The sequence below is a fragment of the Hydractinia symbiolongicarpus genome, chromosome 11 (genome assembly GCF_029227915.1).
Source record: "Hydractinia symbiolongicarpus strain clone_291-10 chromosome 11, HSymV2.1, whole genome shotgun sequence".
Classification (NCBI taxonomy): domain Eukaryota; kingdom Metazoa; phylum Cnidaria; class Hydrozoa; order Anthoathecata; family Hydractiniidae; genus Hydractinia; species Hydractinia symbiolongicarpus.
The window spans coordinates 10,190,435-10,332,146 of record NC_079885.1 but is presented as its reverse complement, the minus strand read 5'-3'; the positions used below and the strand labels follow the sequence as shown (position 1 = coordinate 10,332,146).

Below are 141,712 nucleotides of genomic sequence, written 5' to 3'. Positions count from 1 at the left end.
AACATCCTTAAAGACCTTATTGAAAACGATGCTGCGTTTAGTAAAAAGACAACTTGGTTGAACTTGTTTTAACAAAAACATGGTATCTGTTTAAGAACTTCTATACTTAACCGGCGAATTTGCCAGGGAAGGCCCTCCATCAGAAATATACATGCAAGCACATGAGACAACAGCATTAATCACATCAAACAGATGTCCAAAGCCTTGGAAAGGATAGGTTGGCGACGTATTCGCTATAATCAAAAGATCTCATCCTAAAGAGTTCCATGAACACATTAAAGGCCTCCATCGACAAATTAAATTCACTGTGGAGCTTAAACAAGATGGGAACAACGCTTTCCTTGAAACTTTAGTCAAACGAAAGAATGGTACTATTTCAGTTGCAGTGTATCGTAAACCAACACACACAGAAGAGTACCGTAACTTCGAATCAAACCATCAAGAATCTTGTAAAGAAAGTGTCATTTCTTCATCACTGAATCGTGCCAACAGCGTAGTCACTTACAAAAAAAGGGAGTAAAAAGAGAATTGACGTGTAAAGAATGCATTAATCGCAAATGGATAGAGTCAGAAAGTCATCACGCTAGTAGAAAAAAAAATGAAGAGAAGAGAAAATGCAACCGAGACAACAGGGAAACATCAGAGGAATTTATCGCATCAGCATTTCTATACTTCGTACCAGGTTCTAACAAGATCCTTCGTCGAGTTAGGCAACACAAGATCAAATGCATTCTTAACTTTAAATACACACTGCGAATCACTTTGTCTTAACCAAAAGAGAAAATTAATCCGGAAGAACAAAGCAATGTTGTTTACGAAATCTGGTTTAAAGGTTGTGATGCAGTTTAAGTAGACAAAAGAGAAAGAAAATTCAAGCAACGAGTTCAAGAACATATGCGCGCAATAAAAAATGGAGATGTGAAAAAACGAAATTGCAGACCACAGCTGGAGCAGAACTCATCAGTTTAAATGGGGTGAGAAGAAATCATTGACAGAGAATCCAGAACAACGGCCAGGAAGATAAAAGAAACCATCAACAGTGTAGAACGCGACAAACACATACACAGTATCTCGTATCAACTTCCTGAGATTTGGTTCCTAGCCCTACAGAAGTAGTTATATCCGTCTAGGTCCGAAAAAGTTAACTACCGTACTAAACTGTAATTAACTACTTATTCCTGATTGATTAATTTTTTTGATGAATTTCGATAATTTGCAATTACACATAAATAGATGCTCAACATCATTTTACTTTTCCCAATGATGAAAGTAGGATCTCCTGAAACGTCGTCTATTAAACTATCATGTTCAAGAAATGATAAACTTTCCACACTGATAAGATGTATAATATCTTTCGTAACATCAAGTTAGACAATCTCATTTTCTAACCACAAAAACAAAAAAAAGCGACAATGCCCAATATATTATGACCGTTCTTATTGATAAAAATGATATAGGCAAATTAACCTTTACAGATCAAGTTTTCTACAGCCGTTTCATCATAATTTTTATTTTTATTTTTAGAAAAAATCAAAGACAATGTAAAAAACACAACCATCATTCCGGATGGAAAAGCGTAAACACAATTTTTCTACCGAATAACTTTGTAAAAATATTTTTCAATAATAAACTTTTATCTAAATATGTATTACTTTTTATACCCTTTTAGTAAATATATTTGCTTCACAATTTACTGTGAGTTTTTCTGATGGGAATGTACTGCAAAATTATTCATGTCCACTTATAGCAAATAGAAATAGAGATTAATTTGAAAGAGCAGTGACATCGGATTGCAGACGAAGCATTATGTTGGAACATGCGACCACGCAGCATCAACAAGCCTTCCTGCTCAAAATATGTTGAGACAAAGCAAGCAGTTTTGAATTTCGTGGCAACAAGTAATTACATAGGCCGAATCCGTGTTAGGTTTACAACAAATAAACTTGTCTTAGTTCATTTGTCAATATTGAGAGTGGACTTAGGATCTTAGGTAATTTTGGTAAAATCTAAATTCTTGAAATATTTTAATTGTTGCATGAGTTCCATGGTCCTTCACTGTTTAGCAAAGTAATTCTTTTGTTGAGAGAGGGAGAATATCGAATTTACCAGTCAAAAGCAAGTACGAGGTGCTGCCTCTTACACTAAACAAGGAAACTAAAATAAAACATTGCAGTGCCCATTGATTCTTATTTTCGAAGTCTTACTGTACTTTGTGTAAAAAAAGCAAATCTGACAGTACTGAGGTGTCGTTTGATGAAGCTGGTCCTTGTTGATGCAGCTACAAGCGCTAACCCGGAAGAATAGTTTTCATTAGTATGTAGACGGAAAACTTCAATTTAACATGTTGCATTGGCTATAATATCTTTTCCTAAATAATTGACTAACAATATTTCCTTGATAGATGTTGCTAATGCGTCCGTTGCTTCAAAACCAACCAAGTTTTTGGTAAATCTGTTGAGAAAAATTCGTTAAATATAATTTTATCTTATATTTTAGATAGCGTTCCGGCCTGTAGATAAGTTATCAATTTATTATTCAAAGATGAACTTTTCGTATCTTACTTGTAAGATCTACTTTATTAAGCGCTTAAAAATTTAATTGATAATAAAAGGTAGTTTTAAGGCAATCGGAGCACTTAAATTCGCAAAACATTCTCTTACCCTTGACTAATGTTGAAACATATTTTAAATGTGGCCCACTCACTTTGAAATCCGTTGCGTGGGTCCTCATTTCGGGGCCTTCGTGGAACCCGACTTGGGTTATTTCATTGTGCATACGTGCTAGACAATGTAACTAGGAAATTTTAAAAACTGTCCGCCAGAAGTAAAGATTTTAAAACCTGTCGACTGGGAAGCATTTGCCGGTTTTTTAGATGATAATTTTTATTTCATCACGCAAAAGCTTCTTTTAACACAAAAGTAACTATGCAATCGCTAAGTTCTTTATTACTAGTAGAGAACCTAAACCATGGAGCATGAACCTGTTTCTGCCATTTTTAACTACTCTAGCTGCACCTAAGGATATGCAATCACTTATTTCTAGATTCTACAATATACCAGCTAGTTTTGTTTTCATTTTTACGAAAAAATTAAATTCTTTAACGGCGATGCAACATAATAATGAAGATAAACATACGTTGTAGCTATGATTGAAAAATGTTTGTAGAAACTCAGATGGATTCATTTATCAGCCCAAGCTACTCTTAGTTAAATTGAAAATAAGTTAAATGTTTGCGTCAGCATGACTTTGGTAGTTAATTTAAGATTAGTAAAATAACAGATGTTTGTAACTGTTCAATGTGCTTTTGACATATCAGTTAAATTACATGATCAGCTAAATAAGGTGTTAGTGTCGGTTGTTGCCACAGTTGGAATCAACTGAAACTTAAGTAACTAATCTACTGAAATCCTACTCATATTTTAGATTCGTTTTATTCGTTCAACTAAATTAGACTGGGCAAACGTTATAATAACTTATCCAAACATGACTAATGTATCTCAACTATGTTTTTTAAATTGTGGTAAAAGGTACAAATTATACGCAAATCAAAAGAAATTAAACTGATAATCCCAATTTTGAATGTAAGGTTGTACATAGAATGATAATGACGATGATGATGATTATGATGATGATGATGCTGAATCAGTAGCATCTGAACATCTTATTGCTGTGAGAACTTTAACTGCTTGTGGTGTAGCTAGGGATCTGTTTTTAAGAATGGGTGTCACTTCTAAAAAAAGAAGTGGCCAAGCTCTCATTTCTACAATATAAGTTTGAAGTCATACATAGACAAAATTGAATGCTTCGGAAGCATGATGAAAAATTATGATGAAAAACTACAACCAACGCCACCAATATTACACATTACATACTCTAATTAAACTAACTAATTAACTAAGTAACTTACTAATTAATCGAAACCAACTCAGCAACCCGGGATGGCCTCGGCTATTAAAATCCTTTTTGATTTAATTAAAAAGATAAAATTATTTCTGTTAAGGGTGACTCATCACCAGAAAAACTTTCGCTAAACATCAATCAGTTGTTAGGAAAGGAGGGGAAGAATCTTTACCGCACATTTCCAATCCAATCCAATCAGGGAAGCCCGTCAAGTAAAGCAGATAACAAACAAATTTTCTTGAACGAAACTAGCAAGCAGATGCAAGAGTATCACTCGGACATTACACAATTCTAGTAAGATGGCTAACTTAACATACCAATAAGGACAAAGTCATCTCTGCCTCTTATACCAGACCCTTTAAAAGAGTATCAAGAGAAATTATTCACATTAAATTTTTGCATCGTTTGTTAAAAGCAAAATAGGGCAATTTTTATGGTCACTTACATTTTTAAAAAATGCTTTTTTGGCATCAGTTAAATTTAAATTTCGCTTATTGGGTCACAACAGGCAAAATATGTCAAAGAATTTTCATCGACGGTTGTGATGATAGGTGGTGTGTACAATTACTTCCGTAAATAATGTAAAGAATAATGGTGTGGGCCAATTAGAATAAAAAATCAGAGTAGAATGACTTTAAAAATAGGCTTTACGACTTGGGTGATGGTGACCAATGTCAGCAAAAGAAAACAAAAAGCAGGGCGATGCTGAGGAATAAAAGCCAAGAAGTCCTGCGGCTTGAAGATTTCCGCTATTAACAACCAAAGATTTCCAATAACCTGTAAATTTCCGAAATTGAAATAGACCTTAAAAACCGAGATATATGGGGAAAGCAAATCATTGAGTATAAAATTCAAATCTCAATTATAAATGATGCCAACTAACCTGCAAAGTTAAATTATAGGTAACTTTTTTAAATTTTATTTTATGTAATATTCGCTGAGTTAATATTGGATATCCTCTATCTTGCAATAATTTAGAGGTAGGCTCAAGACACTCTTATTCCGATATCGCTAAAATGAACAAGACGTGCAAAGAGAAAATTGTTTATTATAGAAATAATTAGGTAAAATGATCGCACCAAAAATGTTTATATGTGTTTCTCTTTTAGTATTTTAGTGTTTTTATACGAGTTTTACCAACACTAACCAAATCAATAAGCACAGTGTGCATCTATTCCAACGAGCTCCCATAAGAGACAATAAATGAAGTCATGACGGAGGGGATTTTTTTCTTAAGTAATTTTTTCTCGACCTTCTTGTATAATGGCATTTCTAAGTTGATATAACACACAACGCATGTAGCAGAGTGTGTCTTTGAACAAGTTCTTTCTTTAGAAGGTTCAATTAACCGTGGAGGCAACAGAAGAAACAGAGGTAAGTCTCAATTCAATATAAGAGGTGCTGTTCCGACCTATGTTGTCCGGTCAACCTATGTTGTCCGAAAAACTACAACTACCCAAATTGTTGGGTAGTTGTATTTGTAGTTTCAAATTGTTGGGATAAGTAAAATACACTTTTATCACTTCATTTATTTTTAGAAACTATATCTTGTGTTAATGTAGACTATTGGCGCCATGATGAAAGCTTTGAATAAAATTTGCAAAGTAACGCTAATCACATCCCCAAAGTAACGCAAGTCACATCCCCAAAGTAACGCAAGTCACATCCCCAAAGTAAAGCAAGTCACATCCCCAAAAATAACGCAAGTCACATCCCCAATACAACATGTTCATCATTTACATGCACAATACAGTGCATGTAAGTGATGAACATGTTGGATCATTCTGTGGACGAAGACGACAATGCCCAACATAGAGACACTGCAGGGGCATTTGGTCGGGAAGTCCGTCTACTCATTTAAGAAAGTGCTTTAGGAGGAAAAAAAATAAGAAATGTGTTATGCAACCTCGTCCCCAGGGCATCTTGTATCTTTTTGATCCTGGGACGGCGATACGAACATGGTCATGGAGGAGGCCTACTCACGTGACTCTCCAATACACAGTTTTCAGTGAGTAATATTTAATGAGATTTGTCTTAATTAACCGAAGTTTTACATATAACCTTGCAGAGCTAAGCGAGCTCGACGTTTTACGTCACAGATACGTGCACGGCGAGTTTGTTTTGATTCCTCTCATACGCAACACACAAACCACTCCCATATTGCCCTTGGTTGTTTTCTGAATGTATAAATATACAATCATGTTATTTAGGCTGCTGTTTACTTGAAGAAATTCAAGTAATTTAGTTATGTGTATTTTACTAAATTGGTTGGCTAGCAAGCATTGGGTTGCAAAACTTGTAGCTAGGGGAAAATTGGAAATTCAGGCCCTACGACACAAAATTAAAAGTGAGGAAGCTGAAATTCAGATATAGTTATTATTAATAGTGACGCTTGCAAATGACACTTTCTTAAATTACGCGAAAGAAAAGTTCTCAAAATGATAACTCGCCACCTGCAAACGTCACTAAGGGATAATGAATAAAATTTCTAAGCTTTATTATTTGGGCTAAACTCTTCGAAATTAGACCGGTTAGACGATGAGTCACATACCCTTGCTTCCATGCAACAAATTGATCTGCAAGGGATATGTTCTGCAAATATCTCTGCCTTTCTACACATGTCTGTGTCCTGTTACTATTATTTATTAGCTAAGTTTTTTGTTATCGGTTGAGACGTTTTTTATTTTTGTTTCAGATCTCGCCTTTTTTAAACATGGCCTGCTCTTTGATGTTTTGTTTTTTCGTGAAGACACCTCCTCTGCTAACACTAAAAGGAGCTACCGCACACATCGCTCTGCATATTATAAATTAAGTAAACTCATGTACCTCCCAATTGTTTATGCTAATACATCAAGTCTGTGTATGTACGCTGCCTACCTTCCCCGTTTTCTCCTTCCATAATAAGTTAGTGTGTACCTCAATTTTGTTGGACTTTCGCACCGGAGATGGGGGTCCATAATCCGCTTTCTGATAACTGGGTCCTCTTCTCTGACTGACTGGTATGAAGCGGATGCTTGGTGTTCCACCACAGCCCCGCCTTCCTATTAACGTTTAAATCTTAATTCCAGTAACCATGCCTCCTTTTGGGCTATTTGCCTTGTAACTTGCAAGTATCACCTACTACCTGCATTGTCAGCTCCCTTCAATGCTCGCATCAACTTTACAAGATCTGATTTGTTTTTTTCGCATTTACAGTTGTTGGTACTAGTTCGCTGGAGTAAAACCATCCAGTTAGGACAGCGTGCTATTTCTGTTCCGCTGGTGGCTATTCCATCGTCATCTTTGTGCCCAATTGCTGTCGCTCACGCGTTTTCTTTTACGCCTGATGTACCAGCTAACTTTCAAGCATTACACTGGCACGATTCTGCCTCATTCGCTACTAGTATTGTTACCCATCGATCTTTTATGGCCTGTATTAGGCATGTTTTGACAGAGGTTGAGGTTCCTGCCTACCTATATGGGACTCACTCATTTCAACGGGGTGGTGCCATGCATGCACTGAAAGCTGGGGTTCCACTGGATTCTATTTCCATACTTGGAGACTGAAAGTCAGATTCTATGTATCTCTACTTACACATGCCACTATCCAAGCCCCTGTCCGCCTAGCATATCATACCATTGTACCTTATCACACATTCCTAATTTACAATTTAACATACATTTGGATTTGAATATTCGCATTACCTACTATGCATATAGTTGTAATATAGACTCAGCTTTATATTAGCTAGCTACTTTGTCTTTATATGATAGTAGTTGGCTCACTCATTTATCGTTGTATATATTTAGTTGTTTTTGTGTATGCTCGCTGCTCTTTGTATTTATTTGTTGTTGTTTTTAGTATTCTTGCTAATGAACTGTTTACTGCATATTTACGTTTTTACTGTGTCAGTTTAAGCCACTTGAAAATAAGCGCTCTGCTGTTGCACCTGTTACTGGATTGACGAACAAAAGCTTACAGATGGTGATTATGCTTGCAACCAGCTACTTTTCGTTTTTGTCTCACGCTCTGAACATTTTTACCACATCACAGAGACATTCAGTGGGGTCTTTAAACATTTCCATTAAAACAATAAACTTGGCTTCAAGATCAGACACGTCAATTTCATCTGAGTAAAGAGACTTTACTTGTTCGATACCAGCTTCCGATGATTGATTCAGTGCTCCTTTAACCAATCGTCGGATAGCATGTCATCAACATAATTCGTAGATTTTGGCAGTCGTGCGTGTTTTGCTTTGTTCGCGTTCTGTGAAACATTTCAGAGCTTTTTTCCATGACTTAAACACTTTATCTATGTATTTCACCAACTGCAAAGTATTACTACCTTAAAAAAAAAGTTTGGGGAATAATATTTTGAGGAAATTATTTTGGTGATTTTGGACCAAAATTAGTTCCACAAGGTGGCACTTTTTAGAGCTCATCAAAATTCTGATCCTGTTCAAAAAACGATTTCTAATTGATATATGCATCCTTCTACTGTTATTATTCTGTTTGGAAAATATTTAAAATACCAAACTAGCTAACCCTGAACAAGATTAATTAAAAGTATTCTCATAAGAGCATCCAATCACAAAAATATATCAACAAAAATATATTTTTTGCAACTAAATTTTTCGTTTACTGGCATAATTTTAGGTTGAATCTTATCTGACCTATTTCTGAGGTTAGAATAGCTTTTCCTGAACCTGTATGTTAGTCAAAATTGATATGCTGTCAAAAATGGCTTATCGGCGTCTCTGAAAAGGGTTAAATTCTGAAAATCAGAAAGTATGATGATAATAGAACTATTTTTTGGCTCATCTAACCAATCTAAAACAATATCACATCAAATCTCAAGTCAATATTTCAATTTTCACCGAAGTTATGGGACGCTATATATACTATATACTCGGTTTAGACTTTTTTTGTTATTTTTTTATGTTCACTGCTTTGTAATTGGTATTACAACTCTTGAAATAATAAATCACAGTGGTGAGCTGTTCAATATCTACCACTATCTTCAGTACATCCAGGATTTAACCATATGCCAGATTGAGCGCCTAATCAAAGTGTGACTTAAAATTTGATTGAGTTCGATTTTCTGAAATTTCTTCATAGTGTGTTAAAAAAGGCCTAACAAAAATCAGTTTGAGAAAATCTTCCTACCTTTTTTCTTCCTCAAAATGACTGTGTAAGTTTTTTATGCCTCGTGTAAAACTATCTTTTATCAGATTGGTCGAAAAGTACTCCATAACAAGTTTTTAATCAATAACTTTTTATCGAAGTTATCGCACATTGAGTTTTCTTGAATAGGCCGGATTAATGTGCAGTCAATGATAAAATGGCTTCGACGGTTAACCTCCTGACTTTTTACATTTTTTATGGTAACTAATTATCGCAATGTGTCAAGAAAAATATCTTTGAGTTTTTTATGTTCTCCTTACATATTTCACGAGCCTTTAGGCGATTGAAATATACGAGAACATCGCCTTAATCAAGATATCCAATCACATATCTCTCGTCCTACCCTTTGTTTGTAGGGATAGAGTCGCTCAGGACCAGGTTTGTGATATTCACATCTTCGATATTGTATGGTGTTACGCCACTGTAAAAATTATTTGCTTTGATGATCTTTTCTCAAAAATTCAACATCGTATATATTAGATTGCTTTCAGGGTCCTAGATCATGACATACGCAACTACCTCCATTATACGTGATATGCTCCTGATAGCAGCATCGGCACAACACTTTATCTTCCAATACAAATCTTCGTCTACAATCGCATCTATTATGCACGTCAAGTATGCTCGTCCATCACTTTATCTTATGTTCACTGAAACACGAGGTCCTGTTATTAGACATTTTTCCACATTTTTTAGGATCTTTCTTTTCACCCTCTGAAAAGTACCAGTCTATGAGTTTTTCAGGATGCCAGGCTAATGGGAACAGCTTGATCTTGCTTCTAGACTAGGGTTTCCGCTTGTCATAGGCATCAATACGGTAAATGATGTCTTTGAAACTTTCCGTTCGTCGCCAATAGTTCTACATAGGTCGGGAAAGGGATATCTGAGTCATTTCAAAATTTTAGTTAAAACGAATCAGCCGGGACATAATCAATCATCCAGGGTATTCTCTCAAGCTATACTACAGCCTAATTTTTAAACTGATCCGGAACATACTCGATCATACAAGGATCTAGTTCAACAGCTCTGCTAAACATGTCCTGAGTCTTGAACTGATCCGGGACATACAAGAGTATCCGAGGTTTTAGTTCAACAGCTCTGCTGCACATAACCTGTGTCTTTAACTGATCCGGGATATACATAAGTATTCTCCTCAAGGGTTCTGCTGCACAGTTTTCTCGTTGCATTTCCATAAGTAGACCAACCCCAAACAAGCAGTCGAAATGGAGTACCCAAGCAGAGTTGTGATGGTGTGAACGACTCGATGTTCAGAAGTGTTTACAGATATGCGTAAAGATGGAGTATTAAAGTAAATGCATATAAAAACAAATAAACAAATTCAAAGCTTTTAAGAGACAAAAAAGTCAAAAAAGGGATCTTCAACATGGCCGTTATTATATTAGATCGTCCAACAGGCACGATATCATCGCTAGGACTTCACGTGATACTCATTAAAAAAACGATCACAGGGGACAAAGTTCATACTAAAAATGGAGTAGTCAAATTTTACGGCAACCTCCATTCCAGGGCTTTTTTTTCTCTTTTTGATATAAGATAAAAGCCACCACTGCTTTGGTACCATTTTCTCTGAGAGACAAAACAGCTATTAATAAATTAGAGATATACCGATGCTACCAAGAAAGTCTTAAACTGCGAAAGTTCGTTACCAGCGTGTTGTCTATCTGTGAATCATTATTTTTTGTTAGTTTGGATTTTATTCGTTCTTTTTGTTAATTGCGACAGAAAAAATGTCTTGCTAGAGATAAACGAATAAACAAAAATTCTTAATCTTCATAATTACAGCCTACCAAATTAAATTACTATAGGAAAAGATAGTAAATTTAGCTTTAATTGCTGTAATCAGGGTCTACTTACACTTAGCTATCACTCAACACACTTTATATCAGATTGGCATTGGAAATTTGCAAACAGCATATATGAAATTGCAACCTCGTTCCTAGGATATTTTGCTTTTTGACATGGCTAGGGATCACCAGACCCTGGAGACGAGGTTGATGGAGTTGTGTTTTAATTTTCGCTTAAATCGGAGGCGGAAATCTTTTACCACCAGAAAATACACTTTGCCAAAAACAACAATATGAAAATTCCTTTTTAATAATTAAAAGAGCGCAGACACGAATATCTTAAATCTTAAACTCTCGTCTCCAACAAATCCCCGTTAAAAATTGAAAGTTCCAATAACCGCCCGGTTTCTAATGAACGCCCGTCTCTAATTAATGCCCCGTTTTCAGTCAAACGGCAAAATTATTGGGCCTATCTGGTAGAAGCATCAGACAGGTCTAATAAAATCGCGTTATGTTCAGCATTTGTGTTTTTATTTCTTAAAGGAAAAGATCAGGAGTTAGTAGAGAACAAACGTTAAAGCGTGATTCGTGAACTAGTATGGCCAAACAAGCAGGGGAACACGTTATAATAACGTAATACTAATAGGAAGACACACGCAAATTTACAGACCCCGGAGTCTCTTGGGGTGCTTTAGTATTTATTGTCATTAATGTATTCTCCAAAATGTATTCAGGCTGGCTTCTGTCGTGTCGAGTCGAGGATTTTTAACACAAAACAACACACTTTTACGTAAATATGCCTTCTTGGTAACCTAAATAAGTACAATATAAAAATCATGCCCTTCATTACTTAAGTTTCTCCATTCGTCTTCGAATGCGCAATTTTCCAGTGTAAAGTCCGACAGCTCTTGCTTACCACTCGCTTTGACATCTGAAGGAAGAAAGTCCTTTGTTGTTACTTATAATATGTTCAAAGCGCAAGAAAACGTGTACTTACAAAACCTTGCCCTTTATAACCTAGTGCTGTTAATGTTAAAAATAAGCAAGCGAAGTTGTATCTTCTTCATCCCAAGGGATTGTTGCCTATGCCATAGCCGCTAGCGCTTACTTGGCGGCTAAATAAGCCGTCGGCCTCGATGTGAAAAAGGCAAAAGGCCCTGGGTATTAAGGCGAGATTGTATGAATAACTAGGTTAAACTAAACACATCCGCCTATCAGCCTTAATCATTTGATTCTAATTAGTTTGATTAAATGTTTTGTGATAAATAACATCTCGTGTGCATACAGCTTTAAAAAAAACACGGAAGCATAAAATGTAAAACGAACGCATGAATCGTAAGCGTATACTTTGAAATTTGTTTTGATAAATGTTTATTTGGAAATGTATAATCTAGCACGAGAGAGAAAAATTACAGAAGTGGATCGTGAACACGTTAAGAAGATACGTACGATAGGTAAGAACGTTCATCGGTATATTTCATTGGGCAAAAAATGGATTAAAAGACATAGTCTGGATTTGTTTGAAGTGCTTTTTTTTTTTTTTTTTGCTGTCTGTGAAGTCAAGTGACTGTAAGAAAAGCATGAAAGTTCAAAACAATGTCTCAAGTGATTCAACGACAGATAAGTTAGAAAATGTTTAAAAATATCAGATAGAGTCACGATATTTCAGAAAACAATAGGGAGTACCAAAATTGTTCTTGATTGTACTCGAACTTGTAGAGAAAATGGTTGAAAGCTCCGAGGTCCCACTTTTGGCTGAAAATCGACCGAACTTAATAGCCTAGTCAATTTTACTATAATTTACTGGTTTGAAATACATGGCCATTCATTGCTTTTCTTTAAAACTTTTTTTACAGATTTTAGATTAAAATAGCTTTCCATGGTGTGTTAGAGTGCAAAATTCAACTTACTTAAACTCTTAGCCAGGAAACCCAGCATGATTTTTCTTAACAGTAGGAAATCGGAAATAGTTCAGGTGGGAAAATTATGCTGGGTCTTAAACGATTTTTATGCGGTTTTCAATTGGTTAATATCGGGAATCCTTTGTGTTAAGCGCGAATGGACTCACTTACCTGAAAAATATTATTAGCTCTTGTATTATTCGAGAGGGAAAATTGTGACCACGCCGACTTTGTTCTCATTGGTTAATAGTAATTCAAGGGGTTTGCTATAAGGGAGATTTGAATTTTAGGGATTTTCTCTGACACTTGTTTGCGTCTAAGCTACTGTTTGAGAGAAACTTAATTTGATATCTTCGAAGGAAGCTTAGTTAACTAGGCTGTTCAACCCCTAGTGCGATCCAAGGTTAAAAGTATAATTAACAATGGTGTGAACAAATTACTCAGAACAAAATTACTTGTAAAATCAATCTAACTGAGAATGTTTTGCGTCGGTGTGTGTGACCATGTCAGAAAATAAAATAAAAAGCTCGGGGATAATGAGGAGTAGAAATAAAGCATTCTAAATCAGGAAGCTAGCTAATTTGTCACGTTATACCAACCTCGTTCCCAGGACATTTTGCCTTGTTGATAAGTTGATAGCGGCACTCCGTAATAACGGCTCAGGGCCACAAGACCCTGGGGACGAGGTTCACGTTATACTCGTTCTTGAAACAGCTACTTGGTTGTCTGGTTGGTTGGTTGTCAAAGTCTGGGCGTGCTTTTTTCGTGTTTTTTTTGTAGATCGTTTTTGTTCTTGTTTTAAATTTGGCTATCAAATCTTTGGCGTTCCTTTTCTGGTAATAACCAAAAAACAATTTTTCATATATCTTGAAATCAATGGAACAGATCTTAGCTGAAAAATAGACATTTTCATTATTCCCAAAGAGTTAGGCATCATGCATGATGCAATTGGTTTTAATCTAGAAAAGCATTTTTCTGCAACGTGCCATCGAGAAAAACTCTCTGTGGGTGTCGTTAAAACATACCCGAACGTCATGTAGTAGGCATGTTTGCGGCTCGCAGTTCTGACCACTATGGATCAATTACGACCAGGCAGTATGTCAACCCTTTTTAACAAATAAACGACTTCTTGAAACTTGAGTCACGATTAATGGATGTGTACAATACCTGGACGGTTTATTGCTGATACTTTTGGGTAGTCTAAGTCATCCTCTCTCTAAAACATAAAGAATGGTTTCATTACGGCCTAGCTTTCAGGAGTCTGACAGCGGGGGTGTTTTTGCCCGATTTCGTCGGTATTTGCGTAAGAGTTAGCAATGTAGAAGGGTAAAAACAATTGTCGCATAAACCATGTAAGATGTTTCCATAAACAACAACCTTACATTTTTATGTCGGAGATGTAAAAAGACATATTCATGATCCCAGAGCTCTTTGAGATAAACGCGAGGTTTTAATCTCAAAAAGCTCTGGGGAGGAAAATTGGGCAGAGAAAAATTCAGTGAAGAAACACTTAGAAATATATGAAATAAATCTTTATTTGTTTTTCCTTTCAGGTGTGTTGCATATTGCCAATTCCGTAATCTTAATTGGACTAGGTTTATTACCGTTTTTGAGTGCCTTCGAAGTTATCTCGAAGCGATCAGCATGTGGGCTATGGGGAGGAATGCTAGACCTTGGACTAGGAGTAACTGGAATAATACTCTGTCGTTTTCCTCAGTTCCCATGGTTGGCAATATTTCATACGATATATGGCTTTATCACCGTACTTTCTTCAGCTGCAATGACCATCCTATCTGCAGTTCTTGTCGGGTAAGTTAAAATGTATGAATACAAACTTCTCCATTTGTGATTCACTGCTTTCAAATCTTGAGAAGTAAATAAGACAGAAAATCTAGTACGTGTTGTTTTATCTAGAGCTTACGCAAAGAAAAACCGTCAATATCATACATATACATGGAGTGAAAGGATTTATGGTCCTGGCAATGAGTTTGATATTGGATTATGTGTTTACGGTGTTATTCTAATTTTTGGGATAATCGAGATAGCACTTTGCATTACGTCAGTCATTTATGGTGCAAGAATGTGCAGTTGCAATCGCGACAACGGTAGGACTTTTTTTCTGTCTCTAAGCCGCCTTCCCGCCTACCTGTCTTTCGGTTCGTCCGTCCGGCTATATATGTACATTATATTTTCCAGCGTACAAAATGCAATATCAACGCTATCAAATGGAACCAATTTTACACTCTGCAGCGCCATTATCACACACTCATATACCAACAACGCAGGGGGGTCTTGTTTTGTCTCCTCAAAGTGCCGTGGTCCAGTCATTACCACATGAGCAACCACAATTCACGCTCAATAATACAATGAATATGCCAGTTCAAACACAAGTAATCACAAACGCCGCAGGACAACACTTTATGGTTGTTCCATTAGCAATGGATGGTAACAGGCAGCCTGAGAGCTCATCTCTATCACCACTTCCTACTTTGAAATATACTCCTAATCAGCAGATAAACGCTTCTGAGCAACCACACCCTCTTCAAATGGCTCAATTGGTCGGGGTTTCTAACGCTTTTCAAGAAGTTGTGCCCACCTTCGAATATAAACAAAACCGATCATCTGCTTTCATTCCACAAATCGTTCCTACCCATCATAGTAATACTACCCCACGAAGTTTGGAAACCAATCCGTTTCAGCAAGACTTCCAGCGACAGCTTGTTACTGATCCAAGAAATTTTCCAAATTCTCCCTTAAATCAGCCACCTTATCCAATTGAACAACGTGATGGTGCTTCCTTCGTCAACATATACAGTCCATCTAATGTAAGGTCACCGCCTAGCGCTTTCCAACAAATTATTCCCCATCAGCAGAATACGCAATATTCGTCCCACCAACACATTGCTTCTCCAAAGATTGACCCTCCACCGCAGAGTCATGGTTCGCAAGGAAACCCTAACCAAAAGCACTGTGAAAAGTTGGAACAAGTCATTCCTTTGAAGACTGAACCTCTACCACAGAGTCAAGTTTCGCAAGAAAACTTTAACCCAGAGCACGGTGAAAATTTGGAACAAGTCTTTCCTTTAAAGATTGACCCTCTACTACAAAGTCGAGTTTCGCAAGAAAACCTTAACCAACAGCACGGTGAAAATGTGGAAAAAGTCTTTCCTTTAAAGATTGACCCTCCACCACAGTATCAACTCCAGCGAGAAAACCTTAACCAACACCAGGATGGCAAGCTGGAACAAGATGCTTCTTCAAAGACTGACTCTCCAACACAGAGTCAGACCCGGCAAGAAAACGTTAATCCACCACAGGAGAGCATGTTACAACAAGGTATAACAACTCACTTGTACCAATGAACAAATTATAGAGATTGAAAGAAACCTACGGACTTACAACTCTCGTGTCAAATCTTACCCTCGAAATAAATAATTTTTGTTATATCAAATGTTAATTTTCTTTTTTCTCCCAATTTTATTGGACTTGAAAAGAATATTTGCCTATACAGTGCTGTTTGCCTAAGAGCTAATCATTTTTACAAAGAAACATTTTCAGTTGCTGTTTTAAAATTTACATTAATCCTGTTAACACGCCCCTGTTTTTGAAAGAAACTGTTTATAGTTGCAATTGATGGCTAAGGAATAAACCTAGATAGTTCATATTTGGTGCCGTTGAGAGCTCAATTTATCCTTTTTCTAAGATTTGTGCAGCATTTTCATGCCATCCCAGTCCACAGAAGTTATAACGGTCCAACAGCGGTACTGTTTTGTTGATTATCGATCACAGATCTACTTGATCTGTTGTCTAAGGGTTCTGCATACTTATAGCTTATTTAGAGCGCAGTAGACGGATTCGTGAGGTTTTGTTTAAAATTGAAGTTCGACTGGTTAAATTTAAATATTTATTTTTTACTCGTATTTTTGAAATTTAAGTTTTTATTTTAACACAAATTTAATATTAGTTTATATAATTTTCAGCCTTCTTTTTTTAGATTTTTGACGTTTTTGATATAAGAATAGACGGCTAAAAATGCTCTGGTATCTTGCCCCGTACCGTGGGTAGAAAGTTTCGCTAGTAAAAAAACCCCGCAAAATTAAGGGCATAAGAAAAAATAAATTCTACGTACGAAAACTTTTTAGGAGTAAATAAATGTATAGGAACAAAACTCATATTTTGATTCACCTTCAGATATTTTGTTTCTCCTTAACAGATTAAAGTACAACAAAAAAATTTATCGTATTTCTGTGTTCTAAGATGAAGCCTGTGCTTACCATAACGTTCGGGAAAAAGTAGAGGCATGTATGAAGTTTATCTCGAATTAAGGTGCTGGGGATGTTTTTTGACAGGAACAAAGAAAATTAAAAAATTTGCTAGTGGAGCGTTATCTTTCATGAAAAAAACTTTCGTGATTTTTGGAATGTTCTAAAACATAAAGTTTCGCGAGAAGAGTCATAAAATCGCAAAACATTGCGAAAGTTTCAAACCACGAAAGTATGCGAGTGTATCAGTTTAATAGTTTCATATACAAGACTCCTGTTTCGACTTTCGTCCATCTCAGGTATCTCTCCCTCTCTATGCCTGCCATTACGTTACTCGTAAAATTTTTGGAGGAAAATTTGACACCAATGGCTGCATGCTGTAATGGTAACACTTCTACAACTAGAAATATAGGAGTGCGTGTTCTTTTTGATAAACAAAGAAATTTTGACTTAAAATTTATGCTTATCTGTGTTATTTAGTTTCCATTGATTTCCTATTTTTTCTATTGTTTAAAAATTGATTTAAAAATTGACTCTTTAAAAATGCTCATAAATCTTCCAGCAAAGGACCTGTACTTTTTTGAACATTTGTATATTTTCATGTTTTCTTGTCTTTTACAATTAAACTGGTATATTTCTAAAAAGTGTACTTTTTAAAAACTACACTTTTTTCAAAATTTTGTTTAGAAAACCATTCTTCTTTCGCTAAGTATATTACGACATCCATAGAGATTTCGCCATTTTTTAAACAACTTTACCACATTTGCTGAAAATGGTATAGAGTTGTTTGGTTTCTATATAAACTGCTATAAATGAAATATATATGTCGAATGATTGATTTGTCCAAACACAAAATGTCAAAGATTGCACCTGCCTCATTTCTTTATATTTTTATTTTGTTGTAATAATACAGTGGAATCCCTCTAAAGCGGACACCATTGGTGCAAAAAAAAGTGTCCGCTTTAGAGGGATGTCCGCTTTATAGGAAGTTGACCAAAAAATTAGTTTTAGACCTAATTTTGACCAAAAAAGCTTTTTTTGTAGTACTGGCGGGTATCATGGGGTGACTTGCAACACTAGGGTAGACGGCAACATCAATAGATTTAGCTTATCGAGCAAAGAACCCAAGTTGGCTGTGTAAAGTAAGTTTAGCAGCTCAAATTTGTCGGTGTTGCAACCAACCTTTAAGTGTTGCTAAGGTTATAAACTAAGAAACCAAGTTATATTACGAAGATATATTTCATTTATCTTATAGGTCTTTCAATACACGTTTTTCTCCCTATTTGAAATAATCTTTGATTGAGGATTGTTTTCTATTTTGAAGCTGAAGTTCCTCAATCTTTTTCGTAATGGTTGACAACATTTCTTGGCATGTATCATCAAAAATAGTAGATCGCTTAATTTTATCAAGCATAGTGATTAGCTCGGTGAAACCAAGCATTTCTTCTTCAACCACGTCTTCACTCTCATCATCATCCTCGGAAATCTCTTCGACCTGACATGCCATCTCTGGATTTTCAATTGCGTTAATGCTAGCTTCTCGGATTTGATGTCGCCAATTTATTTCTAATTCGTTAATTCTTGGCTCCGTCCCTAAAAACCTTAGCAAACTATTCAACAAATTCATGTCGCTTCCTAACTGTACCATCGGATGTAAAGTGACTGGGAAGCGAGTGAACCGTGGTGCTGGCTACGGACTAGAAATTCCTGCCCAGTACCAATTAATTGGTGTTGAAAAGGCAGTTGAGTGGGCCGAGAAAAATATAAGGAAAGTGTTGGACTCGGTAAATAACAAAACTCAAAGATGTACTAAGTAAAATGGTTTAAATTTTAAGAAAAAGTGACATTTCATCTCGTTATTTTTCCATTGTTCGCTTTATAGGGAGTGTTTATAAGGGAAACTGTCATTTGGTGCAAAGATTTTTGTCCGCTTTATAGAGTGTCCGCTTTATAATCGTCCGCTTTATAGAGATTTTTTTATGAGAGTTTGACCTAAATTCTGCCGGTGCAAAAATTTTTGTCCGCTTTAGAGGGCTGTCCGCTTTATAGGGTGTCCGCTTTAGGGGGATTCCACTGTAATAACTAAGTAGCCCTTTCGTAAGTTGTGGCGACGGCTTTCTCTTCGTCCTTACCTGTGTGTTTTGAAAGATTCACTTCAGGAACCTTAAATCATTCCATCGCTTGTGTTGATACTCTTGTCTAAAATCCTCTTGTTTTCGTCTCCGTTTTTGGGAACAAAAGAACTGTATGTTGGCATATAACGAAGGTAAAGTCGTTTAGAATCACTTGGTGACATTTGATCACATTTTTGTTCTTAGGCTTCTTTTTTTTCAACGCAAAATTCGCGCCAGTATGCTTATCAGAAAGGAAACAAAGAGCTCTTCGGATGAGAATGTTCGCAGTATATATAGAAGGATGGTGACTTAAGATTAACAGAAATCATTCACCTTAGGCAGTTTACAGAGGTACCTAAATCTGCTTGAAAGATTTTGACAACTTGGAAGTACTATGATATTAACAAACAACACGTAACTTCGCCTACATGTCTAATACCGTCTGCTTCATAAAGACGTTTGTTTATTGAGTTTGGATAAATCCGAAACGCTTGCACTGCCTTAATGGAACAAATGTTCACAAAAATTTAATTTCGCGGATTGGCTAAATACTATTCATAATTTTCGTGACTGATTTTTTCAATCCTAGGACAAGTTTTAGGCCTATTCATCAAATAGATGGATAGTTCTAAAAAACTCATTCATCAAAGGTATTTCGTCCTTCATCAAATCACAGTTTATATCACAAACAGATTTATCCCAGAAACTGTTATCTCTGTTATTAACATAGTAAAAATTCTCACAAACTGTGTAGGAAGTCACCGGTTGATAACGCTTCACTTCTACAGCTGCCACAATGTTAATTAAGAACTCTGTTATTAAGATGTAAACAATGTTTGGTTGGATGAATTCATTTCCAAGTTTGATAAAGTCAACGTTTTAAAAAATCGCATGTCTCAAGAATTTAATTCCGCGAATAAAACATTTCGCAAAAAGACCCAAAATTCGCAAAATTGCAAAAAATTTATTCCATGAAGATACTCCTCCCAATAAGCTGAGATGAAATTGGACGCTTATCTTGACATGTCAAATCCGTCTTGCCGTCCCTATATATAAAAAAGATATAACAAGCGCTGGGAATGAGGTTGGGAATATTTTCTTTATGCTTTTTATATCGACAGGTAGAAGAAAAATTCGGATATGTTAGGTCAAGTCAGAAAAACAACAAGGTTATTTTATGATTTTTTAGAAGTACCGACATGCTTTAGAGCTAGAAATAACATGCTTTCATTTTCGACCCCTCTCCAAGAGCTCTGGGGACGAGAATGAACATGCTTCGTAACATATATTATTTTATAAGTATTCTTAAGACTTCTATAAGATTGAAAGATAGAATTAAAAAGTGCTAAAGCGCGATGATAATTTAATAGTCAATATGCGCCACGGTATTTGTAAAATATTTAGTGTTATGTTAGTGAGTTTAAACACGGTTATGTTAATAAGTGTGAACAGGTGTTGACATGTGATCTTTCTGTATATATGTTTTTGTGTCGGTCTAGTAATTGTTTACAGATAACAGCGTTCTTGAATTGTCAGTATTCATCTTTGGTATCAAGTTTAGCTGTTACTGCCTAAATCGGTAGGGCTTGAAGAATCAATAACTGTGTTATTTTTCTCGCTGTACTGATAATAGACACCATTTTTATTTAAAATTGTATTCTAGAAAATGGACTCCAACAGGTTTTGTCAGTTTCGACTGTTTTTTGAGTCAGGTGAGCATATGTCGGTCAGTGTGAGCAACATAACAAGCTTCGCAACTTGGACAAACAATATGGTACACCACGCAACTTTTTACAGACTCGTCAACGTTTGCCTTGAGCGATGGAAGAACTATTTTCAGCTTTCCGATGATAAATACACTTTTGCTCGGAGCATTCATTCGCCTCAACGATTCTTTTTTTTTAGCACATTTCCCTCCGTATTTTACAAAAAAAGCTTCCATTTTTAAATTTGTGTTATCATACTTTTTTTTTCTATAAAATCATACAACAGGTGGTTACAATCTGGTCTGTTGAGCGACAAAAAATAAACAGCGAAAAATTAGCACAAATTCATATATACAAATATGCAGGTTTTTGTTGTCAAACGCTGACCAGTTGATTCACTGTCATAATAAACCTTCCATAGACAGAAAAGCGACGAAGAACACTCGTATGAAAGCAAAATTAGATAGACACGGCAAAAGCGGAAAAAAAATTTCTAATTGATGTGAATTTTCTCCAATGCACAGTTTTAATCCTCCATATTAAGTATTGGAAAAATGTTCAGGAGTCACGAAATATTTTGAAAAAAAACGAATGTAACCTCTTCGACGCAAAATTCTCCACCCAACGGAATCATAATTTCCCGAATACATATATATATATATTATATATATTAGGATGCAAAAGAAGAAGAAAAAAAGAAAATAGGAAATCGCCTATATACTATGGTATTAACTTTATTTTTTCAGTCGCGAGGGTGGTATTTCAACCTTAAGTTAAAGGCGTTAGTACACCCGCCCTTGTTTTTGGAAAGGATTAAAAAAAAGAAATCCCTTAACCGTACATTGTACATTATTGTAAAAAATAACAAAAATTTCAATAACCAGAACGGCGGTGTATAAAAATCAGACATATTATTTACAATTTCTAACTGAGAGGAAAAAATTTGAAAATATGATAATTTCATAAAGCTTTATTAAAATCAAATACCATTGAGATTGACATGAGACATGTTGTCACATAAAAAATGTCGGCATGGCGTTGGTGACTTGACAAATGTTAAATCGGTAAGTCGACTTCAATAATGCGTTTGAAAAAAGATTAGAATAAAACTTTCCCTTAAGAAGGGATTCTAGCTGAATAAACCCCGAACACTTCGTGAAAACACAAAGGTGGAATTATTTTAGTGCTTTTGAGTTTTTTCACGAATTCGTTTTTACATCATGACTGTCCCTCGATCTGACTGATTGTCATAGTGCAGTAGTAGCAACTACGAATGAGAAACAACAAGCCGCTAATAAAAGCACCTGCAAGAAGAAAGAAGGTAAATTTTGCAAACATGGTTACTATAACACTATTCAAGTATAACCGATACAAGCTAACATAGAAAAAAAGTAACTTCTTCTGGCTTACCTATCCATAACACATAAATACCTAAAAAAAATAATGTCATAAGTGAAGTTTACAGTAAAAATGAATTATATACACAATCAGTATTTTAAAGGCGATTCAAGGTAACTTGGTTGAGTTCCTGAAATTTTTAATACTCCTCCTTGCATTCACTTCCTTCAGATGACCTTTTTTGCAGTTTCATTAGTACAAATTACATCAAAAAATAGAGCAAACACACAATTTCAACACAGAAGGACCAAAATACTGTTTTTTAAGTTGCCCTGAAAAAAAATGTTTTATGTTTTATTTCCCATTCCTGAACCATTTTGCGATTTTCGAATAAGTGGAACTGGAACTCTTTTCTTCAATGCATCAGAAGAACTTTGTCATTATAACCTTATTTGCTGTTTTCACCTTTGGAAATCAAAACAAAAATTGAAAATTCCCAAAGATGAGATTTTTTGATCATTTCTTCTTTATCTAGCTGAATTTTTTTTAGAGAGAGAATCGAAGAGAAACAGTCTTTTCTATTTTGCAGCTAGTTCGCAAAAATGACAAAAAATTTGCAAATGCGTTTACGCTTCTATGCAACCAAGCAATAGTGTGCATTTCGATTCGCATTGATGAAACGGACTCCACAAATGAATTTTTTTAAAAATATATTTTATACCTCCAGATTGTTTAGCTAGCTCCAACGTGCCAACCTGAATAGATCACAATGAATAAGCAAATAAGTATAAGCATATATTTATAGTTATATTAAAGTTATAATACTTATAAGTATAAAAATTCTTAACAAGCCGAGGCTGCGGATTTTTTTGAAATTTTCTAAAAACTTTGAGGTTTTTAAGGCTCATTTTCTTAAAATGTATTTCTTATAAAGAAAAAAACTTATATGTTTAGAAAAAAATAGTTACTGGTCATGCCTTATGGTTCTGCGGTTGGAGGATTATGTCAGGAAATGTGAAATAAGTTATTGGTTACCTCTTTTTAATTGCATTTCTGCATACGTAATAATTATGAAGTATGTTTTTCTTTTCAACTTTTAGAGTGATAAGGGGAAAATGTTTTTAAAAAGTCGCCCATCAATTTGAGGCCTCTCCTGCATGATTTAAAAGAAACCTTTTAGCACCTTCGTTCCAACACATTTACGGACTACCAAAAATTATTTTCCAAGGTAATGTTTTTTTAAGATTCTATTGCAGAACACAATTCCTTATTACGCCATTTAAAAAAGTTCCAGAACTTCATCTTTTGGTTTTATAGGTAGCTTTTTGTAAACTTTTAATGCTTCTTAAAAAGATTTCAGTATCTCGATTTAAAAAAAACATAGCTCAACACAACAGAAATTTTTTTCTTTCAACAATTATCGAAGAGTTTTTGGGACCGTGGTCACCATGGTCTTGGTTTTTCACGAAATAATACGTTTGTATAAACAAAATAACAAACTTACTGTAACGCCTACGCCCATCGCAAGAAATAAAACGCCCGCAATAGCACAAGCAAGGGCACGATTTTTAGCGAACTGTGGTCCAACTGACGATCTAAAAAAAATAATTTGTACAATACCATTATAAAATTAGTGAGTGTGTTGCGTTATAATATAGATAAAAAGTAATTAGCACTATACTATAATAAAGATAGGCCTCAAGAAAGATTATCTACAATTATACGGGGTCAAAAGCTGACGGACAATTATCTAACCAAGCCTTTTCATGGTGTGAAAAAAGGTATTAGCAAGACTGGGGCCGAGAGGTGAGCCCATGGGAACACCATCAACTTGCTTGTAAAACTGACGGCCAATTTTGAATTGAAATATTGCGTCTATGCCATTGATAACTAATTTCCCCCTTAGAATAATCTTGTATGATCGTACGATACGATCATACAAAACTATTGTATATATAAACATACTGCAATTGTTATATGACTTATATACTTGAAAATGTTCGTCGAACGGCTGAAACGTCGTAAAGTGTTGTTACAATTACTTTTATCTACAATACCAGGTACATTTTATACAATAAAGAGATATGATAAAAATAAAGTAAAGTAAATAAATGAAGAAAATTAAGTAAATAAATAAATAAATAAATAAATATAAGTAATATATAAAAAGAGATATAAAAATATACACCATTCAACTTACACTTTTCGACAATATGGACATCGTGCAAGATGTGCAGTCGTTCGGAACTATGAAAAGTAACCAAACACGTTACAGAAAAGACTGAAAATACCATATATATATACAGGGATAAAAATTTCAGCAAGTGTATATCAGTGAAACCTACCACAAACGTTTCATTGCAATGACCACACGTCACGCGTATTCTTGCATCACCAGGCTGAACATTCGGTACTGGAGCTGATGCAGGTGGTCCACCACCTACATTTATAACACGTTTACTAAAACAGTAGTATTTTAAAATTTAATTTGGAATGCGATAATTATGTTATTTAAAGTTGACATTCTAGCCTAGTTATACCAGTTCTACACGTGCTTACGCAGAAAAGAGTTAATAAAAACTAGCAGCTTGGCTAATCGTATTCAAGCTTGCAGAGTAAAGAGGATACATTTATTGTAAATATACATTAACCATTTTTTAAATTTTTAGATTTCCCTCATTTTTTCGAGTGTCTCCCCATTACACTTTTGTTTCATAATAATTCCCAGGCTTGATAACATATTTCTACTCCCAATTTAGTTTGAAATAAAATTTGAAATAAAATTTAAAACAAACCAGTTAGCTCTTGGACATGATATCCTTGTTGAAGTTGCACGACAAGTCAGTAACGCATTACACGGACATCGAATATATTTTTTCCCAGCAGGAGGAGCTTTTATAGGCTAAAAAAGAAAGTTAGCCTTATAAGAAAAATCACAAGGTTGCAATAATTAAATATAATAAATAATGAATTAAGGATACATACTGTAGCTTCGTGACAGTTTGAACATTTGACTACACGTTGTCCTTCTCTGCCTCTGATAAATACCAGCTGTTGACATACCCTACATACAACTGTGGGTTCCCCCATGACACCTGCTGGGGGTGGTTGCACAGCAGGATTATAAGATCCACTATAAGGTGGGGGTGCATCCCCATAGGGAGGTGGTGGTGAACCGCTTAATGATCCATCCTGTACATCGTCATTTACTAAGCTGTTGTTGTCTAGATAAAAATATATAATTTTTTCCAAATATTTTTTTTCCTAATTGGTATATCAGCAATTATAAAAACTTCTGAAGTTTTGACAAATTTGTCTCTAGCTTGAGGTATTTTTTCCATTGATAGACACCTAAAGGGCTCGGAACAAGCTTAAAGGTTTCAACGGACTCTAAATTTCAGCTATGACCTCTCTTCACTTAAATCTCTTCAGTCTCTTAGCTTTTTACATGTTTAGGAAATCGATTCTTGCTTCATTAAGTTTACTTGGCTGCTCAAACTTTTTAGTAAAAAAAATATGAATCACTTCACTTTCTTTTGTTTCCTCATGTAAACAAAATACTATTGAAGAGCCTGTCTTCAAATATTTCTGTGTTTATACAAACACAATGCACAAAAAGGTTGTCTTGTTGTGGTAATAACACAAGCTTGTTTCGAAAAGTTTTAAAATATTTAGCAGTAGAGAAACTTAGAGAAAAGGAATGTCTATCTATTTGTATGCGACAATACATTCCTGATATTTCAGTTAGGTTGCATGGCTTTGTGGCAAAAAATATTTTTCGAGTTAACTTCCCCTTTGAGACGGCAGTAGACTCCAATGGACCAAAGATAACAGTTCAAGTTAAGGGAAGTTACTATTAAAGTCAATTAAACAATTAATTGAAATGGTAACAATAGAATTAAGCAAAAGTTATTCATGCAACTAATTATGAATTGATAACACAAAAATGGTAGAAATATAATATTTTTTTTACTTTCCCATCTGCTTGTTTCCCTTTATTCAAGAAAATCTTTGAGCTATTATATATTTACCGAAATAAAATTACCTTCTAGAGATATATATGGGTTCAAATTAACAGGCACTTTTAATCAAAAACTGTCAGAAGGGGTTTAAGATTTTGGACCTTATCCTGCATTGGAGTTACATATGGATTTTTTTGAATTATTTCACATAATAGCATTCTTGTTGTGCACAGTTAAAAATATTATAATTATATTAGTGCTTAAATTCCCATTGTTAAGGCTGAAATACACGGTCAGTTTAAAATGATCATTTTAAAATGACTGGTGTTTTTCGTCATTTTAAAATGATGGAACACCTGAATACACAAGTCATTTTAAAATGATAGAATTTGTAAATAAAAGTTCTTTACACTATGGACTCTGAAGAGGAATGTGCTGCAGCAGTTGTTATAATTGCCATTCTTTCAAAAAGAAAAAAACGCAGAAGAAATAGATCTACTTGGGTGAAGCCATGGCTCGGTAGAAGAACAGAACTTGGGGTATATAATACTCTTTTACAAGAATTGCGTGTGAAAAAAATTGAAAATGTTTACTATCTTCTATACTCCTTCTGTTTATACAGAATAACTGAAATATACTCAAAAAACTCAATGGCGTCATAGTAAAACAATTCCGTCTAGCAATTTCTATGCAGAAGTTCATCATTTTAAAATGATAAACTTCAAACATGTTTAAATGATTATTTTAAAATGATCATTTAAAATGACTGGTGTTTTTCGTCATTTTTTGTGAAATACACGGTCTGTTTAAAATGATCATTTTAAAATGATTATTTTAAACTGACCGTGTATTTCAGCCTTTAGACAGCTGAAAACATAGTGTATCTACAATAACATAATTAGTCGTTAATACTAGTTGGCCCACGAAAAAATGCACTTAATTTGGGGAAAAAATATTAGTCCAAATGTTAAATTTTTTTTAGAAATTTGTTAACCCATTGGCTCCAATGTGTAAAGTTTAAAACACAGCAGATAATAATATATAGAATTATATGTTTTCATGATCAAAAGAAAAAAAGGAATTAAAGTTTCTTGACGATGTCATCAACCCATTACATTCAAAACAGAACTTTAGAGAGTAAGTCCCATTTTAGTTCCAGGTGGTTCCTAGTTACGCAGGCAGGAGATGATATCAGTTGCTTCCACCTGTTTCCAAGTTACTTAGCCTTAAATGGAACCCAAGGTATAAGATGATGTTGGACTTATATTATAGAGCTTAAAAAGTTGTTTAACAAGTCTTTTTAGAAAGCTCTTTTCATTCTCAAGATTCTTAAGAATTTCAGATTTAATAGACCTTTCCCAAATTTCCTAATTATTTTAAACTCAATTAAAGATTTTTCTCAACTATTATAAAATTTGTTTGAAAGCAGACTGTCTCAGCATCAATCTTATTTTTTCACAGAATGTCTTCTTGTTTATATTTTTTGCCTGTGCACATGTATACACATGTCATTGTTTCTGATGCAAAATCAAAACATTGTTTTGACTTTGATGCATAAGGGTGTCAACTAGCTAAAAACGCCCGTATGTGTATCTATGTAAAGGCAAGCTTCAGTAAATTTTGGAACAAAATTTACAGTTATACTCTTTTAGCTTCTAAACTTACCTGAAATTATTCCTGAACTATGAATTATTCCTGAAATGGAAAACGGCGCCTTTTAATTTCGTTTATTTGGCCAAACAAAAATGATAACCTTGAAAGTATAGCTACAGAATTTTGCGACTTTATTAACTATATATTTATCAAACAAAAGAGATGCTGTAGATTATTACTCTCACACTTTGTGCGGGAGATCAGCGTTCGATTCCCCTAGGTGGCAATTTTTTATTGGCAAGAAAATGTTACCATTGCCCTGGGTTAGCCTAAGTAATCTGAAAGAAATTGGGGAGGTGGCACACTGTGTGTGCTATTGATGCTGCAGGAAGTTGTCTGGTAAAGCTCGGACCCTAATTGGGACTGTGTGGCTTAAAATGAGCATGAAATACTCTAGGACGTCTCATCTAAACCATTCTCCTGGTCAGTAAATGTTGAGTTATACGTTTAAATCAATCACAGGTCTCTATTTTTCAGGTTAGCTATTACTATATGGGAGAAACACGACATTCACGCAGTTACCCCTTTATAAATAGGGTGTATTTTTCGTAGAATTTTTGTTTTTTTACTTTAAACCTGCAATATTGTGGAGTTTAGGTGAGTGTTTGCTAATTTAGCTTTACTTTAATTTAGATAGTTATACTTCTTTATAATCAAAGCTTATTTTGTGAGAGTTTGGCCAAGACAGGTTAGTGATTTCCCTCAACCGAAAATTGCACCACGTGACATTTCAGTTAAGAGAATAAACCCCTCCTAGATGTAATAGATCTATTTATTATTTCTAGGAGGGGTTTATTCTCAAGTGTGGTATATCCATTGATTATTGTGAGGCTAGCCATGTCAAATATTTTGAGAACTTTACACTAACAAACTTTCAAAAAAGTTTGTTCAAATCTGCCACTTTGTTTTTCATGAAAACTATGTGAAGGAATTTCGGTCACAAGGATCGGTGCCCTACCGATAGACTAGTAATAAACATTCCTATCACTAAGAAAGACATTGGGAGATGGCACACGGTGTGGGCCGTTGGATACTGCCGGGAGCTGTCAATTGGAGCGTGGCACGGCTGTTTCGCTATGGTCAAACCGTAGACAAATTTTAAAATGGCTTCCACAATTTTTTTTGAAATTTTGTATTTTTATAATTTTTGTTATTGAAACTTTTTTGTATTATTTTAATTTTACTGAAATCAAAAGTATTAGAACAATATATATACTTTTCTACTTTTTAAATATATAAATATGTTATACATGTGCGTTAAAACAAAACATTATTTTCTGGCAAAATTAATATGGTATCCAACCTTGTGCCAACGCCGCCCTACTAGCTACAGACTTGAAAATTGGTATGAAGGGCCTGGAAACATGGTTTCATCGGCCAGTACCATGCACTGTTCATCTCCCAAACTATACTTAAACTTTAATTAAAGTCTTCTTTAGGCGCTAAAGCAGAGAAGAAAAAGTTGACAAAGTGGTGCTTAGCCATTTGATGTAGTGTGATTCCTTTTCTTTTCAATTAAATAAGTATCAAAACCTCTGAGTCACAGCGATGTCGTTTAATGTTTTGTTGGGTATGTATTTTTCCACAAAAATTACAACGGCTTGGTGTTTACTTTGGACTTGGTTGCTTGAAAATGTTGGAATAAGAGAGACAAGTGTCTTACCAATTTGGAAGCTAGCTGAAGGTTGGCATAGCACGAGGTAAGGGACAAAACAGTGAACTACTTTATTTTGCAGGGACTATGATATTATCTTTTGCTATTAGAGCACCCTTGATTTTGAGAAATTGTTTTATAGATTGTAAAACTTCAAGCGTGGCTATAATTGTTATCTTTTTTAATCTTGTTTCTCCTGTTTTACATTTTCCTGTTTTATATTTTGCATTGTGTTTTGTACCTAAGTAACTTAATACTTCTCTTTATATTTAGTTAGGACGTTAGTGGGCTTTCTCAAGATCAAATTGCTAAAATCAAAGATGTTTATAGCCAGCTAATCTTGGCTTTATCACAACATTGGGTGCTATTTTATAAATAAACTATTTATGCACAGCTTAAGATATTTTCTACTAGTATGATAAGCTAAAATGATGAAATAATCGACATTTTATTTAATAGATGTCACATATTTGTCCTGAAAAACCTTTTGGACTGTTCAGACAGAATAAAATTTTATCTATATTATTTTTACTAGCCTCAGGAACTTACGTAATGTTTTTTATTGGTTAATGAAATAAGTCTGAGCTGACATTATGGCTCTAAAAGCTGCTTTTTTACATATTGTCACATTAGGACTAAAAGTGATCCCTTGGACAATTTTGGACAGTTTCAGATCTAAAAGTAATGTTTTTTATTCAGTTAGTAATATGGACAATTTATCTGAGATTATTATTCTTTTTACAGAATATAATATCTTATTTCGTTCTTAAGATATCCTGTTACAACTTTTTCTGCTACGAAACAACTGTGTGGCGGACCCCCTAATTGGTTCTGCCTAGCTCAAAATGAGCATTAAATATTTAGGACTTCCCATCTAAGCTATGGCCTCTCCTGGAAATGATAGACAGGGTATATCCCTTGATATTGGTGAGGCTAGCCATGTAAAATATGCATATCTATATTGATAGAGACAAGGTAATGTATTTTTTATTTCAGCTCTCATAAGGTACTAAGATACAGCCAAGATGTTCTTTTTGTAAAAAGAATCTTTTTGGACTAGTTTTTGTGTCAGAATAACAATTTAGCTGTATATATATATATAAAGAAAAATTCACTGACCTACAACATTTCTTCCTATTTTTTAAAAATAGCTGGATAGTTACAGGATCGCCTCTTCTTACTGGATAAGGGTTAAATGGGCAGTAGAAACAGAAACAAATGAGATACTAAAAACTAACCTGCTACTTCAGACTGTGGTGAAGAAGCATCGAAAGTTTCTGGCGGATCTAACAATGGCTGGGTATCGTCTGGGTTCGCCATGTTTTTTTTGTGATAAATTTCGATCGGTTTGTTTTTAACCTATTCGATTTAAATGGTAGGTTGGCCATCAATGTAAAATGTATTCAGTGTTAAAACAGCTTAGAAAGATGTATTCTTAAAATAAATATTGGTCCAATTTAACATGCTAACAAAGATGTATTAGATGTTTAAATTTTTCTTGATTTTATCTTTTTTATTTCTATCTTTTAAGGAATTTAATTTTTTTTAATTGATTAAATATTATTTTTTGTATGCAAGGTGAGCTTGCAAAGGTGACCGAATTGAGTAGGAAAATACGGTAATGTTATCATGTGATTTTCTTCACGGATACCAAGGTGACTCTTGAGCCTGCTTTGGAGAGTGAGAATAAGGGCCACGTAAATATGGACACGGTAAAACCTGATGTCAGTCAGTACTCACAGGACGAAAGAAGTCTTGCTATAGACAGGCATTAAGTGATGTTTTCTTACGAAATCGGGAAATGACCCGCGTAGGGTGTCCTGTCATATCGAAAAACCCTTTTAATTGCCATGTGTGGTACAGCATTTTGAACTTGATGTATAATGGTGTGATTTAATAGCGTGGACAATGTAGCAATGAAAAGAAAATTCTTTTCGTTCAGTTTAGTTGTTTATGTTATATTATGCATCCTTTTAAAAAAATTTTTTGGCTAAATCCAAGCTCTACGTGCTTATTCTTGCGACGTCGATATTATCATTTTCCCATGTTCCGTGGGACTTGACGAAAGAAAGTGCGACCACCGGTGTACATGCTTACAATTAGAAATTTTATTTCTTATCAGTTGCGGAGTACTGAACATTTGCTTTTCCTTTACGACCTTTTACTCCAAAACAGCGTTGTTTTTAAAACCATATAAAGCATAAAATTTTATGTCAAAAATCTTTTCGTTTAAGTGGTTGGCTTCATTGACATAGGGGAAATTTAACCATAAACATTTAAGCTCAGGGACCACCCTCGTCCTCAGGTTTTTTTGTCTTTTTTTGATATGAGGCGCCGTAGATTAGTTGTCATAGCTCTCGTCCTCTGTGCGGAAGACCGGGGGTTCGATTTCTCTTCACGGCGATTCAACATGGGCGAGTGAATGTTACCATAGCCCCGGGTTAACCCAAGCCATGTGAGGTAAATTGGGCAGTTAGCTTACTGTGTGGACTGTTGAATGTTGCCGAGAGTAGTCTAGAGTAGAGCGCGGGCCCTAATTGGGTTTGCGTAGCTGAAAATGAGCATTAAATACTCTATGCCCCATCCTGGAAATAATAGACAGGGTATATCACTCGATATTTGTGAGGCTAGCCATGTAACATATGCACATCTATCTATCTAGGGAAGCAGTATCAAGAAGTTAAAAAACCCTAGGCACGAGGGTGGCTCAGGGACATGCTATTTCTACCTGTCAAAGATATATCTTGTTTTTTATTTTACGACCAATAAATGGTTATAAAATGTAAAAACGCAAATGTTTATGGTTAAATTTGCTTTATAGTTCCCTGAAAAAAAGGTACAGAGATTTTTTCATTCAAACGCCTCTCTCGTTTTACCGTCCCTCTCAAATAAGCGCTCAAACTAAAAGTCAAAATTTTAAATAAGCGCCCTTAACGAGCATTTGCGATACTCAAAGCATTTACGCGGCTACCAGTAATTGATGTTATGTCGATAACTTTACAGCAGTGTGCTTTTAAAGCTAGCCTTTCGATTTGAAAATTTTGTTAAGTATTGTTATATATATAAAATTATGCTCGTCAAATTCTACTATACAAATAATATATTGTCATTGATCTACATTTACTACTATTTATTCTTTCGTTATTTCTTTGTTGAGCTAATAAGCGCCTTCTGCTTCTCCCGTATAATAAAGGCTATCCATGTAAGCGTATTTTGCTGGTGGAGCTGTTAACCAATTATTGGCCAGCCATTTTGTACCTTTTATGATATCGCAACCACCATGTAACGAATAGTAATCCATCGCACCTAAAATGTAGGAAATTATAAGAACAAAAAACAGAAAATAAACTCAACCTACTTCACGGTTGGATTTTTAGGGTCATACCAAAACGAAGCGACATTACATGGAAAATAATTAAGACTTCACGATTGAAGACAATAGTTATAATAATTTACTCCTGAGCATAATTTTTCGTGAATTGTTTAACTTTTCATACATAGAATAATTACCTTCTTGAACTAGTTCATAACAAAAACAATTTTCAGTAACATCTTCCAAACATAGGACAATATTGTCTAACATTCATCATGTCCGTTTTCGACCCCAGTGTTCTTTGAGATAATGTCGAAGGTTCTAATTTTGAGGTTTATCTCAAAGAGCTCTGAGGACGAGAATGCATCTCGTCGTCAAGTAAGAACCTATTTTAATTATAATTGAGATCAGTCTTTGTCAGATCACCTACCTAACCATCCGTCTTTATCCATGTGATGGTTGTACCACATGACAGCTCGTCCTTTCTTTGGCTTCACCACCACACTTGCGTTGTGACAAAATTTACTTAAATTATAAAAATCCTCCACCTTGCGTTTTCTGAATTCCTGCGAAGAACAAAAATTGAAAATGTTATAAAAGTACATTTTTTTATATAAGAATCCAGGAAATTTGACTTCAAAGTGAGCTGTTCCTATTTCTCCCACGTATTTAGGTTAAAATTTATTTATTTATTTATTTATTTACAGTATATATAATTTTTTTGTGACCAGGTACTGTAAAGTTTTTCAAGAGAAATAAAAAAGTGAGTTTTGACCTTGCCATTGTTCTTATTTTCTAGCCTTACTATTTTCAAAAAAATATTCTTATAAAAAAAAATTGTAGTAAAAGTACGTTGTTATGGAAACACCTACATCGTGATCATAATCTTTCTTGTCAGCAACTGGGAAAGCCGTCTCTCCACCCTCCTCCACATTGTTTAAATAATATACAATCGTGACGAATCTAAACCAGGGAACAATATAGAAGTAAAAATTGATTATGAGTCATTTTTTCAAAATTTCCTGAAGTTTTTTATTTATTGCAATTTATTGCAATTTTTTATTTTATTTATTGCATTAGTTCACTTTTTGTCCACAAATATACAACTCAACTATCAAAGTTCTGTGTACGAGGTTATTACTGACCTGCACAATCTGCAGTTGGTGGGTTGTGACTCTGCGTCCATATGACAGCAGGGATAATTGGGGTATTCTGTGTCACTTTGTCCATCGAAATGGGCGTGGTAGTGACCAAACGGTTGATAGTTTAACACTTGCAAAGGTTCACCACCTTCAACAATATAAGCAGGTAGATTTGTAAGGCTGATAACCCTAAAGAGATTGATTTAAATACTTTTGCTAAACAATTTTATTATTATATTTTTTAAAAAAATTAAAAATACAAATTATGTAGAAGCGCAAAATATTTACGGCAACCGAGCAGCCATAATAAAACATGTCACAATAAGAGTATGCTTAAGTACTTTAGGAGTACAAATGTTTGCAGAAAAAACTTCGCAAAGAAGTTAAAAAATTTTTGGCATGATGGGAATGATCCTGTACACGGAGATCTCTTTTAAAAGCTGTAGTGATATCCTAAAGCAGATATTTTGGTTAGTCTTATAACTATCTTCTCTTCAGATCGAGACTAAAAATCCGCACAAACGAGACCTTACTTTCTTCGGAGTTTCTGCATAATAACATCCGATTTATTTCCTTGTTTTAACCAGATTTGCTCGCTGAACCGATCACGGAATCTTGGATGTGTTTCACGGAGTTGTTTTAAATATTCTGTGATACCACCTGTGTTCATCGAGGCAAACTCTTCACGTGTTATAACACCATCATCGAGTTCATGCAAACCTAATTCTTCAAACCTTAAAAAAAAAAGGAAATTTAGATTCTCTGCAATACTAATGTAAGCTGTGGTTTATAGGAAACGAGATTGCATACGGATTAATTTTCCACGGACTTTCCTAAACTTTTCCGCGAAATTCAGTAAAGAGCGGAAAGTTCATGATCATTGGTGACGCTAAATCAGCTCCAAATGTTGTTCTCAAACCTTTTCGTTTTTAAAAAAAACTGTAACAGCGGCAACACATAGTAGCTCTGGATACAAGGTTTGAAAAAGGGAAATCATATTTGTAGTGGTGGGAGGTTATTTTAGGACATGTACTTACATTGTTTTGACATCTGTTTCATTAATGTATAGCTTTAAGTTTCTTCTAGCAAGATCGATAACCTAAATAAGGCAAACGGAAGTTGAGAATCGGTGAAAGGACACCGCGTAGTCAATGGCCTGCCCTAAACATGCCATTTTTTGTGGTGCAACCGAATAGCATGGAAACGAAGTTGCTTTATCGTTCGCCCGCACTTACTTTCTCCATCGTTGTGAAAGGTTGTTTTTATGATGACAACCTTGAACTAAAGCTTCATTTGCACTTTGTAAATGCGACGTATCGCAAACAGCAAAGAGAATTTTAATTTCATTTCTTTAGAATAAACGTTCAGACAAAAATCTGAAAAATTCTATAGACGCTTATTTAAATAGCCGCCTTCTTAGTTTCTGAGTTTACATCCCCTATATGTAATAACAGAGCCGCCCTCGACTCGGTTCTCAAAAGTGGCGGGCGACATTAAAAACAAAGCACAGTTGCATGGCTTGCCCTGTATTATTTGAATAAAATAGCTGTTGATACGAAGGAATTTCATAACGCACACGTGTTTGCTAAATTGGGACATTTTTTATTTGAAAATTGTTTTTCGAACCCATTGTAAAAACATTACCGTATCGTACGATATAACACCCTCCATCCTGGAGATTGCGATTTTAATAGTGAAATTTAAACGGTTAATCGCCCCCTTGCTATGTTACAGGATAATATTAAACTCCTTCATTGATGTTTTTATTATTTTAATGTAAATTTAATGATTTAAAATTATATCTCAATGGCAGATAAAATAAACATCAATGATGAAGAGTTATAAAGCGCGGTCAAAAATTGTGTTTTAGGTTTTCATAAGGCGTGTACCGTATTGAAGTTTTTGTCATAACATCTTGACAAGAAGGTGAAAAAGGTAAAGTGAATTCTCTATTTCTTTAATAGTTTATTGACAAGTAACGAAATAAAATTAAGTTGCATTTTAAAATTTCGTTTATGTTACGTAACTTAAGATTCGTATAGGTTTTGCGTTTCGAAAGAATATTTACAACAAGCTCGCTTTTTCTTGTGTAACTTTGAACACACTTTGTAAGTATTTCGTAAAACATTGCATGCGTCAACTTTTATCAGTTTGGAATGCTTTATTTTTTCTTGCAATAAGAACTGCATACGATTTTTGGAAAACTCTACACTGCAGTTTTGTACTTTTGAGTTCTTAAAGTAATGAACAAAAAAAGGAATACACGAGATCTGTGCAGGTTTTTTTTCTTTATTTTTTTCCCAAGGTCTTCTTTGGTTTTTTATATTGGTTTTTAACACCCTCAGGGAGCCCTTGGGGAAAGGACCTTTATACCTTCAAGAGAGAACAGTGTTTTTAGATTTAGATGTGGACAAAAAATTTTATTAATTTTCTTACTATTTTGTTAACTGGTTGAAAAAAATGTTTGCATGAAAAGTCGGCATTAATAGGGTTTTGTACTTATCGGATTTGGTTGCATTGTGGAATAAACAGCCGCATGTCAAAAATACAGACCGACCTGCTAGACGGCCCTGAGGCGAAAGTTTTGTTTTACAATGCGAACATTTTTACATGTGAAATTTATCACATAAGAAATTTAATTTTATTATTTTTGGCGTTTTTATTTCCGAATTACCAAAGAGGAAAAAAATACATGTTGAACTAATGATGCAATAGAGTTATGTGAAGAGAATTAACTTTTGCGGGAATTTCGCAAATTTTGTGAAAATTATTTGAAAATTCGCTTTTCGCGAAATTTGTGAAATTTCAATTACACGAAATAGTAGGAATATTAGGGCCGAATTTTTTTATCAATTTCAATGCTTATACTTCTAATTCAAAAAGCATGTAATTAGTTTCTCAATTTTGTTATAGATACTTTAATCCAAGATGGCGTCATCAAAAAATAAAGTGACCGCCACCATTGTTTTAACCGTGGTTGTGTACATCATCCATTTGGTATTTAACGGACTGGCTAGCAAAGGCGCCAGTAATCTTTTCCCAAGATCAGTGGGCGATGCATCAGACGTATTTAAATTGGAAATGACTCCAGTTGGAGCTACATTCTCGATTTGGGGCATTATTTTTGCGTATCAAATTATATGGTTGATTTACGCTGTTTCGACAATTTTCCGGCAAGGTGATCACACGGAGATTCTGTCAACAAAGTTTTACATGTGTTTTATGACAAATATCATCTTTGTTGTCATTTGGTTGTTCGTCTGGACCCGCTTGGAAGCTGCACCATCATTCATTGTGATCATGATCGCACAGGTCTTTATCGATCTCGCTATTGCACTTGCATGCTCTGAACTGACAGCATACGAAGAAACAAACGAGTTAAACTCAAGTAACAAAGTGGATATCTGGTGCCAACGAATTCTAGTTCAAAATGGTTTGTTGTTTTACGGAACATGGACCACTGTAGCAACTTTGATCAACACGGCTGTTGTTTTCGCCTACGAATTAGAAGCAACCACAGAAAAATCCTCTTTGATCGCCTTATCATTCCTTGGAATACTCAGCATTATTTGGTTTGTTTTAGAAAATTTCGTGCTTTGCAGATTCACCGGCTATACGTTTACGCCATACATTGCACTTATCTACGCGCTCAGTGGAATTTTTGCTGCGAGGGGAAAACCAAACGATCCGGTTGGAGGTCTGACTTTGGGCTTATTGATACTCTCCATCGTCTTATTCATTGTAAGAATCGTATTGATCTTTTTAAACCACAGGAAAAGAGCGTCGTACGATTCGATAGGATATAACGCAAGAAGCGAAGCAGTTAGAAGTTAAATCAAAAACTTTAGGAAGGGGTGTTATAAAACCTCCACCACGGGAGACATTGAAATGTCCTTTTGTAATCTAACGGAAGTTTTTTCGCTTTAAATTATGTGATGGAGTGTTTAATGTTAGTTGTTGATTTTAAATTTATTATTCTTTTTGTACTGGAGAAAACAAAATTTATAAAGCAAAAATAGTTTGAAATACCTACCTTAATTCTATCTTCCCCATATGATAAAGGACTCCCAAAAAATCAAGTAAAATACGGAAGGATCAAACTCGTCCCCAGGGCATCTTGTATCTTCTCCGACCTGTAAGGGCCACTTTGTAACATTTTTTATAACGATTTAGCTAGTGTTTAAATTTTGACTTTTATTTAAATTTTCTGAACTTGACAACATTGTTTGAGGCTAGCATATTCTGACTAAAAAGGATCTAGAAAAAGGACTGCGTACAAATTTGGTGTCGCGTTGGTTAGTGTAATATAAAACGTATAAACTAAACTCTGAAAATATCAACAATATAAAAATAACGTCAAGTATTAAACGTCAATAACTAGTGCGTAAACCTCGCTTCCAGGACTCTCTGTGTGCTGTTTATGGAACTTGTTTTGTTGAAGTTTTATAAAAAAGAGACGAAAGCCCCAAGACAAGGCTGAGAGCCACCAAGTTACTAGTATCCATGTACAATTCAAACCTACCGCCTATAAAAACATGCTGAGTCATGTTTAACCACATTCTCGTCCCCAGAGCTGTTTGAGATTAAGCCTTGGAGTTTATCTCAAAGAGCTCTGGGGTCGAGAATGGTACTCGCCTATAAAAACCGCCCTGAGTTCCATTCTGCTTTAGGACGTCGTGTTAATTTGTATCAGTAAGCGCCCCCTTAGTGTAATATCTTTGTACCGAAGGGAGGAGAAGTAGTTGATTTATTGTCATTCAAGACCCAACCTCGACCACGGGTGTTTTTTCTCTTTTTCGTTTAGCCGTCCCCGTATGAAAAAGAGAGAAAGCCCTAGGATTAAGTTTGATATGAGATTGTCTTGTTTGTTTTAAATACATGGATATCATGTGGGAGTAAATACAAAACAAGATGAACTTCGTTGTATTTATTTGTTTATTTATTTTGAGTGGTATAAGAGTTTAGGACAACGAATAAAGAATCTGCGAAGGAGAGTTTTTGATTACATGTTGATAATTAACGACAAAACAAAACAAGTTTCTGCAAGAGAAACAAAACTCCATAAACTGTAGGCCACATCACGGGCAGGAATAAAAAGTAAGTTTTTTTGCGTTAAAATCTGCATTGTTTTTTTTTAAAAAGGCGGGAATACACGGTGAAATATTTCTTTTGAAACATTCGAAATTTTTCTTTCCAAACTTTTCTGTTGCAACGTATCCTATATTTTAAAAAAAATTAAACGCAACAAAAGTTGATTTCACGTGTTGTATACGATTTTTTAAGCTTGGTTTCCACTGTGGTTTAACTTGGGTTTAAATATAAAACCTAAAAGGTTTTCAATGTGTTTTAAAAATTAAAATAAACCCTGAGCATTCCCACATTGTTTTAAAAGCAAAAACATGTAGCGTTTCTCTCTTGGTAGCCTTTGTGTGATTTATCAAAAATCACTGGATATTGGCGAATAAGATCGCTAAGATTCTCTTCTTGTATCAAAGTTTTTTTTCAGCCATTTTTATTCTCTTTTTTGTCTTAACGTGAAAATGCGGAAAATGTGCCCTACAATCGTTGAAAACTCCTTCGGCATTTGTCGGCGCCTTTGAACTTTAAACCCCAATATCAAAATTTTTTAATCTAAGGTTTTATTTTATCTGTGGTTTAAACAGGTTTTATGGCGAAAATTTTAAAACACGAACACGTTCACATTATGCGTTAACTTTAAAATCTTATTTAAAACATACTTAAAACACACTTAAACCACAGTGGGAATCGAGCTTTACCAACGGAACGGTTAAATTTCTCTTGTCTTGAAAGAAAGATTTAAGGAAACCGACAGCGGGTAAAAATTTAAAGATCGCACCAGTTTATTGTAAACAAAGATTTTTGTGCATTTCTAGTTTTGTGAGAAGAAAAATGTGCGAAGATGGAACGTGAAAAAAGATTTTTAACTTTTTGATAATATTTTAGTTAATGGTTTTATCCAACAGAATCTTCTTTTAAATTTAAAATGGCGTACAATAGAAATGATGACATTTTTTTCGTCTATACCTATACTTGAGGAAAGCATCGCATTTAAATAAAGAGTTGCTATTATTTTCTCTTTATTATTTAGAGCGTTAAAATGGCTATATCCAAGACTCAGATAGTATTGATGGTAAGCGCACTGGTGCTGTTTGTCATTCATCTTATTCTGATGGGTTTCGCAGTGAAAGGAAACAGCAGCGCCTTCCCCACACCGCTTGTTAATGTTGCTACAACATTCCCTATTAACATCAACCCGGATAAATCCGTTTTTGCAATCTGGTTTGTTGTGTTTTTTTATCAACTAATATGGCAGATCTACTCTGTGGCGACCATTTTCAGGAGAGGTGATGAGGCAAACATTTTGTCAGGCAAAGTTTTCTTATGTTTTATCTGTTACATTATAAGTATGACTGTATGGCTATTTCTCTGGTCACACAGAAATTTAGTTGGTGCCATGGTAACCGTAGCAATTAGTGCACTATTTTTAGACGTTGCTCTTAGTTACTCCTTTTCTGATCTGCGCGACTACCTAGATGTTCATCCCGTAGTGCATAAAAACAAGCTCGATGTTTGGAGTCAACGACTATTAGTTCAAAATGGCATAATGCTAAATGCATCCTGGGTAGCTCTAGCTGCCATCTTTGCATTTGCCGCCTTTTTATCGCACAGCCTTGACGTCGCAACGTCGACAGCGTCGTTAGTTGCTTTGATTTTCCTGGGATGTTTTGAAATCATCTGGTTTTGTGTGGAAAATTGTATCTTAGCAAAATATGTCGAGTATACGTTCACAAATTACATTTCACTCCTGGTGGGCTTGGCGGGAGTTCTCAAAACATTGAACAAAGGATCGAACGATGAAGCAAGCCTTAAGGATTTAACACTCGCACTAATTGGCATTACCTGCTTTTTTTTCGTAATTCGATTGGGCCTAATGTTTCTTCGTTGGCTTCGAACGAAAGAAGAGAAGAACAATGAAGAAAAAGGAATCTTGATGGCAGAGAAAAGACGCGTGTAAAAAAGACACGAGTATAAAGAATTGTGTTGGTAAAATGTCTTTCGCTTTATTTTGACGGCTTTAAATTCCCCAGATTCCTTACTTTGGACGTTGATAAACATCGAGTCAAAGCTTTGAAACACAAGAAGTAATTAAGAATTTCTTTTCTCCAAAAAAAAACTTAAATCGGTCATTAATATTGTTAGAACTTTTTTGTTATTTTTATATAAAGCAATTTGATAAATTATTACCTCGTTTCTTGTTATTTCTCCATTCATATTTAAATCCCAGTATTTGTAATCGCCAAACGTACTTTTTGCTTTTCCTGCAAAGAAAATGCAGCGATTAATTATTCGAGAACGAAATGTAATGGAACACGTTAAAACACGTTATTTCAACAGAAGAAACATCGTTAGGAAAACCAAAAACTTTAAATTGGCGGAAACCGGAACCATTTGGGTAGGTGTTCTATTAATTTTGTATGTGATTATAGTTCCATACGCCAAAAATTAAACAATAAAAACGACATTGATTTTAGCGTGTTTCAGGCGTCACCCATTTTTTAAAGACATGTCGAATGCAAGAATATTTACTTGTATTTTTAAAATTTGTTCTCACACCAAAAACTTTGAAAGGCATTAACTTTTTCTTCTTTCTTAGCGCTTTTGTTGTAATGTCTATATTAAAATACCTGAATACGTCTGTCCGTCACGCAAAATGGTAGCTTAGCTGCGCAAGTAGCGAGACGCACGCAATGCGGTATAAAAATGACGGGCGAACCCGTTGATTTTTCCACGGGCTAACGACTAGTTTATTATATTAGTGAAACTTTATTTTTGAGACTGGCACAAATGATTTGTTTACGTGAGATACGTGAGACGTGCGTTATCGGATTAAAATTTTGGACTTTTCCAGTCAAAAACATTTTTTTAATTTTCAGTGCGTGAGTTTGATTTTTAAGCGAGGTGATTGCGTGTGTATTTAATACTGCGCTGAATAGCAAGCTCCTATGGGTAGTTTATTGTTGCGAAAATTACATAAATTCCAGCTAAGGGTAATTTTTTTATTTAGATTGGGAAGTAAGGTAAAAAGGTATTTCTGAAGTTATTCTTGTGTAAATAAAGAAAAATTGAGCGCGAAAATAATAAATTTAAGGACGCGCAAAAATTAAGAGCGCGAAAAAAACATGGAATAATATCGCTTGCAATGGCTATATACAAAATACCCGAAGTACAATTTCCTAGCACTTTTACATTTTAAAGAGACTGGAAAGAAAGTTGCTCTAACCGTAAGTCTCGATTTTGCTCATCTTGATCTTCTCATCAATATGCAAACCACTATTCATGAGCCCAAAATATTTTGCCTTCTCGATAATATGATCACATTCTTCATCTGTTAGAAAGTTGTCAATCACTATGATATTAAAAGGTAAACTTGCATATTACATCATAAATAAAATATGTACCTAAAAACCACAAAAACACCTAAAATTAGGTGCCCAAATAGGAATTATTTTATCAAAGATAATGAAGCTTTGATTTTCTTATTATTCCAAATGTTCCAGGATAAACTGACGTAGTCAAACGCCCTTTGGGAGCCGCGTTAAAAAAAACAATGTGAAGTACTTACCAAATATTTTAGGTTTTAATGCCATGGTAACTATTTTCTTAATACTTCCGTCTTCCATTTTAACTTCCCTCACGTGACCGACCTGAAAGGGAATAACTAGCATTTTGAAAAATACAAACGTATTTACTTGTTTTCAGAGTTTGCTGCCTGGTATCAAATCCGCTAGCGTTTACTTGAACGGCTAACAGCCTAGGTGTGAAAAAAGGCAAAAGCCCTGGGGACAAACGTAGGATTTTGATGAACGTAGTGCAATAAGCGTGGGCGTAAGGCCAGCAAATACAATGTACAACTACACATTTAAGTTTGAATTTCCTCAACTTTGTCCCCAGGCTGTTTGGTTTTTACACTGAGTCGGTGACGAAGAAACCCCGCACAGGTTGACTTACTTTTTTGCGCAAAAAAAAGATGACCGCTTTGAAGTGAATAACAACATTGTCAAATAGAAGTGATTTTAATATATATTATTTATTAGACATTTCATTTATTTCATTTTTATTTTGTTTATTTTCGCTGGTGATCTTTATCTATATGGCTAACCGGCTAGCAAAGCGACCATAGCAAATATATCGACAAATATTTTGCAGGTATTTTTAAGACGATAAAAGCTAAATAGCCATGAATTTTTATAGATATACTACGTTCGAAATGTTGAAATCTGTATCCGTTTGATAATAGCCGTAAAGTTTTTGTTGTAGCAAAAACTAAAACTACACGGTTAAAAGCCGCAACTTAAAACATCAACCTCGTCCCCAGGACTATTTACTTCTCAACGGCGCTGCGCTTTCTGATAGTTCTAGCAAAATAGAATTTTCGCAGCAACGGCAAAAGGTTCTGGGGTCGACCTTGTTAAAACAGTTTAATGGAAATCAGGCTTTAAAACGATCACGCGCTTATTTTTTGAACATTTAAAATTAAGCGCCAGATCTTGAAAAAGGTACCCAAGTTTGGAGCAAAGAAATGCTTACTCTAAAAACATTAAAATATACAACTTCGATTCTGGACCTTCTTTCGCAACAGCTATGTTGAAAAGCAAAGAAGCACTACGAAGGAAACTGGAGAGTAAGCATGGTATTTAAAATTTTTTTCATTTCAGTATAACCAAGAAATGAAACGAGTCGTTTAAGTAGGCACAGTGGAATCTCTCTAAAGCGGACATGGTCTAAAGCGGACACCTCTATATAACGGACACTATTCGTTGGAACGGACTTATTTTTGGGTGAAACTCTCACAATAAATTTTATAAGACGGACAGTTTTATTCGCACCGAATGACATTTTTTCTTAAAAAAGCTCTGTGTAAAGCGGAAACATGAAAAAAAAACACTTTTTGTACATTTTTTAACTTTTTTATTTTTAATCTCTTGTTAATTTTTTTTTTCGTTCAATTAACACCTTTATTGACACCAACAAACTCGATCTGGAATTTCCAGTCCATAACCAGCCCTTCTGTTTTTACGCCTCCCTATGACTCGACATGTTACTTTGCATTTGGGAATTTTTGTAAATCGGCGGAAGAAGGCTGACATTTTTATGGACAAGTCCAACTATTAGTTGATATTTGTTTTTGTTTTTGTTTGTATAACAGTAGAGCGTGTGAATAATACAAGTTCACATTCATCAAATTATAAGTCTCATTTCCTTCATTTCAAAGAAATAGAACGAAGAAAAAACGTAAATAAACAAAAAAAGTTATGTCTTCGGCAAAATGTTGCTCCGGAAGTGATTTTTGGATTTAATCTCTATAAAGCGGACACCACCTATAAGACCAAGGAGTTGATAAAACGGACACTTTTTTTGCATCAATGGCGTCCGCTTTGGAGAGATTCCACTGTAGTGATTTAGCAAAAAATCATACGGTCATACGAACATCTGTACATTTAAAGCATGGAAGCGTAAACATGGAGGAAAAAGTGTGTAGATCAACAGAAAGTAAAGGAAGAGAGGCGGCTGAAGAACTGGTATAAAAATAACAAAGAGCATCGCTTAAAGAAAATTTTGCGCTTAGAATTTAAAGAACGTTTAAAGAGAATACAAATTCTATCTAAAGTGTATTAAATATGTAGACATTAAACATTTCTTGCGCACATAAATTTTAAAACATGAAAACTAACTATTTACAGCGTGAAAATTCAGATTTGTCCCTAACCGCTGTTAACTAATGGTTAAGGTTAGGCTAGGTTATAGGTATATTTCGCCGTTATATAAATGTTACAGGTTAAAATATCTTGTAATATATACAAAAATGGCCGGAGCAAAAAGAAGGCACAAATTGCCTTAAAGGCCCGTTGTTAAGCAAAAAGAAAGACAGAGTTGAAATAATACTTAATATAATAAAGCAATATTCTAACTATATATATTCCATAAAAAGACTAGTTGAATAAGGAGACCCGGGAACTTACGCAGGGCCGGGACAATGACTGTTTCTTTAGTACAATGGCACTTAAACCATCGCAATTTTCTCGTGTGTGTGATGGTTTTAAAAACAATAAAAAACATGGTAGACTTGCTGCGAGCGAGGTTTAAACTCTGCAGCAAATTCTCGCGCGCAAATGAAAAAGAAAATAGGGTCGATAACTACTCACTTTTACCGGGTCCCATTGAAATAGGGGTTCACGGGTCCTCATTTTTTCTTCAATTTCATAAAACACTGGCTCATCATCTTCATCGTCGTCCTCATATTCATCTTTCTTTACGCACTGCTCGTTTCCACTTTCATCTTTCGTGCAGCCTTCATTATTCGTGTATTTGTTACACGAAACCAAAACAATCACGCATAGAAAAAGGATCAATAATTTTATCATTTTTTATTTTTGTCTATTATTTTTATGTCGACCTAAACTACACTATCCATAAATTATAATTATACAATAAAATTACAACAAATTGAAGACGAGAAAGGTGATTTCGTTTTGAGTATGGTTATGAAGTTTCGTCGTTTATATGGAATACATACTGTTCATTGATTTTACTCTGACACATTCTGTTTTTTGAAGCAGCACTTTTTTATATAATAAATCTTTTTTTGTGTGTGTGTGATTCTTGAAAAAGCGACTTTTTGTAAATAGCTATTATTCTGAAATAAATGTTGCAAAAAAAAAAAAAAAATGTCTAATAGCTATAAAAAGGATGACATTAAAAACATGTTCGAACAAATAAGGAAGAGGCTAGTAAAACACAACAAGAAAGTAACAATCTTAGTTTATTTAATTCTTTAAAAAATAGTGTTTGAATTGCGAGCCTATTAATTAAAAACATTTTTTAAAATTTTAAAAGTTGAGCTTCCTTGATTCTTAATAAAGAGAATTCTTACAAAAAAGTATATAAATTACAAGTGCTAGATTTTAAATATTATTCAAGTAAACTACATAAATAAAGAAAATATTAACCATACATCCATAAGAAAAGATCAAAACAATACAGTGCTTACAAACCCAACATGCATAGCTTATGTTACCATCTTGAGTTGCGTTGTTACACTTGATAACTCACAACAAAAGTCTGATACCACGTGACATGTAATACGCACCAACTACCACGTTGAATCTGTACATCAAGTAACACCAGGAAAATCGAACTGTAAGATGTTCGAAAATCATGCTGAAAACTCTGCACTCCTTCGCACATTTTGAGTTCTTTAATGAAGATTAACACGGGCGTAGGATGTATTTTAAAAGCAATGGAGTGCCGCATTATTTAGAAAACTTTCATGTTGAACATAAGAATGAATGAGACAATGCACGTAAATAATCACCAGACCCTTTTTTAAAAATATTTTACACATAAAAATATTGTAAGAATTTGCATGTACTAGTCGTTAGCCCGTGGAAGAATCCACGGGTTCGCCCGTCGCAGCTAAGCTACCATTTTGCGTGACAGACAGACAGACAGACAGACGGACGGACGGACAGACGTATACGGGCATTATAATATAGATTTAAAGGTTTTGCATAAAACAAACCTTTCGAAAAAATACCGGAAAAAAAATTACGCCCGTCCTTCGCCATGAAAAGTCATGTTTTTGAACGAAATTTAATTTCAGCAAGTTTTACTGTTTTCGTTGGCCCAACCCATTTTTTCTTAAAAGGTATTAGGTACTATTCCCCTCTCTGAGTACAACAAGGGAAAAAGAACACTAATTCAGGCAAAAGTTGTAAAACACGAAATATACTATGTAATAATATTTAAAATTATGACCAAAATTCAAACACTAACATGTATATAAAAATATATTAACAAAATTAATTCGTAAAAACTAAAAATCTGTCTATTTAATACATGGGTAGTGAAGAAAAATCTATATATTGTTTTATCATATTTCATTTTATTTGGAAATTATTTCCAATGCCATTTCTTAAACTTATCACAGTTAATTCTGAATCTAACATGTATTTACCATATCAGCAATTCTTCTCGTAAAAAATTGTTGACGACGGTAACGTGAGTGCAACCTTCGTTACTACGCCATCGTTACGTAACTATGGTCAAGTTTCGCCTAATAATTTAACCAATTAGGATTTCACGTTAGGTCATGTGACATCATTTTTCATATTCTCTGATTTCGGTAACTCCGCTATAGTTCCAAGATCTTCAAACTGCTCTGCCAAGAATCGCAATGACGCGATACCTGCTTGAAGTTGTCTGAAATAAGCAATAACAAAATCCATTTTTGATTAATTTTTAAAACTTGAGAAAACTATAATTTATGTTAAAATATTAAAAACATGCTACTTTGATACTGGAAAATAAACTTGATATCGCTTGTTTTTCGTAGAAGAAAACACACAGTATCATACATAGGTTCAATATTGTTAAGAACAGTGTGTCTACTTTAAAGTTGAACTAGTTTTTTCTGCCATTTTTTAGCTAAAAATCCTAACATTTTCGAATTTCCTTCACTACTTCTTCCTATAGTTACAGCTGGTCAAGTAGCTGACTATTTAAGGAAGAGGAAAAATGCATACATGAAAAGAAGAAGAAACAAAGGATGAAACAAAAAAAATGACATTGAAAAACATATTAAAATAAAAAATTATATGCATTACAGGGAATTAGTGAAAAGTTTAAAGCTCCTGACTTGCTTCTCAAATTTCATAAAAAGACCAAATTTTCCTGAAATTTTGACTATATTTTCAAAATTCCTGACAACATCTGCCGTTCCTGATACAGCGAACACCCTGGAGAAACTTAGCGGATAGCGTGTAACGTTTATTAGCGATAAACATACCCCGTAGTGTGTCGATATTAAGCCTAAAACTTTACTAGTCTACCCTTTTCGCAAAATAAAGTTCCGGAAAATTACACTTTTTGGAGCAAATCACAAAATAAGTTCCGCAAGTGCACGAAAAAAGCTATAATCGCAACAATTCATCTTAATTTTTTTTATATTAAATCGAAAAAAAACATTTGAAATCTAGAAGTTATGTTTTTTTACTTGATATTTTCTCTTGTATTATATTGTTCAAAAACACTTTTTCAAACCTTAAAAGTACTTACAACTCTCCTAAATAACATTCCAATCGTCTATCGCAAAGTTCCTCACATTTTCTTACCGATCAATCGCAAAAATAAGCCAATTAAGAAATAAAATATTCTCATTTTAACCTGCTTAATCGCAAAATCTAATCACAAAAAATGTTTGGGTAAATATTCTAATTTTAATCGCAAAAATAAACTCCGCAAAATTATTATTCTAAATTATTATTTTAAGTGCTGAAGAGAAAAAGAACCCAGAAAATGAATTATGTGATTTTATCAGTTTTTTCTGCAGCAGAGTTAGTTACCTATAACCACAGCCTAAACTTAATTGTGTTTCTTATAAAAAAAAGACGTGTGGGGGATATATTTCAGGATGTATTACCTGACGTGTGGTTCGGTCTTCTCCGCAGCTGTTCTCATCAAGTAGGCAGCATTTTTGGATTTTTCTTGAATTGTATTCAACAAGTACGCATGCTCAGTAACAAGTTTTTCGTAGTGTTGTTTTGGCACACTTCCTTCCTGAAAAAAAAATAAAAAAATTTTTTGAGTAAAAAAAAATTTAAGACCGTTTTCGAGGTAAAAAATTAGTAACGACTTCAGGAAACCGACGACAAACTTAATACGGAAATGAAAAAAACGTTGTAAATGGTGAACACAATGACAAATGTCAATTAAATGATTAGAGCTAGGTTACCCAAGATGCATCACGAGTTTGATTATACGCAAAACATACAGAAATTTTCTATAAATAAATACTCGAGCAAAACTGGTATATAGGGACTAACGCTTTTTTCAGGAAATGTTCACAAATTTCTTTACTGGAAAATGCGTATCATCACAACAGCAGCCGCACGGGGAATTTCCTGAGAATTTCCCTTAAAAAACAAAATGGGCTACTAAACAGTGGGCTACCACACCGCAGTCTAGCTTTGTTTACAAGAAGAAAAAAAGCTAACTGTCTCACAACACCTTTTATTTACTCATAAAGAAATTAAGTTTATACGCTGAGTAACTGTCTGTATCAACAGATATAACTCCCTAACGTTATTTACGACATGCAAACATTGGTAAAAAGCTAAGCTGGCTCCTTGACAAGATATTTCGAAACTATTAATTCTTCAACCCCCAATAATGGGCTTCCCTCAATTTCTTATTCAATAGTTTCTATTCATCGCCAATTCATGTCCATGCATATTATTTCAATACGGCATAAATAAAAATTTCCTTTCCCCGTCCCTTTCTTCGTCACAAGAATGTCTAGTCCACCAAATAAATGTAAAAATTTGACAGTATTACCTTGTAAAACTGCAGTTCTTCCTTCAAACGAGATACAGTCGCTTCTGCTTTTGCTGCTCGTGTCTATAAAAGAACAACAGCAAGTTTGAAATATGTTTTCTAAAAACTAAATCTCACATAAATGAAACACGATTTTGTTTTCAGCACTCTACCAGGGTGATTACTCAATATTAGTTGATTTTCGAGAACTTCCTTTAACCAAAACTTTTTTTATATCCTTTCTTACAAAAAATTACGAAAATTAATTAAATAAAATAAAGCAACCATGAAGCAACTGTACAGCTAGATATCGACTAAAAATTCGTAACTTAAAACCTGACCAAAATTCCCGATTGCTTTTAAAAAATTGTGCTCGCTGTAAAGTGTATACGTAATTTAAACATATGGATCGAACAGTTCTACATTTACACACTGAATTGGCAACTAAACAAACAAAAAAAAAACCTCTACTCTAAAATCTCAGTGTTTATTCATACCTGGGAACTAGTTATATGCTACTAGTTATGAATGGTAACAATTTTTGACATACCGTTGTTGCTTGTAGATTTTCTTCAACAATATGTACAACATCTTCCAAAGCTTTCGTTTCATCAGCTTCTTTTTTTCTTACCTTCTCCAACTCTTTCTGTAAGCCACTTATTCTAAATCGTAAAACGTGTCAATATTTTGCTACACAGTGCAATCTAACCAGGAGACCCAGCATAATTTTTAGGAATTCGCAATAGTTAAGGTGGGAAAAATTACGCTGGGTCTCAAAAAATTGTTTTGCGGTCAGAATACTGACGGCACTTTCTGAATGATGATCAATATCGGGAAATCTGTTTTTAATTAATTATTAAATTATTTAAGTAGGTAAGACAAGACCACGCCGACTTTGTGCTGATTAATTGATTTTAATTAAGGTTGATTTAAATTTTAGGGATTTGCTCTGACATTTTTTTTGCGCCAGAGTTTTCGTCTGAGAGAAACCGAATTTGATATCCTCGAAGAAAGCTTAGTTAACTGGGCTAAGTGCAATCGGGCTTCCATTCAAACCCCAACACAAAATATCGTAGGTTTTAAAGATTTTTTTCATGATTTTACTAAAACAGTTTTCTCATTATCTCTTTAATGTTATTAAGTTTTTTCCAACACATGTTTTTCTTACAGAAATGTAATGAAGAATGATAGCTACCCATTTATAATAACATAATATAAAAAAGCTGCTATAAAAAACACCTCCATACCTTCTGTTTGCTGTCTGTCGATATTCTAAGAATTCTTCTTTAATTTTCTTTAACTCACATTGTAGTGTTTCTTTCTCCACAACAAGCTGATAAGTAAAAAAAAATAAAATAAAAAAATGCAAACAACATTTTTTTTTCAAATAAAGATATTCTGCAACATTGAAGAATTTTAAAACATCTCTGTATAACTGAAGAGTGTCCACTTAATATGAACTACTTATTTTACAGACATTTCCCTTATTATTTTTCCTGCTTTACGTGACGCTAGTTGACTTACCATTATTAAAGACTAATTTCATACTTATTATTTTTTATATTATCCTAAATATGAAATGCTTATTAAAATTATCCTACTTCTGTACGAACAATTCAATCGCCAATATTTTGAAAAATTAAAATAATTCTGATAGGCCATTTGGTAATTTCCGTCTGAAGAAATTGCTGATATTCTTGCGTTTTTCATGATATTTCGACAATATTATAAAAAAAATTATCGACACTTTGGCTGAGCTACGATACCTAATAACTAGCTACAGTCCTTGCATTTTATGAAACCCGTGAATACTCTCAAACTTTGTCGACGAGTGTGGTACAAAAATAATATATCGCATTTACAAGTAATTCTGTAGGTAAGTTGTTCCCTTTGTCAAACCTTATGGCTTCTCCAACTAAGAGAGGTATAACATGGTGTTACCTGGTCAATTTTCTGTTGCAATGGATCGATACTTGACTCTGGTAAAACATAGGAATCCATTTGTGGAGAGGGTGTTCTTGCTTCGAATGAATCTGAATCTGTGTCTGTGTCATTCCTCTCCTTAAAATAAAAATTAAAATACATTTGTGAAGTGCAAAATGTGGTCATTGATTTACTTGCGTCTTAATTTCCACTATGCAGTCATTTTTCTCAACAGGGAATTTGATATATATTGTTTGCAAAGATTTCCAGATTTATGAACAAAATATTTTTGATAACAGGTTTACATCTTAATGGTTACACGCAAATATCAGACATGAGCGTAAATAATGAAACAGTCAAATTTTTATACAAACATGAAACCTAATTCTCAGTTAATGCAGCCATTGTGAATTTTTTTGAAAATCCAAAAATGTCACTTTCTAGCATTTATTGATAAGTAATATTGTAAAAAAAATCAAAAACATCTAATGAATGACTATTTTGCAGCTAATTTGGGCCGTTGGGACCATAGCTTAGCAACCAGATTTTTCCTGCATACGAGACCGTATAAAATTTGTAAATAATGGCCTGCACTAACATTTGAGGCTATAAACTTTATTTTTAGTCCAAATTTGGGGGGTTTTGCCAAAAAATGGCAGTTATTGCGATGCAGACCCCAAATCATTGGTCATTTTGATATCGTGTGTGACCAAAAAAAGGCAAATTTTGCATATAATACTAAGTAAACAAAAAATTTTCCTATTCCTAATTTTATTACAATAGAGCAAAATCGTAAATCTGTAACTCTGAATACTATTTTAAATTAAATCGTGAGAACAAATTTTTGTAGAAAAACACTGTATGTTTTGCAGGAAATTCTAAGAAGAGATATTCCTGAAAGTTTTTCTAGTAATCTCATATTTGCAAAATTGATCCCAATAAAAACAAAGCAGTGCGCATGTAAAATATTAACTTTGAGCCTGATGAGGACACATTTGGGTTTATAAATGATCAGACAAGAAAAGAGTTTTTACTTTTTAACTTTTTACAATTTCTCAATTTTTGACAGATTCTTTTAGTTATGATACGTTTTGTGGAAAGTGGAAATAATTATTTTTCTTTCATGTATGTAGCCTAAGTGGTTTTGTCTTATTTGTTAATTTCTCTGACCACATCCAATACATTACACTGACATCAATGCTTTTCATAAGATTAGTGAAGCCATTGCATTGCACTTTTAAGTTTGAGGTCAAACAACTTGGAAAGGGATGGAAATAACTAACATCGTCTACTGCATGGACTGCATATACTTTAGTTGAAAACTTTGTATAACAAATAAAAAAAGAAGATTTCAATGCTTCTTCTTCTAATCTATATATACTTTCTAAATACAGTACATATAACATCGTGGATCATGTATCATAGTCACATGCATGATCCACAATGCATTTTTCCTTAATTGTATTTTCAAGATGCATTCTTCAAGACGTTGGAAAATTTTTGCACTTGTTGGATATATTTTACAATTATAACCAAACTTGTATTACTTCTCCTAGGACAAGTTAAAACTATAGTAGTCCAGTATGGTTTACCTTAACAGGATTTGTAGTCAAGTTATTAACATTGGTGTCCTCATCATCATCAACAATCTAAAATTAATATATTTTGATTTTTTGAAAGGCAACTTACAAACACACAAAAATAAAAGGTTTTGAGGATAAACAGCTGAAAGTGGTATAACATGTAGAGTACAAAAGCTACAAATAAATTCTTGACAGCTACGTACCTGCAACTTGCGAGAGTTTTTTGGCGCATTTTGGTACTTTTTATTTAAAAAAGGGTTTTTATTCAGTATATCACTGTCTGGATCATCTAAAAACAAATCAAAGAAAATAACTGTTAATTCAAATAGCAAATACAGATAGAAGCTGGGAAGTATATTTGCAAATGAACTTGTAGATTCTCTTTCCAAAGAATATGTCCAAAGCTACATTGTGCCCTAGTTTCCTGACAGGTGATTTACAAAAAACAACACTTTCCAATTTTTTATAAGACCAAATTTCCCATTTTGGATAATAGTCCTCAAACAAGAAACATTGCCTGTGAAAACAAATTTTGTTTTAGTAGGACAACTGCCTTAAAAAACTCATCTGGTAAATTTAATTGAGAACCTAAAATAGAGTTATAGGTCTGCAGGGTTTTAGCTTTTTCAATCCCATTTGAATTGTGTTTGAACAAACAATAGCATTAATTAACCTTTCTATGAAAATATAGACATATCACCATTATTTACCATTCAATACGATCAATATACCTGTAATTATTTTAATTTTACTGGTGAAACTATAAAAGCCAAACAGTAATACCAGTAATTTTAACGGTGTTATATTATTATTATTATATTATCCATAATACAGGTTGTCACCGTTTACCCCCAAACCATAAGTTTTTATTTTGGCAGGATTGTAGGCCAAGTAACCAACCTCTAAAATGCTCTAAGTTGAACCTTCCACAATATACACATTGTGGAATAATCCGTGACCAGTGAAATGTCTGAAATTAAGTCAGCAAAAATAGCATCATTTAAGATATTTGGATCTAACCAAATAACCAAGTCCTGAGTCCAATATGAAAATTCTTATTATTATTCTGACCCAATACGGACACTGGCCCAGCTTTGGATGTGGGACTGGCCCGTCTTTAGACAGGCCGGCCCATCAAAAGACGGGTCAGTGCATTCGCAATCGGGATAGCCCATCTATTGACCCAACCCAACTTTGGACAAATGTATGCAAATACGTCTTAAGTTGATAAAGGCCCAACTATCGACGAAAGAATCTCTTGCTTTTAAAAGCAGTGTCATTAGATGGGACAAACTTAACTGTATACAAGGTCTCTTGCAATTTTAGAAAATGTGTCACAAGATGGGACAGGCCTAGCTATTGACAAACAATTTCCATGCCTCTAAAAGACTGTCATAAGATGGGCCAGGCCTAACAATTGATAAACAATTCCCATGCTTTTAAAAGACTGTGTCATAGGATAGGACAGGCTCAACTATTGACAAAGGCCACTTGTGTTTTCAAAAATCATATTAAAAAAGGGACAGATCCAACTTTTGACACTTTTTAGAAACAGCCACAACATGAGTCAGTTTGAAGACTCCCAGACTAAAGTTATGCCTTGTAACGTGGGAAAGACACTGTTTCAAATTTAAAAAAAAAATTGAAAACAAGTCTGGCCCAACTGTGGACAAATGCACTATAGTGTCTATAGGAGAGGAGAAAAGAAAACAAAAAATATAAGGAGGAAAACAAATCATGAATTCTCTAAATATAACCTATTACAAATATAGCTAAAGTAATGAGCAACACAAATACAATGTCATAATTTTTTTCCTTAAAAATTGAACAAACACAAACAAAAATTCACAAATATTATAGCTACCTGTAAATATATATAATATGAAATTACACTGAGCTAAATGTTATATTTTGATATCTGAGTCATAATTTTTACTAGCTAGTCATTATGCACACGAACATCTCCAATAATTCAACAAGGGAGTCTCTAACTGCTTTTTAAAATGGATTTGCAGATAGGGTCTTGCACGAGTTGCCAAATAGAGTTGTTTTGCTACCCACAACAATCTTGAAATGCATAACTCGATTTAACCTCAGCTAGCCGTATACAACAATACCTCGGCAAAAGTTGCAGCAGTTCAGTTTTTTCACTTTATTGTAGGTAGTTTACGTTAAATACAAAGTCTCGGAGTATGCAAACATCTTTTAACGCCATGTCGCAAGTTGGTCCTGGCCCATCAATTGACAGGGCCGCATGTCAAAAGATGGGCCACTGTGTCCAAAGATGGTCCGTCCAGTCTTAAGACGGGCCGTGTTCTAAGTTGGGTCAAAATATCATCATCATACACATTCAGTCAATAACTACATTCTGAGCCATTCCTGGCATGTACATATTTCTTTTATAAACAAAACACTAGCTCTTTTTAAATGGTTTTAATAAAAATAAATTAGGGTATAAAGCATACTGAGAATGATGGGTTGTTAAATAGCTTTTCATCCATTTACAGTTTATATCTAGTCTGGGTTTTTGGTCCTTAAGTCGCAGACATAATATCACATTTGATAGCGAATTCAAAGCAAGCTGTAATGGCGACCATTGAATCTTAGTCTAGGGTACAATTATGATTTTTTAACAGCAAAAACTGTTTGTTTATATAATCACGTAATTAATTAGGAGGGTAGCTTTATTCAGTCATAGATTTGCCCTAATCCACCATCAAAAATATGTTGGGTTCGCATCCTGAAGACCCCGCAAAAATGAGTTGGTCGGGCGTATTTTTCCCCAGGTTTTTTAGATCGGAGCAAGCAAAATCGTTTCCAGGGCCAAGACAGTATAGTGCCACTCGACATCGTTTGTAGACCATTTTTCGCCACCCTGTAAAGTGTCAGTAGCCACAGGAGATAAATTTTCGCGAGTTTTTGTCAATTTTGCATAAGTTAGTTCTGGCAAAAAAAATTTTCTTTGTGAAAATTATCTCGTGAAATTTTTTCCCCGTCTTTTTCCGACTTACCGAATCAGGTTTTTATTACCAAAAGTGAATCGCTCGGAGGACGCTAACACAACATATTTTTGATGACAGCCCTATTACACTGACATTTAATGATAACTGGCACGATTTGCTTAGGCCGAAGGAATTTGTATTTCAGTTTACCGTCGTCTGTATCTCAGGTGTACCATGCGGGAAATTTTCATTATTCATTATTTTGCCCCTCCACCTAGCTAGCTTGAACCCGAAACCCTCGGAGCCCGAACCAGAACTACAACGCCAAAAGACAACCTCTGGAGACTGGGACATATATCCAAATGAGGCAAGGCTTGATTGCAAGACTTTGTATGGCACGCATTGAAACAAAGGCCCTTCGAAATTTAAATTAACACACTACATTACATTTGAAAACATTCAAAAAAAGAACACTTTTGATCGATTGTGACATCAATCGAAATTACGCAATAGCTTTTTTGAAATAGGATGCATTGAGTATATTTCATTTCTTTCTTTGTGGAATTGTGATGAATATGTTCATCATTTATGTATATTGAATATTTAATTATTTTTTTGTTTATTTATTTTTTTATTATATGTTTTACTAAACTGGTTCAGTAATTTTTTCCTGCAGTGTTAAAGAATGTGGCTCAGGGGCGATTAAAAATCGGAGGGTCAGGAATCAAAGCATGACAACATGCGCAGTGATTCGAGTTGTTGTTGGAAATCTTCAGTGATGATGGTGTGGTGATGTGCAAAGCATGTCAGAGGGGTTTATTAAGATATTCTTTGAGTGAATACTTCATATTTTCATTCTCTTGAGATTAAACATTGGTGGACACAGAAAATTAAAAATAAAGTTAAATCCTAAACACCGGAATATCACAGATGTCCTGAAACAAAAAGACCTGATTTTGATAGCAGCTGGCGAAAATGTACCACACCTTTTCGCCAGCTGCTATCAAAATGTAAAACTAGTTCCCGAGAACTGCCTGTGTTTGAGCCACAAGCAAACTGTTAAAAAAATTGTTACCAGAAGAGGGATCAATAGGATCTATAATCTCTCTAACTTCTGTGTGCTCTTCTTTTCTCTGCAAGAATTTGGAAAAGGAAAAAGGATTGAAATTGTCATTGTCTACAATGCTTTCGTTACTCCTATCCGCCATTTTCTACGATGTTTTGGTTTATACTACGGTACCGAAGCAAGTTTTTGCTCGATTCTTGTACGTTGTTTTGAGTATTTTATAAAAATGTATGCTGGGTAGATGAGAAAAACGACAACTTCACGTTGAGCCGGCCGAAGATCAGGCTTCAGTTGGAAAACATAAGCTGAGCTAGTTTTACTACAGTTTTAAAATAAAATCATCTTTTGCTGGGCGACTGTGGATATGTCTTTGTCAAAGAAAGAAATCGATGAGCTGCAACCTATTATACAGGATACCGTTTCAAAAAGGTTAGGTTTTCCAGAGAAAGCAGTAATGAAAGCAGCGTTGTCTTGTTTGACAGATAATTTGGACCATGAAGATGCAACAGAGAAAATGTCATCCCTTCTTGGTGACGACTTAGCTCCACGTTTTGTCGAAGACCTATTGGATAATGTTAGAAAATTCAGGTAGCTAGCTAATTACTGTTTTGGGCGGTCATCACAAATATTTGGTGTTTCAGCTAGAGTCACCCAACCCAGGATGGCACTTTTCCCCGATTGGGTGAGTCTTCCCCGATCGGGGGTAATCACCCGATCATCTTAACATCGCGATCCTCTATCGTGCGTGACGCAAACAATATGTTCCGTACGAAATTGACCTGTTGTACGAGGTTGGTCATTTTTCGCGCTTGTACGAAGATGGGCAATTTTGTACGAAAATGGGCATTACAATTGCTGTACAAAAATTAGGCAATGAATAATTTGGTTTAGAAATGAATATCTAAACATTGTTAATTACATTCAGTAAACATGATAATATCTTAAATATTCTCTGAACGTTAATTTTTGACAATTATCTGATGATTGTACCAATTTCGTACAACTTAAATAACTGTGTACGAGATTGGGCCAACGTCACTTCTTCTACTTAAATTGAATTTTTTTTAACCATAACAACTTTGTACAACTTAAATAACTGTGTAAGAGGTTGGGCCTACTTCACTTCTTCTACTTAACTTGAATTTTTTTTATCCATACCAACTTTGTACAACTTAAATAACTGTGTACGAGATTGGGCCAACATCACTTCTTCTACTTAAATTGAATTTTTTTTAACCATACCAACTTCGTACAACTTCAATAACTGTGTACGAGGTTGGGTCTACTTCACTTCTTCTACTTAACTTGAATTTTTTTTTATCCATACCAACTTCGTACAACTTAAATAACTGTGTACAAGATTGGGCCAACGTCACTTCTTCTACTTAAGTTGAATTTTTTTTAACCATACCAACTTCGTACAACTTAAATAACTGTGTACGAAGTTGGGTCTACTTCACTTCTTCTACTTAACTTGAATTTTTTTCTTAGCAATTTTCTTTTAATGCACGTGGAACGTTGTCTATTCTTCCACATAGAAAATCTACCATTGTTTGATAAGTCTGTTTGGGCATTATTACGGAATTCCGTTTAGTCCTTTCAACTTCCAACCATTCCTGAAATTTTTTTTCCATGTATCTCTTTTCAGTCTCCATTGTGCTGAACATAAAAACACGTGTTAAAAGTTTCAATTTAAATTTAAAATGTGCGTTCGAAAAAGCACTCGAAAAGGATTAGAAATTTACCTACTTTTTCCTTTATCGAAATAACTTAAAAGGTTAGAAAAAATAATATTGAATTTTTTTGTGTTCTTCTCCGTTCTCACTCAATTATTAGCAAAACTATGTTTACAAAAACAGTTTCGTACAAGCCACACAAAGGCACTGGGAACAAGGGTAATTTACAGGTTTTTTGCACGAAAATTCAATATAGCATTAGAATTCAAAGGTCACTATAATAAAAACCATGGAAAGGTTAATAAAAAAAGTCAATAACGATATCATACCTGATATAACCTTATTTGAATCAAAGAGATCAAACTTATACTTACGAGCACTAGTACCATTTTTCAAAAACATCATCTCTGTTAATATAAAACAAAGTATAAATATATATATACATATTAGTATTTTTCCAAAGAGGCATTCAAATCGTAAAACGAATGTCTTTTTTTGCAAATGACTTAAAAGAAAAGAAGATATTTCAAAAAAGTTATTATTTTAATATAAAAGTTTCATTTTTTGACGATATTCGCCGCTGTACGAAGATGGTCAGTTTTGTACGAGGATGGTCACTCTCAGCGCTACGGCAAAAAAGCCCAACTTCGTACAATGAACGACATCGTATGGAACAGATACGCGATAGCTTTTTGAGCATATTTTTGTCTCAATAGAAGTGAATCATATCGCGTCTATCAGGATGTTCTTATTTTAAATTAAATACTGAATTCAAACGAAACAAAACAATGCTTAAAAGAGTTTCTTTTTTTTCTATGATAATTTAGGAATAATAATTCTTGTGTGAATAAAGTTAAACAAAGTTGCCTGACTTTTGACGAAAGTAATAAAAAGTAAATTAAATATTTTTCGCTGGGTTTATCTGGAGGCGTAAAACATTGTTAATTTACACACATTTTTATATAAGAGTCATTCTTTTTTTGTTTGTTAAAAATCGACATTTCGAGCCTTGAATAATTCTTAAGTTTTTAAAATGCAATCTAAAAAAGCATTTCTATCGCCGTTCTTTGTTCTTAAGTTTTTAAAATGCAATCTAAAAGAGCCTTTCTACCATCGTTCTTAAGTTTTTAAAATGCGATCTAAAAAAGCCTTTCTATCGGCGTTCTTCGTTCTTAAACTTTTAAAATGCGATCTAAAAAGCATTTCTATCGCCGCTTTTCGTTCTTAAACTCTTAAAATGCGATCTAATTTTATTGCAAAACATCGCTTTTATGCAATCTTTTAACTTGAAAGAACTCCAAGCCTTCCGTGAGAGGCTTTATATAACGTTATTAATTTCTAAGAAAATTATGACCAAACTAAGCAATTCTTTGATTCATGGATCTTATGATAAAAAGCAACTTTCAAAATTAGAATGTTCTTTTACAAAAAAGTATTTAATTTCTTTACTTTTTTTAAAAATAGAAATTACGCTAGCTAAAATGTAATACTGCATGACTTCGTCGATACCATTTAGGAAACATAATAAAAACAAGGTAGAATACGCTTGTCGTAACACCCTCCTCCGTTATTAATTTCAAATATATAATTTTAATGCTGCGAAAGACTTTAAATATTGTCAACTAAACTATAGTCTGTAAAAGGATTTTGCACTTAGATTTTGATTTTCATAGACTGTGCAAAAAACTGTTTTTCTTTTATTTTAAGTGGGAGGAGAATGACTTGCTGTATAAATTTTATAACAGCACAAGAAATATTCTTGCTGTATAACTTTCAAAACAGCACAAGAAATATTCTTGCTGCATCTATAAAAAACAAGTTTTTGAGCATGTAAGTATCTTTTCACCTTGACAGCTAGTTATTTTAATAATTCAAAACAAGAGAACAAATTTATCTAAAAAAATTTTAGTGAGACAAATTATTATTATTTTTCCCTTCGCAACAAAAAATATTAACTGCGTACGTGATGCAATAATACATGAAAAAAATGCTTGTCGTAACACCCTTCTCCATTGTAGACACTGTATTGAAGAATTAAACTTATTATTTAATTCTAGCGCAAGCAATATTATTTAAACTTATTATTTAATTTTCATAAAGTAAAGTTTATTTTTTTTATAACAAGGCACAGTGAGTTTATTTTGAATGTTTTTCTTATAATAAGACGCGTAATAAGCGTGAATAATATTTGTTAAACGAACTTCATTAATGAAACGAACTTTGTCATTGTTAAAAAATTTTTAATTATAAAAAACCTAATCGTCAAAATAAAATAAACGAACTTCGTATTACGAAATAAACTTTATAATTGTTAAATAAATTTAAATATAAAGACTTTAGATAATAGTCCAATTATAATAAATGAACTTCGTATAACATTTTGAGACAATCCCTTATTTTTTTTCTTTATGCTGTGATTTAAGAACAGTATAATAAAATTATTTTTTTTGAGATTATCGTTTAATTTATTTTTTTCTTTGCTCTGCAATTTAATAAGAACAGATATTTAATTAACACATTGAGATGTATTGAGACTGCCTATCGAGGAAGCGCGATAAGGCTTCACGCAATAAAAATTTAGGTGCAAAAAAAAAGCTATTGCGTATCAACCGCGTCGCGCAAGATACGCGATCCTCGATGTTAAGATACCTTTTTACAGTACTGTATATGTTTTCAGGACTTAAAAGACTCTAACACAGGTTTAACAATTAGACTCAATCTACATAGACTAAACCTACAAACCAAGGATACCTGGTTCAAGGGATTTTTGTTCTGTCATACTTGTTTACTGCAATCAAGTGATAATTATATGCCAATTCAAACTACAGTACCGCTCGAATGTAACTTTACATGTACGCGATAGTTATCACCTTCGCATGAGCTTTTGGTAGCATCAGAACTTTTGTTGTTATTGTTAACCCATTGTTAAATACATCAGCTATTTTTGCATGTTAAAAACAATAGAGTTCATGTCCTGTTTGCGAAATTTAATTAGCTCATGTGAACTTCGTGTGTCCCATTGTTGTATTTAATTGCTATAGTTGTCAAGAGATCAACAAAAGAAAATAAAATTTAACAAAGATTTAAGTTTCGTTAAATCAATTTTAAGAACGAAAAACAGCGAAGAAATGCTTTAAAAGTTTAAGAACATAAAATGGCAATAGAAAAGCTTCGTTAGATCGTGTTTTAAAAATTTAAGAACGAAAAATGGCGATAGAAATGCTTTTAACGTGTTATGTTCGTTCATTTTTCTAAAAAAATATATTTCAATAGCCTTTGTGATCTTTAACACTTTTAAAGAATTACAAGCATGTTACATGTGACAACAAAAGGATTCATCAAATCTTATTGTTCTGACTTGCGCACGAGGATAACAATAGAAAGCAATTAAGTTCGTGTATAAACAAAAGATATGTGAACGTTCTTTATGTAGACATGAGATCGTTACACGAGGTTGTAAAACTCGCATGCATGTAAAGTTACATTCAAGCGGTACTGTACAGTCTGGCTGTCATAAGTATGTTCTTGTTTTCATGTTCGGAATACACAGCCAGCATTAGTTCTAATAAAAAATTGGCGTATGACTTAAAAATCTAACAAATTTTGTATGTCATAATGTTTGTCAAGCTTAATGTTTCGGATGATTATTTCAAATGAATGCTGATCAAAGTTGATCCTATTTTTGGCCAATCTGATCGTAAAACATCTGATTTGTTACAATTATATCTATGAATATACCTTAGCTGATCCGAACTTTACAGTAAACTACCTTAGATTAAGAAACACATCTCACAATATCCCTGAAGCCTGGATAAGTGATCTGATAACGGGTTCCCCGGTTTGTAGATTGAGCCTAACTGTTTAATAATCAGCATAGAGAATCTTAGGTAAACATCACAAATACCTGGTGAAGGTGGAGTGGAGCTCAGCTTTTTTAGGGAGTTATAAACTATCAGATAACCCGCACCTTTATATAACCCGCATAAAATTTCAATTGATGTGTTTTACTTAGCCGCAACTTTGCATAACCCGCATCGTGTTAAGAAAAAAAAATTCAGCGTATTTTTACTTACCCTAATCATTTTATAAATATGTGCGTGTGTTCTGTTTTTTTCATGATGGAGACAAGTGGGGGACGTTAAAACTTGTGAACCCCAAACACGAGAACAGAGCGTCTGAACTAGTGAGTCTCTCAGTCTTAACTTCCTTGTCTCCGATTGTCGAAATAATAATGAATTAAATTTAATGCTGTTTTCCTTTTCGATTAAACAAACAAACAAATAAAAAAACCATGCTATCAGGTTATAAATCTAAAGTAAAATCTCTGTTTTTTATGCATATTTAAGTTTTTTTAGCATAAAAATAAACAACATAATAATTATCACGGACTGTGTACGGAACGTTCTTTTCTAATTTTTATAGAATTTTGTTATGTATTTATATCCCAGCAATCACAGTGTGTATGATAAAATGAATGGTGACAATGAGGTGGAGATAGTTGCATGTGTCTCATCAATTGTATTTTATATTTTTTTTTTGATATTTTTAATGGCCACCTGTTGGTTGAGGGTAGCGAAAATAAAAAAAGAAAATTATTTTCTATACTTTAATTTTAACATTTTTTTAATTTTTTTAACAGGAATTAATAATTAAGTCCTGGGCACTAGGTTGTGAAATACGTGTCAACTAAACCTAAAAATGATGCCTGATATATAACGCTATTGCCAGAAGCAAATCATTTCAATGTGCTCAATGTGATTGCAAAGATTTAAATAGATTAAAATTACATTCAACAAAGTAAGATTGAAGTAAGATTACGTAGATATAGGATCGCGCATGCAGTTATATTAATGTACGCATTTTATCCCATTGGTACTATTTTCTTCATTGAATGTATAAACTTTAAATTTCACAATAAATGAAAGAAAATGTAAAACTTATCACATAACCCGCTCCACATTATAACCTGCACAAACAGTGAAAGTCGTACAAATCAACTTTTAACCCGCGGCTTATATACAGGAAAATATTAAGTATTCCTTTTCCAAAAGCAATTTTTTTATTAAATTATTTTATTTTCATAGATTGGATCCTTGAATTCCCTAAATCTTTCTGCCTATATCTCTTTCAAAACTTCCAATGTTTTTTTTCTTTCACTTGATGCATTCACCTCGCATATTTTCTGTTACTGCTGATACAATTAGTCAATAAATTTAAGAGTATTTTACCATCTTGATGTCCTATGAGAAAAAGAAAATATTGGGAACAAGTTTGGTAAAATACGCATTTTATTATCTAAGAAACATGCAAATGGAAAAATGAGGCTAAAAATCCCAGAAACTTAAAAAACAAAATTAAATTTTTTCTCTGTAATATAATAGAAACAAAAACAAAATTATTATGCATACTTTCAATCTATTTAACGCCATCTTGTTTCTCAATTTTAATTAATGTAGCAAACTGTGACAATGGTAAAATTAGGTTTACTGCTAATTCGTAAGAGGTGTAAATTAATATAAGCTTTGACTGTTGCAGATGCACATCGATGTTTAGGGTGGTACAGTGGCTCTTTCACTGATTTACCACATTTCATAATTTTATATCTGAGCCCTTGTCTAAATGTCTCATAACCTATATATAAAAAAGGAATAACAATATTATTTATCCCTCAATAGAAAGAAAATGTTTTCTTTCCTTCAAGGTTATCCACATTTCAAGTTAAGCGGTATTATTTTGTGACAGAATTTGTGCCGATAAGGAATGCTATGGCTATAGATACTTTGACTTATAAGTGGCATCCTACATGAAAACACGAAATTCTCAAAGGAGCTGTCCATCTAGCAGTAAAACTAAAAATGCATTAATAACATACAATTTAGGTAACATCACGGCTGGCAATATGTTTGACACCTGGAGTAAGCTTTGCTGGTTGTTTTAGAATGTTTTCACATTGTCATAAAAGCGTCAAACTTTAAATAGTGTTCACCGTCAGGACTAAGCATGGGGGATGAAGTACATGGAAATAAAAGAAAAAAAAGTTGAGGTGCCTGCAAATAGAAATACAATAATTATAGTAATGTTACTCCCTGCCTGGTACCTTCTCTATTAAATTCTTTTAGATATAAATTTAAAAAAAATTTATATGTAACATAATTTTCATTATTTTGCACAATACTTATACACATTTTTTTTTAGAAAAAGTAAGCTAGCTTCTCGTAAAAGATCAAATACAGATAATGATGAAAGCCCCTTAAAAAAAGCGAAACTGAATCGTTTGAATGCTTTAATCGATGACGAGCCACTTCCTCCTACCATACCAGAGGCTGACCCAGAGGCATTACTAGCAAATGCCAATAACATAACTGAAATGGTGGCTAACATGAAGAAACAAATTGAACAAAGAAAAAAGATGTTAAGTAAGACTTTCTGTTAATTAGATTTTACAATACGAATGGACTTTTGTTTTTAAGCAGACTATCCAATATGTTATTGTTATGTACAGCAACATAGTTAAGAAGTTGAAATGGCGGCATTTAAACTTTGTGTGCAATGCCACAATGGTGTAACAGCAAAAGAGTTAATGTGTTATATTGACAACAAAAAATGCTGGTATATTTTCTGTTATTTTTAAAGAGGCATGCTTTCAAAATAAAAAAACGTCAACAAAAGTAAAAACAAAAATCCATTATTTCTGTCAAAAAGAAGTAAATCAGGCTTTTCTTAAAAACGTGTAATCATTAGCCAGTGGAAAAATCCACAGGAATCTACCTGTGTAGCTAAATTAGCTAGCATTAAGGCTCAAAGATGGACGTATGACAAGCTGTATAACATTCTTAAAAAATTGTTGGTTTGTCTCAACCCAACAACTCTTTATGCGATTTCCTATTGGCCTAATTTTTCCATTAGTATGTGTTGTTAGGTAAATGATAAGAAATGTTATTTTACTTTTGTGTGCTTAAAATAAACTGTCTAGGAACTAAGCTTTACATTTATCATTTGCAAGCAATCAAAAATATGTTGCTTTTGAATTTTTATTTCTACGTGTGACTCCTTCTTGTAATGGGAGCCTTATTGATTTGTAATATTTTGTTTTCTTTAGTACAATCTGGAGTGGCTCCGGCTTTAATTGAACATCAAGAGCGTATGGATAAACGTATAAAAGAAGAACAAGCAAAAGCTAAATTACTTGCCGATGCTGATGACAAGGCTAAAAGGGCTGCTGAACTCCAGGCTAGAATACAGGCTAAAACTGGAAAGGTATAACAAAAAATTTAACAAGTCGTTGTGCAAAACATTGCATTGTTATCAATTTTCCGAACCATTAAGAGAATTTGCCTTGCAGATGTGGTAGCTATGTAACTGTGGTTTGTGTATGTAAAATTTGTGGTTTGTGTAAGCAAAATAGCAACTTACAAAATAATTCACTCCTTTTCTCTCAAATTATATTTTTTTATGAACACAGAATAACAAACGTAGTATCTTTTATTTTGACATGAATAAGTTTCTTGATAAGAGATGTTTGAATAATTATTAACATTTACCTCCCTCCACCTCTCTCTCCTCCCAGCATTAAAGTTACAGTACATGAAAATCCAGCGTTTCTCCTGACAACTGTTTTTCTTGTTTGCAGCTTTTTGGGATAAATTTACCCATAAAAAGTGCGGCTGAATTGAATGCAATCCCTATCACTGAAATGACAAAACCAGCTGCTGTTGTGCTTGACGCAGAGGGGAACGCAATAGATCAAGCAACTGGTAGATATCTGCAGATCTCACAGAGGTTGCCCACTTTAAAAGTTAACATACGCGAGAAAAAGAGAGAGCTGCTGAAGGTCGATGTAGAGCAACCTCAACAAGAAGAGGAAGAAGTAAAACATTTTGATCCAAGAGTTGGGTAAGTTGAATGAAATGTGTCCCAATTCGTGATTTATATTCATGTCCATCATTATATATTTTCCTTCTTCTTATCTATTTTTTGGTATGAAACTATTAATTGACAGGTACTTTTGTGTCAGTTCACTCCATTTCTCTTCACATTAGTATGAACCCATCACAACGTGGTAGGCGATCAACGTTTACATTTCATCAACGCGGGAAGTTTCAACAACTCGCACAAAGGATGCGTGCCAAGGTACATTATTAATCCTAAACTTTTGTGCGCATCTATTTTTAACTTTTTAGGCCTGCATAAGAACTTCCGTTTTCTTTTTTAAATCAGGCTCAAATGGAGAAACTACAAAAGCAAATTCAAGCAGTTGCAAAGAAAACTGGCATTTCCTCAGCAGCAAAGCTTGCTCAGGTGGTCAAGAAGGAAGATTTGGATTTGAGGTACATTCCTGATATTGAGTGGTGGGATATGGCTGTGTTACCGAACCGCACATACAAAGACTTGACGAGAGAGTTAAAAAAAGACGAAGAGCTTTTTGTCGGCATCACTAATTTAGTGGAACATCCTATTGGAAAGCACGCTCCGAGTATGCAAAAGTTGAGATTGTATTGGCGAATTTAATCCTGAACCCTAGCATTCTTAAGTGTGACCTTGAGCGTTTTAATCTTAACCTCTAGCGTTGTTAATCCTGATCTCTAGCGCTTTTAATGCTAATTTCTAGTGTTCCTAATACTAATCTGTAGCGTTATTGATCCTGATCTGTAGAGTTTTTTTTAATTTGTAGGTGAACCAAAGTCAACACCAGCCATGCCTATATTTTTAACAAAGAAAGAGAGAAAGAAAATACGAACACAAAGGCGTAGAGAGCATGAAAAAGAAAAACAAGAAAAAATCAGACTCGGTCTGGAACCACCACCAGCTCCTAAAGGTTAATTAAGCACCTGTTTGCTTTTTCACACTCTTGTTTGTCGCTATTTTAATACATTAATTTTTTCAAAAATTATCAAAGATTAATGGTGTCAGAAAATTTTCTGATTTCAAGATTTATAGCGTCCAAAAATTTTCAAAAGCCTTAAATCCCGGGTGTCTCGTAATATTTTAATATTAGACTGAAGTTTCTTTAAACTTAAGTTTGGTTGCCGTTTCCAACAAAATCTGCTAATATAGTATGAGTTCATAACCAAGTCCCAGCAGATGTGGATTAAAATACTTAGTTGTACAAAGATACTTAATAAAATAGAAATTCTATGTTTCATTTTTAATTGCCAAAAAATAAATAAAATTCAACTTGTCTGAATATTAGTTCAAATATTAGTTTGAGTGAAGTCTAATTTTTCTGAACTTGGTGTGTTTTAAAAATTAGTAAAAGTCTGGAAGTAAAAGAATAATTTAATGAAGATATACAACAGATTTACAACATAGTTGTTAGTAAAAGAGCTTCATTTATTTTTTGGTACCTTCACTAATTTGGAGAGCTATCCTATTAAAATATTTGCCAAATTCACTTCCATGTGGGGGAACCCACGACCTTCCAGACGTGAGTCTAACGTACTATCATCTGAGCTACTTTGACCTCCAAATGATCTAAACATAACTTGTGCTTTACACTTTTAGTCGTAGATTGTCCTATACAGAGCGCTGCTTCTGAACCACCCAAGTCTTGTCGAAATGCTAAAAATATTTTTTGTGTTATTAGTTTCTAAGGACTCGGCTGACAGGACTGTCCTGTTTTTCGCTACATTTGGTATTGTAATTATTTATTTTAATGTAGGTATATATATATATCGTTGCAAAATTGTTATTTTGTACCTTTTCAGTGAAAATTTCAAATTTAATGAGAGTGTTGGCATCAGAAGCAGTACAAGATCCAACAAAAGTCGAAGCTCATGTTCGAACACAAATGGCTGCACGTCAGAAGTAAGTACTCTATACCACTGCCAGTATATAAATGTTTTGTTGTTACGCTCATCGTTTTACGGAGAGGGGTGTTTATTCGTTTACGCAGGTGTTTTCCCACTGCAATTGTTTTCGTATCAAAAAATGAAATTTGCGATGTCAATGAGTGTCTTAAATCCCGCGCGAAAATATAAATGTTATTGACCCGCATTGTTTGGCGCAAAAACGAGTTTTCGTTAAGTTATCTCCTCCATTCAACTTGTACGTGCTGTCTATTGTGAAATCTTCTTTTAATACTTTTCTTTATGGTTATTACGTTTTGGTTTCCGCCATTGTTATTTTGCTTCGTTTCCATTTTACCGCAGTTACGTCATTCAAAATGGCGTATCCGGTCATGCTTGTCTTAGAAAGTGTTTGTTTATTTTCAGAAAACACGAAGCTGCTAACGAAGAGCGGAAACTGTCAAAAGAAGAACGATCGAATAAAAAAATCAATAAATTAAAAGAAGACACATCGTTAGGCGTTCACACAGCTGTATATCAACTATTAGATCTTTCAAATCCCGCCAAAAAATTCAAAGTAGATACTAACGCACAACAATTATATATGACGGGTACGTTGATTATTTTGCAGATTGGTCGCAGTCCTTCGATGTGATTTTCGTCACTGATAGTTTTACTTTCCAGCTAGCACTTCATGTTACCTGTCACGTGATTAAGCATGCGGTATATTTAGAGGGACTTAGAAATGAGTTTAAAAAGGGAGATGTTTTAAAAAAACCTTGAGTGTTCTTTCTTGGAGAGTTAAATGGGTTTTTTTGTTAAGTTTTTACAAATTATTGGTGCTAAAATATTAGCATTTTCAATATCTATTGTTGAATATTTCTTTGCCTGTTAACCGTATTCAGAAACAAATATATAGTATAAAAACAAGTGATGATGTTGTGACTGCATTTTTTTAACTTTATACAGAAATAGATTTTGAAAAAAAAGTGGCGTGACAAGTGACGTATAGCCAACCTCGTGAAATGTTGTTAAGTTAACCTGACAAACTGAGAGATTGGTTCATTGGAAAGTTAAGGTTCAATATGTGAATTGTAGATGATTGAATTACTGCTTCATTGACCTTACTGTTCTTACGGAGTCATCAGACGGAATCCCTTGCATGTGTGGCAAACTCCTTTGTATGTACAAATAGCAAAAAAAAGTACCTACAGGACACATGTTTACAACGTGTCATGTAGGTACATAGTAATAATGCTGAATGTTCTATCCTGTATAAAAATTTGTGAATAACCATAATTTCTTTCATCTGTTTAGGAACTGTGATTATAATGAAAGAGTTTGTTCTTGTGCTTGTCGAGGGCGGTCCAAAAGCACAGAAGAAATTTAAACGCCTCATGTTGAATCGAATCAAATGGGATGAAGATTCAGCACAAGGACATCGCCAAGATAAACTCGATAAAAAGAACAACGAGGTGGATGCAAACAGAAAAAAAAACTCGTGTCGACTAATATGGGAGGTAAGCGTTGCTTCATCCTTTTGTACCGGTTTTTATGTTTAACGTTGTCTTGCTCTTTGAAATATTATATACTAGTCGGAAGCGCCCGTGGATAAATCCACGGGTTCGCCCGTCTTTTATATACTGCATTCTGTTGTCTTGCTACTGCGGTACCATTTTGCGCATAGACAGACGACGATTATTATAGACTGTTTTTTTTTCGAGTATTCTTGTCATAAATTCTAGTGATTTAGATAAAACCCGGGTATTAATACAATGGAGAAAAAAAATAAGGAAGCTAGCCGACTTATATTAAAATTTATCTATTTATTTCGTCTGGTCTGTTACATGAAGTGTAAAATTAATGGCGAATTTTAACACAGCAAAACCATCCTCTTGATGTAGTTTCACTTACATTTTTGTACATACAGCCGCTTTGTGTATCTTTATACTTTCCTTGTTTGCCAAAAGTTAAAACTCTTTATAAGAGTACTCTATCTGTTTGTTGTTGTTGTTTAACACCATCGTTTTTCATCGTCTCTATTGTATATACAGGGAACGAACGTGGAAAGAAATTTCAAAGATTGGAAATTCCATATGTTTAAAAACGAACAGGAGGTCCAGGTGTTTCTAAAGTCACACAACGTTGAACATTATTGGAACTTAGCTCACAGTCAATCAGTTCTTGAAGAAACTGATACTTAATTGGGATATCATGTTACGTTGACAGATAACTAAATGAATGAGTAGAGCCGATCGACACAAAAACTGAAGTTGTGAATGCGAAGTGTTTCTTCATGACTTTCACAGAGGTTGAAATAGAAACCTTGTGTTTTGCGTTACAAAACTCTTAAAATACGAATTTGTAGATTTTATACAGAATTTATCTCAAAGGAAAATTTACGTCCAACAAGAAAGAATTTGCTTGTTCATTTTTGCCCGCATTTAGACGGGACGCTGTATAATCAAGCAAAGAGCATGTGCCGACGTATTATTGTATGTTTCCATTTCGCTGGCTTTTGCGAGGGAGTTCGAATTTTTTGAACTCCACCTAAACTTTTGATTCGTTGAGAGCATGAATCGTCTCCTCTAGAATACATTGAAGACATTTTGTATGCGTACATTCTTGACGCGTTTGCTGAATAATATTTTGATAAGGTTAATTCTAGCAAATCAAACTTTGTAATAGAGCTTTCAGATTAATGACCTCCCAATTCCAGGACTATATCTTTTGACTATATTGAAAAGACAGAAGGAAGCCCTGGTGTTGAGGTTGAGAAAAAATGTCATATCGATTTTCTATGTAGTTGGTCAACAGGCAAGAACTAAGCAAAAGTTGAGGCTAAAGATGAAGGACACTTAAGCAGGATTGAATCAAAATTTGATTGAGTGTTCATAATAAAAGCGTGTTCTTGCTCATTTTACTTACAGTTTTAAAGTAGCAATGTGTTTTAAAAACCCTTAGAATATAAAAAGGCTGGCGTGTTTTTAATTCATTGCCTAATTTCTTCTCGCATTAGGATCTTTTTATAAATTCTCAACTTGGACGTTGCTTATTAGATGTTGCTTATTACAAAAGAAAACCGGAATGAATAGATTAAAACCGAATAAATACACACTAACACACAAAACTAAATAGCCGATCGATCTCTAAGTTTTTAGTTTATTTCAAACACTATGATTTTTTACAGAATATACATACATGTAAATACAGCCTTAAAAGCTACAAATAAACATAGTACAAACATATTTACATGTAAACGAGGCCTTTCTTTTTTAGCAAAAAGATATAATAATAATGTATTCAACTTTGAAGATCGTAAAAACATTAGCATGGTGTTGTTTTTGTAATATGCAGACTTCAACGAATGTTACGGGACCGACAAAACCGGGGAGAATAGTTTTTTTTATGTAAAAACTTTAGGATTCGATTAAGGTTTCAGCCAATCTGGACTGTATTATTGCTAGTGAATGTTTCAGAAAGGAAAATATATAGAAAATAAATAAATACTAAAAACCTATTTACAAAGTCTCTGCACATGTATACATATCTACAAATGTCGAAATGTTTCGCGCGGAAGTTTGGAATTGCTCCAGCGTCGTAATACACTCGGAATTTTAAAGCGTTTTCACGAAACTTAGTAGGATATCATACTAAAAAGCTGTCATTCCAGTATACAAGTTAACGTGGTGAGCATTGGGGTCAGGTTTTGGGGGTGCCACTGCTACTTGATTTCTTCGCAATTCTTCTTCGTGATGTCGATCCATTTCCAACAAGTCTGCTTTTGAAAGATGTGCTACGATGCCGGCACCGAAAGCATCACCTAAGAGAAAGTAAATTATTTTCAACTATGCAATATAAATGACTAGTCGTTAGTCTCGGAAAACTCTTTCAACAGTCGGTTAAAAGATTTTAAAAGATGTCGGTCATCGCTATTTCGTAAATAGTCGGTAGCCAATGGATAAATCCACGAGTTCGCTTGTCCTTTATATATCGCATTCTGTGTTTCCATAACACGACTTTTTCTCTCGCACAAACAGACAGACGGTGCTATTATTTGTTATTATTAAAAAGGCCAGTCTGTAGGCCGCCCTTTGTATATCGCATTTCGTTTGTCCGTAGCACGAGACCGACAACGGGTTTTGTTAATTCAGACGCTAGTTGAATGGCTTGTGGAAAGAACACTTTAGTAAGGGAAACAAACAGTTTATAAAGAATTGTTGCAATTGTTAACAAAGACAAAAGTTATCGACAAGAGTAGGATACAAACACTGCGTTTACTAGAAGAATCTAGTATAGAGTACAACCAGGTGTAAATTTAACCTACCTAATACGTTAACAGTCGTTCGAACTCTATCTAAGAACCAATCAACTGCGATAATTAATGTGATAGCGTCTTCTGGGAGTCCTATTGTTTGCAAAACAATCAACATAGTAACCAATCCAGCTTGAGGGATTCCTGCTGCTCCAATCGACGCCAACGTCGAGGTCAAACTTACTGCAATATATTGACCCAAATTTAAATTGAGGCCAGATGCTTGCGCAATAAAGATGGCGGCTACAGCTTCGTACAGTGCTGTACCATCCATGTTGATAGTGGCTCCGATGGGTAACACAAATCGAGTAACTCGTTTATCAATACGATTTGTTTCTTCCAAACATCGGAAAGTGACAGGTAAAGTAGCTGAGCTTGAGCTGGTCCCAAAAGCTGTCAATAAAGCTTGTACGATTCCCTTCACGTACAGAAGTGGATTTCGGCGCGTTGTCAAGAAGTAGATCAACGGTAGTACGATAAGTGAATGAATCAACAGACCAGAAATGACGGTGACCATGTACAAGCCGAGACTTTCAAAGGTGCCCAAGATGTTATTCATGGACGCAAACTTTGCTGCGATCAAACTCCAAATACCAATGGGTGAATACCACATCACCCACGTGACTAACTCCATGACAACGTCATTTAAAGTCGTCATCCAGTTGACAAATCCTGAAGCTTTGTCACCCATCTTACCTAGGATCAATCCAACGGCTAACGAAAACACCACTAGCCCTAAAATGTTTGTGCTTCCTCCATATTTACCTTTACCGGCTACCGTGACATTATCCCATGTTTCGTAAAAAAACACTGTTGAACCATTTACAGTCTCCATCATTATGTCGCGTGTCGAGTTGATTAATTTTGACTCGTTTAATGACATAATCCCGTAGTTCACGATATGCTTTTGAACGTTCGTTTTGATCACTTTCACTTCAGTGGTGAGCTGAGCAATACACGCCTTGATGAGATTGTCAGGAAACATGTTACGAATGAGATCAAGAAACGAATCCAGTGCTCGCACTTTGCGGTCTTCTTTTTCATCGGACGGACTAGCTTTCGATCCAGGATTGATCGCAACGACTAGGATAATACCAAGGATGACAGCAAATAACGTGGTTGCCATGTAATAACAAACTGCCCGCATGCCAAGCCGTCCGGAAGCTCTTTGATCAAGTTCGGCCAAGCCAACGATCAAGCTTGTCACAATAAGTGGTAAAATCAACATTTTCAACATACGCATTAATATCTCTCCTAAAAACAAATTAAAAATTTAGATGGCAATTGCTGGCGGAGCGCTATGTAATTTCGTTTCCTGAGCTGGCTTTTCGCTTCTGATATTTGCGCGAATCGCCAGGAGTCATGCATCAAAGCGAGAAAAGAAGCCCTAGGGAGGAAAATAGTGTGTTGCGTAAAATGTAATGTGTCAGAAATAAATAATGGCTTGTCACAAGAATTGTTCGTTGTGAAAAAACCTGGAAAAACATTACCTGGAAATCCAAGGAATGTGAGCACGGTCGAGCGTGTAGGTTCTTCCAAATTTTGTATAGGCTTGTTGCACGTTATTCCAACCAGAAAGCCCAACAAAACAGCGATAATGATAAAGATCATCAACTTATCGCGACGCCAAAATTTGATATACCTGAAACGAAAGTCAAGTCACGGATTACGACAATTGAATTACGACTGACCATGACTATTCCTTTCTACAACAAGAATAATTTTCAATCTTAGCTGGTTGAAGTTTAAAAGCTAGAAGCTGAGTGTGCTTGCAATTCCGCGTGTTTGATATAGTAAGTTGCAAATTAAGTGTGTCAAAGAACAATTTTGATGTTTCAATCTCACCATTTTGTATCTGTGTACGATTGACTGGAGCTGGAGTCACCATCTTTACAAATGCTGTTCGGTGGACTGTTTTCGCGCAGGTTGATTGATTCACCAGTGTTCAACAAACCGAGATCTTCTCGACCCATTTTAAGTATTATTTACTTAGAAAATTTTTTGTTGCAGTTGCAGTTGCTGTTGTTCTTGTTGTTGGTTTGATCTGAACTAGAGAAAAATATTTAAAGAGTTTATTTGTTAGTTATAAAATTGTTTGTTGTGTTGTTGTTGTAAGTTTATGTCAATAAAGAAAAGAAAAAGTTGTGTTATTAAAGCAGAGTTTTCAATAACTGCAATTTCAGCTTTGTTGACGTTATTGTATCAGCGTAAAGGGTGTTTTAGGGGTGGGAAAGGGAGTTGGGTTATAGGTTGGTCAAATTAAAATAAACTTTTACTTATAAGATATTTATAGAAAAAAATGCAATTTTTGTAAAAAGTCATATGCAACTTTGTCACCAGTGCTCTTTTCGCTTCTTTTTTCACTCGTTGCAACGATAATAGAAGAAAAAATTAATGTATACCCAAGGCTTTTAAAATATTACAGGATATTACGCAGAATGGCGTCAAATCAAATGCTATTCTATCAACACAGTTTTATCTGTAAGATCTGGCAGCTTTCTTTTTGTTGTAAGTTCGTTTGCTTCTGATTTTTCCATTGATAATGTGTGATAATTAAAATTTTAAAAAGCTACTACTTATTAAATTTTTAAACTTTTTGAATGAACGTTAATTTTTGAGATCATGCATTTTAACATTAATCATTATTTCCCTTTCGTAAAAGAAATTTGTCAGGAAGCCAATTTGCGTTATTTTGTAATTTTGGTTTTGTTTATTTTCTTTTTTCTTTTTCTTTTTTTTGTTTATTACAACAAAATCGTGACCTCTCACACACTGTTTCAAAACAACAAAAACTCTACCTTTGCATACACGATTTTTATTTTGTACTTTTCTTCAGAACCAGGAAATATTTTTTCGGTTTTTACTTTACATGTTCAGACTGAAATTGTTCTTATTTTATTGTTATATATCATATTTTATTTCTTTTGCAGTATACAATTTTTTGTGACGAATTACAAATGTCGCGAATTTGCAACAGCTGCTTTAAAATTTTTGCCTTGAGTACATTTTTTTATGTTTTTGTATTTTCTAGAAAAAAAAATAATCAGTATAGCTCCAGCCCTAGCATTGTTCTCATTTTGTTCTTAAATTTTCAGTTATTCTCTGATTTTCCTCATTGTTTTTTGTAAAAAAAAGCGTAATTTATAAGGACATTTGGGCTAATATTTTAGGTTCATTGGACATCTAACGAACAGAAATCACACAAGAAAAAGCGCATGAAGAATCACCTTAATGTTATTTCATGTAAGCTGTATTTACGTGAGCTTATACATTTTTATTGGATACGCGCCCGAATGTAAAAAAAAGTCCAGCAAAGAAAGTACACAGAAAAAATTGTAAATTTTCCGCGAGATGTTTTAAAAAAAATTTAAAAATACAATGTTCATGAGTTTTACTATCCAAAATTGCTTTATTATTTTTTCATCCCTTCTGTGACATCAATCGCCGAACAATACTTTTTTTTTAGTATAATTTTGGTTGTTCTTAGCATCACAGATTCTATTTGTTCAAAGTATATCCTTCCCACCTCCTATCTAAAATTATTATGTTCAAAAGTTTATAGTTTTCCAACGTTTTCTTATATAAAACACACCTTCGACATACCCATATGGATAAAACAAAGTATATTTTCATTAGTTTCATTTTTTTTTACTATTTGTACATATCTTTGTTTATCCTAGTTACAAATCGGATTTGTTAAAAAAGTTCTACCTTGATTTCAAATTTCTTTTTCTTCTTCTTCTTCTCTGGTATTTTTCTTTTTTGATGTTTAATCTTCGATGACTAATGGCAGACTGATCAAAATCACATGATAACTTTATTTTTTTCTGATCGCAATAAAATTTAAATTTTTATATGCTTTGCTCTTTCATTCAACGGCTTCCATTCAAATAAAAGTCTTCCCTTTCTCTATAAACAAATGACGTTTGGTTTGCTAAAAAAGGTAAGCCAAATTCGTCTCCACGCTTTTTTTACTGATAAAATGATAAATTATGCAACAATGAATTCAGCCCAGTAGTTTTGGAATAACAAAAATGAACTGGAAACTAGGTTGCAAAAGGTATGGGTAAAACGTTTTGGTTTTGCAAAAGTCGCTTTCTCCCGATGTCTAAAAATATTTTTTAGGAATAAAAACGAAATTGCCTATGCATGAGTAATGTCTGCGAAAATTAATAATAAGACTTTTTTTTCCAAATAACAAAAGTTTTTCCAGATTTTTGATGAAAATTCTCTTATAGTACAAATCCTGTTTATCGAGAAAAAAAATATATTGAGTCATAATTTATTCATTAAAAATTTCCCTTCTCCTTCTTTCTTAAGGTTTTTTATTTCTTTTTTATTTCTTTTTTCTAATTCTTTTTTTGGGTAACCTCTTTATGTTTTTCTTCGGTTGAAGTTCTCCACAGCCTTCTATCCGTTCTTTAACTTCTGGAGCAGCGCAAAAAGTATTGACAGCCTTTTTAATTACTTTAACATCCTCTGCGATAAAGTATCATGAATGAAAACGTTCACCACTTCACAACATTTTTCAATAAATTATTAAATTCTTCTCAATGAAGGCTAAAAATATTTATTTATTCATTTTTATAGTAGATAGATAGTTGAGTTTTCTCGAGTCCATTTAACTAATTCAAAGTGTCCGTATAAATATATTAAAGTTTTATATGAATTTCTTGTCACAAAAACTTGCTATGAAACACGAAAAATCTTTGGTTGTAGCACGCTGTTTTGATATCCGCCATTTTAAAAAACCTCAGTGATATTGCGTCACAAAGATGACATTGTAATTGCAAGAACACACTGTAATGTGAGTGAAAAACAGAGGGGTCATGCAATAATTACGTAACACCCTAATTCGCTATTTTTCTTACCCCACCCCACCCCTTGTAACGCATGGTAACAAATCCAATACCACCCGCTTACCCACCCGTCTCGTTATGTAGTAATTCAAATCTTAAGACCTCATCTATCAATTTCATATAGTACCAAAAACTTTTATGTAATAAATAATCAGGCAAACTAGTGCTTTAATTTGAGAAAAAGATGTAACAGGGTTGCACATTTAGCACACAAGATAATTTTTTTTTACTTTTGTGTAAGTCCAGAGACAAGACACAAATACAAGAGCTCTGCCCCTCCCTCCGTACGTAATTTTTAAATGGTCCAGAAAACCAGATTTATTATTAAAAAACTAAATAAAATTTAGCATTTTATACCCTTTCTACGTAGTGTAGGTATGAGCCTGGGTATGAGTTCTGAAACAGCGGTCAAAAAATTATTTTTTGTTTCGCGCGAAGTCCTGTTACTTTCCTAAATTGAAATCAATCTTAAGCTGATATCCGGTCTGTGTTAAACTTTATTTGGCCGAACACTATTGTACATGTCAGAAGTATCTACTTTCTTGAGAGGAACCTTTAAATTCGTACCAATCAGAGGTAGCTCTCTGAGATCATTGGATCCAATTGCTTTAAGTAAAAAGAGTTGGAAAGCAAATAGCTGGGTTTTAAACGACTTTCTGCCGCTTAATACTGGCCTCGCTTTCTTCTAGGTTACAGTCACATGTCCTTTAGCCTAGTGGCCAATGCTGGAATTCATATTTATCTAAATATTTTTATGTGTTGCTTCACATGTGAAAATAAATATCGTAGTCACTAAAATTGTAATGTCAAAGACAAGAAGTTGCAATTCCAAACAATATTTAAAAAAAATGTCGCATCTCTAATTAAACGAAGCCTGCTACAATTACCTCAAAAAAATCTGAAGAAATCTTAGGTAAAAAGGCTTGGCAAAGTTGACGTTTACTTCATAAATATTAAGAGCTAAGTCGAGATTGAGGAAGGAAAAATTTCTTTGAATTGACGCCATCAGAAGAAAGAGCAGTTAGCCACACAAGTTAATTTTCACAGTTTCAAAAAATAGGATTGCATAAAACATGGAAGTGATAATAGCAATTTATGCATAATTAAAAGAAAACATAAAAATTATTAAATTAATTATTTTGTAATTAATTGTACACTTTATCTGTATAAGCAGTAGTGAATTAATTATACAAATAACATTTTATTTCATAATTTATGCGTAATTTTCGCTTGTGTGAAGATAACGGTCAAACTTATTGAGAGGACATTTATAAAACATTTTGATATATTTGAAATGGTTCTCTAAAAAATATTTTCTTTGTGCACGTCGTTAATGGCATGATTTTTTTGTAGGTGTCACGTTTTTTTTATCTTTTCTTTCCATAACAGTTCCCCCTTAAGCTGGATTTTTACTTGAAAAAAACGATACGCATATCGTATCGAGATCAGTTTATTTGATTGGACAAGCTTGATCTTTTTGTTGATATGTGTCAATACGTAAAAGATTTAAAGCCGGATTTCCACTAGTCCCCAAGAGCTCTTTGAGAAAAACTTTACTTTCGAGGATTGCCTCAAAGGGCTCTGGTGACGATAATAGAATTTTTGCTTAGAAATATAACATATTGTAAGGGATTATTTTGGTTTTATTTTTTTTTAGCCTGGCTAGTTGCTTTGCTTAGATTTTTATCTAAATACCTTTTTTGGTCCTTGTCAATTCTGTCACTTATGGGAAGAAAAAAAAACGTGCAATCTTCAAAATTATTCATTAAATAAACCTTTGTTACTAATATCGTCCTACAAGATTTTACGAAATGGTGGTGTTATTAAAGAATATAGAGAAGACCAATATTTGCAAGCCTAAATTGATTTGACAGTTAGAAAGAATAAAATTACTTTCACCTTTGTCCCAACAATTTAGGATTCTGCGAATGGACCTAATTTGATTTTCATTTGAGCTACTGGACATCTCACACACGCACAACAATATATCAACTAGACGCGCACCAAGCATAGTTAGATAGACAGCCACTTCATACTCAAATCTCCTAATCTCAAGCCTTAGTTTAGTGAAGTGAAGAAGAAAGAATCGATTTTCTTTGATTACGTTGTTCTTTTGAGTCGGTTAGGAATTGCATCATAAAAATCAACAAATTTTTTAAAACCTTTATTTTTATTATCTTTAAATTTGTACCAGTATAGCCATTTTAGTTTTTTAAAAAACACTATATTAAAAGCTGGTTCCATGTTCTCAGTGCATTTATTAATTACACGCGTCTTTACATAAGTTACATCTACGATGATGTAATAATTTGCATAAATTATTTAACTAACATACCCGCTAAAACTTTAATCCAATCAATCTGTCACAAATTCACACAAGAGTACAATAAATTAAAATACTCTTTTTGTTTACCTCCATGTACAAGAAAGAACAACGAAAAAGAAAATGGACACAAACAATGTAATTTATTTTGAGCGAACATAAAATCCAAAACTGTCAAAAAAAAATCGTGAGCTGTGAAAATATAAACGAGAATCGTGACACCTTACGTTCATTGTAAACGACAAACGAAAGAGATTAAACAGCAAAAAATTGTATTTTCATTTTCATTAGCTAGCTAGTAATTAAGCAAGCAAAAACATACATTTGAACTTTCCAAGTACCAAGCAATCAACACTTAAGCTGTAAGGAGAGAAATTTAAGCAACTTTGAATCAAACAATTTGTGTTGCATATAAAAAAGCGTTGATCGGATTTTTCCACACATTTTTCCTCGCATGCATGGGTTCTGGAATAATGGCACTTGCTGAGCGTTGCCTGTGATGAACGCTTACTGCTTGACCACACATGTTTTGATGAAAATAATTGTAGAAGTTTGTGGACAGCGACGACCACGCCGTTTGAGTTTTAGAAATATATTCTCTTGTGAGCATCTCCTTGTGAATTTATCTCATTGCGAGTTTTTAAGATACGACAATAATCTTAAGAGAATAGCCCGTGTCAACAATTCGCCAGAATTTGTTTAGCAAATTTAGTAGGTTACACGTTTCCAATACTTATAACAAAAAATTGGACTTCAATCTTGCTCTCAGGGCATCATGGACAAAAATTTCTAGACTTACTTGGTTTAACACACAATTCTTCCTTGTTCAGCTTTCAAGAGAGACTCATCATCTAGATCTTTTATTATATACCGAAATTTAAATATCTTTACCCCCCTGAATTATCAAAAAAATCAAAGTGGGATGTCACTAATCTGTTTACAAGAAAGGGGGTGAGTATGAATAATAATTTGTTTAAAAAACTGCTAATGAGTTCATAAGACATTTGACAATGATGGTAATTAACGTTCTAACAACGCAATTGGATATTTTTTTTTGTTTTAGCTTCCCACAAAACATTCGCTTCCTGCTTTGACAACTTTGGACTTCCCCCTTCTTCTTGTTGATGATTGTAGCAGAATTTTTGCTATTATTGTATTCAATTAAGCGGTAATAAAGACAAACACAGTTATAGATGAATTTCCATATAAGGAGGTATTTGTTGGACGATAAAACCCGAACAGAAGCTTTTTTTATTATATGATGTTATATACCTCCCCCCCTGAAATATACGTAAATTGTAATTGTAATATTATACGGACACGTCATGTCAGCATTTATTTGTGTCAGTTGCTTTAAGATACAAACCAGTTGTCATTGTTTTTATATAAAGTTTCTCAAGATCTGCTATTCGTTTAGTCGAATGATTCATCAAATTTAAAGACCATTTTTCGCAGAAAAATACTTCACTTGGAACTGCTTATCCCACCCTTTTCGCAATAAGGTCCGCGAAGCGAATTTTTTTCGCCGGCCACAGTGCAAATTAAATTGCGAGACAATGTTATTTTTAACGATTTTGCCATGATTGTTTTTTTGCCTTATGTACGATCCAAATCCTGTAAATTTTCGCGTAACTGTGACGGTGTTATTGTCAAGATGTGATGTACTGTGACGTATCGCCAGCGCCAAAACCACGTCACTGCTGCATTTTAAAGCTTGGTTTACCCACTCCATTACAGATAGCTTGCAGATTCCGACACAATTCTTACAAAGGATTAGCTGTGAGCCCGTGAAAGAATTCACGATATACCCGTGGCATTGATAAAATATATTAGATTTGCCATTTTATGTTTTTCTTAACCACAGACAGAACACAGGTATTATTATGACAGAGAAGAAGCCCATTGCATTGCTCGAGGTTTGTTCTCGGTTTGCCAGTGTGAACTGATAATTTCATTTTCTTGCGCAAGAAAATAGGCAGCATATAGTCCACTTTGGTTTTGTTATCGCACACCGTTTATTTGCATGCATTTAACAACTTCCCAAGAATAAGGTTTTCCTATCTTTAGGCGGAACGTAGACAAGACAGTTGACTAAAAATAATCATGTAACCTTTAATTATTCTAAAAAACAAAACACAGGTGTACAATAAATTGGACGTCTATTACAAGAAAAAATATAAAAACTTGAAACAACAGCTATGTACAAAAAATATCAAAACTTAATATTTCAAAAAAAGTGAACTTCATAACTTTAGAACTTAATTTTTTGGTTAAATTTACAAGAAAACACCGTATAAAAACCATTCAATATTTAAAAAGGTTTAGCCAACCTTTTTAAATGCCAGAGAGGTTGTTCATTATAAATTGCAGTAACTAATTATAATAATTAAATAATTTCTGTGTGTAAGCAAAAGATTGCAGTTGCCGAGTAGCGACAAGGGTAATGTCCGCAGGTTTCCGGCGGGTGAATTCCCGTGGATTTTCCGACGGGTAAATTCCCGTGGGTTTTTCCGACGGGCGAACGGCTTGTTATATATTTGTTGGTCGTATTTACGCGATAAGCCCAAAGAACCCTAAGGCTAATTGTTGGAGATATATCTTTTGTAGCACTTTTAACAATATATTATATAGCGACGGGGTGAATTTTTGCCGGTATTTATCCGACGGGTGAATTCCTGTGGATTTTTCCACGGCCTTACGACTTGTCTAAAAATAATTCATCAGTCCTGTTGCAAGATAAAAAAATGTTCATTGGATCCAAATTTTATGTTTTTCAAGAGATTTTAGGAGTGCCTTCTTTTTTTGGTTATTTAGAAGATTTTAGGAGGTGTGACCACCCTAATTAAGTATCTAAAGAATAAGGTACTTGGGTTTCACTGACATTTCGTAACAACGATAAGTTTACGAGAAAGAGAGAGTCGTTAGTAGCGGTAACACAAACAAAATGTTGTGTTACCAAACATCTACACCTGTCTAATTTCGTTACCAAAATTTTTAACGTGAAAAATATTCCAAAATAAACACATAAAATATTTCAGAAAAATTAAATTGAAAATAATGGTATAATTTATTTACTAAAATCTACTGTCCGATAATGTATGCGAATAATTTAAAATATTAACAAAATAAATTTACATATATTAAGCTACAAATTTATAAAAATTCAAGTACAAATAAGAAGGTAGGACAAATATTGCACAACAGACGCATAAAATTGAAAAGATAATTTAAAAGTACACCTTGTTGAAGATCACTGTCGTAGGATATATTTTACCGTGGACAATGAAAAATGATTGGTTAATTTTAGAAAGCCATTGGTAATCTCGTAACATTCAAAATTTAAACATTCGAAAAGTACCGTAAGGGAATAGATATGGGGGAATTAATTTTCGCGAATCCGCGAATAAAAAATAAGATATTTTTTACATTTAAATTGTACCACATTCCTTGAAATTAAATCAAATTAAAAATAAGTTATCATAAGTTTGTTTTTGCAAAGAAAAGGGAATTCGCGAAAAACCTTAAGGTTTGAATTCGAGAGAACTCAATTTCCTGAACTTCAAAATTGCAAACGTTCGCGAATAGCAATTTTATGAGCTTAACGTTTTGTATAGTCTATCAAAATTACGTCATAAATATAACTAAAAAATAGAGAAAATGAACCAGAAGGAGTCAAATATGGCTATGAGTATATGCTAGCTTCATTACGTTCAAAATTCTTTACTTCTGTCAATTCTGGAAAAACCACAATTCGTTTCTCGAGGTCATTTTTGTCAACCACTAACTTTGCAGTTCTTTCTTTTTCTTCAGCTAATTTCATCTCTAAATGTTTCTGTCGAACTATTGCCTCGGTAAGTTTGTAATTTGACATTTTCAACTCCCTTTCTAGTTCTTTTATTTTATCACCCAAACATGTCACAGACTGTTGGAGTTCTTCACAGAACGTCTAAAACAACACAACAGCCATATAACTGCTTATTCCACTTGGAACAAACAAACGCACATATAAAATAGCGTTGTATATAATATTTTCTTGCTATACCGTCAATACTTATTTAACACCCGTGAGCCTATTTATTAGATTAATTTTGACCTATTTTTTACTCCATACAAAGATCCTTGCACAAAATAGAAGTCCCTGTGCAGTGTACGGGGTAAAGAAATATTGTTACAAGTTTACCCCTACAAGTTGCAACTTTTTTACTAACAAACCTTAGACACGTAAAAGTGCGAGAAAGAGCAAATTATCCATATGTTATTTCATTCTGTTTTTTTTCCGATCTCTGTTCTGGTAATTATCCCTGACCTCTGTTCTGTTAATTCCCGACCTCCGTTCATTTACAAACTTAAAAATTGGAACTTTGGTGAAAATTCTTGAGTCTTTTTTTGAGAAAGTGGCGGTATTTCCTGAAAATAATTAAGGAGATTTTCATTTTTCTCTAAATAAATTGAGAATATTTGAGATTTTAAGGTGATGCCATTTGAGTCAGGAGCAATTTTTTTTTTTTCATTGGTGGGTTGGTGGGGTACCATTCACATAGCATCTACCCAAACACCTCTTAAAGTGTAAAAGTTGCATCATTTTAAAAGTACCCTCTGGCAAGATGTAAACAAAAAATATAATATAAAGTAACATTTTTTAGCTCTAAGAAATATTACACTCTAGTACGAAGACGATTACATCTCCATAAAAAACCCGAAGGAAAATCTCTGGGTTCAAACAACAATATATAGAACTTTTCTTGAAACAAACAAGTTGTACTTACTCTACTTTGGTCTATACTTTCGTACGGTCCAGGTGGATCGAGTAGTCTTAAAAAGTCCTTTATTACATCACTGGAAGAAAAACAGGAAGACACAATGTATTTAACTTAATTATAAATCAAGCCACATAATTATTTAATTTGAAGGTAGTGACATATATATATATGTACTTGCCTGTTGCTGATGCTGTCATGTTGCATTAAAACTTCGAAATAAATTTGCAACTCCCTACGCATGCATTGCAAATAATCTAGAGCGTGAAAAAGTAATTTAAAAATGAAACCTTTTTACGCTTTCATCTCGTACCTTAAATCATATCAGCGTTAAACGATCTTTTAACTATCAGAGTATAGCTTAAGATTTTATAGGTTCGGGTGGGGGGAATTTAGGTTTTATAAAATGTAATAAAAAAATACTTTGAAAAAATGCATGTTGCAATAAACAGCTTTGAGAAATTTAGGAGAAATTGATAACTTGGGTCCAACTTTAAGGCTATTTAGAAAATTTTAGGAGGGTCTTTTTTAATTATTTTAGGAGATCTTAGAAGGTGAGACTGATAAAAAGTGACTTTAAAAAAAATGACATTACCTTTAGAAAATTTACTCCCAAACTTCTTTTTCTTTGGTAGTTTGACACAAAAACTTGGAAACTCTTTGCATAGCTATAAAAGGAAAACATACTTATATAAGAAAACAACAATTTTTATTCTTTGTCAATTTTTACAAATTAATTTGCTTTATCATTTCTTTGAAAAAAGCATTTTTACAACTTGTATCCTAATGTTGAAGTATACTTTCTGAAATTCTGTGAAATCCAACACTACTTTATGACCTAATAATTTTTTTTCATTGAGTGCTGTTGGTAAACTTTTTTTATTATTCTGTGATATATACTTTGATGTTTTTGTGAGTTAACAGTCATCATCATCATCATCATTCTCGGCTTAACGTCCGTTTTCCATGCTAGCATGGGTTGGACGGTGTATATTAATGACCCTCTTCCAATCTGATCTAGACTGTGTTAGATCTAAACTCAACTTCCTCTCTATCAAGTCTGTCCTTATAACCTCCTGCCAAGTCTTTCTCGGTCTGCCTCTGGGCTTTGCCCCAGGAACTATCAAGCCTCTACACTTTCTTACCCAATTATCCTCCTCCATTCTTTCAAAGTGCCCCAGCCAATTCAATCTTCTTATCTGGATAACATCTTTAATTCTACGGAGACTTAGCCTGCTTCTTAGCTCATCTGAACTCTTTCTGTCTCTCAGACTGGCATTACACATCCACCTAACCATTCTCATATCATTCCTTTCTAAACGGTCAAGATCTTCCTGCTTCACTGCCCATGTCTCACTACCGTACAACATAACACTTCTTACACAGGCCTCATACAACCTACCTTTTACCTCAATTGACAGGACTCTGCTAGTCAATAAAGGAAGTAACTCTCTAAACTTTTTCCAAGCAGAACCTTTCCTGCAAGTAACACTTTTTCCAACACCCCCTTCACTGCCCAACACATCACCTAAGTAACAGAAGTTCTTAACTATCTCTAACGAGCCACTGTTGTACATCATTAAAGCTGGAAATACTTCATTCTCTATAATCTCACCTTTGCAACGCTTGCATACAAACTGTATGTCAGCTCTTAACCTTCCACTAATACTTCTGCACTTCTTATTTACCCAATGCTTGCAAGTCTGACAAAAAATTGAGTTACTACCAACCCCTTTCCTGCAAACTCCACAAGGCCACTTTCCAACTACAAGGTCACACTTGGCTGCAATGCTACTTATCATGACTTTAGACTTTGCTGTGTTTACCTTCAGCCCTTTCTCTTCTAGTCCTTTCTTCCACTTCTCAAACTTTTCAACTAATTCTTCCATCGAGTCTGCTATGAGAACCAAATCATCTGCATACAATAACTCCCATGGACAACCTGTTCTGAACTCCATCGACAGCGCTTCTAAGACTAGAATAAACAACAAAGGACTAAGTACAGAACCCTGATGTACACCAACATTTACACTAAATTCATCACTAAGTGAATCGTTAATCCTGACACGACTTCTAGCATTGCTGTACGTAGACTGTACCATCGTAACTAGCCACTCATCCACACCTAATTTCCTCATAGCCCACCAAATAACTTTACGTGGCACTCTATCAAAAGCTTTCTCTAAATCTACAAAGGCAAAATAGAGATTCTTTCTCTTTCCTAAATACTTTTCCTGAAGCTGTCTGAGTAAAAATATTGCATCTGTAGTGCCACGCCCTGGAACAAAACCAAATTGCATCTTATCTATATCAATTCTTTCTCTAAGTAACTTATCAATCACTCTTTCAATAACTTTCATTACTTGATCAACCAACTTCAAACCTCTATAGTTACCCCATTCTAATGCATCACCCTTGCCCTTGAAACAATTCACTATTACACTCGACTGCCACTCACTCGGAATAGCACCATCCTTTATAATCTGGTTAGCAAGACTTGTAATAAGCTCAACTCCAATATATCCAGATGCTTTTACCATCTCTGCAACAATACCTGATACTCCTGCAGCCTTGCCAATCTTCAATTTCCTAATAGCCTCCACTACCCATTCTGTCTTGATCTGCATAGCTGGCCCTTCTACGACATCATCATCACCTTCAAACTGATTCTCCTGTTTTGCTATGCATTTATTCCAAAGTGTGACATTTTATCTCTTGCTTTTATTAAACTGTTTATAAAACTCTCTGGTATAAACTGGATAATGCAGGTTCTAGAATAGTTTTTCCCAACCCAATGTCGAGTTGGGTAAAGTCCTGTACATTGGGTAAGAAATTATTTGTAGTTATTATCTTTACTTCATTGTAAGTTGAAGAAGTGACGGTGAAAATTTCATAAATAATCATGACCATATTGCTCCATTTATTTGTTTGCTAACAAAAGTTATATTAAGGGCTTACACCAAAACAAAAATCAGTTTTTTTAAACTAACAAAATACCTTTCTATGTAGTAGAAAAAAGTCTTTATAAGTTCTGTAAACAAACCAACTGTTTCCACCAACAATTACATGCAATTTGTAAACCTAAATAATAGAGTATTAAACAAATATATATCAGAGAAAGAAGTATGTAATAAATAGTATACAAAATTACATATATATACAAAGTAGAAAAATAATTTAAGCACAAAGCCTACGGAGTACGTTTTTCTTTTCTTTAGGATTTCATACCCCACAATAGGTGCACAAACACCAGTGGAGGACTGTGGTGAAAACACTTCCTCGTAGTAGTTTTTTGATTGATCAGTCAAGCATTCTGTGGAAGAATCATAATCCCATTTTATCTTTGAATTTCTTTTTCCCATTCCTTTACATTGTGTGCAGATTTTTGCATACTTTGTCAATTATTATTTTTTTTTTAACAGAAGCAGTCGTTACATTTGCATCTAAAATAAAAGAATTTTTCAGATTCTTCATTTCTCACAAAAATGACAATAATTTGTGAACAAAACATACATACAAAAAATAAACAAATTTATATATCAATGTTGACGTTTTTTTTCAAAACTTACATTCCAGTTAAAGTAAATATACACTGTAATAACATATGTATACATATACAAAACCACAAATTTTATTTTCTGAGTTGACAACAATCAAAGTCTATGTGCGTATTATTAACAAATTTGCAATAAACTAAAAGTGTATAGACATGGGAAAAATGAACTTCATGATAACAAAAATCAAAATGGAGTTTCCACCATATCCATCTTGCCATGACTGTGTTACAAAATTTTTAAACATATATAAAGTTCTATTCTAAAGTTGGCGTGACAGCTTCTCCTCTGTACGTTAACTGTTATGATTTAAAAACTGTAACTTGATCATAAAAATAAATATGGGGAATTGTATTGTTGATATTTTGTTACAAATATTTTATCTTACTGTATGTCTAAAGAAATTATCAACATACTAGTCAGTAGCCTGTGGAATAATCAACAGGTTCGCCCGTTCTTTTTATATTGCATTATGTGCGTCTCACTACTTGCGGTACCATTTTGTGTGACAGACAGACGCATACAGATATTTAGGTATTATAATATAGATAATAAATTTTGTCTTCACAAAATTTATTAAAGCTCACCTCCGAGAAAAATCAAGTTGACCTAAATCGATTCATAACATCTTCAGAAAAAACAATTTAATGTTTATTTTATTAAAATCACTACAGTATTCAAGAAACCAGACAATGTTTACCTCATGTTTTTAAGCCTTCACCTCACTTGTTCGCCATTTTGCAAGTGAGCATTTAAGAGTATAATTATGCGCCTGACGTCACTAGTTAGAAGCTCACATTCGGACCCCCGGGATGAGAGGCGAAACTTTACGGATGTGATGTGATGTGATTTGTAAAAAAAAGTTCCACACGTTAATGAATAAGGACGAACCCTTTTTTAAATTGTAATATGGCTTCTTGCTCACTTACCTAGTTGTCTTAACCACCAAAAGAAACAAGGTGTATTTTTTTTCAACTTTCCCAAAGATCCAAAACAACGAACTATATGGATCAAACTGATCAAGAGAGAGGATACACTTCCAAAGAATTTTAAGATCTGCGAAGCTCATTTTACTTCCGAGTTCTTTGACTTTAGAACTGAGTTTGAAAGAAAAAAAAAAAGAAGAAGGTTAGAAGATTTTTTTCATTTTTATCGTCATTCATCGAACTCATGCGCTATTATCTAATTCGAATACGTTTACATATCAAAACTCACTGATCAAATTAAAAATATTCGCGGATTCTAACTCGCAATAGCAACGACACTCCGCTTCGCTCGTCATTATCTTACGCTTTCCACACTTGCACCACGTCCTCACAGCAACAGCAACACATGAAGCGACTTCTTCTTGAATAGTATCCTCATCACAGCTCTTCCAACTGAAATCCGAGTCAGTGCTTGGTCTAGTATTTCGCCTGCTCAAATTGAAATTCTACAACATTTTCCCTGTCACTCTTTTTTTTCTTTTTTTGCGTCACAGCTTCTCGGTATTGCAATTGAATGATGATTTCTCAACCAAAGTTAGTATTCATTTTCAAAGTTTCCTGATATTTTCACTATTAAAGTTTGAGTAAAACTTTCAATGCGGAAGATGATTTACGATCTTCTAACAGGTGACGTCAGAGCACTCAAGGTGAAGAAATTTATAAAACAACATTGCGGATGCTCTACCTCGTGTCGGAGGTGAATTTTTGAATCTTTGAATAGGCATTATTAACTTATAAGTGCGAATTAAGGAAAATAAACTTTATATTCGTAAATCATGTATGAATATGAGCCAATTTAGGTCAACTTAATTTTTCTCGGGAGGTAAGCTTTAATGCTTTAACAGCAACCTATTATTTCAGGTTACACCAAACCAAATAATTCTTTCCAAAGTTAACGGAAGTTAAAAAACTGGAGAAAACACGCTTTCGTCTCTAACAAACTTTCATAAAAACACGATTTTTACCTCCTTTTTTCCGATATTGTAAAACGATGGAGAGCCGTAGGAACACATGTACAATTGAATTATCGTAAAGGTGTATTAGGGCCCGCGCTTTACTAGACAACTCCCGGCAACATCCAACTGGCCACACAGAGTGGCGCCGTAGATTAGTGGTTATAGCTCTCGTACTCTGTGCGGGAGACCGGGGTTCGATTCCTCTTGACGGCGATTCAACATGGGCGAGTGAATGTTACCATAGCCCCGGGTTAACCCAAGCCATGTGAGGGAAATTGGGAAGATGGCACACTGTGTGGGCCGTTGGATGTTGCCGGGAGTTGTCTAGTAGAGCGCTGGCTCTAATTGGGTCTGCGTAGCTTAAAATGAGCATTAAATACTCTAGGACTCTCCATCTACGCCATGGCCCCTCCTGGAAATAATAGACAGGGTATATCCCTCGATATTTGTGAGGCTAGCCATGTAAAATATGCACATCTATCTATCTATCTACAGTGTGTCATCTTCCCATTTTCCCTCGGGTTAACCTGGGGCTATGTCAACATTCACTCGCCCATGTTAAATCGCCGTCAAGAGGAATAGAACCCCGGTCTCCCGCACAATGTACGGGAGCTATCACCACCAATCTACGGCACCACAAAAAGACTACATTTATGGGAAACATTGACATTGTCTGTTTAGCTAGCCACCTTGTTTATGAATTTTTTAAATATACAAAATTTAAAATTAAATTATTTAGCTACCTATTCTCCTCTCCTTTTAAGAATAGGTCACAAGAAATTTATTGTCTTACACTGCATTTCCTCTTCACCAAGTCTGTGTGTTGTGTGCTACAACACATACACATATAAGATATAAGAAAAGTATCAAACGAGAAGAACCACATACAAAACATATCTGGGATTTCCTAGATATGTTCTGTATGTTGGTATAAAATGAATGGAGAAGAGAACATCATAACTGATTCCTCTCACAAGGTGCAGTTGGGCCTCTCACTTGAAACACATGGCAGCAGCCAAAAGAAGCTCACTCACACCAAATGTCTTTTGGGATGTGACTTAGGTGTGATTTTTTTTGAAAATTTGCCACATCATAAAGCTCAAGATTTGTGGTGATGCCTGATTATATGCCAAGGTCAAACATCAAATGACCAAAGAAAAAACTCTGGAATTTTTTTGACAAGGGAGACAATCACTGGATAGACGAGGCAAAATTTCTGCCCACACTGGCCTACTATCTGTTAAAAGATATTACAACTAATTTAACTAAATAAGTTTGACCATACACATTATTTCAGCTCGTGCTTGTTTGAGGGAAAACTGCAGCGCCAACAGTCCGCCAAGTCAGGTTCGTCTGAAAGATTTCTCCGCTAAGCTGTGGTAAATCATTTTTCACTTTATTTTCCTTCTTACTTGTCAAAACTGTTCTTTCAGAAAAGGAGAAATGCAAGAAAATCATGAATAAGCGATGATGGAAAATATACGCCTTAAATCTGCACACGCATCCAAGTATTTTTATAGCTGGACTTTCCCTTATTTCTCATCCATCATAAGCTAACCTAGCTAGCTCATTACCGCTGCTTATAGCTATCAGACTGACAATATTCATCCAGCTATACGCCTTATATCTGCACACGCATCCAAGTATTTTTATAGCTGGACTTTCCCTATTTCTCATCCATCATAAGCTAACCTAGCTAGCTCATTACTGCTGCTTATAGCTATCAGACTGACAATATTCATCCAGCTATATTGATTGTATAGTAAAATAACCTTTTTTACACAGCTACCTTGCTACAACTCTGATCAAAATTGTTGGAAAAATACACCTTTTCACAGTTGAGTAAAAATAACATCCTTATTTTATCTAACTCAAATTATCTGTAGCTACAACTAGTTGCACCGTACTAATCATCTTAAAACCAATTTAGAAGACATAACTTCAATATTAAAACTGAAAAAGACCTTTCCCTTTTTACCAAAAATACCCACTGGGCTGTGGACTGGCGGCAAACTTGTTTGTTGTTGTTTTCTTCCATTTCTGCGCAGTAGCCTCCGCGCAGATTTTTCTCATAGCCACACAGCATTGTCTTTTGAAACCACTACTTCGTGTGTTACTACATATAATAACTGAAAACGTGTATGGCAGTTTTTGAATCATATTTTAAGTATATGTATCTAGCTAGCTAAAATCGTCAAATGGTCAGTGATTCGTTTCAGCTTTGTCGTTATAGTGATTATTGGCACTCTCTCCATTTAATTGAAATTTGCACCTGCAACCCTTTTTGATATCAAAATGATATCTCAACTGGTATTTCTCACAACTGAGATATACCTTTCATAGAGATGCAGGGTTCAAGTAGGCCCTATTTTAACAGGGGCGAACTTTAATTTGCAGTCCGGGTCTTTATTGCATTTTACCTATTTCAGTCAGGGATAACACAGAAATACCACAGAAAACAATGGTAAGAGATATTCCTTAAACTTTAATTCAGACCAAACAAGACATTCTTTGGCTCTTCCTATAATTTAAAGGCGTAAAGCCGGATTTCCCTTGAAAATACAACATGGCAACATATAGTATTATTTTGTTTTCAGCGATTGGTTTAAAAGATAACTATTTATAATTATTCTTTTGTTTGTTAATTTTTTATACAAATACTATTAAAAAAACTTGAATTAAATCCAACTTTATCACATATCGACACATATCAACCAAAGATCAAGGTTGTTCAATCAGATTAACTGATATCGATACGACATGCATATCATTTTGTGAAAATCCAGCAAGGATCTGTGAAAAGGAACAGATATTTTAAAACTTTCACTTCAAACCTGATAGATTTTGCTATCATGTAACCATTACATACTGCTGATGTGACAATTAAAAAAATACTGTAATCATGAGGTATACCTTGATTATGTGTTATCTCTAACTGAATTTAAAATAAAGAACAACTTCTTAAAGCTTTAGACTATGTAAGTTTGATACATTGGAGTTTGTGTGCTTACCCATTGTTGAACACACTTGAGCATTTTTATTGCTTCATCAGTTGTTTTTTCAGAAACAATTTCATGGATGTTAATTGCTATGGTTCTGAAGCAACAACACGAAAGCAAACAACAACAATGACAGATAATGTTAGAAGTATATTTCTCTTGTTTCATGTCATAACTACACTTGAGTTTGGGGAAAGGGGGGGGATGTCAGGTTTGGTATCAGGGGGGCCCAAACCAGATGCGTGTGTTTCCATCCTTACCCTTAGTAAGACGTATCTCGTGGAAACGTCTGCGTATCTCGTGGAAACGCTAACTCAGCAACTCGCTTGGAAATTGCCTATATCTGAGCGACTCACTTGGAAATCGCCTACACCTCAGCAACTCGCTTGGAAATTGCCTACATCTGAGCGACTCACTTGGAAATCGCCTACACCTCAGCAACTCGCTTGGAAATTGCCTACCTCTCCGCGACTCACTTGGAAATCGCCTACACCTCAGCAACTCGCTTGGAAATTGCCTACATCTCCGCGACTCACTTGGAAATCGCCTACATCTCCGCGACTCACTTGGAAATCGCCTACACCTCAGCAACTCGCTTGGAAATTGCCTACTACCTGCTATGGCGTATCTCGTGGAAACGCACCTCATTTGTTAGGGAAACAAACGCATCTTCATCCCATTTGGCTGACGAAGGAAGCCCGACATCCCCACCAGCGCGGGTCAACAGTGCTTCTACCTCTGGACAAAAAACTTGGCAATCGCAAGTAGCCAAATTTGGATCACCAAGAAAACCTTGAGGCAAGAGCACTGGTGTAAGCGAGCGCGCGTCTTTGATGCCAATTGATCCCTCCATCTTGCGTTTTAGATCGTTGCGTGTTGTAGTTCGTAGTATCGTTGCGTGTTATAGTTCGTTGTAGAAGACCCTCTGGGGCTACATCAATTGGTATCGTATGCACTCGTCATGTGTCGGATGATGGTCCAGTTATCGAGTTAACATAAGGTTGTGGTTGATTATAGAATTAGTTAATATGGTGACGGTTGTGGACATTGATGCCAGTACATGAAGTGATTGATGTACATAAAAGAAAAAGAAAAAAAATATATAATAACAGGGTGGGTGGGTGGGCAAACCAAACTATTAGCAAAATGTGATGATGGAAACTAGTTGACTTTAGCTGTTCCCAATTTATAGGTAGGCAAGGCAATCTTAGGGGCCTGGATCTACAACAGTATTGGTTAGTTACCTTGAGGGCCCCTAATGTTCATGCCTTGTGACCACCCTTTTCACTAGTCTACCATTCTAGATTTGAAATAACATTGAGTTTCTAAAGTATATCCTTCAATGATGCTAGTAGCCATCTTTGTTGACACTTGAATACTGAATGCAATCAAAGCCAAGCCTCTCAACAAGGTATAAGTACTTACTTCAGGAACCGCAATTAACATGTGGTGAACTGTTGGTCCACCACCATGTACATCTAGAATCTAAGTTGTACATTTGCGTACTAAGATGCACCTACTACTTGTGGTTTAACCACAAAAAAATGTATTTCTAACAACTGTGCTGTTCAATATATATTTGAGGTGTGTTAAAATTCAGCAACCTCATTGATTGTTTTCTGCACAATATTTTCTTTCAACCAATTCTTTCGTTTGCAAAGATCTCTTAGATTTTGCTGATAAATGATTGGTGGTTGTCTGTTATTTTTATGCTCTTTCTTTGGTTGTAACTACCCGTTTTTCAGTATATAATTTATTCAGATAAAATCATTGATCTTTCTTTTCTAGAGATATTGTTTGTACATCCCAAGGATTATATGTCTTGTAATGTATTTATTGTAGATCTCCACAAATTTCACATATCGACTGTTCATTCTCTATCTAAAAAAACATGCCGCAGAAAGTTTACGTTGGTAATCTGCCTGATAATTGTCCTCCAGACCAACTGCGAGATTTATTTGGTGGATATGGTAACATAAAAGAACTAGACGTCATAAAAAATTTCGCCTTTGTTCATTTTGATGCCGAAGAAGATGCAGATCGTGCTGTTCGTGACTTAGATAATACAAAAATGCTTGGCCAAGTTATAAAAGTTCGTATGTCCAACAGTCAGAAATCTCGGGAACATGATAGAAGACCACATCGTCGCTCAGGGCCAAATGGACCTAATAAGTCGAATAATGTCCCGCGTATTCCACCACTTAATGGGCTAGGTGGTATATTAGGAGCAGCCCCCGGTGCTGCTCCAGGTTTGGGTGATCTTGGCATATTTTCAGCTGTAAACACGTTAGCAGCTGTTGCTGAAGAGCAAAAAAGAGCTGCACTTGCTCCAGACAGGGAGCGAGAACGAGAGCGTCGCCGTGAGCAACCAGACCCTGATGTTCGTGTGAGGAGAGAGGTTGTACATACTCGTGATGTGCCAAATGCCAGTAGATTAGGCATTGGGAACGGCTATGTTATCTACGAACGCTATTACGTCGATCCTTCTCATCCATTGTTAAAAGGTCTTCCTGTTCCAGAGTATCCCCGAGTTACGGATACTTACGCAGCTCGAGACTCGTATGAACGTGATGATTATGATGACTTCAGAGACAGAAGTCCTGTTCAATCTCGTCGTGATTATGATTATGACAGAGATTCTCGAGATTACTCTCGTGACTATTACGATAGGCGTTAGATATCTTGCCTGCTATAAACTTTTTTTTGCTGTGCTTTCGTCAGTTTTATTTGAATACTAATCGACATTTTACGTTGTTTTGTCGTTTATTGTTTTGTCGTTTACTCCAACCGTCGCGATTCGTTTAAGCGCAACTTGCGTATCGTTGTTTCGATTTATCGATAAACCTTTATACATTTCCATCGTTTTAAAAGTACTGTAACGTCTTTCTTTTCGTTTAAACGAAACATTGCAACATCGTGCGTTTCTCTCTCATCGAACAAAATCCAAGACCAAAAACTTTTATTCGTCAAGTATTAATCAAGTTGTTTGTTTATTCTCGCACAATTCTTATAGACTTTCTACCTAAACATATAGCATTTTCAGCTGAACTCACGTTAGGAAGATTCAAGTAAAAAAGATCGTTAACACATTTTTAAACAGCATTAAATTTTAGCTGACGCCTAAAGTTGCTGTGTGTTTGCTCAGTTACGCTGGTACGCGAGTCACAATCAAACTTATGTTTTTTCATGTCGTATTAAACCTCTATTAATTTTCATTTTTGTCGTTTTTCTTTGTTTTATTTACCCACTTCAGGTTGCTGTTACTTGCAAGCTGCTTCGTTTTTGTTTTGTTTTTGACAGATTTGAATCTGTAGTTGCTTATAAGATGTAGCTTATAAAAAAGGCGTTTATGAGGGTATCTTATGGAATAAAAATAGTTGGCTAAAAGGTTAGTAAAAAAATTTAGGGTCGCAAAGTTATTAGTAACCTGCATAGAATTCAGTCACTTCAATTTATGGAAAGCAAATTTTTGTGAAACAACAATATTTGAACCAAAAAGTCGCTTTTTACCGACTTGTTATAGACCAACAAAAACACCAACAAAAAAGTAAATATTAGATTGTTCAATATCTTTATCTGACAATAAAATAAGTTATTTATTTCGCAAGAATTAAATTTTGCGAAAAAAAGCATTTGATGGTTATTGTGTTTCTCAATTTATACAGTTTTGTCAAACGTTTTTATGCTATTGAAGTTAAAATTCACATCATTATTGTATGAGGTTCCACGTAAATCAAAGGAAAAAAAAATTATAAAAGATTTTTTTAACGAGGAAAGAAAAATCCACATTTACGCGCAATTTATTACCAGAAACTCGCGAACTTCGCAAAAATTAATTCTCGCGAAATACTAGCGTTTTGCAATTCCGCGAAAAAGTTAGGTTTTTTTTAATGCTCCAAAATTATTTGTAGGGTTTGATTTTTTATTAAACTTTAATTGCTGTTTAAACGCTAAAGTTACCTGTAGGAATGAAATTGTTTGCTGAAGACAATATTGCGGAACACAACCTCCAGATATGTGTAAAAAGTAAAATAAAATAAGGATACTTTTTTATCCAGATTGCGGAATTAAAGATGCAAATTAGTTACGTCAAATAGCAATTGCTTTGTTTAAATTTCATGTCCAAAGTGACTTTTCTGCTAAATTTACAGGAAAATTGAAAACTCAAATAAAGAATTACGAACTGTCATCATTGTTGTCAATCATTAATTCCGCATTCTTTTCTGTTGCGATATTTTTTTCCTACAAAGGAGGTATTTCTTTTATCTTCCCGTTGTTATCTTATCTTCATGACACCACCATTCACAATTTTTGTTCCCATGGTTTATTAGGTGTTTTTATATCTGGACTGAAGCCAGTCCAAATATAAAAAAACTAATAACCTCTGGGGGCCGAGGTTGTATGCTACTAATTGTCGAGAGTATTTGTTTTCACAGATTTTAGCTAAATTCGCGAAATTATGTACCCGAGAAAAAAAATATTCCCGTATTATGAGAATATTATTTTTATGACAACTCGTTAAAGAAATGCGACAAAACATATTGCTGGTGACAGGACCTACTATGAAATAAACAGTGTGATAAAGAGCGTATGCACCTCCTCGATGGAGCACAATGTTCATGTGCTGCCACGTACTTCCCAGGAGACTGACGAAACGTATAAAAAAGCGCAGTCGATGAAATCATGGCTGGAAACCGTGTGAAAAAGTATAAACGTTATCAAATATGATCGAATGTTGTATGTTATATAGCTAAGTCATTTATCATTAGTATTGATTATATATTGTTGTACACAGGTTTTTGAGTTCAAGACACGTACTTTCCATCAATACGCACTAGACTTCTTTTGTTTGTAACAGGACCGTAGCAAATACCTGAATTTTCTTAGGGCGAAGAGGAGGCGGGAAGGAATTTTTGATATTATAACCTCGGTAAAAAATGCATCCTCCGTACAAGTCTTCCGGGATGCTTCCTAAAGCTGCGACGCATTTTTTTGGCGAGAATTTCCTCTTGTGAATTTTTTCTCTAACAAGGTACGCGTTCACGTCAAATATTACTAATACTAGAAACCTTTTGCTGTAAAAAAAATTAGCAACTGAGTGTAGAAGTAGTTACAATATTATCCAATTGTCGTGAATGCGAGGTGAGTTCAAAAAAATTAATTCGACATAAATTTGTTTCTTTTGACAACATGCATAATAGGAGTAGTGAAAGATGTTAAGGTGCAAGTATTTACTAATGAAGTCTAAATGTCTTTACCATATTATAGTACACTAGTCGTTAGCCCGTGAAAAAATCCACGGGTTCGCCCGACCCAGCTAAGCTACCATTTTGCGTGACGGACGGACAGACAGACAGACGTATACGGGCATTATAATATAGACTAGTCGTTGCCCGTGGAAAAATCCACGGGTTCGCCCGTCCTTTATATTTACCCTTCGCAAAGTGGATAAAAATATATCGCATTTGATATTCGTGCTTCTGTAACATGATTTTCTAACTCAGCGGTGGTCCGCGCAGAGACAGACAGACGACGGCTATTATTATAGAGACTAGTCGTTAGCCCGTGGAAAAATCCACAGGTTCGCCCGTTCTTTAAATTTACCTTTAAATTTTCGCAACAAATTAGATAAAAATATATCGCATTTGATATTGGTGCGCATTTTAAAAATTTCGTGTTTCCGTTCGGGACACGGCTTTCGCGGACAGACAGACGACGGCTATTATTAAAGAGATGAATTTAGATGGAGAAAATCATTTTACGTAAAACTCCTGACCACAACCTCGTCCCCTAGAAAGCTCTGGGGACAAGTCTTTTTGGACTCGCCATTATTTCCAGCCCTCTGTTTCTTAACCCTTTAGGAATTTTATGCGCCAAAATATTGGTTTCTTTATATTAAGAAATTCGTTCGTCTTATTTTGCAGGATTTTTTTGACTTCATCAAGGCAAGTTTTACTTCCCTTATTAATAATCACTTATTTTAAGTTTGGAAAAAACGCACAAGTTAGTAACATACACCCTTTAAATTTTTAATGAAACAAAAAAGTCTTTCAATTCTGCGGTGTTCATTGAAACACAAATTTAAAAAGAACTTAAATGATGAAAAATCAAAAAGGTTTTGATATTGATAATCATCGACGGTGACGAGCTCCAAAACTTAATCGCATTTTGGTTCCCGCTAAAGCGACGAATCCTTATCGCGGCAAAGGGAAGGCGAAGAGCTTATCGCCGTTAAACTTCGCTGGAAATGATAATGTTGCAACGACGCCACCATTTTCGATATAAAAGAAAAAGGAAAAAAATTACAAAGACAATATTTTCTTTGTCCAAATTTTATGGCGTTCATCCACTCTCTATGTTAGTTCTGTTCAATGAAGTATTTTAATACCTGATGTAAAACTTCGATCAAATGAAAAGCCATTTAAGGCAATTAAGATGCTTATGCGATTAAATTATTTAAATCTCGCTCGTAAAAATATTTCCATTGACCAATCACACTTAATATCATAGTCCTAAAAATGTTAATATATAGCTCAATCGTTTAAATTCTTATAAAATATAAATGGTTCCATTGCAATTAAGCGACAGCTATAATATATTTACAGACTAACTTGATCAAATTGGTCAAAGAAGATGAAATGAAAAAACAATGTAAGTTCTTTTTCTTCGTCTTTTTTTGCGTTTTATTTTCAAATGCTATTCGCTCTCTGTATACCGTTATCTTTCCTATTTTTCTGCTTTGAATAAATTCGCGAATGTTTTTAAACTTCGCTAAACTTGCTACACCTAAAGTCTAAACTCTTTGTCACTTTCTAGCGTTTTTAATTATTGTGATTTTCACCCTAAATTCCTTATTGAAAAGACTGCTGTAATATTTCGCCAGGATATAAGTTTTTCCGTCGAATATATAGTAGGTATTAAATATTTATAGTCACAGTATATAAAAAAGAAGTATGTGAAGCAGTTTTTTACCTAAGACTTAGCTTCAGTTTAACTATTTCATGTTACATGTAAAATATTTGTCTTCTTGCTTTGTGGTTTTAACTCAGAAAGGTAAGATGTCTACAAATGCGAGAGATGATGAAGTCACAGCGTTAAACTGTTTTGCCTCTTTCAAGACGAATAAAGTGAGAGGACAAAGGGGGCAAGGTAATTAGACTCCTCTTCACATGAATTTTTTCAGATTTGATGTTTTTAAAAATATTTTTAAAAAAGGCTAAAAGTCACAAACCGTTTTTATTTTAGACATTTTTAAAATTCAACTAATTTTAAAAAACCTTGAGTATTTTCAAAAGACTTTGAGCGGTATCAAGAATTCCTAAAGAAAATTGGAGACCGGCAACAAAAAACGTTTGTCACGTTTTAACGACAAACATCTTTTTGACGGATAAAAAAAGAAGCCACGGAATGTGTCATTTGAACGTTAAAGTGTCATTTTGTGCACCTTGAAAAAAAAAAAATTCCAGAATCATTAAATCTACCATTTGGATCCGACACCCGTGAAAGATATATTCGCGACTAATTGACATCATAATTATGAAATGATTTACGTTGCAATTTAATAAAAGAGCCGCCGGTGTACTTGTCCTTTTTTATTTCGACATGTTTGCCGTCAATTGTTCTTAAGGCATGTGGAAAATTCCATCTCTTTTTTCTAATTTCTAAGAAATTTCACGCCTATTCAGCTTTGTTAGATGGAATCTTGCAAGGTGAATATTTTTTCTCAGTTTTTTGCCTTTTTTTATTTTGTACCACAAAATTAAAAAATTAGCGTGATGTGGTAATTCAATCTGGCAAACTTTTATCTGCGCGAAAACCAATCCTTTTTAGAAATTTTTTGTCTTTTTTAGACAAATTTTTCGCCAATTAAAAGTGTCTCTCATTTTTGAGCCCACGGGGTCTGTAGTGTTTTTATAATAAAAAAAAACAGAAGCTAGAAACGTTACTTATATTGGTATGACACTTTAACCACGATTGTATTGGTCACAGGCGACCCGCTTAAAATAACATATCTGTCGCATTGGTCAGAAGTCACGTGACTTGCATAGAAAACACCAATTATTGTTGCTTGATGTAATTCAATCTTGTATACCAAAAAGTAGTTTTGAGAAATAGAAAAAAATGGAAAATATCTCTGAGCGGGCAATAATCACAAAACCTTTAACCCTTTTTCGGTCTTGTCCGTGTTACATCCAACTCGTCCCCCTCGTACTTACCGATTTTTGATATGTGGCCACCCTCGTCCCCAAGGTTTTGTGCCTTGCCGATATGAGAGAAGTCTTCTCTCACATCATAAAAAGCAAAAAACCTGAGGACGAGGGTGGCTAGTGTGAAAGAACTGCTTTCTTCCGCACCAACCACCAATCATATCAGAAAGCGAAAAGGAAGCTCAGGACAAAGATTGTGCTTCGTTATCCAAAAAAAGAAAGGATAAAACACTGCAATTGTTTTATTACAGCCTCTCTTCTCACCCTTTACTTCCTAGAATTTCTTTACTGTTAACACAACACTTAAGAGCTTTCAAGATAAGATAATATTTTGTCTCTATATAACTTGGCACGTGCTTTACTTTAGACATGAACGTTATTAAGAGAAATTTTATTTTGAATAGCACAACAGCTGAGCAAGCGAACAGGTCAATTTAGGATTTCCCAAATAGATAATCAACAAGCAATCGTTAAGCCTATGACAAATATTATGCAGTATTGATTCTTGGACGAGCAAGGCGTATTTGGTATTCCGCTTAAAAACAAAATGACAGAGATAAAAGAATCAAAAATAAGTTACCAGAGAGAGAGATCAGTTCTAGAGAGTTATGTAAGCTGCTACCTTAAAATGACGCTTGATGTACAGAGGTATCCACCATAATATGGCTATAAAATGCCCGCTATGAAGTGTCCGTTTTGAAGTGTCAGTTATAAAGAGTCCACTAAATGGAGGTTTTGCTAATTGAGTTTGACCGTTACTTCGTCCATTTTTCAGAAAAGCTACTTTTCTTTTTCAGCTTTTAATTCATCACCTAGTAGTACGCATTTATAACTATTTCTATATTTGCGCAGGACAATAAATTTATCAATTGTTACCTAATCGGAAAAAAGAGGGGACAGTGCCTAAATTTTAGAGTAGGCGGCGAAAACTTCTGAGACATTTACTACAGGCTTTCTTGAGTTTTTCCAATTTAGTTCTACTCAAATCAACCGGCTATTTCTTTTTGCTAACATTAACTAATAATTCCAGGAGAGGGTAAGATCAGGATAAACACAACAATGTTTTTTTCTGAACAATTGTTAAACGTAGAATGAGGACCATCAACTCTGACACTCTGGTAGACAGTAAAACAGTGAGACATCAAAACACTCACAATTATTTGTTTGTTGATGTTTTTTGGGAGATGTTTACCCTCTTTCAATATCACATGCGCTTCTGATTTTCTTAGATCATAAAAAAGTTCAAAACACAACGCAGGGATTTTTTCCTTTTTTTGATATATAGATTTATCTATCGGTCCTATTGTCAACAAACCTCTTTTTGTGTTTTTTCTCTCAAGACTGGGAATATTAAAAGGTTCGGAGGTTGGTAATCTTTTCTCCTTTGTTTGATATTCAGGTTCTATATTACTCAGCAATTGGACATTCCCTAATTTTCTCAAGACTAACCATAGTCAAGGCAAGAGCGACTAATTCTATGCATTGGTGAATACAATTTTCTCCGATTATCAATATTTCCCAACTAACCATAACTTCGTTTTTTTCTTAGATAAAATATTCAAAATATTGTTTTAAAAAAAACCCTTGAAAATTCGATTACGATTACGTTAGGTAAAAAAGTTACTTTTTCGCAAGAGAACTACGAACTACGAACTTGGTTAAAATTTTTAGTTTTAACTGTATTGACAAATACAATTTGAACACACATAATTCCGTGATGGTCAGCTGCGCTGGAACGTAAAAAAAGTTGTAGTGCCAGAAAATCAAGTTAATTGAATACCACGGGGATTGAATTTTTTTGTTTAGCGTTTGCATCACACACTTTAAAAATCAAATTCACTATTCGTGTTACTTACCTGTCGTGTTAATTTCATACGCGCTCTTTTGTTACCCCACCCTCGTCCCCAGGGATATTTGCCTTTTCGATATAAGCTCATATCGAAAAGGCAAAGATCCCTGGGGACGAGAGTGTTGATACCCGCGTAATTTTGTGTAATGAGGTTATCTTCAAGTCTTTTAAAAATACACTTAACCTAGATAATTTAAAATATGCAAATTTGCAGATGTAGAAACCATGTATAGCACGTGGAAACCATTCTGTTTGGGTATCGTATATACAAGTCAATGCAAATACTGACCTAGCGCTGACACAAATAATTGCTCTCTGTTGTTGTTTACAATAATATGTGTTTAAATCCACAAACAAACACCTACGGTGGAGATCACTGTCATCTTGCAAACAAAACAACCGAACTGAAAGTATTTTCAGAGAAATACTAAAAGCAGAATTTTGTATTCAAAGCAAGATAGACAGACTGTAAAACTCAAAGAATGAAACAAAAACAAAGATTTTATTTATGGTTAAAATTTTGCTTAACGGAACGCTTTAGATTGACTAATTTAGAGTTTAAATCTCGATGCAGCTATACTACTGAGTGTAAACCAAGACTTACTCTATATTAACGCCGCTGGCAATACTATAACAACTATTTATTAGCTATTATAAAGCTTTAGAAAAAGGAGAGAAGCAGTAGATAAAGTCCTGACAAGAAATGATGTTTTCTGATAATTTGTTTTTTCGTTTTAGTGCTAACTAAATATGACGTCACGGTTATGGCCGCCATATTTATATATCGCAGCAATTATTTTTCTTTCCGTCGATATCATACTTGCTGTTTCATACTTCGTATGGTTATGCATAAAACGTCAACTGAACAAAAAAAATAAAAAAGACCCAGATAAAGAGCGATTACTTGATATTAAAATGGATCCATTTACGACAAAACCAACGACTGACGTCGACTATTCTCCCGACATTTTTGAAATACCATGCCGAAAAATCAGTGTTAGGGGAAACGAAAGAAATCTGCGTTTGAAAAAATTCAAAACCATTCGAAGGTCAACAAATATTGATGAAGAATCCTTCGATGTGGAAAAATATGAAAAGTTTTCGCACAAAAGAAAGTTAAGTTCTATCCCAAGATTGTGCTTCGAATTATATTACGATTTTCGTACGTCAGAAGTATTGGTGTCCCTGAAATGCGGTAAACATCTTCCAGAATATATCAACGAACAAATAGTTGTGAGTGTTTTGATGTCTCATTGTTTTACCATCTTCCACACCGTCAGAGTTGATGGTCCTAACCCTACGTTTAACGAAAACCTGCGATTTCCATTGGATAGCATGCTGATCTCTTCGGATCCTCCAATCACATTGAAGTTCAACATATGGACAATCGATAGATATTCGAGGAAAAACCCGTTTGGATACGTTGAAGTAAGCATTGAGGAAATATTTACACAACACGGGGTGACCCCGGCTCAAGGTATGTGAGATTAGCTTTGGCGTTATAACAAAAGTAGTGCAATTTTGAATTAGCATTTTCCTTTTATCTTTAGAATAATTCCATTTCTGCTTTGTATAGAAACAGTACATGTCTTTTATTTATAACATGATAGTTCATTAAACACCGTGCCCCATAGTACCATTCTTTTAACTTTTATAAAATGGTAAAATAAATTTAACATTTTGCAAAGACAAAATACAACTTCAATCCCAGTTCTTTATGTCATTGTTGCTATGTAATACTTCCAATAGTTTTGTTAGTAGAATACGGTAAGCTGGAATATAAAAAAGACAAGAGACCAATCTCGTCCCCAGCACTCTTTAGCGATCAAAATACAAAAAAAAACATGGAAATGAAGTTGAAAATGAAAGTATCGCTGACCTTACTTTCTCTTGCATATTTAGGTAAAGGACTTGTATGGCGTAATATTCTTAGATCTGATTCGTTGAAAGACGAGAGTTTGCAAGGCGATGTTCTCATCTCCCTTTCCTATCTCCCTGGAGCGCAAAGAATTAGCCTAATTCTCGACAAGGCCAAAGATTTAGTTCTCGCAGCGAATGATAAAGACATACAAGGGAAAATAACTTTTTGTTATCGCGAAGAGGAACAAAAGGTTTTCTATAGTAATTTTATACCCATGGTCACAAATCCAAAATTTAACGAAGAATTTGTGTTTTGTTTGCTGGAGTACAAGAATATAAATATCGACGGTATAACTATTAGTGTGGAGTTGCAAAGTAGACAAGTTAAACGGTCAATGAAACCTCGGGTTATCGGAAAGTTCACTATCGGTAAATCAGGGATGGCGGAGCGTGCAGGACAGGAACACTGGGCGGCCATGTTAACTTCGAAATCGTCAACTTTCAAGTGGCATTCTCTACAGTCATGTGAATAAATCAAAAGAACTAAAAAAATTGTATAAGAAATGTTTAGAGAAATTATTATATATAAAATAGATTTTAAAAGTAAGAATTTATTGTACAAAAAAAACTTCATTAATTTCGAACCTCGAAAATTTTCAGACTTCTTAGACATAAAACGTTATTGAAAGTAGTGGTGACTAATTTTTTTCTTAGTTTTTTTACCTATTTTTGTTTTAAACAACATCTCATAAGCAACATTAGACTTCAAATCCTTAAAAAAGAAGAAGAGAAATAACAAAAAACAGGGACAAAAAACATCAATAGTTTCCTGGACTTTTCTCGTTGTAACAGTCATGAAAATTTTATGCGACGGCGAATGTGATTAAAATGGAAGTTTGATTTCTGTTGGCACGTCAGTCTAATTTGGATTAACCCAGTTTGGACTTTCTAGGTACATAATCAACAAGCAACAATCAAAAACATTTAAAATGCAGAAACTTAAGTAGCATTGAGCCTCAGATAAAATATGGTGGTGGTGGTGGCGGTGGTGGTGGTGGCGGTGGTGGTGGTAGCGGTGGTGTAGCTGTTATTGTTGTTGCTTTTATTAAAATTTATTTTAATAATAAGTTTTTACTTGAGCTTTTTTCTTTTGTTTTTTGGTAACACTCAATCCCCTTGGAAACTCAATTAAATAAGGCGCGGGAGATAAGACATTGATTTAATAGGGAATTAGTATTAATAAACAGAATGAAAAGATTAGGTAGCGAGAAAGGAAGTTTTATATGGCTCGGTTTAGACAACAGCTGACATTGTAAGACATATGCTTATGACTATTTATCTCTTTGAGAATAAGCAACAAATATGAGGTTGATTTCACACAAAGTTTCAGACTATAGGAAAGGAATAAATTCTTCCCGTTTAGCTTCTGTGTTCTAATGGAGGAAGTCTACTTTGCTACTTCTAAAGAAAAAATGGCGTTCCAAAATGGCGTCATCAAAATGAAAACAAATTTAATAGTTAAGCGAAATGTATTCATTAACAGGATGCTTTGTTCTGTTGTTTGTGTGTGAACAATACAGTCAAAAGGTATCCCTTCTCGAAAGATGACTATCTGTATAGTGAAAACATCGTTTAACGAAGATGACAAAGACATACAAGGAAGCTTTGGGATTTATACACTATAACTTTGCTTACACCAATCCATAATTTGAGAATTTTAATAGGTCTATTAAAAAATCTTTAAAACTGATATAAATGATCCTGTCGTTAATTAAAGGTAATAACCTGAAAAGTGTCCTTCCATCTTAGAGGATTTTGAAAATAAAAATGACAGATTAGCCGCGGTGTGCAAGCTCTTAGATAAAATGTACTGGGGACAATTTACCCGGAATAACTTGTATTACATTTTTAATTTCTTAACGGAAACTAATTTAACTAAAATAAATATTTCTAAACCACTCTAACGTAAAGGTCTAGACTTTTTAACAAAATGTTGAAGGGAGAATCATTAGTGCTATATTTAACGACAATGAAGGAGAGTGCAAGTTACAGAAAACTTTCGTTTCATTTCTAAAAAGAAGAAGGATTGTGTATAAAATGTTCTGAAAATACAATTTTAAAAGATCCCGGTTTCTCTACGAATCGAGCACGGGGTAAGTGATTTATTTGAGTAAAGTCCGAACCATGCAATGGCTCCTATTCGTCCGTAAATTTTAATTGTAACTTAGAAGAAGAAATTATTCATTGATGTTCAGTAATGTTATTCTTTTGTTAATTCAAACAAGTGTTGATTTTTGTTATTCTTTTAAATAAATGAAAATTACATTGGGAAAGCTCTTGTGAAGCATTTTTGTCCATGTGTGAAGGTTGTCCCTCCTAATTCTTCTCAAGTTTTTAAAGTTTTCTGCGGTGAAATCTGTCTAAAACGGAGAGCATTTATGTGAGAAAATTGTCCATGTCTTATATACACAACCTCGTCCCCAGGACATCTTGTATCTTTTCTGACATCGTACCAGCGATGCGAACGTATCGTCGTCCAGATATAAAAAAGAGAGATAGCCGCTGGTAACGAGTTTGCTATTTATACAGATTTCACTGTATCTTAAAGTTGCCATTTTGAGGGTTTGATCCGTTTTCTGTTATTGCTCTGCTAAGATTTTTTAATTACAACTTTTGTGACTCCTTTACTGTGCGCCCTGGGGAGGAGATTTTTCATTTTCAGCGTTCATTGGTATTGTAAAATTCTTTTTTGCGCAGCATAAAGTTATTAAACGCATTGCTTTATAAATTATGCATTATAATTAAACCCCCAAGAAATTTATGTATTATAATTAAACTCCCAATATAATTTATGCAGTAAAATTAAATCCTAAAATCTTAAAATGGAAATTATCTAAAGACCCGTGAACATCTTTTAAACTTTTACAACACACTCTAATCCTAAACATAAAGGCTTGTTTTCATTGCGATGACAAAAAGTTCATTCACTTCCCACTTTTGAAATTAAATTTGTACTTTCAATATACAATATACTAGTTTCATATTGTGTGAAAAATATAAAGAGGCTAACATTCAACTTTCTTTTCTCCAAATATACAATCCTTGTTGTACGCCTGTGGGAAAATTCAACCGCTGAGAAAATTCGCGGGATTTGTACGTCGCTACTTGTAGCTACCATCTTGGTTGTGGAGACAGAAAACGAGAGAGAACATCTAGATGCTGTATATAAAAAGCATTGGTTGTGCACAAACTCGTTGTGAAAATTCGATTTGCAATATCACAATTTAGCTCCAACAGCTTCCTTCTTGCTTTCTAGTCTGTGTGGCCAGCGTGCAATTGAAATATCACAAGTCGAAAAAAAAGCCCTGGGTGTGAGATTGTAAATTTCAATATTGGAGTTGTATATAGCATAATTTTTTTTATTTAAAAAGAAACCCAGCGAAGGTCCTGTTATGTTAAGATTATCGCTTTACTGTATAACTTGTCCCAGCTTCTTGATTTTGCTTGATTCTCTTGTCATTAAAGGACCTAGTACTTAAAATTTATTTACTTCTACGACAATTTTAAACCTAAACTTTTCTAAATAAGTTTATAATTTTAAAATAGTTACAACTAAGTTAACTTGCGCAAAAAATTCAATTGAAGTGCTAGGATTGACCATTTAAACTGTTTTTAAAATCTCACATTACATATACCTCTGTTTTTTCATAGAGACTACACTGATGATGTCTCACTTACCGTTATTACTGGTTGTATCTGCTGCCATCTTTTTTATCGTGGACGCCATATTGATTGTGTTGTGCTTGGTTTGGTGGTATCGAAAGTGGAGAGATGGAAATGTGGCGGAATCGGAAGAACAACCACTGATTAATATTCCTACAGAACCTGAATATCAAACCAAAGAGATAAGATTACCAACCTCGGAACCTTTTAATATTCCCAGTCTTAAAAGAGAAAACACAAAAAAAGAATTGTCGAAAATAGGATCGATAGATAAATCTATATATCGAAAAAAGGAGAAAATCCCTGCGTTGTGTTTTGAACTTTTTTATGATCTAAGAAAATCAGAAGTGCATGTGACATTGGAGGAGGGTAAACATCTCCCAGAATATATCAACGAACAAATAATTGTGAGTGTTTTGATGTCTCACTGTTTTACTGTCTACCAGACTGTCAGAGTTGATGGTCCTAATCCTACGTTTAACGAAATTTTTCGATTCCCATTGGATAGTATGCAGATCTCTTCCGACCCTCCAATCACGTTGAAGTTTAACGTGTGGACTATTAGTGATCAGTTTAACAAAAATCCATTCGGCTTTACAGAAGTTAACATAGAAGATATCTTCAACGAAGCAGGTCTAACACCGATAAAAGGTATAAGTACTAAGTTGATTATTCAACACTCAGCTCCGCCTAGTGTAGAGTGCTTAACAAAGTTGCTCGCTAAAACAACCTCGTACACAGGACTTCATAGTAGTTAAATCAAGTCTAACCTGCCATAATAACTCTTGGCACCTTATTCCCAGGGCTTTCAACCTCATTCCAGGGCCCTGTCACGCCTATATTATTCTAACAGAACGGTTTCGTAATATTACGGCGTCCTTCAGTCAAAATATCATAGGTGCAGAAAAGCCCTGGGACGAAGTTGCAGTACTATTTGTCTTTTATCTGTGCAGTTAGAGTGAAAAAGCGAAAGTACCCGGGGGGTGTATGAGTTTTTATTCTACACACGATAATAATAAATTAGTGTTGCTTCTACTTTTCTTTTCACTGACGACTATTTCGTGCAATAAGCAATTCTAATTCGACTTGTGTAAAACTACATTTGAATGCTCTTTTGTTTTTAATTTAAAAACAGGATGTGGTACAATATGGCGCGATGTTGAGAAATCGGAACGTTTAACAGGTGAAACACCCTACGGAGAAGTTCTTGTGACGCTCTCCTATTTAAGGGGTGCACAAAGGATTGCCCTTACTACCTGCAAAGCAAGAAATTTGAAAATACAACCAACAGACAAATACCTACAAGCCAAAATAGCTCTGCTTTATCAAGATAAAGAAATTAAAGTCTATTACACAAATAACGTTGCAACAACAACAAAACCAGAATTTAACGAGGAATTCATTTTCAACTTGGAAGAAGTTCAAGGCGCGAGTCTTCAAAATATAGCCATCAGCATAGAAATACAAGGACGACAAAACAATGTTTTTTTGAAACCACGCGTGATTGGTACTGTGGCGTTGGGAAATTCAACGCAAGTTGGTCGATTCGGGAAAGAGCATTGGGATCTTATGGCACACGGGAAATCTTCTATTCAAAAGTGGTATCCTGTTCTATTTGATTCTTAAAAGAAAGAGATTAAGCATCATAATTTTTGTTTTTACTTGGTGTTCACTTTATTTGCAAAATCTGCTGCAACATCTCCTTTTTTTCAATTCGGAAAACACTGCTTCGGTTTATCAAATGATCAAATGTCCTGGGCACGAAGTGGTTGCCGCTATATTTCTAACCAGTACTTAAGATACACAAAAAAAAGATTGTGTTATTTTCTTCAAATATTCACATAATTTAATTATACCCAACTCAAGTCATATTTACATATAAGTTTATAATATAGCGTCATGGCAAATTTTAGAATAAAAAAAGTTTTTGATACATTTTCGTAATATCAAAATTATATGGTTATATATTATTGTTAAAATATATAAAATAAATTGCGCGCGTGAATGCATTGAAGAACGGTAAATTAAAACTATCAACAAGTAGCTGTATATACAGAAACCAAAAACTTTAAAAAAAAATAAAAAAATAAAAAATCCTTTTTAAACATTGTCATTATAATATTACAACCGCCGCCTGAAAAACGTTTCTTATTGAACTGCAGCAAAAAGTCTTAAAAGCAATATGTATCAGTGTTCAAACTGCAGCGTGCTACAGGGAATTGCATTTAGTGCCCAGTTCACTACCAATAAACAAGATGAGAAAGTTAAAGCAGGTTTTACGCGTCTGCAAAAAATCAAACCCTTAGGAGCTAGCTCACCAACTTGACGGCCAAAAAATCGCTCCCTGACTATACAAATAGGGTGTCTTATAAAAAAAAGTTTTTTAAGTTTATAATAAACAAATATAAATATAAAAGTGCTTCCTCTTAAATCGTCATACCTACGTTGTAAAAATATCACCTTTGCGAAATAAACGCGGGTAACGGAGCTAATTTTACGTGACCGGGTACAGATGCAATGGAACCACCTATTGAATAAAAAATATATATAAATTATAATGTAGTAGATTTAATTATTTTACTGGTTATGAAGTACTCGCTAGCTCGTTTCATCAGAAAGAGTGTGAAAACTTTTGCATTAAAATTATTGAAAATGACAGGCTTAGAGCCCCGTGCTCAATAATCGCCCCGGGGTTAGGAAAAAATTTGTGAGCAAGCGCCCCTGCTTAAATAATCGCCCTGGGCGCTTAATCTGTCATTTACGGTATGGTAGTTCAATATACCCGCATTAAGTGGCAGTTAAGTGACAGGAAAAATTAGAACTAGCTTCTTGGTTGATGGGACTGAAATAACGGTCCCACCACGCGGAAATCTCACTTATCCAGGCCTTCAACGTGAGTACTGCATTCGCATAGAAGCAAGTTCGAATTTGAATATTTCGACGATTACCGTACATTACATATTTATTTTTGTAAAAGAACACACCTGTCGACTTGCCAGTTGGTGAGACGGGGGTGCAAACAGAGTTAACAGGAGTGTTATGCAATGATCGGCTTACTCCCTAAAAATATAAACATCGTGTATTAGTTTCACCTAATAAACAAAATGTCGTGTAAAATATAATATGAAGACACTCCACTTTGGTGTAAAATATAATATGGAGACACTCCACTTTGTTGTATTTCTTTCTAAACTTCTGCAAGTTGGACCAAACTTTCTTTTCACACACAATAAATAACGCAACAATCTTAGTTAAATATTAAGGATGAAAATTAACTGCAAAGATTATTCTAGGATTTTCAATATTTGTATATTTGTTTATTTTTCCAAAAGTGAACAAATAAATGAATGAGATATCGTCCAGGTGGTCATCAAATAAAACAAATTCCAGTTATGAGATAAACACCGGGAAAACAGAAATGTCCTGGTTTAAACCCTGTAGTTGACATTTCATTTCAAGAAATCAGAATGAACTAAAAATCAATCCTGTACCAATTGCGTCCAAAAAGTAAATAGAAAGAATGACTTAAAAAACAATTCAGACACAGCGCAGTCATTGCGTACGTAAATTTTAGGATGCACCAGTTCTGCTTTTCTCGTTCACCATGATAATTTTTTGTAAAAAAAAGGGGAAACGACCTCTTGTATGAAATTTCAATTACAGAATATCTTTACCTTTTTTTGTTTCTCGTTCACAGCGAGTAAGATTCGATCTCTATTTATCGTTTGATCGATCCCCATCATTTTCAAGTCGTTGTCGTCCATCTCAAGCAGCGTTTCATAATCAACCTGAAAAAGCAATAAAAGGATAGGACAAACCTTTGTGATTAAAAAAAAATCCAAGTATATTTGGTAGCGTAGACGCCAAGATGCAATGCAGACACAACGATAGAGTGCACAAAAAACTAAACGGCCCAGCGAAGTGTGCGAAATAACATCAGCGAGGGACATAAGGGCTAAACATAGCGACATTTTACCTCCTCTTCTTCAAATGTAGAACGATATTTCTCTAATGACAACTTCTGTAGTAACGTCTCAATATCGCCAGCTAAAAGAAACACACAGTTGAATATTTACACTGCTATATTGCTTTCCACAGGTTAAAGGACAAAGATTTTAGCACGCATCCCACAACAGAGATTAGTTTTCTTAAATTAAGATCAAGGTTATAGAAAGAATTTTATGTTTAAACAGTGCGATTTTTTACTTTTTTCAAGCATAGGGATGTTGAGAAAAGTGTTGTTACAGATCAGAAAATAACCAGCCACAATACCTTCACTTCCTCCCACACTGGACACAGACCTTATGGACATATCAGTTGCGAATTTCGGCAAAGGTAGAGGCGAGGGTGATTGTTTTGAGTGATTCATCATAACCTGATGTAAATGTTGATTGTTGCCGAGTAAATTGGAAATGCCGTAATTAAACGTTGGCTGTTGTGACGCCCAAGCTGATGATGACATGCCTGAAGAAAATTCCATTGTTTGTGGCGAACTGTTTGGTTGTTTCCTACAAAAAACAGAAATTATTTACACATTAAGTCAGTTTAGTCTACTTGTATGAAGCCAGTGTGTTCAGATTTTACACTGTCATTAAATCTCATTTGTTTCTGTTCTGCAAAGTAGCAGATCAACACCACAATTCTTGCATCTTGAGGTTTAATTTCGCTGCTTGGTAAGCAGTTCAGGCTATTTATAAGTTTTATGTGTTTTTTTTCTCCAGGATATTATTTATTTTCCAGTCTTTAAAGGCTAACGTTAATATTGTGTTTCAGTCCTTGCAAAGTAATTATTTATTCCAGCCGTATTGAATGTATTCTACAAACAGTGTACTACATAATAACATACTAATAAGGTGGAAAAGTTTAAATAAATAATTACATTTATAAAGCCTTAAGAAATACTTTAATAAAATAGGTAATTTGACTCTTTTTTTTTTTGTTTTCTATGACTAAATAAAACAAACAAACAAACAAACAACAAACAAGAAAACAGGTCTTGTTCCATAGTTCCAACCACACTGTTGTGTTATTCGCAATGTGAAATCACTTATCAAATAATTCTCCAAAATATACGATGTTTTTGAAAGGCGTAAGTTGCTGAATCCATCAAAACTCGATTTGGCGAACTGCAAAGCACATGCATTTGTACCTGATTTTAAGGTATTTGATTTAAACATATACAGTACATGTCCTGCATTTGTCAAGGAAAATGTTTAATTACAAAATCACGTCGATAAAAAATCACATTACCTGCGAAATATGGGTTGAGGCATAACACCAGGACCGCGGTACTGGCTTACAGATGTGAACCCAGATGACGTCATGGATGACTGGGGTGAGTCAGGTTCTGGTTGATGAGCAGTGAATGCAGTGTTGCTACTCATTTGCGGTCTTTTTATATTACGTGTGTTGTTTGTGCTGTTATTTTGAAGTGCTTTGAATGACGCTGTATCATAGCTATTATTCTAAAAACAAAAGATATAAGGCAAAACTGACAGTCTATTTGTTTTTCCTTAATTCTCTTTACTTTTGTGTGACAATCTATCTTTCATTTCCATGCATGTGCTGAAGAATCTAGGTAAAGTTTCGTAAAGAGATTAAATTTCAAGCAACCTAAATTCCAAATCCAGTAAAGTAGTGAAGCCGCGAAAAGGATTTTATTCATTATTTAATTTGCTACAACATATTCTCATTTGTTTGTCCACTAGTTTTCTTCAATTTGGGCTAGCAACTCAACGAAGATGCAAGTGAAAATTATAAACTTAAAACTTTCAGTAATAATAATGGCATGCTACTGTCTCCTAATGCAGTGTACTCAGTATACTCAACGCAGGTAAACCCCTATGGCGGATTATTCGGAAGCAGGGCTTATACAACGGTGGGGCTTATTCAGACATGGGGCTTATTTTGAGGTAGGGGCTTATTTAGAGGTGGGTGCTTATTTTGAGGTAGGGGCTTTTTTTGAGGTGGGGGTTATTTAGAGGTGGGTGCTTATTTTGAGGTGGTCAGAAAATATTTTTAGGGTCACTTCTCAATTAAAGTTGGAGATTAATTGATCATCAACGATACAATAATAAGCAAGTTATGTTTACCTCAGGAGTAGTTTCACCCGCGCTCCCATTACTGCTGGATAGTTTGGATCCCATTATTGACATTTTAGGAAGATTAAAACTTGGCAGCTGCGAGTATGGTGATACAACTGGAGCCACAACATCGTCTGGTAATTTGACTTGAGGAGAAACCAATGTCTGAAAATACACGAAACTTAAAATTCAGTTATCAGATTGGGTTTTATCATGTAGATGTAGCAAAGTAGATATTTCTTGAATAAATTTTTTTCAATATAAATACTGATAATATAAATTTACTTCAATACACCTTCACAAACGTTTTTGTCTTTGCAATGCCAAAAAACATAGAGCAGTGAAAATAAAAAGTAGCAACAAAAACAACCTTGTGATAAAAGCTCATGTGAGAGACAAAACTATTTTTTTATGTTACATATACTTACAATCTTAGCTTTTGCAGAACCATTACTAAGAGACTTCTGTGCATCCAATGCTAAAAATGAAAATTGTATAAAACATCTGTAGGATGTGTATATTACTAGTCATTAACGTTGTACATACTTCTCCATCCTTATTTTATGAATCCTTGCCCACCTGTCAACATAAATTAATGAAATCACTTGCACGGGTGTTACTACCACAATTATTAGTGCAACTATATAGCATTTTTGATTACAAAACCCCCTGCATTCGAAATTGGCTAACCAACAAACAGCAACGATTAAAATATATAGATCACGATGTTTACTCACTACATGAACATAACATTTTTATCAAAATATTAAAGATTTTAATTTCGAATATTTACTATCTTAATATCAAAGACATTGTTTTCAAATTTGTCTGGATTACCTGACATCACTGAACTTGTCTTCCTTAATTCGCCAAATTCTTCTTCCTGATCCAATATGTCACTACGTTGAACAGCAACACGAGATAATGTATTTGGGTTGCGTTTATTTATTCCCATTTTGTCGCCGACTTTGGATATCCAATTCTACGAAGTAACCACTATTCTTGAATGGTGTTTCAACTAGTTAAAAGGGCTCGTGGAAAAATCGAAAAAGAAGAACAAAGAAAAAATATCTGCAATTTGAATTTTAATGACGTCAGCAAGTACCTGTCAATACACTAAAAAAGTTTTAATTAATTTATTTTTTAGTTGCCTGTATTGTGAAAATGTATCATATACTTTTAACGAACAGTTAAAGAGATTGGGGTTTAAAGGTAATTTGATGACGTCATCAATCCGGAACGGGTGGGTGGGTTAACCAGCCTCAGAAGTTGGTTCCACTTCAGTCCCAAGCAGTTACCCAAGTAGGAGATGAAGTAAGTTATTTTCACTTGTGCACAACACAATGGTTTCACTAACTTTAATAGTATTACTGGTGTTAATCTTTGTGACTGTGTAATATCCAAATAGCTAATTACCAAATTAAACTTAATATTTTAGATTTTCGCATTCTTAAGGAGGAAAAAACATCTCCTTTGGAAAGACGAATTGTGGCCTGGTTCGGTATTTTTAGGCACAGACAAACTTAATTTAATTAATGTTTATCAGAAGGTGGTTGTGTCATCAGAATTGAACTAATATAAACTAATTTTGCACTGAAATTTTTAGGCTTGAGACTTTCTGCCTAATTTTCTTGCAGGGAAGTCATCTATAAATTATATTTCTCAACAACAATAATTCAATGTTCTGCGTTTCTTTGTTTTTACTGAGCACATGTACATTAACAACTAACAAGATGTCCCAAAACCAACCAACAAACAAACAAACAAACAAACAACAACACAATGTGGAGTACAAGTAGTATATTCGAAATCAGCAAACATAAACAGTATTTGGGTATTTACAATTTATATTAATGTATATATATATATATATATAAATCAGAATTAAACTTTCTGGCAGTTAACAACAATTGGTAAATTTAAAAAAGGAGTAAAAAGTTTTAGGAGCTAGTAACTGACCCAGGTTAGTTAAGACTCAACAACTCAACAATTAAGACAGCATTGTGCTGATTTTGGGGACATGGAATCTCAGCACCCAAAATAGAGATGTATTCTCAAAATGTTTGGAAAATGCTTTATATCTATTTCTTAGGATATTTTCAGGGCGTTAGCTGTAAAGAAAATATGCTTTTAGCACGAACAGACATATACATATACACTTTGAAATAAAACAATGCATATTTAATTCATTTATTTTTGCATAGTACTCTTTCAAACAGCTTGGCGCAAGCCAAACACATGCCAACAAAGCGACAGAGCTGATCTTTTTTTTTTTTTGAAAAAAATCATCAGCACTGATCAACAAAGGGCTACCAACTCATAAAAATATTTTCTAGATAAGCCCCTTAGAGCAACATAAATGCATTCCTCACCTTAACATTGCCTTTGTTTTCCCTAAAACAAACAGAAAGAATTAACAAGATTTAAAAAAAACAATACTTTCTGAATCCTTTTTCAACTCTAATGTTAGTAAATATTGTTAAGACATTCAAATCAAAAACAATGGAACTGCTGAGAACATTGTCAGCAAATCCTATATAATTCACTTATAAAAATGGAAGAAAATAAATGAATAATTGAGAAATATTTAAAAATTTTCAGCAGTAATTTTTATTTACATACTTATCAGCTTCATCACTGATGTGCATGCCATATGCTAAAAATAAAAGTTGCAATACAATTAATAACTGTAAAAACATATCCTAGCAGATGAATTTCAGGTTAACATGACGCTAATACTCCCATACTCTAGCAGTAAACTCTCCTGTACTGAAATACAGGGTTTTACAGAGCTATTTATGCAGAATTTATAGGTCAAAGGTCTAATAATGAAAAAGTAAAATTAAAATTAACTACATACTATATTAACTACAAAATTACTACATGCTTAAATGCATTGCTAAAAATGTTCCAACAATGCTACACTACAAATTTTCTATTACAAATAAGTAGAATTTGAAAAAAATATGTTCCAATAAACCGGTGTTTTAATTATGCACTTGTAAAAAGAAGAGTTATATAAAGCAAAGGACCAAGCAGAAATTTGAATTGAAGGCTTCTTTATTAACAAATGAGTACCGTAGTTGTAGAAACGTTAATTAATGACCAAGAAAATACGAATAACTTGACTCACCAGCTGGGATTAGCAACCTGGTAATCTCTGGGATTCCAACAATACTAGCAAGATCGAAAACTGTCAAACCATCATTATTCTTAATGTTTATATCAGCTTGTGCTTTTAAAAGGAGTTTGACAACTTCCACATGCCTGAGGTACGAAGATTCAAGACAATATATAGATTATTAAAACACCAGTCCTCTGCACTGCCTGGCAACAACAACGAACGTTCAAAACAACACCAAGACAATTTATAAGAATAAAAACAAAGAGACTTTGTTGTGACAAAACAAAACAAAACATACAGAAATTAAATGTACACCATATTGCTTTAGTTTAGCTTACTTTTTAAATGTCGCTTGCATAAGGGCTGTCCATCCATGCTGTAAGTCCTGAGTGTCTGTATTAGCACCTGCCATTAGCAACATTTTAGTCACGTCTTTGTGGCCACCAATACATGCATATATTAGTGGGGTGGCACCATCTCCATCTTTCATGTTGACATCAATACCAGTATTTAACAATTCTTGGACGAGCTTAAATTTGCCTGCAAACACAATATGATATAATGAATCAATTTAAAGTTAAAAATTTGTATTTCCAGTCAAATTAAAACAAAAAATGTCACAGATTACAAAAATATCAGTTAAATAATCTTGAAAACATCAAATATTTAAATACAACCCAATTAGCAGAGTAGTTCTACAAAAGGCATTACTACTTTAAGTTAAAAAGGTCTATTAAGCATTCAATTTTTAGCCTTTTAAAGGGAAAAAATTTTAAGGGCTGCATAAATCAACTAAAGTTTTAATGCATAAGAATTTTATCGTAACACTGTGCAACATTATTTATATGTTAGCCTTTAGCCAGTGGAAAAATCCACTAGTTCATCAGTCAGCAAATAATTTTACTATATGGAGGACCTGCAATGAAGCTGTGGACAGCCATTTTAAACACACAGAATGCAGCTATTATTATGGAGATAGACATATATTCTGTGCTTGAAGCAGAAACTACATAGATAAACAAACAGTAAGAAAACAATTCCACCAAAGGGATTCAACTTTATAGATACTGCTTTATACGAAATTTTAAAGGCCTTTAATTTTTCGATTTTAACGTTTTATAAGAATTCATTTTAATAAAATTGCGAAATACAAGCAATATTCCTTTCCCTAAAATATTTTTCTAATGATTTCCCTATTTGTTATTAACAAAATTAATACCTGCTTTCGCAGCATCAATTAACGTTGGTTGAGATTTGGAAGGACTCTGAGATTCTTTCAATGTTTTGTTATTTAAATAGGACCTTACATCATTCCTACCACGCACAGTTGCTAAATCTAATGCAGTCTGGTTCAAAGTATTTGTGAGATTTGGGTCTGCTCCACCTTTCTCAATAAGCATTTCAACAATTTTCAAGTGTCCATTTAAAGCTGCCAACATTAATGCGGTATATCCAGTATCAGGATTTTTATAATCAACATTTGCACCATATTGTAAGAGCAAATTTACAACCAGAAGATGACCATGCTGTGCTGCAGTCATCAGGGCTGTGAGAGAGACCTTAGAAGTTGGCTTAGGATTTATTTCAGCACCATTCTCAAGTAATACTTCAATAACACCTTTGTGACCACATCTTGATGCACATATTAATGGTGTAGCCAGTCTACTATTTTCACAGTTTACTTTGGCATTGTTATGTACTAATAAAGCAACCACTGTGGAATGGCCATAGTAAGCTGCAAACATTATTGGTTTCCACCCTGACCAGTTTGGACATTCAAGCGAAGCACCTTTTTTAATTAGAAGTCGAACGATATCTTCGTGGCCATTTGAAGAAGCAAAGTGAAGAGCAACTTGCGATTGATCATCTGTGGCATCAATAGGAACAGATTTGAGACAATGTTCCACACGTCTTATATCACCTCTTTCTGCAGCATGCATTAACGATTTAACAGTGTTTTGATTTACATTCATCTTTAACTCATATAATTTTAATATTATCTTCAAAGTAAATAAAATGTAAGTTTAAATTCAGTGAACTTGCAAGATGATTATCATATTTAACAATACAAACATAAAAAGCATCGATTATTATATTTTAAACCGTTTGAAAAAACTGTGTCATCACAGTGACATAACCAAAGGAGGTTGCACTTAAATGTTGGGAACATACAACAGTATCAATAGATTTTTGGTACAGGAATATACATATATACAAGATAAGGAAAGGTGCAATTTAAATGTTGTTCAGAGCTAATTAAATAAAACTCTGATTTTAATAAAATAACTATTTCTGCCTCCAAAAAATCAACACAATACTAACATAATAAACAAAATAAAAATTTTAGTTTGCGAGACTATATAGGACTGTAGAAAAAAATTACGTTTTGTCGCTGTGGTCTGGGACGATGTTAACAATTGAGATAAAAATGGTATTTTTAATTTTCACATTTTCTTCTTAGAACGATGCAGAAGGAAGGCATTTTGTTTGCGAACTGCTAATTCAAACCTTCAAATACTACAAAAATTAAGAAAAAAAATGTAAATAAAATCCTACTTCATTTTTAATTACTTACAAAATATGACTGTTTGATCAGAAAAACCTACATGTAACTATGCAAGAATTTGTGAGAAACAAAGTCAAAGAATATTCTATGAAAGTATTTGAGTTTAAACATGCCTTTCAATTTATGCATACATACAAAGAAAATACTTGTAAATCTTCATTGCACAAAAGTAAAAATACTGGAATGACTCAATTTGTAGTTTATTTTTATTTGTAATCACAGAACTCTTAAAATAATTTTCAGATACTAACGCATACTATTTCCTTTTTTTGTCAGTTTCAACTTCTGAGTTTTCAAAAAAAATATTCATCACTTGATGCTGCTGTATGGTAAGCATCTTAATAAAAAGACAGCCTCTTAGATGCTATGACGCAGAATTGAATTTGTTCTTGTGCCATGCAAACTCCTTTAATACAAACATAATTTCTAAATGTCCTCCTCCCCACCTGGATAAAAAAACCTTAAAAAAAAACCCAAAGAGCCAAATATAAAACACTGATAAATGTAATTACAAAATCAAGTAGATGTTTTATTCTAATATTGAATAGCATTGTGCAGCACCATTTTTGACATCCATCACAGAGTAACACAAATTAATGTTATATAAATAAAGGTAATTCATCATTATCGTCATCTTCCTCATTGCGTGCCATGTCTTTAAATTCCTCTTCATCTAGTTCGGCCCTCAAAGGATCGTTCATCGCAATGTCATTGTAATATGCTGGTTGGTCACTAAGCCGTGACTTTCTTTTACAGTAAACATATATGGCAATAACCATGATGATTATTATAACTGCTAAAATAAGTAAAACTATTTTTGCAGGTTTAGGGTTATCCTGCGACTCTTTGGTTGTTGTTGGTGTTGTTGTTGTCATTGTTGTTGTGGTGGTTGTTGTTGCGGTTGTTTTCGTAGTTGTTGTCGTTGTTGTTGTGTTTGGTGTTGTTGTTTTCTTGGTTGTTGTTGTTGGTGTTTTCTTGGTTGTTGTTGTTGGTGGTGTTGTTGTTTCCTTGGTTGTTGTTGTTGGTGGTGTTGTTGTTTCCTTGGTTGTTGTTGGTGGTGGTGTTGTTGTTTCCTTGGTTGTTGCTGTTTTTTGTGGGCTATTTAAAGGATCTTGCATGTTACAGCTTATTCGGTTGGATATTGTTAAAACCTTATTTTTCACAAGAATACCAACATTGAACTCAACAGTATTTTTTTTGACAGAAACTGACATATTAACCATAGTTCGTCCAAAATAAATTGTTTTCTGTTTTGAATTTAGTGTTATACTTTGAATTGTACCAGAACTTATGTTCAATACAACAACAGGATTTGAACAGTTCGTCAGATCAGTGACAAATGAAATGTTAGGTTGTTTTTCATTAACAAAGAAGTTAACCTTTCCTTCACATTTTAAGGAACTACAATTTGATTTGCACCGAAGATATGGAATCATTTTTGTTATTGTTTTATTAAATTCTCTAATCAGAGGATTGAAATTGAAGCAATCAGAGTTTTTTTGAATGTCTGTTGATGATTTGGTCACAAATGCAGAAAGCATTAGAACAGCTATTAAACCAGCACATTTACAATCCATTACTCAATTTTTTTCCTAAAAAAATAAGAATTAATAAAATAAAGCAGACAACACATACATTCAACATTAACCTTAATATTAAATTTAATCATTTTAAATGAAAAAAACGTTCATATTCTAGCTAAATGAATGTCCACCCTAGAAGTGGCCTCCTTTTCTATTCCAAAGTCAATGAGAATAATAGTACTTTAATGTAACACCTCATTTCAAAAAAAAAAAAAAAGAAAAAGAAAGGTAATTTGTAGGATTGTTATTTTATCATGCAAATAAATAGTGTTATTAAAGGATTACAAATTCCATGCTGGCATTTTTTTCTGTCAATGAGAAAGTTTAATTTAAAGATAAAAGTTAAATTTCTAAAAGTTGCAACTTAGCAGTATGCAGTATTTAACCATAAATTTTCTTTAAAAATATGTATTTCGTAACAAGTGCCTAAAAGAAAAATCCCTCCTTTAGATTCTAAACTTGAAGCACTATGGTACAGGTGTTAATTCCAACGAATACAGTTAGTTCATGGTTGCTGTGATTCGGAGCTGATTTTATTGTCTATTGCACTATAGCTAAAAATAGGGCTTGCATAGAGTCAAGTCACTAAAAATAGAATTATGTTGATTGTATTGCATAAATAGGTTTTATTGAAGCTCATATTCAAAGTAACAAAAAATAAATACCTTCTGAATTTTAAAATATGCAAGGAATTTAAATTTTGCAGCATAATCTGAAAAATCGAGCTGCTTTTTTTTTAAAGACTGAAATCTACTAAAAATTTAAATGCATCTGAAAAATGTTTTATTAAAAACATTGTATATTGTACAACACCTCCTTTATCCTGTTGAAATACATGTCCCAATTAAACATTTCCTTATATTTCTATACAGTTTAAATTCCTTTAAAAACAAAAATAAGTAATAAAAAATTAGCAACAATGATACACTATACCATAAAAAAAGCAATTAGAAAAAACATAAACAAAATTTGTGACTTCTATATTTCAGTATATCATGATATCAATTTCAGAGGTAGAATCTGTCACTTCGAAATCAATTTTTACCATAATGCTTTAAACACCAGGAGTCTTTTATTTGTTTATTTATTTTGTTTATTTATTTATTTGTTTATTTATTTAATTTCGTATTCTTAAGACCTGTCTATTAGTTTAAAAAAGGGGGATGGTTTCGTATTTTTTTGTAATGGCCAATTGAATATATATATTTTATCAGATTATTTTGACGCTGGTGCAGAATCAACTATATATTTTCTTCCATTATTGTTTTTGGAAAACTCTTACCAATGAAACTCAAAATTTGCATTATATATGTTTTGAATAAACACAGACAAGGGAGTGTGTTTTTTGAGGTGCATATTAGAGGAACGTACTTAAGAAATCACTAAAATAGGGGTATTGGAGTTGGGAAGGAGCCATTTGTTTGAAAGATTACAATAGGATTCTTTATTTTAGATTCAAAAGTTTTTTGCTGATGGACTACCTCTGCGAGTACAATAACTAATTAACTAAATTTAATCGTGTATTTTTATATACAGTTAAAATTTCTACAATTCAACAAAAAAAATTTTAAATATTCGTGGAACTTCATTTGAAACGGTTTTTTTAAGCTTTTACGGTATACTTGCATAAGGTTAATATACTATACTCCATTGGTTAACATCATAAACATTATCGGGATGTTTATATAAATAAGTAATTTACAAAATATACAAAATATATATATACAAAAATGAAAAAATGATACTGAAACTAACACTTTTCTTTTTAAACACACAATAGACACATATAATAGAAAATATTTATATTCAACAAAGTTTTTTATAAAAATGACCAATAGTCTGTTAGGTAATTTTATTATTGTATGACTTTTATTATTTAAACAATTAACATAGAAACTACTTTTTAGCTAAAAATTATTAGATTATAAAAAGGATTTTGGATCAAAAAATTGATAATAAAAAGAATATTTTAGCAGCTTTATCAGCCTGAAAAAACTACAGTGTTTTCTGTTCAAATTTTTCAATTGTTTGTCTAAAAAACCTATTTTTTCAGCTTTCACAACAGCCCATTTTGCCACCATGTAACAGTTTCTTGGCATGCTATACAATGTGTTATCTTGAAGATTTGCACACTACACAGCAGCACCTAACAAATGAAATTACTCAATATCATTAAAAGCACTTAACTAATCATCTTTTTATCCAATAACTAAGTGGTCATTTACAAGAGGACAATCGTCCTCAACAATTTCTTCATCAAACTCACTGTTCATCACAATATCATTATAAAAAGCAGCCTGTTGTGACATTCGGTTTGATTTTCTCCAGTAAATAATAAAAGCAACACCGACAATCAATAATAGAAGTCCAGAAGCAATGAGACCAGCTTTAGCACCAGCTGATAAAACACTTTTTATTGTTGATTGTGGTCTGAGGGTTTCTGTTGAATGCAGATAGGAAAGGTTATATATTCCATGGTTGACGTATAGGCTGCTCTCTTTTCTTCCATCTTTCATAGATTTATAAAAGGAAATTCTGTTTAAAATATACAGTACCTTTCCATATAACCTCAAATCAACAAACACCTTTACAGTAATATTTTGTCCTGAGACAACACCATGCAAAGTAAAATTATTTTCTCCCAAATGAATAATCTTTATAATAGGAGAATCAAGATGTATTTTGTCACTTAATGTAATGTTTGGCTTAACCAGCAATTGTGAAGATATCTCCAACATCAGTTGTATCGTTGGTCTAATTCGAAAGTTTGTTATAACTTTGAATGTACCGGCAGTTTGAATTGAAAAAGATGTGCAATTATGGATATCAACATGCATTTCTTTTTTAGGAAAAGGAAATTCTTGGGTAATATTTTGCACGTAATTCCACAAATCTGAGCATGTTTCTGGAGGTCTGCTTTTGTAAGCAAAAATATAAGAACAAAATAACATTGTACCAATTATGAACCTGATAATCATAATGCTGTTTTACACTTCTTGATGCTTTTTACACTTCTTTCACACTTCTTTCTTTTTTAGATTGCCTAAATATGATTAGTCTAAAAAAGAAAAAAAGAAATTCCCCTAAAATTAGAATTTTTTTACGTCGGCAATAAAACTGCAGACGTGAGAGACATTTCAACTGATTTGCTTCGACATTGCGTTGTCAAAATTCTTTTGTAGTGAAATTTTTCTGGCAATAACTTTCGTCATTCACTTTTTATTAGGGCTAGACCTCTCATAAATTTGATGCATTGATCTCCTAAGACGTTGACAAATGGGAATGGAGTACAAGTCTTATTGACATACCTTCCTACCTTTCGATAGGTTAATAGTTCACTGCCTTTTTATGTTTCAAGACATAAACTCATTAGGGTAAGGGCATCATTAGGTTGTATATCGCAGAAGTCGCTGGTGAAATGCTTCGAAAATTACAAAAGCCCATTAGTGCCATTAATTTTGCTTCACATTTGTCACCCTGAGTGGATCAGAGAAATATTTTAATTTTTTTTGTATGCCTCACCTAAAACATAACACCAGTAATAAAATAAAAATGTTTCTGTGCCTCACTTAATAATACCTAACAAGAGCAGAAAGATTTCAACGCATGCTTTACTTATAAATTCATAACATGAGCAGTGAAAATTTCAACATATGCTTCACTATGCTTGTCGTTGTCACGCGTTAACATGAAGCAAAATTGTATAGGAGACTCAATTGTTAGAGGCTTCACAGAACATCTCTCCAAACAAAACCGAGGGCAGGGATGACCTATTGCCTGCTGTGTCGTGTGCGAGAAAGAACTTCTGGACTTCTTTTTAATATGATATACAATTTTACCACAGTATTTCTGTAGCCTGATTGATTTTAGTTAGTGATAATGGCTTAAGTTACTAAAAATCGAATGTAATTAGTTTGTAGTTGCAATGAGTGGGAGTAGTTCAAACAAAATCAAAATTATTGTTATTTAAAAATTTCAAAACAAAATTAGGTCAGCAATTTTTTTGTCAACGCAACTACGATTTCTTCGTATTTTACGTCGGCAGTGCGGAATGCCAACGCTAATTTTAAAGGCTGATATTAAAAATTTATCACAGCAACATGATACATTATTTTTTATCATAACTGACTTTAAAGTACTAGATGGTAAAATATAATAAGGCTTGTTTCTAATTATCTCCATTGGACTGGTTTAGACAAGGATTAAATAACACCAATCTGATCAAGATGAGTGATCAATCTTTATTCCTTCCGGTATTGACAATGCCGAAAATATTTTGAAATTAAAACGAATACTTACCAAGTAACTGCTGAAACTGCATACAAAAAAGTGTGATGCATATTGTTTTAGCCATCTGGCTAAATTTCTTTATCTGTTTGTGTTAACTCAAAGTTGCTAAGCATTTTTTCTTTATTAAGTTTCAGTATATTTAAGTGACTAAGGACACAAACTATCATCATCATTCTCAACTTAACGTACCTTGCTACTATTGGTTGGATGGGTATATTAACAGTGCTCTTCCAATCTGATCTAGACTGTGTTAGATCTAAACTCTGCATCAAGTCTGTTCTAATTACATACTGCCAACTTTTCTTGGTCTACCTCAGGGCTTTTTCCTAGGAAGTATCACAGCTAAACCCGCTAACACAACCTTACCAGCTTGCCACTGGCTGAAATAGTGGTAAAAGCTAACCTTTTGTCATTTGCTTTTAATATGCCTGACCATATCACAATTTTATATAGTCAAGAACCAGAGTTCAGTTCTGACAACAATAATATTATTAAAGATGACGTTACTACTTGAAAAAATGTAATAGCAAAACCATGTTCAAATAGAAAATACTTATAAAGACACTTCAACAAAGAAACACTCAAACTTACTCTAGAATACCTCATGATTCTTACATGTATTACCAAAAATAAGGACGCGATTGTTGATCTAATACTAATGAAAGTGAAAAGTTATTTTCCAGATCTATGTCAAATACGTAAAAACGAGTACACCTTCAAAATAGTTGGGAATTATGTGGACAAGAAGTCCACAAGAAGTGCTATATGGAAAAACTGAAGGAAGTTATAAACATAAAGATGATGGTACCCAAACATTAGTTTTCAAGATCCCAGGCTTTCATTACTTGTGTGGTATATGCTATCAGAAACAATTTCAGTTAGCAGAGAAACGAAACTAATATCTAAAAATGCAGAAAAGCACAATAGCCACAACACTTGTAATCATGTTGAACCACACATTATTATTACTGATCATGAAAATAAAAATGGTCAAGGTTTTATGTCAAATATTAATTGTCTCATAGAACTGAATTTATGAAAAAGAAAATTCAAATCTCGATTTTCTATAGGCAACCATGCGTGTGAATCAATACTGCAAACAAGTTTGTTTTATCGAAAGAACTGAGGTTCGTAAAAAATTACTGAAACATAGAACTAAACAACCCCAAGGTTGGAACTAAGGGAATAAATGCGACATTTTTTATGCTGAAATGTGCTCATTGTCCAATTTTAAACAGGAATGTTATCAACAGCATTGTAAACTCACCCACATCAAGAAGACACATTCTAAAATCAGGGATGATATAGAGATCATGGTCATAAAAAATATTGAAGTGGATAATTACCTATGTAATAAAAATGAAACCATGTCAAAAGATTCAACAAAAAAACAATTTTAGAGCTGTTCCAGTGAATGAAAGTAGCGAGATAAAATCAAAATCGGAAAAAATGATACCCTCAAAAAACACACGAATTTATCACAAGTCAAATCAAACTTTCATTTGATTGTACCACCACATGCAAAAATTAGTGAGTACACCCTGTTTCATTCTAATAAAAAAAGAGTAAAATCAGATTAAGAAAAAAAAATGAAGTAGTATTATATACAAAAAAATAATTAGCATATAATATGGAAATCATTCTCAAGTTTAAGAATGGTGTTATTAAAATAATAAGAACACTATTTAAGGTACAATAATCTCTGCATATAACTGTTGTTCACCTTCAGCAAGATTTGGAAGCAATTTTTTTAGTCATTGATGTCTGTATCTTATTCCAGGATTTAATGGTGTTAAATCTAATAGAATATTTACCAAAGCAAACGGTATTGACAGTAGGAAGATTGATCAATCCAGCCTTTTTTTGCACAAGTGATCTGGGAATGGTTGAAGTCAACCGCAAAAGTATTCTGGATAGTAGCAGGCATTTTATCATGAAAGAGCTTATGCAAAAACAGAATGTTCTGATACTGGACAATATCATTGAATTTGAGGATGTCCAGATTGCCATAGATGATACTAGATGATGCTCTTCGAGATTCAAAAGTCATTACTCTGATAGCAAAATTTTGTAAAATAGCAATAGGATTAGCATCAAGACTGTTTGGTTGACCTTAAATTTGATTACAATATTGCAGGTGGGAATGAAAAATGACATAGTACACTAGGATAAGGACATTTTGAGACACAAAATGACAAAGTTTAGCTAAAGCTCCATTAGCCCTCTTAAGCTTGGCAACAGTATTATTGATCTGAGTCTTCCAGCTTAAATCAAAATCTAATAGAACACCAAGATATTTAATAGAATCACTAGGCATAAGCCTTTTACCATTGATGAGAAGCCTAAAATCATAATTAAGAGGTTTATGTGCATGTTTAAATATAATGTACTCTGTCTTGCTAGCATTAAGAGAAATCTTATTAGCATTCAGCCAATGGCAGAGAAGCTTGAGGTCTAAATTCATTTGTTTGGCCAGTTGTTTCAAAGAGTCACTAAAATGCAGGAGGTTTGTAACATCAGCAAAGCGGTGTACCATAGAATAGTTAATTGCACAATTCAAGTCGTTTATATATATTTAAAAAAGTGGTCCTAAAACAGAGCCTTGAGGGACACCATATCTGGTAAGATTATTTGCTGATCTAGCTCCATTTAAAGATACAAATTGTTGATGTCCTATTAAGTAGGACCTAAATAAAGAGAGAGCATTACCACGAATTTCATAATGTAGAAGCTTTGTAAGCAGAATTTCATGATCAACAGTATCAAAAGCCTTCTGGAGATCAATAAACACTCCACATGCATAATTTCCTTTATCAAGAGCATCCATATTTTTTTGAGAGATATTAAGAGGTATTTGAGAGGTTGAGTAATTTTTTCTGAGACCAAATTGTTGCTTATACAGGACATTGTTAGCTTCAAGAAACCCATACACCCGTTTATATATAAGCTTTTCAAATGTCTTATATCAATGTTCGAAAGTAAGGATATAGGTCAATAATTTGAAGTTCCAACTTGGATCTTTTTTATGAATATGGATAACCCTGGAAGGTTTTTAAATTAGAAGGAAAAATGCCTGAAGTAAAAAACAAATTTACAAGTTCAGAGAGTGGAACAGATAAATCAGTTTTAACAGTAGATAAAATTTGGGTGGGAATGCTAAATGGTCCAGAAGATTTACCAAAGTCAAAAGAAGAAATAAAATGGGGAACTTCAATATCATCAGTTGGTGAAAGAACCATTGAATTAGGAACAGAACCTTTTAAAAAGGAAGAGAAATGTTTTGATGTGAATGGGATGCCCATTCTTATATTGTCCGCAATTGATGAAAAATAATTATTAAAAGAGCTAGCAATTGTCACTGGATCAGTGACAAGTAATTTGTCAATGTTCATACAGGTTGGAGAAGCAGAAGCAGAAGAACGAACAGAAATTATATTTTTAGCACCTTTCCAAATGTTGCCAATATTTTTTTGGTTACCTTACTTGTATTAAAATTCGCGCTGTACTAGAATTCGCGCAGACCTAAGGTGCGCGAAATTAAGACTGAACGAAAAATAATCCGCGCGAATAGCTTTCCTATCACAAACTTGGAAGTCGCTTAAGAAACCCTAAATTGATATGTAATTTAGTAACAGTTTTTGTAAGTAAAAATTTGAGATAGTTTTCAGCTGGTATAGTGACTTCTTTTCTGTTTTAAATAAAATTAAAATTACAATGAAACCTCTTCTTCTTCGTCTTCGTCTTCCTCCTCGACCTTTATCTCCAACGGGATTTTCTCTGGCTCAAGGTAATTTTCGAGCATGAACCCTTTCATTTTTCGGAAGACTTCGTTACTTGAATCTCCTTTTCCAACACATAATTTAATTGGTATTTCCAAGCCCCCTTGAGGTAAAGGACTTCTGCGGAACTTTGTCATTCGTACTGTTGCATTGATCACACTGTTGTATTCAAGGTAGAATTTGCAAAAGCGGGAAATTTCTCGTGGAAGATGCCCTACAATTGAAAGTTTCTCGATCTTTCCTTTGATTTGACAGTATAGTCCTATGGAATATGGGTCAAAAAGGTTAGCTTTATCCCATTTCACGGTAAGCCTTTTTCCTAACTTTGGTAACCAAATCTTTCGGTACTCGTGAAATCCTCTGAAAGCACAATCAATAACAAGATCATGATCATCTGAAGTCAAATGTAAGTCTTCGAGTGTGCTCCTTCAACTTCACTTTGGTCTTGAGCCTCGCTTTTATTGTAATCTTTTCCATCTTCAAGATGGTGATCCTGATAAAAAGAGACATGTTCTTCTTTCTCGCATTTCATGCACAGTGCGACTTTGCATTCTGTCCACCCAGGGTAACTTTCAGATGTTGGCACAGAACAATTTAAACTTCTGTTACAGGCAAAGTCACCACACTTTAAGCAGAGATATTTTGTCATAGCTTGACAACCGACGCAGTTTCCCTCCGCCATTTTAAAAATTACTTGTCAAAATGCAACGTGATTGTTTTCATCCGAGGATGCAATTGCATTGCAAAATCGAACGAAAATTTCTTTTCGAACGTAAGATGTCATTGCATTGATATGTTTGTGTTATGGTTTTGTCTTTCTAAAACAGATCTCCGTTGAAAACGTAATCATGGCACTTTTTAAGTATTTTAAGAAAATTGAAGTACCGATAGCTAACTCTGCTGATTATCGTCAAGTAACAGGGACTTTCTCAATCAGTCTCTCTGGAGTTTTCCTACCGATGCAAATAATCTACCAGGGTAAAACAGCCCGCTGCCATCCTACATTCGACTTTCCCAAAGAGTTCAATATTACACATAGCATTAATCATTGGTCAAACGAAGAAAAATCAATTGAGCTCATCAACAAGCTTCTTGTACCTTACGTCCAAAAGAAGAAAAAAGAGCTTGGTTTTCGTTCATCAAAGAAATGGCTATTGATTGCAGATGTATTCAAAGCACAATGGACTGACAAGGTCAAAGATCTAGTCGAAAAACATCATGGAAAGATGGTTCCAGTTCCTCATAATATGACAAATTACTTCCAACCACTTGACCTTACTGTCAATCGATCATGTAAATCATTTTTACGTGACCAAGCACAGACGTGGTATGCTGAACAAGTGCAAGCACAGATCGCTAATGAAATTGCACCAGAAAATGTTTCTGTCGACTTGAAAATCAGCATTCTCAAGCCTCTACATGCTAAATGGGTCACCAAATACTATGATCATATTCGTACAAGAAAAGAAATCATAATAAACGGTTGGCGCAGATCGGGAATCATCGATGCACTTGGAGAGCAAGTTCACAAAGAGAACCCTTTCGAATAATTTTTGTATTATTTTTTATGCTGTTGAAAAGAACTGTTTGAAGAAAAAGAAAAGATCTACCAAACTGTACTGTAATTAATAGCTTTTAAAATCTCCTTTGATTTGCAATGTTTGCTTTAGTTTGACGAATAAATTTCAATTGAAAGACATTTCGACCATCGTTTTAGAACAATATGCAGAGTTTTTAACGAGAGTAGACATTTTGGGGTGCGCGAATTTAAAACTGAGCGAATATCTCCACTTTAGGATGCGCGGATTTAAGTCGCGCGAATTTAAAACTGAGTGAAAAATAGTACGACTCCAATCCAAATACAAGTAAGGTATCACTAAATATTTATTGAAAAAATTACTCTTGCTCAATCTACACAGAGTTACAATTTTATTGCGGTACTTTTTGAAACTCTCTAAAAATAGATACTTAAAAATGGATCTTTTTCTCTTAAAAAACGTTTATGAAGAAGGTCTCTTTTAGTAATGGAGGTAAGGATACCATTAGTAATCCAAGGATTGAATTTTTTTTCTACTTTTTTTATTACATGTAGTTTTTAATGGAGCGTATTTATCCAAAAGACTGTTGAAACTGTTGTAAAAATCATCAAACGATACATTAGGATCATCTGTGCTTCGTTGAAGTATAGCATCCCAATCTGTATATTGTAGTTCAGTGCGAAAGGCATCATGACTGAATTTGTCACATTTGATACTAATGAATGCATGCAAGAATTAAAGTACATTGACTCTTCTGGAAACATCATATATAACAAAAGAAAAACATGTGAAATACCTGGTGGTATTAATAAACTCTAATGAGTTAATTTTCCGAAAATATCAACTCTGTGGTAAAGAAAGCAACCATGCATGTGATGGTTTCAATACTGCAAACAACGAACAAAAATAAGTTTAAAAAAAAGTTTGTTTGTTTTATAGAAAGAACTGAGATTTGTAAAAAATCATTAAAACATAGAACTAAACAACCCCAAGGTTGCAACTTGGGGAATAAATGTGAAATGTTTCATGTAGTGCCAAGATTATTAGAAACTTTCAAATGTACATCAAGAATTGCCATACTAATAACATTTGACTCTTGCTTTAACTCTGGAGAAAAAGTGACAAATTGCCACGATTGAAAAAAATAAATTAGATTTCTTACAGTGATTGAAACACTTTGGACTTTACTCTTTACAATGTTGCGAGAAAGATATCGAATAATTTATGTTTGGAAAATACTGGAAGGATTTTTTTGCAATATTAAAATTAAAAACCAAGAGCATAACAGTAAGACAATCGTCGCAACAGAAAAGTTTTTTCGTTTGTAGTTACACATTGAAGTTGTTCTTCTTTTCATGCAGTTCTTTCACCCCTTTTTCTAAATACAACTAACTTCATACAACTAACTTCATACAACTAACTTTCATCGCACTTTCAAGACAGTGCGAATTATTTACCTAAAACATATGTAACACATAACAGAAATACTACATATACACTATGCAATAGAGTTAGATTCATGCAAAGGTAATTCAAAAAATTGTTACGGCCTATCAAAAAAATATTGTAATTTTTTTCTAAAACTATTTTCCAGACATTTTTCAGACTATGAACCTAATCTAAACTATTTCCACACTTTCTCTAATTCCAGACATTTGGCAGATGTGGAAACCCTGTTTTATAATTTTGTTAATAAGATCTTATCCTTATCTTTTTGGACAGTTAAAACACTTTAGGTTTCAAGACTAGCTAGTCTAGCTCAAGTCAAACTAGACTAGAGCTAGACTATCATCATGACATGAAATAAAAGTTTTTTTCTGTGTGATAGATAAGCACGTGCTCTGGAATAGATAAGAAAAGCGTTCGCTAGCTACACAGATGAAGACCTATACTATTATAGCTAGCTGTAAAATCATTAATAATAACATAACAGTAAAGGTGATTCCATACATAGACTTTTTGCTGTCCTGTCCTTCTTAAAAAAAATCCCATAAAAGCAAATCCGGAGAATTTTAACTCATTATTACTTTCATTTTATTAATCCGAGGCTCTTTCAACATGGCTACTTTCAACATGGTAAAAATTGGCAATGACTTCATTTAGCACCGGGCTAACTGGTCCCGACACACGACGTACAACATATCTAGCACCCTTCATACTTTATCGATATTAATAGTCCGACAGACGTTCAGTCATACTTCTCCAACCAAATGAACCCGACAAATGAAACCGCATTATCCGACATCCTCTCTTATATAACAAATACATATTTTTTCTGTCGATGGTCATACCAACGTAATATCGCATAATACTGCATAATACCTTCATAATACTCTCTGTCGCCACGGGTGGTTCGAAGCGGAATCTAAGAGTTAGCGCATGCGCGGGTTTTTAACGACATCCGTGGAGGAATAATGGCGGCCGGCATCAAACTACGTAGTCAAAACAAACCAAGAGCAAGTTTAAATCTATTGTTATCCTCCCATCTAATATTCCAATAGATCTAATTTAGCCGTAAACGAACATGTGATAAGTCAACGAAGAGGCTCAGCGAAACATTTTTGTTGTAGTGGAGCTAGGTACGAGGAACAAGACTACTCAAGTAGATGAAAGAAAAAATCAAGATTTTTGCTTATTTGCGTTACGTTGCTAACGTCAAGGTAATTAACTTGTTATTCAGAGTTTTCTAGGGCTGTAGAAAAGTTATTTTACATCAAGGACACATGGCCCTAAGAGAAAAATACAACTTTGAAGTGCTTTCAGTTTTTTTTAATCAGAAAATGACTTTTGAAGTAGGCATATTTTTCACAGTTTCACGATAACTATCAAATACGTATGAAAGCTTCAATATCGTTTAACTAAGCCAATGTGGCATTACTGTGTTATAAATTTGCTAGAAACTGGTTAACACAAGGTTGGTTAACATAAAATATTTATATATATACATGCTAGGTAGGCGACAAAATACAGTCACATCCACTTAACAGCTAGTAGAAAATTCTGTCACTACTCTTCCTCGCCTTTTGTAAATTTACGCTTTTTAGCTGCTGGCTTCAAGTCTTGAGCTTCTGGATTTGTTGTCAAAAGGTGCTGTTTCATAATGTATTTGAGCCTGTCAACTGGGTTTTTGATGTTTGAATAATTTATTCTCATACGATGCAAATCGTGGTGAATAGATTCTCCACCTTGTTCACCATAAAAACCTAAGCCCGTTCTCCACTTGTTTACAAAATCCAATACATGGTCTTCTAGTATGTGCAGCTTTGGACTGATGTATATTGAAGGCCAATTAACTCTTAAATAACACATGAACTGATTGATAGATGTCTCTAAAAGTTGGTTAAACAAATTTTATAAATTGACTTTTCTACTTTTAAGCATTTCATAAAAATCAAACTTGCATATTTTACCTAAATTTGATAACATTTCTTGGGTCATAATACATGAAGAATTGAATATTGAGTGACACGAACCATACAGCTTGAACAGTTGTTCAAACTTCTTGCATGTTTCTTGACACTCCAGATATAAAACTTGATCATCACATTGATTCTGTACAATTTCAGGAATACGATCACATAAATACTTTATGTTGCCATCCTATAATATTGTCTACTGTTTGTTGTAAACCAATTTGTGAAATTATACTTATGCATAATACAATTTCATATTTTTCGTTTACTTTATCTTGTTTCAATACAAATTGTATAGCATTGTATTGAAACAAGATAAAGTAAACGAAAATTTTTATAAATTGCAAAAATAAATCTAACCTTGAGCATTTTATGACAATGGTTGCCAATAAAGCTTTTTCCGTGGTACGCCTGCCTCTCAACACCAAGCTCCTGCAGTGTATCGTCTAGGGATGATACGCAAGGACCAGATCCAATTTCCAATTGGTACTTTTCTTTGAATGCTTTTATGCTTCTATGTTTCTCCTTCAGTTCAAATTCTAAGTTATCCAACTCTGGTTTGTAGTTTTTTTCAAACTCATCCTTGGTAATTTGTTTAGATATAACCATCCAGTTCATATGTTCCTGCTGGTTATCATACTCGTCCTCCAATTCTTTTGACTCATTTTGTAAATTGCTAAATATATACATATATATATACATATATATATATAGATATGTTATAAAGAAATGCAGCCCAAGATATGATTGGAAGTAGTATTAATAATAATAAAAATCTAGTAAGGTGTACATACATTAAAATTCTCATATTTGCCATAAACTCTGCAAATTTAATATTAATTTCACCATCAGTAGTTTGAGCATGAATTGTGGCAATTCTTAAATCAACTTCTTGACAGTAGCTTTCCAAGTTGTTGAACATTTTTAAATATATCCCAAGTGTTAGGTGGAGCCCTGGTATAGCCACCTATATAAAAAGTAATAAAAAATAGGTTTGCTGAATTTTCATAACATTGCACGAAGTACATTATACTTACTTGTTCTAGGGGGATGTTAAAGAAGCAATCATGTATCACATTTTGATAGTGTTTGGCGTTTTTCACTAACGATCCATTGTCACGAAATCGCTGCAGGTTTGTGTTCAAACTGTCCAAGCTACGTTTTGGAAAGGATCCACGAATAAATTTTGGGATGCAAAGTTGGTCAGTCTTTATGCTGCACCAGAGACAACAGTGACAGCCTGTAAAATTTAAAACACTAAGGTAATTTTATAGATAGATTTTATTTTATATAAGACACATTGTATTATTGATATATAATATACACATAATTTTTTTAAGGAATCTGAAGTGATATGTGCCCAAAGAAGGAACTTTTGAAGCTATTTTTGTTTTTCCTTAATGTGAAATTTGATATTTATTTTAATTTAATAAAACATGTCATTACCATTTGCCCCACTAATTCCATACATAGCACATAAATACTCGTAATCTCCATACATAAAGAGACGGATCTTCAAATTATTCCACTTCTGTTTTTGTAGAATCCTAATTTGTGGTTTAAATCTTTCTAAGCAGATTCTTAAATTTGTCACGGAATCCTTTGCCTCAAATATGCTGAAGATGGTCGTATTTTCTTTGCGATTAGGGTTTCTAATATTTGCCACTTGATAGCTCATTTTGAAACTGTTATCACCATGGTCACCACCAATTTTAACATGTATTTCATCATCCGGTATAAATGAGTGATGAACTAATTGATTATTTTTACTCAGTTCTGTTAACCGGTTTAATATATGACCTACAACATTGTAAAGGTATACCCAAGGCTTGGGATCTACAACAAGCTGCTTATTACTACTACTAAATTTTCGAGTTAGAGGAGCTAGCTCAGCAACAAGCCCTTTCCCTATCCACTTGTCTGCAACCTGTCTTGTTGTTTTTTCAGATGCAAGTTTGATGTCAAAAGTGGCAAGCCATCGGGAAATATTTCGCATAAGGTTCCATGGCAAATTCAAGGTGGCTTTCATGGCGGCAGCAGTCTCAGCTGGAATGGAGACATGATGGATTTCTGCGATTATTTGTTTTCGCTGCTCCTTGTCACATTTTTTCATGATCGCAGCTGTTTGTTTCACAAATGCATCATTTGAATTTCCTGAAATCATGTTGATTATATTTTTAGCTGTTTTGCTCCGATCAGATAAGCTTCTTTTACTACTTTCATTTGATAACTTTCTTGGCATGCTGATCGGTGTAACCGTTATTGGCTAAAATAAAGAAATGTTTTTTATTTTTAGTCTTTGTTAGATATATAATATATATATATATAGTAGAAATATGAATAATTTTCAGGTAAATGCAGAAAAATATGTATATTCTAAATGTTTATTTATATACCTGTGGTCCTTTTGTAGCAAATTGAATTGTTTGATTCGGTAGTTTTGACTGTTTAATTTTGATACCAACCAAATGTGTCATGCATTTTTCAATAATTGTCGGTACAGGCTTAGACGGACTTAGCTTTAAAATGTCGTTGGGTGTCATCAATTCTGGCTCAATGGTTTTTTTCGGCCTTCCACCTTTTTTAGATTTTATAGGCCGTCCCCCTTTAGATTTAATTTTCGAGAAATTTGATGCACTGCCTTCTTTCCATCTTACTGGGCATTTTGATGTTTTTGTGCCCCGCAAATTACAATTTTGCATTGTGCAGTAACATTTATTACAAAATTTTGGTGGATGTATTTTGTTTACATCTTGCTCAAAGTCCTCCTGAAATGCTGACTGAAGGCCAGAAAGGTTTTCCTTTACAAGATAGGAAACTCTTCCATTCAAAATATTTCCACATATGCGACAAAGTTTGGTTAGATCTGTATGTTCTGCCATTCTATAGCTATAATTATTCTAAAAAATAATATTATGTAACCAGTTTAATCGTTGCCTTTCCAATTATATTTTTTAACTTAGTCAAAAGCTTTTTGCAAACATAAAGTTTCACATTTCATGACCATAAGCTTTTTTTCCTGTCTGTGCCACCATTTTAAAAATTTGAATTTTGTTCAACTTTGATGACAAATATTTTTCAGAAAAAAACTGAAAGCAGTATGGAACTTTAAAAAATAGAAAGTATAATCCTTGGGCTTTCGTAACATATAAGTTTGATTAGGTGAAAAACTCTATATAACGTTATAGCCGACCTGTTAGCTAGGTCACTTTTTGACTCGACATTTACCGTCTCGTCTTATTTACGTTTGTTGCGCTTGGAAACGACAACAAAATTGTTTTTTGATTTTTTCCACAGCATCTGAAGACCTTAGATGCTAGTTAAATAGATTTACATAAGGCCACGCGAGAGTAAAATTTCTGTTATCGACATTAGAAGTTGTGCCTTTATCAGCAACTTTGTTACAAAATTTTGGAAGCTCGCCCCAGACTCCCGGCAAATGCGCTTAAATTCCATTGTACGGCCGTTTGAATCACCCGTGTCGCTACATAACAAATACATATTTTTTCTGTCAATAATCCATAACCAACGCAATATCGCATAATACTGCATAGTACCTTCATAATCCATGAAAGATACATAATCTCTCTGTCGATGGCCATAATTAACGTAATATCGCATAATACTGCATAATACTGCATAATACCTTCATAATTCATAAAAAATGCATAAATTTTCTGTCGATGCCCATACCAACGTAATATCGCAAAATACTGCATAATGCCTTCATAATACTCTCTATCGTTCCATAAAAAATACATATTTTTTTCTGTCGATAATCTATAACCAACGTAATATCGCATAATACTGCATAATACTGCATAATACCTTCATAATTCATAATTCTCTTTGATTGGTCTTTTAAAATATCTCAGCTTTTAATTTGCACATACCTCAACTTCTAAAAGTGTTACCTCAAATGACGTATGGATGTGTCTCACATTTACAGACTTCTTTTAATTTTTCTGCTAGGATTTCGACCTTTACTTTCACCCAGGTTGTTTTTTAGCCATGTATTGTGGAATATCCCATTCACTTGCTGGTTTAGGGAGGCTTTATTTGAATAGATCTATTAGGTCATTTTTTAAATAGTCTTATCCAAGCTATCACTGTCGTCTCTATTGCATGTGCATAGGTATAGAACAATACCGCCTTTTTAGTGCATACTATACATCTTTCCTCAAATCTAACAGCTTAAGACTTTTACTGTGTCATTTGCGAGGGGGTATTTGTCCAGAATATGGTTTCTATTGGTGCATAGATGTGCACCCAACCTCACTGAATGTTTAATTTAAGGCGTAAAGTCTTCTCTTGATTGGCGTGCTTCATCTTTTCGCGGAAGGGTATTCGTCCAAAGTATAGTGTCTATTTGTGAATGGATTGTTATCCAACATCAGTGTTGGTTTGGTTTATAGTGAATAGTTCTTCCTTCAATTGGTCTCCTTTGGGACTTTTGATGTGTCATTTTCTTGCAGGGTATTTAGCCCAAATATGACTTCTATTGGTGGATGGATGTGTATCCAACCTCAATATTTGTTCAATTACAGTGTAAAGTCTACACATTGATTAGTCTGCTTTAGAACTTTTATTTTTTTTTATATCGCGGTAAGGTATTTGTCCAAAATATAGTCTCTCTTTGTGTATTGACGTGTATCCAACATCAGTGTTTGTTTAGTTTAAAGTATAAAGTCTTCTTTTGATTGGCGTGCTTGAGGACTTTTAATATGTCCGTTCGCGGGAGGGTATTTGTCCAACACATAGTGTCTATTTGTGTATGGATTGTTATCCAACATCAATGTTAGTTTGGTTTATAGTGTAAGGTCTTCCCTTTGTTGATCTGTTGTGGGACTTTTGATGTATCATTTCGCAGAAGAGTATTTTGCCATAATATCATTTTATTGGTAAATGGATGTATACTCAACCTCAATTGTTGTTTTTTTCACTATGTGGTCACTTTGCATTAATTGGTCTACTTTAGAAATTTTGATACGTCATTTCCAGGGAGAATACTTGCTTCTACTGCGGAATAATGTGGCATATTACGTTGGTTTTAGCCAAAAAAAATGCATTTGTTATGTAGCGATAGAGAGTATTATAGGGTAATATGCAATATTATGCGCTATTACGTTGGTTATGGATTATTGACAGAAAAATATAAATTTGTTGTGGAACGATTGAGAGTATTATGAAGGTATTATGCTGTATTATGTGATATTACGTTGGTTATGGCCATCGACAGAAAAAATACGAATTTGCTATGGAACGATAGAGAGTATCATGAAGGCATTATGCAGTATTATGCGATATTACGTTGGTATGGCTATCGACAGAAAAATTATATATTTTTTATGGATTATGAAGGTATTATGCAGTATTATGCGATATTACGTTGGTTATGGATTATTGCCAGAAAAAATAAGTATTTGTTATGTAGCGACAGAGAGTATTATGAAGGTATTATGCAGTAATATGCGATATTACGTTGGTATGGCCATCGACAGAAAAAATATGTATTTTTTATGTGACGACAGAGAGTATTATGAAGGTATTATGCAGTATTATGCGATATTACGTTGGTTATGGATTATTTACAGAAAATTTATGTATTTGTTATGGAACGATAGAGAGTATTATGAAGGCATTAATCAGTATTATGCGATATTACGTTGGTTATGGCCATCGACAGAAAAAATATGAATTTGCTATGGAACGATAGAGAGTATTATAAAGGCATTATGCAGTATTATGCGATATTACGTTGGTATGGCTATCGACAGAAAAATTATATATTTTTTATGGATTATGAAGGTATTATGCAGTATTATGCGATATTACGTTGGTTATGGATTATTGCCAGAAAAAATAAGTATTTGTTATGTAGCGACAGAGAGTATTATGAAGGTATTATGCAGTAATATGCGATATTACGTTGGTATGGCCATCGACAGAAAAAATATGTATTTTTTATGTGACGACAGAGAGTATTATGAAGGTATTATGCAGTATTATGCGATATTACGTTGGTTATGGATTATTTACAGAAAATTTATGTATTTGTTATGGAACGATAGAGAGTATTATGAAGGCATTAATCAGTATTATGCGATATTACGTTGGTTATGGCCATCGACAGAAAAAATATGAATTTGCTATGGAACGATAGAGAGTATTATAAAGGCATTATGCAGTATTTTGCGATATTACGTTGGTGTGGGCATCGACAGAAAATTTATGTATTTTTTATGAATTATGAAGGTATTATGCAGTATTATGCAGTATTATGCGATATTACGTTGGTTATGGATTATTGCCAGAAAAAATATGTATTTGTTAGGTAGCGACAGAGAGTATTATGAAGGCATTATGCAGTAACATGCGATACTACGTTGGTATGGCTATCGACAGAAAAAATATGTACTTTTATGTAACGACAGAGAGTATTATGAAGGTATTATGCAGTATTATGCGATATTACGTTGGTTATGGATTATTGACAGAAAAAATATGTATTTGTTATGGAACGATAGAGAGCATTATGAAGGCATTATGCAGTATTATGCGATATTACGTTGGTTATGGCCATCGACAGAAAAAATATGAATTTGCTATGGAACGATAGAGAGTATTATAAAGGCATTATGCAGTATTATGCGATATTACGTTGGT

At 34.0% G+C, this 141,712-nt stretch overlaps 16 protein-coding genes across 23 annotated transcripts in view; 8 read left to right on the top strand and 8 right to left on the bottom strand.

Moving 5' to 3' along the window:
* The window catches only part of LOC130614168 (uncharacterized), a 4,752-nt gene extending 3,068 nt beyond the window's left edge, over positions 1-1,684 (top strand). The window contains exon 4 of the mRNA XM_057435579.1: positions 1,525-1,684. Coding sequence (XP_057291562.1) covers positions 1,525-1,580 — 56 coding nt within the window. The 3' untranslated portion in view covers positions 1,581-1,684. The remainder of the gene's footprint in view (positions 1-1,524) is intronic.
* Positions 1,685-12,164: 10,480 nt separating this feature from the next.
* On the top strand, positions 12,165-16,221 carry LOC130614621 (uncharacterized). Its single transcript, XM_057436055.1, has 4 exons — positions 12,165-12,323; positions 14,324-14,579; positions 14,685-14,875; positions 14,967-16,221. The coding sequence occupies exons 1-4, from the start codon at positions 12,251-12,253 to the stop codon at positions 16,130-16,132; spliced, it is 1,686 nt and encodes a 561-aa protein (XP_057292038.1). The 5' UTR covers positions 12,165-12,250; the 3' UTR covers positions 16,133-16,221.
* A 4,866-nt stretch (positions 16,222-21,087) lies between these two features.
* Positions 21,088-30,857, bottom strand: LOC130614016 (type 2 phosphatidylinositol 4,5-bisphosphate 4-phosphatase-like). Its single transcript, XM_057435398.1, has 9 exons — positions 30,698-30,857; positions 25,176-25,414; positions 24,986-25,092; positions 24,536-24,650; positions 24,391-24,437; positions 23,695-23,785; positions 22,912-22,945; positions 22,263-22,283; positions 21,088-22,156 (listed from the first exon to the last, which is right to left on the bottom strand). Exons 1-9 carry the CDS (start codon positions 30,777-30,779, stop codon positions 22,071-22,073), a joined length of 822 nt encoding a protein of 273 aa, XP_057291381.1. The 5' UTR covers positions 30,780-30,857; the 3' UTR covers positions 21,088-22,070.
* A 1,641-nt stretch (positions 30,858-32,498) lies between these two features.
* LOC130614726 (transmembrane prolyl 4-hydroxylase-like) lies at positions 32,499-45,416 on the bottom strand. The gene is made up of 10 exons (XM_057436168.1): positions 45,140-45,416; positions 42,559-42,640; positions 42,217-42,342; positions 41,181-41,254; positions 34,952-35,013; positions 34,448-34,648; positions 33,918-34,103; positions 33,645-33,735; positions 33,203-33,338; positions 32,499-32,765 (listed from the first exon to the last, which is right to left on the bottom strand). Exons 1-10 carry the CDS (start codon positions 45,356-45,358, stop codon positions 32,617-32,619), a joined length of 1,326 nt encoding a protein of 441 aa, XP_057292151.1. The 5' UTR covers positions 45,359-45,416; the 3' UTR covers positions 32,499-32,616.
* LOC130614729 (uncharacterized) lies at positions 35,698-37,947 on the top strand. Of its 2 annotated transcripts, none has more exons than XM_057436170.1 (2): positions 35,698-35,849; positions 36,828-37,947. In XM_057436170.1, exon 2 carries the CDS (start codon positions 36,843-36,845, stop codon positions 37,746-37,748), a length of 906 nt encoding a protein of 301 aa, XP_057292153.1. In that variant the 5' UTR covers positions 35,698-35,849; positions 36,828-36,842; the 3' UTR covers positions 37,749-37,947. The 2 variants fall into 2 exon arrangements, with proteins under 2 accessions (XP_057292153.1, XP_057292154.1); XM_057436171.1 differs by lacking the exon at positions 35,698-35,849 and adding an exon at positions 35,892-36,022.
* LOC130614727 (uncharacterized) lies at positions 38,884-41,179 on the top strand. Its single transcript, XM_057436169.1, has 2 exons — positions 38,884-39,011; positions 40,024-41,179. Exon 2 carries the CDS (start codon positions 40,033-40,035, stop codon positions 40,948-40,950), a length of 918 nt encoding a protein of 305 aa, XP_057292152.1. The 5' UTR covers positions 38,884-39,011; positions 40,024-40,032; the 3' UTR covers positions 40,951-41,179.
* A 1,306-nt stretch (positions 45,417-46,722) lies between the features above and the next one.
* LOC130614730 (uncharacterized ENTR1 family protein-like) lies at positions 46,723-57,021 on the bottom strand. Of its 2 annotated transcripts, XM_057436172.1 has the most exons (9): positions 56,831-57,012; positions 53,017-53,102; positions 52,823-52,879; positions 51,249-51,368; positions 50,555-50,640; positions 49,858-49,969; positions 49,329-49,391; positions 48,415-48,551; positions 46,723-47,195 (listed from the first exon to the last, which is right to left on the bottom strand). In XM_057436172.1, exons 1-9 carry the CDS (start codon positions 56,961-56,963, stop codon positions 47,084-47,086), a joined length of 906 nt encoding a protein of 301 aa, XP_057292155.1. In that variant the 5' UTR covers positions 56,964-57,012; the 3' UTR covers positions 46,723-47,083. The 2 variants fall into 2 exon arrangements, with proteins under 2 accessions (XP_057292155.1, XP_057292156.1); XM_057436173.1 differs by lacking the exon at positions 48,415-48,551 and having other exon boundaries at positions 56,831-57,021.
* Positions 57,022-57,059: 38 nt separating this feature from the next.
* LOC130614724 (U4/U6 small nuclear ribonucleoprotein Prp3-like) lies at positions 57,060-70,701 on the top strand. Its single transcript, XM_057436166.1, has 11 exons — positions 57,060-57,409; positions 64,693-64,913; positions 65,597-65,754; positions 66,128-66,390; positions 66,537-66,627; positions 66,715-66,970; positions 67,169-67,312; positions 68,202-68,301; positions 68,709-68,893; positions 69,600-69,802; positions 70,337-70,701. The coding sequence occupies exons 1-11, from the start codon at positions 57,186-57,188 to the stop codon at positions 70,484-70,486; spliced, it is 1,995 nt and encodes a 664-aa protein (XP_057292149.1). The 5' UTR covers positions 57,060-57,185; the 3' UTR covers positions 70,487-70,701.
* A 727-nt stretch (positions 70,702-71,428) lies between these two features.
* On the bottom strand, positions 71,429-76,516 carry LOC130614725 (excitatory amino acid transporter-like). Its single transcript, XM_057436167.1, has 5 exons — positions 76,309-76,516; positions 74,443-74,646; positions 74,088-74,239; positions 72,610-73,851; positions 71,429-72,105 (listed from the first exon to the last, which is right to left on the bottom strand). Exons 2-5 carry the CDS (start codon positions 74,568-74,570, stop codon positions 71,936-71,938), a joined length of 1,692 nt encoding a protein of 563 aa, XP_057292150.1. The 5' UTR covers positions 74,571-74,646; positions 76,309-76,516; the 3' UTR covers positions 71,429-71,935.
* A 5,405-nt stretch (positions 76,517-81,921) lies between these two features.
* Positions 81,922-88,000, bottom strand: LOC130613789 (sorting nexin-16-like). Its single transcript, XM_057435130.1, has 6 exons — positions 87,731-88,000; positions 87,534-87,617; positions 85,132-85,204; positions 84,718-84,793; positions 84,546-84,615; positions 81,922-83,725 (listed from the first exon to the last, which is right to left on the bottom strand). Exons 1-6 carry the CDS (start codon positions 87,896-87,898, stop codon positions 83,462-83,464), a joined length of 735 nt encoding a protein of 244 aa, XP_057291113.1. The 5' UTR covers positions 87,899-88,000; the 3' UTR covers positions 81,922-83,461.
* Positions 88,001-91,271: 3,271 nt separating this feature from the next.
* On the top strand, positions 91,272-97,861 carry LOC130613788 (RNA-binding motif protein, X chromosome-like). Of its 2 annotated transcripts, XM_057435129.1 has the most exons (3): positions 91,362-91,411; positions 91,818-91,869; positions 94,874-97,861. In XM_057435129.1, exon 3 carries the CDS (start codon positions 94,923-94,925, stop codon positions 95,706-95,708), a length of 786 nt encoding a protein of 261 aa, XP_057291112.1. In that variant the 5' UTR covers positions 91,362-91,411; positions 91,818-91,869; positions 94,874-94,922; the 3' UTR covers positions 95,709-97,861. The 2 variants fall into 2 exon arrangements, with proteins under 2 accessions (XP_057291111.1, XP_057291112.1); XM_057435128.1 differs by lacking the exon at positions 91,818-91,869 and having other exon boundaries at positions 91,272-91,411.
* Positions 97,862-103,798: 5,937 nt separating this feature from the next.
* LOC130614693 (synaptotagmin-6-like) lies at positions 103,799-105,629 on the top strand. Its single transcript, XM_057436129.1, has 2 exons — positions 103,799-104,564; positions 104,990-105,629. Exons 1-2 carry the CDS (start codon positions 103,838-103,840, stop codon positions 105,478-105,480), a joined length of 1,218 nt encoding a protein of 405 aa, XP_057292112.1. The 5' UTR covers positions 103,799-103,837; the 3' UTR covers positions 105,481-105,629.
* A 580-nt stretch (positions 105,630-106,209) lies between these two features.
* LOC130614694 (synaptotagmin-10-like) lies at positions 106,210-110,320 on the top strand. Of its 3 annotated transcripts, none has more exons than XM_057436131.1 (3): positions 106,210-106,259; positions 108,659-109,321; positions 109,806-110,320. In XM_057436131.1, exons 2-3 carry the CDS (start codon positions 108,670-108,672, stop codon positions 110,294-110,296), a joined length of 1,143 nt encoding a protein of 380 aa, XP_057292114.1. In that variant the 5' UTR covers positions 106,210-106,259; positions 108,659-108,669; the 3' UTR covers positions 110,297-110,320. The 3 variants fall into 3 exon arrangements, with proteins under 3 accessions (XP_057292114.1, XP_057292113.1, XP_057292115.1); XM_057436130.1 differs by lacking the exon at positions 106,210-106,259 and adding an exon at positions 106,360-107,100; XM_057436132.1 differs by lacking the exon at positions 106,210-106,259 and adding an exon at positions 108,039-108,316.
* A 165-nt stretch (positions 110,321-110,485) lies between these two features.
* Positions 110,486-119,896, bottom strand: LOC130614692 (ankyrin repeat and SAM domain-containing protein 6-like). Its single transcript, XM_057436128.1, has 14 exons — positions 119,097-119,896; positions 118,216-118,417; positions 117,887-118,020; positions 117,376-117,409; positions 117,126-117,147; positions 115,591-115,735; positions 115,182-115,231; positions 114,763-114,918; positions 113,921-114,135; positions 112,943-113,178; positions 112,647-112,717; positions 112,345-112,458; positions 111,655-111,730; positions 110,486-111,197 (listed from the first exon to the last, which is right to left on the bottom strand). The coding sequence occupies exons 1-14, from the start codon at positions 119,848-119,850 to the stop codon at positions 111,127-111,129; spliced, it is 2,280 nt and encodes a 759-aa protein (XP_057292111.1). The 5' UTR covers positions 119,851-119,896; the 3' UTR covers positions 110,486-111,126.
* Positions 119,897-122,792: 2,896 nt separating this feature from the next.
* On the bottom strand, positions 122,793-126,350 carry LOC130614695 (uncharacterized). 3 transcript variants are annotated; one of them, XM_057436135.1, is made up of 2 exons: positions 126,326-126,350; positions 122,793-125,084 (listed from the first exon to the last, which is right to left on the bottom strand). In XM_057436135.1, the coding sequence occupies exon 2, from the start codon at positions 125,002-125,004 to the stop codon at positions 124,225-124,227; it is 780 nt and encodes a 259-aa protein (XP_057292118.1). In that variant the 5' UTR covers positions 125,005-125,084; positions 126,326-126,350; the 3' UTR covers positions 122,793-124,224. The 3 variants fall into 3 exon arrangements, with proteins under 3 accessions (XP_057292118.1, XP_057292116.1, XP_057292117.1); XM_057436133.1 differs by lacking the exon at positions 126,326-126,350 and adding an exon at positions 125,335-126,045; XM_057436134.1 differs by lacking the exon at positions 126,326-126,350 and adding an exon at positions 125,343-126,045.
* Positions 126,351-134,191: 7,841 nt separating this feature from the next.
* LOC130614690 (uncharacterized) lies at positions 134,192-136,245 on the bottom strand. Its single transcript, XM_057436127.1, has 5 exons — positions 136,084-136,245; positions 135,841-136,013; positions 135,407-135,722; positions 135,044-135,233; positions 134,192-134,962 (listed from the first exon to the last, which is right to left on the bottom strand). The coding sequence occupies exons 2-5, from the start codon at positions 135,966-135,968 to the stop codon at positions 134,640-134,642; spliced, it is 957 nt and encodes a 318-aa protein (XP_057292110.1). The 5' UTR covers positions 135,969-136,013; positions 136,084-136,245; the 3' UTR covers positions 134,192-134,639.
* Between the last annotated feature and the right edge of the window lie 5,467 nt (positions 136,246-141,712).

Excerpts from the sequence above, each read along its gene's own strand:
- LOC130614621 (XM_057436055.1), top strand. The coding sequence starts at position 12,251 with ATGTATAATCTAGCACGAGAGAGAAAAATTACAGAAGTGGATCGTGAA. Across the intron at positions 12,324-14,323 it reads TAAGAAGATACGTACGATAG|GTGTGTTGCATATTGCCAAT; the intron begins GTAAGAACGTTC and ends TTTTCCTTTCAG. Across the intron at positions 14,580-14,684 it reads CTATCTGCAGTTCTTGTCGG|AGCTTACGCAAAGAAAAACC; the intron begins GTAAGTTAAAAT and ends TGTTTTATCTAG.
- LOC130614016 (XM_057435398.1), bottom strand. The coding sequence starts at position 30,779 with ATGGCGAACCCAGACGATACCCAGCCATTGTTAGATCCGCCAGAAACT. Across the intron at positions 25,415-30,697 it reads ACCACAGTCTGAAGTAGCAG|ACAACAACAGCTTAGTAAAT; the intron begins GTTAGTTTTTAG and ends ATTTTTATCTAG. Across the intron at positions 24,651-24,985 it reads TCATGTCCAAGAGCTAACTG|TAAACGTGTTATAAATGTAG; the intron begins GTTTGTTTTAAA and ends CTACTGTTTTAG.
- LOC130614729 (XM_057436170.1), top strand. The coding sequence starts at position 36,843 with ATGGCGTCATCAAAAAATAAAGTGACCGCCACCATTGTTTTAACCGTG.
- LOC130614727 (XM_057436169.1), top strand. The coding sequence starts at position 40,033 with ATGGCTATATCCAAGACTCAGATAGTATTGATGGTAAGCGCACTGGTG.
- LOC130614726 (XM_057436168.1), bottom strand. The coding sequence starts at position 45,358 with ATGATAAAATTATTGATCCTTTTTCTATGCGTGATTGTTTTGGTTTCG. Across the intron at positions 42,641-45,139 it reads TTCAATGGGACCCGGTAAAA|GTCGGTCACGTGAGGGAAGT; the intron begins GTGAGTAGTTAT and ends ATTCCCTTTCAG. Across the intron at positions 33,736-33,917 it reads ACCAACTGCAGATTGTGCAG|ATTCGTCACGATTGTATATT; the intron begins GTCAGTAATAAC and ends TCCCTGGTTTAG.
- LOC130614730 (XM_057436172.1), bottom strand. The coding sequence starts at position 56,963 with ATGGCGGATAGGAGTAACGAAAGCATTGTAGACAATGACAATTTCAAT. Across the intron at positions 52,880-53,016 it reads AAAACTCTCGCAAGTTGCAG|ATTGTTGATGATGATGAGGA; the intron begins GTACGTAGCTGT and ends TATTAATTTTAG. Across the intron at positions 47,196-48,414 it reads AAGACCGAACCACACGTCAG|ACAACTTCAAGCAGGTATCG; the intron begins GTAATACATCCT and ends TGCTTATTTCAG.
- LOC130614724 (XM_057436166.1), top strand. The coding sequence starts at position 57,186 with ATGTCTTTGTCAAAGAAAGAAATCGATGAGCTGCAACCTATTATACAG. Across the intron at positions 64,914-65,596 it reads ACAAAGAAAAAAGATGTTAA|TACAATCTGGAGTGGCTCCG; the intron begins GTAAGACTTTCT and ends TGTTTTCTTTAG. Across the intron at positions 66,391-66,536 it reads CATTTTGATCCAAGAGTTGG|TATGAACCCATCACAACGTG; the intron begins GTAAGTTGAATG and ends TCTTCACATTAG.
- LOC130614725 (XM_057436167.1), bottom strand. The coding sequence starts at position 74,570 with ATGGGTCGAGAAGATCTCGGTTTGTTGAACACTGGTGAATCAATCAAC. Across the intron at positions 73,852-74,087 it reads CACATTCCTTGGATTTCCAG|GAGAGATATTAATGCGTATG; the intron begins GTAATGTTTTTC and ends ATTTGTTTTTAG. Across the intron at positions 72,106-72,609 it reads AACGACTGTTAACGTATTAG|GTGATGCTTTCGGTGCCGGC; the intron begins GTAGGTTAAATT and ends ACTTTCTCTTAG.
- LOC130613789 (XM_057435130.1), bottom strand. The coding sequence starts at position 87,898 with ATGGGAAAAAGAAATTCAAAGATAAAATGGGATTATGATTCTTCCACA. Across the intron at positions 84,616-84,717 it reads CATGACAGCATCAGCAACAG|TGATGTAATAAAGGACTTTT; the intron begins GCAAGTACATAT and ends TTTTTCTTCCAG. Across the intron at positions 83,726-84,545 it reads AAAGTATAGACCAAAGTAGA|ACGTTCTGTGAAGAACTCCA; the intron begins GTAAGTACAACT and ends GTGTTGTTTTAG.
- LOC130613788 (XM_057435128.1), top strand. The coding sequence starts at position 94,923 with ATGCCGCAGAAAGTTTACGTTGGTAATCTGCCTGATAATTGTCCTCCA.
- LOC130614693 (XM_057436129.1), top strand. The coding sequence starts at position 103,838 with ATGACGTCACGGTTATGGCCGCCATATTTATATATCGCAGCAATTATT. Across the intron at positions 104,565-104,989 it reads CGGGGTGACCCCGGCTCAAG|GTAAAGGACTTGTATGGCGT; the intron begins GTATGTGAGATT and ends TTGCATATTTAG.
- LOC130614694 (XM_057436131.1), top strand. The coding sequence starts at position 108,670 with ATGATGTCTCACTTACCGTTATTACTGGTTGTATCTGCTGCCATCTTT. Across the intron at positions 109,322-109,805 it reads AGGTCTAACACCGATAAAAG|GATGTGGTACAATATGGCGC; the intron begins GTATAAGTACTA and ends ATTTAAAAACAG.
- LOC130614692 (XM_057436128.1), bottom strand. The coding sequence starts at position 119,850 with ATGAATGTAAATCAAAACACTGTTAAATCGTTAATGCATGCTGCAGAA. Across the intron at positions 118,418-119,096 it reads AATTGATGCTGCGAAAGCAG|GCAAATTTAAGCTCGTCCAA; the intron begins GTATTAATTTTG and ends TTGTGTTTGCAG. Across the intron at positions 117,148-117,375 it reads ATCAGTGATGAAGCTGATAA|GGAAAACAAAGGCAATGTTA; the intron begins GTATGTAAATAA and ends TGTTTGTTTTAG.
- LOC130614695 (XM_057436135.1), bottom strand. The coding sequence starts at position 125,004 with ATGATTATCAGGTTCATAATTGGTACAATGTTATTTTGTTCTTATATT.
- LOC130614690 (XM_057436127.1), bottom strand. The coding sequence starts at position 135,968 with ATGTTCAACAACTTGGAAAGCTACTGTCAAGAAGTTGATTTAAGAATT. Across the intron at positions 135,723-135,840 it reads GCAAATATGAGAATTTTAAT|CAATTTACAAAATGAGTCAA; the intron begins GTATGTACACCT and ends GTATATATTTAG. Across the intron at positions 135,234-135,406 it reads ATTGTCATAAAATGCTCAAG|GATGGCAACATAAAGTATTT; the intron begins GTTAGATTTATT and ends ACAATATTATAG.